The sequence below is a fragment of the Prionailurus bengalensis genome, chromosome B1 (assembly GCF_016509475.1).
Source record: "Prionailurus bengalensis isolate Pbe53 chromosome B1, Fcat_Pben_1.1_paternal_pri, whole genome shotgun sequence".
Lineage (NCBI taxonomy): Eukaryota > Metazoa > Chordata > Mammalia > Carnivora > Felidae > Prionailurus > Prionailurus bengalensis.
The window spans coordinates 5,879,758-6,023,936 of record NC_057344.1 but is presented as its reverse complement, the minus strand read 5'-3'; positions in this window follow the sequence as shown (position 1 = coordinate 6,023,936).

Sequence of the window (144,179 nt, the reverse complement as noted above, 5' to 3'; positions counted from 1 at the left end):
AAGCAGTCAAAACCCTATTAAAAACAACTGGTTCACTATGTCTTCTTGGGAAAAGTCAGAATGCTTTTCTTTTTGCTAAGAGCTGTTGGTATTCTGCCCAGTTTTCCCTCTGAGTTCACCGTGTTCTCCTAGCCTATGAAGTAACAGTGAGTTTCCATCCCACTCATGAATCCTGAAACGCACAATGGGTAACTTCTCGTAGTCTGATCAAGATGAAGCCAACACGACGGACTAGAAAATACTAGAAAATGCCATTTTTAAGTAGCACCTGGTTGTAGCTTTGTTTTTCTCTTTCTTTTCTTTTTAAAACAGGTGAAGTGGCTCTTGTCTGGGAGAGGTATGTGGTATCAGAGCCACACTCAATATATCAGCAGAGCCCAGAGACCGTCCTGGCCCGCAGCGAGATGCTGTCTCTGTGAGCGTGTTTGTTGGTTCTGAGGGAGGAGCCAGGAGGTGGAGGATGATGGACCAGTGAAGGCACAGCTGAGGCGTGTGGTGTACTGGTCAGACTGCAGATTGGGGAGACCGAGGGCAGGTCTGTGACTTATCCACCTTCATTACCCAGTGCTTAGCACCATGCTTGGCCCGTGACACACGACTGATTCAACTTTATTCAATGAGTGAGAGAATTCAGGGACACAGGGCCACAATTCTAGAATGTTTCCTGTGATCTGGATGTTCCTTCTAACCGGCCTGGGATGGACCTGATATTTTGTAGTCTTCTCTGGAGTGTCTTGCCATTGATTTCTTTGGGTATTTATTCATTTATTTATTTTTAATGTTTATTTATTTTTGAGAGAGAGAGAGAGAGAGAGAGAGAGTGGGCGATAGGCAGAGAGAGAGGGAGACACAGAATCCGAAGCGGGCCCCAGGCTCTGAGCTGTCAGCACAGAGCCTGACGCAGGCTCGAACTCATGAACCACGAGATCGTGACTTGAGCGAAGTCAGACGCTTAACCAACTGAGCCATCCAGGTGCTCCTCCTTTGGGTATTTAAAAGTCTGATACCCCTTTGCAAGGCTGCAGGCATTTTCTGATACTTTGGAGCCAAAAGTTTTCTGGTTGTCCATTATTGTATTACCAACTATCCCAAAACCTAGTGACTTAAAATAACTGTTTTATTATATCTAAAGATTTTATGGGCCAGGAACTTGGGCATGGCTCAGCTTGAGGATTCTTGGACTATGGATGCTCTGACTGGGCTCCTTCTAGGTCTGGTGGCAGAGCTGGTCTGGAGGACTCCCAGTGTCTTTCTTCACGTGTCTGGTGCCTTGTCTGGGATGGCTGGAAAGCAGGGCTCGGCTGGCACTGTGGACAGGACACCTACATACATCATGTGGTCTCTGCAGCTTGCTAGTCCCAGAGTGAGCAGGACGAAGTCCTCCATTTTTTTCAGCCTGGGCACCCACGGTGGCACATTTCATTTCTGCTCTACTGTACCAGTGAAGCAGTTCTCGAGCCCATCCAGATTCCACGGCGGGGACATCAACCCCACCTTCCCACGGAAAGAGTGTCTAAGAGTTTGTGACCATCTTCACTTCATTTCAAAGAGCCTCAAATTAAAAATGTGTCGCAGTAACCAAAAGGTAGAAGCCACGCAAACGCTCATCCATGAACGACCGGGTAAACAAAATGTGCTCTTTCCATGCAAAGGGGGCATTACTCAGTCTTAAAAAGAAGGGACATCCTGACACCTGCTATAGCATGGATGAGCCCTGAGGACCTTATACTGAGTGAAGTAAGCCAGTCTCGGAAGGACAGTGCTGTATGATTCCTCTGAATGGTGGTTGCCAGAGGCTGTTGAGGGGGGGGAAGTAGGGAGTGAGTGGTAATGGGGCCAGAGCCTCAGTTTGTGAAGATGAAGTTCTAGAGAGGGATGGTGGGGATGAGTGCCCAACGCAAATGTACCTAATGCCGTCGGTTACACTTAAAAATGGTTAATAATGGTAAATTTTATGTATGCAATGAATTGCATTGTGTGTGTATTAAAATAAAAATTATAGTAAATTATATAAAATGTACTAAAACTATATTGAAACAAGAAATATGTGTCAGGTCTCTGAACTGGAATGATCTTTCGCTCCTCCATTAATGTTTGAGTTGAGGGACCCTATAACATTTTCTTGTAGGGCTGTGAGTATCTCCTTACCCTCCCTCTGAGGTTTGGGTACCTAACTTAATCTTCTTTTAATTAAAGAATGAAGGAGACCCGCCGAACTGAGTAGAGGCACAGATAGTTCCACTCCAGACACCAATTGAGAGAAAACGATTAGGTGATCCGTGAGTGTCATTTAAAAATTAAGTCCACTGAAGACTTTCTTATCCCCAGGAACGTTTGTTCCTAAATTATTAACGTTGTTTTGCCTTATTAAAACAAGGAAAAGTGAGATACCAAGAAGGCCTTTAACTCACCTGTCAGGCATCTATCAGCAGAATCAACACGTGATGCCTCACACACCTTGTCTGCGTATATGCAAATTAAGTCAGTTTTACTCTGCAGTTGTCACTGTCCCACGGCAGCCTTACAGACCTAGTGGGCATAATAGTAGTACGCCATCTTGACTTCAGATTTTCCTGTCTTTTTACCCCTAGTGACATAACATTTATTGCCCCGTATCTTCTATAATGTTTGTGTTGATAGTTTCGTGAAAAATCTAAGTGTAGCATATGTTCAGAAAGTGAACATGAAGTGAACCCACCCATGGACTCTGCAACCACGTTCAGAGAAAGAGCCCTTCCGGAAGCCCCTTCCCCAAGGGGAGCCTTGCTCTTGACTTCTGCTACCTCGGATGCGGTTTCCCTGTGTTTGAACTTGTTACAAATAGAATCACACAGTCGTTATTCTTTTGGTGTTGGCTTCTCTCAGGTTTACGTTTGTGAGATTCCTCCATGTGCAGTGTGGTTATAGATCCTTTTGTTTTCATTGAAATATACGACAACTTATTTCTCCATTCTGCTCTTGGGCGTTTGGGTTATTTCCAGGTTTTTTGGATAATAGGAAAAGTGCAGCTATCCACATTCTTCTGCAAACCTTTTGGTACAGATGTGCTGCCTATCTGTTGGATTTATATGGACAAGCTGAGTCACTATGTCACAGGGCACACAAATGGATACCTTTACTTGTACACACCAAACGGGTTTCTGAAACCACTTACGTCAATTTGTATTACCGTTGTGTGAGAGTTTGCTTCACGCTACACACTCTCCAGACTCAGAATTGTTAGCCTTCTTCGTTTTAACTATTCTGGTAGAGGGTAGAGTTATGCTCTCTGTTTGCCAGTTAGATTGCCACTTTGTGTCACGCCTGTTCAAGTGCTTGGTCCCTTTTTTTTTTTTCTAATGGGTTATCTACCTTTTTCTTACTGATTCATAGACATTTAAAAAATATCTTCTGGATGTGAATACTTCATTGGCTAGATTTACTGCAAGTGTATCCTTCCGTCCAGTGCATTGCCTTTGCGCTCTCTGAATTGTCTTTTGAGGAACAGAAATTCTTAATTTTAATGTAGAGTAGTATAAAATAACTTTAAATCTTTTTTCTTTTTGCATAACACTTTTTGTATGTGTGTGTCTTATTTAATATATTTCCCTATCCTAAGGGCAAGAATAGAGTGTCCTCTGTTTTTTTGAAAAAACTGTGTTGTCTTATCTTTTTTAATGTTTATTTACTTATTATTTTTTTTTTAATTTTTTTTTCAACGTTTATTTGTTTTTGGGACAGAGAGAGACAGAGCATGAATGGGGGAGGGGCAGAGAGAGAGGGAGACACAGAATCAGAAACAGGCTCCAGGCTCTGAGCCATCAGCCCAGAGCCCGACGCGGGGCTTGAACTCACGGACCGCGAGATCGTGACCTGGCTGAAGTCGGACGCTTAACCGACTGTGCCACCCAGGCACCCCTTTATTTACTTATTTTGAGAGAGAGAGAAAGAAGGCGTGCATGTGTATGTGCATGAGAGCAGAAAAGGGGAAGAGAGAGAGAGAGAGAGAGAGAGAGAATCCCAAGCAGGCTATGCTGTCAGCACAGAGCCCTATGCGGGTCTCAGTCTCGTGAACTGTGAGATCATGACCTGAGCTGAAATCAGGAATCTGACGCTTAAGGGACCGAGCCACCCAGGTGCCCCTGTACTGCTTTATCTTTGAATTTTAGATCTGCGATATCGTGATATGTGATGGTTAATTTGTTCTTGAATGGGATTGATTTGTAAATCAGCAAACTTTGATTACGCTGATTGCTCTCTGGTGTGTGGGTGGGCCTCATCCAATCAGTTGAAGGCTGAATGGAACGAAAAGACCAGCCTCCTTGAGCAAGAGGGAATTTTCCAACAGACTACCTTCAGGCTTCATCTGTACCATTGGCTCTCTTGGGTCTTGAGCCATATTGGCCCTGCAGAGTTTGGACTTACCGGCCTCCATCATCACATGAGCCAATTCCTAACAATGTCTTTCTACACAGCCACACCTCTTATTCTGTTTCTCTGGAGAACGTTGGCTAACACATGGAATGATGGAAGTCAGATATATTTTTAGTGCCTTGAAGCTCCTGAGTTTAACTCCAGGGATCCATGGGAACCCAGTTTAACGCTATTGGTCTAGAACTCCTGTCTGACACCTTCTGTAGATGCACCATTTCCTGCCTGGTTCCAGCTGCCCATTTTTCCTCGGAGACAATTTGGAGTCTCTGGAGGATAGGAATGAGCCTCGAAGTGGGAGAGACTGGCCTGTCCACCAGGCGCAGAACAAAGGGGACTGATACTGACGTCTGAGCACGGATGCCTTGGGTGGAGCAGAGGTGGGCGTGTCAAGGTCAGAGGCAGTGGAAAGGACCAGCGTGAGAGGAGAGAGGTGAGCAGTGGCTAAGACCCCATGGAGGAGAGTCTGGAAAGCGTGGGCTGGACTCCGTGGGGGCATCGCGGCCAGGCTGATGGGAGCCTCGAGCCAGTTTAGCTCAGGGCTGGCTAAGGGTTGTTGTCGTGGTGTCTCAGCCACACCCTCTGACTGTGCATCTGACCGTGTAGCCCCGACTTTGCTTAACCTGGTTTTCCATGTTGACCTAGATGCTTGTTTCTGAGATATAATCTTTTTCATCTAGTGGTAACTCAGAGAGACATAGAGGAGGAGACATTCAGAGTCCCTTGCACTCTTTGATATTTAATTATGTGCGCGCCTGCCCTTTAGGACCTGCAGGCCCCGCACGGAAAACTGTTCGATCAAGTATTGCATTTTCATTACCGCTTAGCTTACACCTGAGCCGCCTCAGTGAGTCTGCAGTTTGTTACGTAAGTTGCGTGGGCTCCTTTGGATTTCTTGCCTGGGAGGTCGGGGACTAGTATTCGCGTGGTGTGCACTATTGCATTTGCAGAGATCCATAACGGGCATTGGAATTCTGAGCCGTGTTTCTTTTCAGCTTAATTCAGCCAAGGAGTATAGGTTAGTATCAATAAGGCCCTGGTGAAATTTCCCATCGAGGACAGGTTATGAAGTACACTCTTACGTGAGATAACACGATTCATATAGGTACTTGAGTCCTAGAAAGGCAAGGACCCTGCAGGATTAGAATGTTAGTCAAATACCCTTTCTATAAATCCTCCCTCCCACCCCTCCTAAGTGATCTTATGATGAATCAGATCATGGAGAAGATGTTCAAATTGCATTATCTAACACTAGGTGTTATTTATATACGATGTGCATACAGCCAGACTTAGGAAAGGCACATTTATTTTTGGTTGCTTGTAGAAGACACTCAATACATATTTGTTAGCTGAATGAGCAAAAACCACAAATATTCCTCTTAAAATAAGATCTCTCATTTAAATGCTGCATCATTCCCTGAGTGTTGACCCCTGGAAGAATGATCCCTTTTGTGAATATCTAATTATGCATGCTATGTTCTATCACTCTTGTAATCAATACACGTTTTTTAGGACAATTAACTGCTCATCCCAATGAAAATTTATCCAGTTGTTACTATAGCTACCAAAGTACAAGAAACAAAACAAAACAAACAAATGGAAAAATCCTTCTTGGTTGTGAAGACAAAAAGAAAGGTCCGCATTGGAAAATCCTTGGAGCATTGAAATTCTATGGAAAGGAATCCATAGTTATTATTGCTGAGGTCCTTTTCCTCTGACCTCCGGTCCTCAGAAGGACTACCAGATCGTTTGTTTCTAGGACGTGCTGTTTCTGCATTACCCGATGGGAGAAGCTACCGAAAAGGCGGCCAGAATCTTGTGCCCAGGGAACCATCCACTTCTCAGTCCTACTGCCTCCTGTTTGCACTCCCATAAGGAACGGATTCGAAAATATCACTCGATGGCAGGTAGGAAGTATGCACACAACCGGAAAGTTCCATACAGTCGCGTGTCTCCTAGGAATGTGGTGTCATCCTGTTTTATGTGAGAGGAGTATCTGAGCGGAAACTGAGGCATGGCCAAGGTTCCATACCTGAGGTGGAGGCAGGTGTCAGCGCCAGGACAGACCGGGGACCGACTGGGGTCAGCTCTCCAGAAGACATACCATCTGCACAAAGATGTTAGCTGAGTTGCAGTCTAAGATTCGGGGCGGCACGGTTGCCAGGAGCGCCTTGGCATCCCGAAGCGAAGCCATCCAGGAAGCATGTGGCAGGACGTATTCGTGAAGGTTCTCCAGAGACCTAGAACCGGTAGGATGTCGGCACACGCACGCGCCTGCGCGCACACACAGGCACAGAAAGAGGTTTAGCTAAGGAATTGGCCGACCAGGGTAACACGCAGGGAGGGCTGGCAGGCCGGAGACCCAGGAAAGGCAATGTCCCAGTACGAATCTAAACTCTGCTGGGTGATCCTGTCTTAGGGGAGGGTGGATCTTTTCTTCTGTTTAGTCTTCAACTGATTGGTTGAGGCCCATCCGCACGGAGGGCCTTCTCATTTAGTCAACGCCCACTGATTTAAATGTTAACCTCGTCCCAAAACACCTTCACTGAAACACCCAGCATAATGCCTGACAAACCATCTGGGTATCATGGCCCAGCCAAACGGATACGTAACATTAACCATTATCTGGGTCTGGATAACAATTATTTTTGAAAGGCGGGGCCCTTCTTGCCTGGGTGTGCTTCATCCGGCAAGGTCTCACAAGAACGGTTCCCTGATCGGCGCGCCGTGCACTGCACCGGGAGCATTGCACTAGGTTCCAGGGGGGCACAGGTCTCCCACCCCCCTGTTTGTAGAAGGGGGGAGTTGGGGAGAAAGACGCCGCCCTCCGTTTTTGGGCTGGGCGGTGGGCCTTGGCAATGTAAACTGTTAAAAGGGAAACGCTGAGGGAAGTGAAGAGCTTTTATGATCAGCGTTGAGCATGCAAATATATACCCCGGGAAGTCCGGTTTGATTGCGATCTCGACCTAGATAGACATAGGCTGTTTGCATATCACCGGTGCGTGGGCCTGACTGTTGCAGCCTCTGTCTCTCCAAGTTGTGAGTCTTCTGTGAGCGGGATGGGCGCCCCCAGCCCTGCAGGGGAGAGAGAACAAAGAGGCAGGGCCCTGCTCGCCTCTCGCCTCTCAGGCTGATCCAAATGCACAGCGGGGCGCTCACATCAAAGGGAACCGGGCTTCCGGGGGGCAGTGGGCGTGGGGGAAGATCAGACACCGACACTTAGCGGTTTTCCTTTTATTTTCGCAGGCTTACCGATCCCTGGGCCCCCTGGAGTTGGATTCATTTCACCCTCAGCGGAGGCTCTGCTTCCAGAAGCGTTTCTGTTGGCACAGGACAGGAGCGAGTGGGAACGGGTGTGGAACCATTGATAGGCCTATCCAGATATCTTTCTGTAATCATCTGATTTTCTGGCTAGGAGGGAAAGCGTGTCCTTAGGAGAATGCATTGAAGAAACGGGAAATAATACAGGAAAAAATAAAAGCCACCCGACATTAGGTAACTAATTAATTTTGGTTATTTGTCTTGTGCCAGGTACCAAGCTCCAAATAACTGCTAATGAGACGCAGGCGTTCCATGAGCTTCATGGAGATCCGTGGGGATGAATCTCCATACTGTATGCACCTGCATTATCCCCTCTGTCTCTTTTCATATATGAGTGTATATATTATATAGACGACTTACTGAAAGCGTGTCTGCGCGGGTACATATGTTTTTTAATTCAAAATGGAGGAATTATCTGTATGGCTCTGGATGTTGCCTTTTCACGTAAAAGTGACTTGCGAGCACTTCACGTCATTGGTATGGAGCCACGTCATTTACTGAATCCTTTTCTTCGGTGTTTAGGTTGGTTTTAATTTTTTTGCCATTATAAACAGTGTCGTGGCCCTCCTGGCGTCTGCACCGCCGCTTATTTTTTTTAGGACAAGTTCTCAGCCCCTTGATAGACAGCACCCAGGAGGATGGACAGTGTCAGCAGTGTTGTAGCCTATGTGGCCTGCTGCCACGTTGCTTCTTTGGAAGTGTGCACAGCGTAGAGTCCCTTCGGCGACGCGTGACGTCCTTCACGTCCTGCTCGTTGGTTAGCATTGGCTGTCATTTCCAAAATTGCCTCATGAATAGAGAAACGAAGAAAACTCACTTTAAGTCGCATTTTGTGATGATTTGGAAAGACGACGGGCTCTGTCTGGGTGCCGGGTGGCCCTCCACCTGGGCTTACCTCCAGCCCCCCTGGAACCAGGCAGCCCAGATTGGCAGGGGTGTGCCCATTTAGAGAAGGTCTGTTCCCAGATTCTGTGGCGGGGAGAAAGTGAAACACAGGGCAGGGGGGAAGGAAGCTAAGTGCTAAGCTGGGAAACGGGCAGGGCAGAGGGTGAGAGGAACGGGGTGACCAATCACTAGGCAGAGGGACATCTGTCCTCTAGATGCTGCCGACCGGCTCGGAGGTCAGAGGGCTGCGTTCGGGTACCCGTTTGACCCTGGGGCAGTTACTTAACCTTCCTGTGCCTCAGTGTATCACCCAGAAATGAGAGTGACAAGAATACTCACCTCCAAGAATTTGGAGAGGATCCAGTGACTGATACAGCAGACTTAGAATCCTTCCGACTTAGACTCCTGCCTGGCTCTTGGTGGACACTCAGTAAATGCCCCCTGTTCCTCCATGCAGTCAGGCACGTATTGCGAGGGCCGGGTTCCCCAAGGGATCGTGCTGCCCTGGACGCCAAGTTCTTCTGGCGTCGTATTTCCAGAACTTGAACGGCTGTGCAATCTTTGTGTGCTGTCCTCACATGGATCTGCTTCTCTCGCTTCCCTCCCTCCCGTCCTTCCTTTCATAAATATCTCTTGTGGACTTACGGCTGCCAGGCACTGTTCTAGACATACGGAATAGAGGGGTGTCTGGGCTGCTATAACCAAAATACCGTAGACTGGGGGTTGAGGAGCGCCAAACATTTCCTTCTCCCAGTTCTTGAGTCTCGGCAGTCGAAGATGGTGACTTTGCGAGCTGGTGTTCGGTGGGAGCCTGCTTCCTCATAGATGGCCATCTTCCCACTTCAGCCTCATGTAGTACAAAGGAGGAGCTAGCTCTTTGGGGTCCCTTTTATAAGGGCACTCATCCCAATCATGGGGGTGGTACCCTCATGACGTCATCATCTCCCAAAGGACCCATCTCCTAACACCACCACATTGGGAGTTAGGGTTTCAACATACACGTTTCAGGGAGGACACACACATTCAGTCCGTAGTACGTGGTGAACGAACCAGACAAAAACCCCTGCTCTCACGGACCGTACGATCCAGTGGTCGTGTCTCACGTGTGCTCTCTTCTTCCCTGAGGATGTGATTATTCACGTGCTCTCTTCTCTCGTCTTCACTATGCAGCCTTCTCCTTCTCTAATATCCAGCTCAAATTCTGCTTCCTTCTGCCAAATCATCCTTGACTCCTTCAGCTAGAATTCAGAGTCCCCCATGTATTGGGCATGGGGTCTACAGTAGGCATGAGGAATGCTTTTCTTGAATATTTCAAGCCCTTCTTCGCCTCTCTGCTGGCACTCGTCACTGGTTATTTATGTTAGTGGCCTCTCTCTCCTGTGAAACTTAAAGCTTTTTGCAGATAACGTCCAGGACGTATCCATCTTTGTCTCCCTTGCGTGAGCAAGCACAGGTCCATGTGTGTAACTGATTAATACATGGTTTTTTAAAGAAAATAAGTGGAGGAGGGAGCTGGCATGATTCATGTTGTTTCATGTGGGCGACATCAGGCACCAACCAGCTGACAGAAGAAACAAGATGCTGTCCTTAGTACAAACGGGTGTGAGTCCTTCCTGGTGAGTCCTGGGGACAGGCCAGTGTGGGAGCACCTGCTGGTGCCCAGGGACTCCTCATAGTAATGGCATTTCAGGCACAAAGGGTGAAATGTGAAGTTTGATTGCCCCAAGTGCATTTTCCAAAGAATCCTTGTCCGGCCCATCTTCCTCGGACTCTCAGATATTGTATGAGTTTCTTCTGGCTGCTGTAACAAATTTCAAACTTAGTGGCTTCAAAGAACACACGTTCATTAGTTTACTGTTCGGGAGGTACCCAAAATGGGTTTCACTTGGCTCAAATCAAGAGGTCAGCAGAGCTATGTTCCTTTGGAGGTTCTAGAGGAGAATGGCTTCCTTGGTTCTCCAGCATCTAGAGGCAGCCCCATCCCTGACTCATGGCCCCGTGTCACTCCAGGCTCTATTTCTTTCTTTCTTTCTTTCTTTCTTTCTTTCTTTCTTTCTTTCTTTCTTTCTTTCTTTCTTTCTATGTTTTTATTTATTTTTGAGACAGAGAAAGACAGAGCATGAGCAGGGGAGGGGCAGAGAGAGAGGGAGACACAGAATCCGAAGCAGGCTCCGGGCTCTGAGCTGTCAGCACAGAGCCCCACGTGGTGCTCAAACTCACGGACTGTGAGATCATGACCTGAGCTGAAGTCGGACGCTTAACTGACCGAGCCACCCAGGCGCCCCGTCCAGCCTCTATTTCTGTTGTCACACCTCTGTCTCTGACCCTCCTGTCTGCCTCCTGTGATGGATGTTGGGCCAACCCAGATAATCCAGGTTATCTCCCCATCTCAGAGCCCTAGCTGTAACCATATCTGCAAAGTCCCTTTTGCCGTGTAAAGTACTGTACTCCCAAGTCCTGGGGATTAGGACCTGGACACCTTTGGGAAGATCATAATTCTGTCCATCTTAGAAGTTATTGTCATCACTTCTTTGGTTTCCAGATCCTCCGTAGAGGGCTGGAATTGACAAGTGGAAGCAGTGTCTATGGTTGGTATTATAATCCAGTTACAGCATGAAGCCTATGGGCGTTCTGATTCCGAACAGCAGGTGCTAATGCCTGTAATGTACATCCTCCCTGATTTAGCATTCTGTCATTGACAGCACCCCTGCTTTGGGGACCTGCTTCCTGAGTGTTCTATCCTCTTTTCTGTACTTCTGTTCCCATAGCCTAGAACAATAGGGAAACAGAATGGTGAGCCTGAAAATCAGTTGGGATGGGTTTGGAGGCAGAGGTGGAGGAGAGTTGGAGACAGAAATGAGGGATGGTGAGTAATGCAGATTTACAATATTTTATTTTTTGTCAAGATGATGAAATACCTTATTAGGCTAGTTTGCCCTCCCAAAATACTAAAAAAATATATTTTGCACATGGAGAATCTTGTGTTTTCTTAATACGATCATATTTTGATCCCACTGCATTTTGTTTTGTTTCGTTTTGTTTTGCCTGGACACGTAAACCATGTTATTTGGAAAAGCAGTATGAGATCATCTATAGGGAAGTGTGTTCAAATAATAGTATTTTGAAAATCATACTGCAGTGGACTGAACGTGTCTTCCCAAAATTCATGTGTAGAAATTCTAACCCCCCAGGTGATGATGTTAGGAGGTGGGGCTTTGAGAGGTGGTTAGGTCATGAGGTTGGGGCCTCATGAGTGGGATTGGCGCCCTTGTAGAAAAGACCCCACAGAGCTCCCTCCTCTGGTTCCATGTGAGGACGTTATGTGAAATCTGCTGTCCTGCTTGCTCTTACCAGACGCCCAACCTGCTGGCACTTTGATGTGGGACTTCCCAGTATCCAGAACTTCGAGAGATAAATGTCTGTTATTTAAGCCGCCAGCCTATGATATTTTCGTTATAGCAGATGGAGCTAAGGCACATACATCAACACTGTGTGGTGACACTCTTTTATTTTTCTTTTGCTTTCCTCATATAGTTCTTTCCTGATTATAATTTGCAGCAGTATCTGCCATGTATGTGTGGACAGTCTCCCCCTATGGGGAGGTGACGTTACTGCTTTCATTTTGGACAATTAAATATGTTAAAAGTGAAATATCACACCGGCCCGTATGCTTTATTCCTGTTTAGTAAATGGCTCTTTTTTGTCTGCATCATAAGATTATGGTCCTCTTGCTTCTTACCCCAATAACTAGTTTCTCTTGTGTGATACCAGCCTTTAATAACTTATTTATAAGCCTTTCCTCCGAGAAGCTAGTGATAGCCCAAGAAATATTATGCAAAGGTTATATGAGAAAGTTTGAGAGTTGTTTCATTGACATTCTCATGGAGCTGATTGGAAAGTTTGCAGGCAATCAACTGAGAGGAGAGACATTGTCTACATATTACCCTGAGAATGTAAATAGCATTCTATTTCAGTTTTATTTTACAGAATATACAAAAGAAGGACATATTTGTTCCTCTTTAGATTTGTAGTCCGGGATAGTCTTAGAAGTTGAGGATAAGAAAAGAAAAATGAAAACGTGAGAACTGTAGCTAATGCGTTAAGTGTCCAAAAGAAAATTTTGATTTCATGACTGTTTGGAAGTGAAACTCGTTATACTCAGTAGGTATTTAATATATGAATTAAAAACCGATTTGTAATATGAAATTCAATCCAGGTTGTTTACTTTAAATAGGTAATATGTATTATAAAGCAGAGGTATTATCTTGATGGAGACTTAGAACCATGGGCTTATTTTTAGAAATCATCAGAGATTATTTTTCAACTCTGTATTTTCTTTAACCTTGAGAAATGTGTTATATTAAAGAACATATTTTTTCCTTGGTGGAGTATGTAGCCAAGTCATCTAAAATAATTTCACATACCTTCTCTACAAATGGAAAGTAACTGTAAAAATGTTGGGTTTTAATTTGTTTCTGACCTCTAGAAACCAATGACTTCCAGCTTCTTGGTTGAGCGGACTGGATTTTTTCTTGTTGGAGTCTTCAATTTAAAATGGGTTGGGATCTAGAAGGTTGCCTGTAGGTCAGGTGTTGTATGCTTATGAACTGTCGTTGGATTCTGTAGAGCAGCCTGTTAAGGCAGCAGGTGCGAGGCATTTTCACACGTACCTGTGACAGGGGCACCTCCCTTAATAAGGGCAGCACTAAGCAGCCCAGCTAATAAGACCACCTAATCAGCCAGTGGTCCTAGGACTATTCCCCAAATGGCTGCCCCTCTTCACTGTAAGTGAGTTCCTAATCACTGACGCTTGTGTCTATGCTCACCTCCATCTGGGCTCCACTTCCTGGCTGGTTCATGGTCCTTCCTGGAGACCTCCAGCTTCAACTCTGATGGGCTCCGGGCTTTGTCTCTTGGGGTGTTGACCAAACCTAACATCTACTCCGTGTGCTGGTTAACAGCCCCACAACCCTGGTTTTCATTATTCTATGTCCCATTGTCATGGGTGGGGTAAGACACCTATTTAGTGCATTATGTCTGAATTAGAGGAGAACCTAGAAGCGTGCGGCCAAAAGATACTTGAAGAAAATCAAATCCAAGTCTTGGGCTGATGAGGAAATTCCCAAGGGACCAGGGGCCATACTCAGTGGTTTACACACATCAGTTCCTTGACTATGCACAACAGATTTTTGAGGCAAGCCTTGTTATCCCCATATTACAGCTGGACAAAACAAGGCTTACAGAGATGAAGCATTTTGCTCAGCTCCCAAGTGGTGGAGTTGGGATTGTAACCCAGGTCCTTGCTACCCATGTGCGTGCTCTTAATGGTAACAGCCACCACCGGCCTAGGGCTTTCCGTGTCCCAGCCACAATTCCGCACGGTCTACATTATTAACTTGTTTAGTTCCCCCAGCACACCTGTAAGGTAGACACCATTATTATCACCATCATGTACCCCCATTTCAAGCAGGACAAAACAAGGCAAGTCTGTACTAAAAAGAAATGAGGTATGAAGTCATGAAAAGACGTGGAAGCACCTTAAACGCTCGTTACTAAGAAGCCAGTCTGAAAGGGCTCGATGCTGTATGATTCTGACTCTTTGACATGCTGGAAAAGACAAAACTGTGGAGACAGTAAGATCAGTGGTTGGCAGAAATCAAAAGGAGTGGGGGGGGGGGTTGAATAGGTGGGTTACAAAGGGTTTGTGGGACATTAAAACCATGCTCTGTGACACTATGATGATGGACCCGTATCCATTGGTCCAAACCTGTGGAAGGTGAAGCACCGACAGTGAACTCTCCGGTGAACTAGGGATTCTGCCTGGTTTTAACGTGTCAACGTAGGGTCGTCAGTTGTAACAACTGTGCCACCTGGTGGGGATGTGGATCGTGCCTGCGTGGGGGCAGGGGTATATTGGAAATCTCTGTACCTTTGCCTCAACTTTTCTGTGAAGCCGAAAATGCTTTAAAATCCATAATCTTGGGGCTCCTGGCTGGCTCAGTCTGTAGAGCGTGCGACTCTGGTCTCAGAGTTGTAAGTTTGGGCCCCACGTTGGGTATAGAGATTATTTTTTTAAAATAAATAAAAAACAAAATATTTTTATGTTTATTTATTTATTTATTTATTTGAGAGAGAGAGAGAGAGACAGAGCATGAGTGGGGGAAGAGCAGAGAGAGAGAGAGAGAGAGAGAGACAGACAGACAGACAGAATCGGAAGCAGGCTCCAGGCTCTGGGCTGTCAGCACAGAGCCCGAGGCGGGGCTTGAACCCACGAACTGTGCGATCATGACCTGAGCTGAAGTCGGACACTCAACCGATGGAGCCACCCAGGCGCCCCCAAAATTAAAAAAGAAAAAGTTTATTTAGTTTTGAGGGCAGGAGGGGCAGAGAGAGAGGAAGAGAGAGAATCCCAAGCAGGCTCCACACTGTTAGCACAGAGCCCGATGCAGGGTTCCATCTCACAGCCCTGAGATTGTGACCCGAACTGAAATCAAGAGTCAGATCTTAACTGACTGAGCCACCCAGACACCTCAATAAAAAATAACGTCTTAAGAAAGTTTATGGAAAAGTAAAGAAAACAAGGCACAGAGAGGTTAAGTCATCATCGAAGTTGCCACAGCTAGCAAGTGGCAGAGATACGGTGGCCCAGAACCTGTGCTTGTAACCCCTGCAGCATGGGGTCCCTCAAAACCTACCTGTACTTAGCACTTCCCTATGTTAACTCATAAGTCTTCTGTGCTCTTGTCTTAGGGAGACCAGCTACCTTGGTCTGTTTGGACTGCGATCACAGATTCCCATAGGCTGCCGGGTGGCTTATAAGACGGCAGTTCTGGAGGCTGGACATCTTGGACCAGGGTGCCGCACGTCGGGTTCTGGTGGGGGACCTCCTCGTGGCATGAAGACAGCTGGTGCTCGGGTGGTGGGTGTGTCTCCTCTTACAGCGGCTTGAACCCTACCAGGGAGGCTCACTTCCAAAGGCCCCACCCCCACATATCAGGACGTTGGGAGTTAAGGTTTCAACCTGTGAATTTTGGAGGGACATGAGCGTTTAGTCCATAACACGAACGAACCGTATCCTGTGGCCGGTGTTTGGGTGTGGTGACCACCCATCTGGTTTGCCCCGGACTGAGGGAGCTCCCAGGATGGGGGACATAAGCACTAAGAACACGAGGGTCCTGGGCAAACCAGGACGGGACAGTCACCCTCACCTCACTGTGCTTACTTTCAGTCTAGTGGTAGTTTTGTCATGCTATGTGGTTTCATTTGTCAGGTGACTCTTTCTGTGTCCTGTGAGTGAATTGTACTCATTTCTGTGTGTGTGTGTGTGTGTGTGTGTGTGTGTGTGTTGTGTGTTGTTTTGCCTGCCCAGAATGTTCTTCATCTCCTTGTGTGCCCCCACTTTTTCAGTGCTAACACAGGTACCCTTCCCAGCATGGTCACGATGGTGGCCATCATGGTATCTCGTGGGACCTCAGGCTTTAGTGGGCTCACCAGGAACCCAAGGGTCGCAAGTGATACCAATTCTTGGCCCAATGCATTTCCTGGTGTTTCAGTAGAATGGGATGCTATGGAAATAAGCCTCCAGAAATGAGTGTTCCTCTTCCCAGTCCTTCCAACCCCCTGAGCACAGTGCCTGTGGTGGTGGACTCCACGTCCGTGAGATGCGGGTCAGGTGACACTGTTAACATGACACATGGAGGCCGCCCCTTTACCTAGTTCTCCATGCCACTCTGCTGTGGTGGTAATGCTTTAGCTGAAGGGGAAGATGGAGATTGACGTAGGTACCTTATAGCTTGACCTTTTCCTTCCAACAGGGCTACCTTGGACGTGTCCATGTGCCTATAGAGACCTAGTGCCAGGGCATAAAGAACCTATCCTGATACAGTCAATCTTCCTCCAACTCCTAGAAGCCAAGGAAAGGAGGACACTTGTCTACTTTCTACCATTGGTAGGGTGCGTTGTGAAAAATGTATAAAAAGAAATTTGATAACGACAAGGAAAATCAATAACACCCCAGATTCCCACAGTGTCACTCCCTGGGTGTTTTTAAAGATTGCTTACAGGTGCTGGAAGGGATCTGCCATGATCTAAGTTCCTAAGTGGTATTTATAGCTCCCTGACCTAGGCAGAGATGAGTAGCATTTTGTCATGTCATTGTTGTGAAGACAGAGAGCAATCGGAAACTCACTGGTGTGCTCTGAGCACTGCTTGGATGAGGCTGGCAGACTCTATGTGTCTTTTAGTTGTAGAAAAGAAGTTGAGTTGTGAAGCCAGTGGAGATGCATAGTTGGGGGGGGTGAGACAGCCACACATGCAAACGACAAGCAGCAGGTGTGCTGGAGCGTTTCTGGAAAGGGGGGTATATGGCTGGACTTGCATGTGGAAAGTGCTCTTTGCATGCAGTTACTTGTTTTTTGTGTTTGTTGTTTTGTGTTTGTCTGTTTGTTTTTGCAGTTATTTGAGTCAATTTCATTCGTGGATTGGGACCTTATGGGAGATGCGTGGTGTTGTGGGTGCTCTGCCCTGACTTCCTTGGGTAGACTTGTTGTGACTGCAAGTGTGTGTGCCTGTATGTATGTGTGTGCCTTTACGTGTGTGCCTGTGTGCATTAAAGCCTTGAGGGTGGCTTTGCTTTTAGCAGCAGCTCCCGGACGTACAGACTTTAAGATCTGGCACTACCCATACATGCGGAGAGCTCCAAGGGCCCTCGGTGGGCCACCACCAGTATCTGACAGGTGTGTGAGTATGGAAATCCGGCATCCTTGCCTTGGCTTGGGACATGCTGAGGTACCATGCTCCATGGACCGGGCTGGAGCCCCCTGTGTGGGCTTTGCTGAAGTCCCGCCCTCCTTCTGCTGTCTTCCTCTGGTTCTCCTGCATTCTTGCTTGTGACTGGTTTCCCCTGGGGGCATTTCCCTGACCAGATGTCAGGCTCTGCTTCTGGGAAACCTAACCTAAGACAGGACTAGAACTGATTGAAGAAGTTGTGGGTCCCCCGCAAAAGGATTATTCAACCATTAGAAGTGATGATTTAAAAGTATAATTTTGGATTCACAAAGGTTTGGTGGAAAACACAGTTGGCCACTGATGTATATGGTATTCAGTTTTTGGAAGAAGAAGGTGAGGACAGTGTTATTGATGAGTGTCTGTCTCTCTAAAACTCAAATGTTCAAGCCCTAAACCCCGATGTAATGTGTTAGGAAGGAGGGGCTTTCGGGAGATGATTGGGGCATGAGGTTGGAGCCCCAACGAATGGGATTAGTGCCCTTATAAAAGATAGCTCAGAAAGTTCCCTTGCCCCTTCTGCCATGCGAGGACACAGTGAGAAGGTAGCCATGTATGATTTGGGAAGCGGGTTCCCAGACACTGGAATTGCTGGCACTTTGATCTTGCATGTCCGGCCCTTAGAAATGTAAAGAATAAATGTCTGTTGTTTAAGCCGCCCAGACAGTGGTATTTTGTTATAGTAACTCAGTCTAAAACAGATGGATAGACCTCAAAATGTGGAATGAGAATTATGTTCAGAATAAATACATAACATTAAATAAAGCTTTTAATTTTCTTCCACTAGCTTGCTTTGCACTGCCTAATTTTTCTATATTAAAAATAGCAGGGGCACCTGGGTGGCTCAGTCAGGTAAGTGTCCAACTTCAGCTCAGGTCATGATATCACACTTCTTGAGTTCAAGCCCCGCATCGGGCCGTCTGCTATCAGGGTGGAGCCTGCTTCGGATCCTCTGTCCCCCTTTCCCTGCCCCTCCCCTGCTTGCTTTCTCTCTGTCTCTCAAAAATAATAAATTGGGGCGCCTGGGTGGCGCAGTCGGTTAAGCGTCCGATTTCAGCCAGGTCACGATCTCACGGTCTGGGAGTTCAAGCCCCGCGTCAGGCTCTGGGCTGATGGCTCAGAGCCTGGAGCCTGTTTCCGATTCTGTGTCTCCCTCTCTCTCTGCCCCTCCCCCCGTTCATGCTCTGTCTCTCTCTGTCCCCAAAATAAATAAACGTTGAAAAAAAAATAAAAAAAAAATAAATAAATATTTAAAAAATAACAGCTACCATTGATTGAATGCTTACTAGTGCAAAGATCTGTGATAGACACGTTATATGCATTTCTTAATCGTTACAACAGCCCTAAAAGTAGACCTGATTATGAACTAACTGTATGTTAGATTTGGCAACTAAGGCACAGGGAATTCAAGTAACCAACCTGAGGTCACACAGCTAGTAAGTGTGTGAGCTGACATTCATTCTGGTCTGACCTCAGCTCATCGTCTGAAACACTACTATCTACTGTCTTCCAAATGAGCTTCCACACCATGCTGTCAGCTTTTAAAAATTTAAAGTTAAAAAATGTACTCACGTTCGTTACAACATCATTTATAATAGTTAAAAGGTGGAAACAACTCAAATGCACACCAGCAGATGAAGGGATAAACAAAATGCGGTCTGTGCGTGCAGTGGGATATTTTTCAGCCTTAAAAAGGAAGGACATTCTGACCCAGGCTATGACACGGATGGAACTTGAGGACATTATGTAAAGTGAAATAAGCCATTCACAAAAGGACACGATTATAAGGGATCCCTAGGGTAGACAAATCCACAGAGACAGAGAGCAGAATGGTGGTTTTCAGAGCCCGGGGGAGGCGGGGGGAGAGTTAGAGGTAAAGAATATAGAGTTTCAGTGTTGCAAGATGGAGAAAGTTCTAGAGGTGGATAGTGGAGTTGGTTGCACAACACTGTGAATGCGTGTAATCCATGTGAAAATGGCTAAAGTGGTAAAGTCTGTTTTATAGTTATGTGTATTTTACCACAATAAAGTCACAACTCCTAGGAATAAGGACTCTAGAGCAGGATGGCCCCCACGAGCCTTTCCGATCACTTTCAGTTTCTAGGGAAGATCTTAGCACATCACACCTGCCCCGTGACTCCCCCCGGCTCCAGCTGGGCCTGTCGCGTGCCAAGCACTGTGGTACATTGCCCTGTTGATGGGAGACAGCTGTGGGGACGAGAACGAGGGTGTCTGTTCGTGGTTCTCTGCGTGGTCCCAGGACCGTGGGCACGTCGGTGTGTTCCCAGAATGCTCAGTGTGGCTCCAGACTGACTTTATGTGTTGGGTTGACTGGGTCACGGGATGCCCGGGGAAGCGTTAGACGTTATCCTGGGTGTGTCTGTGACGGTGGCTCGTGATGACCGTAGCATTCGAACAGGTGTCTGGAGTAAAGCAGATTGCCCTCTGCAGCGTGGGTGGGCCTCCTCCCGTCCACTGAGGGCCTGGATGGAAGGCTGAGGCAGAGGAGGGGAGAGCTCACTCTCTCTGCCTGGCTGTTGAGCTGGAATGTCGGTCTTCTGCCCTTGGGCGAGGTCTTACACCATCGCTCTCCCCCGTGCTCCCCCATGTGGACTGGAGCGACGCCACCCTCTTTCCTCGGCTTCCGTTTGCAGACGGCAGATCGTGGGACTTCTTGGCTCCCGTAATCAGGTGAGTCATGTCCTCCTAAGAAATCCCTCTCTCTCTGAATACGCTCCTGGTTCTGTTTCTCCGAGCCACCCTGACTCACACATACTGGCTTACTGCCGTTCCTGCATGTCTCACAGAAGGAAGGTGAGGGGAAGGGATTGGTCGTAGAGAATTCAAATATTAGAAAGGTGGCTTCAGAAGGAACAGCTTTAACCCTGTCTGTCTGTACTGAAGGTTGTTTGCTTACCTTTTTTCAGGACGGTGTTGGTAGCTCTGTATTCGTCTTCTGCTCTCTGGGTCTGGCTGTTCCTATTTAGGAAAAACAAAAACAAAAGCTTGATGTTATTAGTCTGATGTGTCTGTGGCCAGATGGCGTCAGGTCACTCCCAGCTGCACTGGCCATTCCTGACCACATACCCCATGCCGCCAGATAAGACGAAATATTCCCTCGTGTGGTATGAGACTGTTGAATATCTCAAAGAGATATCCTTCTAGAAGAAGTGCTGCTGATAAATGCTCTGCTGAATGACCGTGCGACAGATTTTTCCTTATAGTAAATGTGTAATCTCATTTCCCATCCGTGTGAGGCTTCTGGTGTGCCCCCCCCGCCGGTCCCTGGATGTGAAATCGTCCTTGGAACCTGCATCAACTTATAAAGTTAGGTGCAGGAAACCCCAAACAACGAAAAGTAACAACTTAGAAGTGGGAAGGGCTAAGTGGGACCCAGCTGGGTTTTATGATCTTTGTGGATACTCACTTTGCCTTCTATTGTCCTGGGGTTCTTTTAGGGAGAGTGTTGAGGGCTTTGATCCCACACAGCCAGTGCCACTTTGATGTACAAACTCTGGCAACAGAACCCCACTAAACGCACTTTTGGGGGGGAAAGATTAGATTCATTCCCGTGCACTCTGGACAGCAGGAGGAAAGGAGACATTTTGATGTCAGGGCTCAGACAATGGCCTTTTCTTGTGACGAGTGTAAGTTTTCGCACTGATGCCTGAGCGTCTCTTGGACACAGTGACCGTACTTTCTCAACCGTCACATTAGAATGTGTGGGGTTAGTCTGAATGATTTTGGATTTATGGTCACGAGTCCGGGCACAGCATCTGTTTTATACCTTGAATTCTCATTCGTAAACTTCCCTCTTGTCAGTGTTGCCTGAGAACTTGGAGAGTGTGCTTTTCTCCCAGCCATTAGAGTCCATAATCCTGGAGTTGTCCCAGATGTATTAGACTCATAGCCCATATGGTGGCAGAATTGGAGAGCACTCACGGAGGGAATGTTCCAGGCCGTGCTGAACATTTCCTTGATCCTTCGGAAGGGTTGAGTACCCCGGTGCTAACTGCATTTGGGAACTGCTTGCCCTGGGGCCGAGGGAAAACGCTTGGGAGAGGGTACGAAGAACTTATAAATTGTAATTGTGGCCTGAATATCTCATATGTAAGTGCAACTTTGATTTCCTCAAAGCCCTACTGGTTTGTGCATACAAATAAGATATCGGTTTTAATATCTACCTCCCCGTGACTCATTGGACTCACCTGTCCACACAGAGGAAGGAACAAAAGCAGGCATCCTCTATTTGTCTCATGAGTGGACACAGATTTGTTCACACTCTTCTGTTTTGCCCCTAGAGGAACGTCCCTGGCCGGCACGTCTTTCCAGGCAGGCATTCTGGCCTGGATGGTTGTGCACGTGCCTCTGTGACAGTGTCACATCCTCGTACGAGCTCAGTATTATCTGTCAGCGCCTCCTGGCCGTGCCCCATGGAGACTGGGGGTGTGGGACCAGTGGCCTCTCCAGGCTTTGGGTGGTGGTGCCCATCCAATCTCAAGTCCATTCCCTTGTCTTCCTTTTATCTCCCCCTATTTTCCTATTTTCCTCTCCAGCCTTAGCCAGAACAGAGACCCCCACTACCCCTCCTCAGGTGTGCCGACGCTTAGGAACACGTGGTCTCACACGGTGATCCCATTTGCCTTTCATGAACTTCAAAACCCTGTAGGATAACTATTGTCTCCAGCTTAACAGGTGAGAAAAGTTGGCTTGGAAACACCACGTGACTTAGGAAAGCTTCAACAACTAATGAACCTCGGAGATCAGAGTTGAGCACAAGTTATTTTGACTCCAAATCATGGCCCTGGTGCCCAGTCTGAGCTCTAAGCCAGGCCAGGCTGAAGTCTCAGCTATGCGGGCCTCCTGAATCTGATTCACGTCAGACAGACGCTGCCTCTTTCAGTTTTGGTAGCTCAGGTCCTCATACAGATTCTAGAAAAGGTAGCTGGTGCTTCAAGTAATCAACAGGCAGCACAGAAACATCCATCTTTACTGTATATATATTAATAAAGATAGCATACAAATACACAAAGAATATGAAATTGAATAATCTTATTCTGAATGTAAAGGAGGTATAGTAACCTAGCTGGACGTCGCAAGCTTGATGGCTAAAGTACTTCCCTTAGACCCAGGTGTCAGTAACTTTGTTTTCCTCTCTGCTGTATTCAGTGTCCTGAGAGCAACACAGATACGAGGCTTCTTTGGGTCTGAGGTTTGCGTGCAGACATGTCCTTATAGGAACAGTGAACCATCAGGCTGTTCAACTTCTGCCAAGATTCATGGTCTCTCTCTAGATTCATAAATGATGTTTTTCAGTCGGGAACTGTATCACATGCTGTGGTTGTCGGTGCAAAAGTTAAAAAAAAAATAAATGAAACAGGAAACGTTTCAGGAAAGGAAAAAGACAATTTCTGTCGTCAGACCTGCCAGGCAAACTACCAGGCAAGCTTAGCTGATAAAGGAGCCAGAAAATAAGCATAAAAGAAACATTTTTAAAAAAACATTTACTTATTAAAATTTTTTTAATGTTTATTTCTTTTTGAGACCTAGACAGAGTGTGAGCTGGGGAAGGGGCAGAGAGAGGGGGAGACACAGAGTCCGAAGCAGGCTCCAGGATCTGAGCTGTCAGCATAGAGCCCGATGTGGGGCTCGAACTCATGCACCGTGAGATCGTGACCTGAGCCGAAGTCGGATGCCTAACCGACTGAGCCACCCAGGTGCCCCGTGGATCACCGTTTTGATAGGAGGGACGGTCACGCAGAATGAGGCTTTTGTGACTGTCCTCCTAGTTTTACACGATCAAGGCCACCCCTCCGTCACACGGAGACTTTGTTAGGAACGCTAAACTGACCCTTCCCATTCTTTCCCCTAGAGACTGACGGAGCAAAAATCCACTTACCTATTTCTTTTCCTTCTTTAAAAGTGTTTTATTTATTTCTTTTGAGAGAGAGAGAGAGAGAGAGAGAGAGAGAGAGGGAGAGAGAGAGGGAGAGGGAGAGAGAGAATATGAATGTGAATCCCAAGCAGGCTCCAGGCTGCCAGTGCAGAGCTTGATGCAGGGCTCCATCTCACAAAGTGTGAGATCATGACCTGAGCTGACATTGAGTCAGACGCTGAAGCGACTGAGCCGCCCAGGCGCCCCACCGAACAGGACACACGTCATTGTCACAGGAAACCACCCCAAAGGACGCTGCAAAGCTGTCTGATTGTCAAAATCCCCCTACATTCATTCTTTCTGACAGGATTCTTCGCTGTGGTTGTGCGGAACGTGTTGATGTCGTAACTGAGTTTTCCTCCGGTTTTGGACTTCGTTTATGTTTGTTAAATCAGAGGCACCTTCTGAACAGAATCTTTCTGTTGTGTATGATCAGCAGCTGGGTGACTGAATTAAAAGGAAGGTGCTTGAGGACGTTGATGTGAATCCAGCCATTATAGTGGAGGTAAAATGAACAGGGGGAGACAGTTACTTCCTATTCTGTAAGTTTCAGTGTTGTTCATTTATTTTTGCCACAAGGAGATGCCACATTTCTAAAACAAATGAAACATTTTTTTTACAATGTGCACAAATAGTTGCAAAGATGGTTAAACTGGCAAGTCAAGATCAGTTATGCATCTCAGGTATCAGTCTCCTTTGAGCTATAGCTTAATTGAATCAAAGTCCAATTCAATGTTTTGATTTGTTTTCTGGGAGTCCTAATTTCTCTGTAATAGAATGGTTGTGAGATCTACTGGGAGTTCCTTTTTTTTTTCTTTTTTTTTTTTTTTTAGTATAAAACTTCAGGGAGTGGAAAAGAGCGCTTCCTGCATCTGAATGCATTTGTTACACATGTTGAGAAATGAATTCAAAGACTTATTGAAATGGCGATATTCCTTCTGCTGTGTTTGAATGATTTTTAAGCAACAATCCACCTGAAAATTTTAAATTTGCTATTGCTGTTTAATGTTTATGTGTTTCTGTGGTGTGGTCTATTATGCACAGTAAAAACACACACACACAAAACACAAAAAACCTCTGTGTGAGGAGATACAAAGTTATGCTGCCATCAAAATAACCCTAACTTGAAGGGAAAACACCCCCTAAAACTAACAATGAGAGTGGGGCACCTGGGTGAATCAGTCCATTAAGTGTCCGACTTCAGCTCAGGTCATGATCTCGCGGTTCATGGGTTCGAGCCCCACGTGCAAATCTGTGCTGACAGCTCAGAGCCTGGAGCCTGCTTCGGATTCTGTGTCTCCCTCTCTCTCTGCCCCTCCCCTACTTACACTCTGTTTCTCTCTCTCTCTCAAAAATAAATCACTATGAAAAAAATTAAAAACAAAACGAACAATGAGAGACTAGCCATATCTTTGTATAGATATTCCAAACATTTTGGTCAAGATGTGTTTTGGGGGCACAACTAAATAGATGGGAGGAATGGAAGTCTTTTGAGAGGCAGTGAACATTCTGGAAAATGTTTGATTCATTGAGTACACTCATTAGACTCTTTTGGTTAGAGGTGAGAGACATTCAAGTAGCTTACGTAGAAAAGGTAATATGTTTGCTCATGAAACTAAGTATGGTGTAGGGGGGATACGTGATGAGTTTTATACGTGACTTGTTCCAGGGGCTCAAACAATACCATTGGGGCTCTATCTCCTTCTCTTCTCACGTTGGCTGTTTCTTTTATATGTTGGCTTCACTTTTAGGCATGTTGCCTCTTTGTGATGGGAAAGGTGACTACTGGCCCAAACTTGCTCCAGGAGGAAGAGAAAGCTACTCTTTCTCCTAGAGTCCATAAAGCAGATTCCAAAAGAGATTCTCATTGACCCTGCTGAAATCATGTGTTCATCTTTGCCAGGGAGATGGAGCTCCTGACAAGACTGCATATTCCTACATTGGTGGCGTGGGGTGTGTGTGTGTGTGTGTGTGTGTGTGTGAGAGAGAGAGAGAGAGAGAGAGAGAGAGAGAGAGAGAGACTGTGATGGTGAATACCCACCAAGACAACATGGAGTGGAAAGGATGTTGTTCTCAAAAAGAAAAGTCATGGGGTGCCTGGGTGGCGCAGTCGGTTAGGCGTCCGACTTCAGCCAGGTCACGATCTCGCGGTCCGTGAGTTCGAGCCCCGCGTCGGGCTCTGGGCTGATGGCTCAGAGCCTGGAGCCTGTTTCCGATTCTGTGTCTCCCTCTCTCTCTGCTCCTCCCCCGTTCATGCTCTGTCTCTCTCTGTCCCAAAAATAAATAAATGTTGAAAAAAAAAAAAAGTCATTGGATAGATACGGTAAGGTCCATCCATTGGATGGACAAGAAAATCGTTGGATGGACCTGGTATGGTACCCACCATGGAAGGCCCTTCCCCAGGATCTGGTAAATTCCTAGGGACACTGCCTAAAGGAAATTCTACTCAGGCATCCGGTAATGAAGTGGATATTGTATCCTCCTAATCTTCAGTTCTAGCCAAGCAGTTGTAAACAATTACTTAGTCATGAATCACTTAGAAAACCTATCAAACACCATTGCTCAGGTCAGTTTATATCCAAGCTTCGTTGCAAATGTAGAATCTACATTCGGATCGTCTTGATGGCTGTTGCCTCAAAAACCTTTTTTCAATTCGGTAGAATCTCCCTTATCTAAACCACCTTACTTTCTCTCCTGAGAATCTAGGTCTGTCATGAAATACTTGGACTTCTGATGATGCTGGTAAGTGAGGTAAGTTTTAAAGTCCTCACTTTTGGAAAAAAGTATGTAGTGGGTAGCAGTTCAGACCAGATTGGTCTCGTTCTGGAGGCTGGCCTCTTCACTGCTGTATCACAGCCTCTCTGTGCTGCTGCCTGTCTACACAAGGGAAATAGAAGCTGTTAAAGCAATTAAGGTGCTGAATGTGGAGGTGGGGAGAGTGGCTTTGTTTTGCAGGGAGAGATGATTTAAGGTCTTAAATGACTTAGGGGCATCATTACTGGCTTCATTTACTTGTTCTCATTCATATCCTCTTTATGCATCCAATTTTCACTCTGAGAATGGAACCACTTAATTTCCATATGTAAAATAGATAAAAATAATCCTTATTAAGGAGATTGTATCCTGGATGAAAACCAGTATCTTTCACCATTAATTGGTCCATTTAAGTTTTGGAAGGGTAAAATGATAATTTTTTGCACAGTGCTTCATAGTTGGCTTGTGATACAATGGGTCAGACACGGGCATCTCTCTTTTACTGATGAGAAATCTTAAATTTGGGGAGGATGTGTGATTTCCTCGCAGACTTCTGACTCCAAACCACATGCTCTAGCAATTAAAATTATTTAAAAAGCAACTGCATGGTGGTGGTAGGAAGGTGGGCAGAGCTGTCCTGTAATCAAATAGAGGCGATCATTTCTGGTGGAGGTAAAACTGTCCTGGGGAAGGAACTGCACTGGGTTATTCGACAACTATTAATGATTTCTAGAGAACAGTGGTTTTCAAATGTGTCTGCAGCTGTAGAATGGGTGTCATGGCCACGTTCACCTGTAGCACTCGTATGCTGATTATTTCCTTCTCGGCTTTATCTGTTTGTTTCGTTAAGGTGTGTACCACGGCCCAGAATGTGGTCTGTCCTGGTGAATGTTCCATGGGAGCTTCTGAAAAACATATATTCTGCTCTTAGGTGAAGTAGCCTAGAGCTGTCCATGATCTCCAGTTGATTGGTGGTGTTGTTAACTATGGCCTTTCTGATTTTCTTGCCGGTTGGATCTTGTAGATTTCTGTATCTCCGTTGCTGATAGAGGGATGGTAAAGTCCACCTATGATGGCGGTTTCATCCTTTATTCTGTTAATCTGGAGAATGTCTTTGCTCGTTTTCTAATCTTAGCGCAATCTTGCCTTCCTGCTGGCTTTGATTCACTATTTATTATTTTGCACCTGAGAATTACTGGCCTGTAATTTTTCTTTCTTGTGAAGTCCTTAATAGGTTACAGAATCCAGGTTATGTTGGTCTCATCAAAAGAGTTGGCTTCTTGGAGCACCTGGATGGCTCAGTTGGTTAGTCTCCAACTTTGGCTTAGGTCATGATCTCTCGGTTTGTGAGTTCGAGCCCCACGTCGGGCTCCATGCTGACCGCTCAGAGCATGGAGCCTGCTTCAGATTCTGCGTCTTCCTCTCTGCTCCTCCCCTGCTCACACTCTGTCTCTCTTTCTCTCTCAAAAATAAACATCAGAAAAAAAAATTTAAAAAAAGAGCTTCTCAACTCTTTCCTTTAAAAAAATCCTCTGTAAAATAAGATTGGTGTCACTTCTTCCTTAAATACTTAAAAGAGTAAACTGGTAAGGCCTCCTGGGTCTGCCATTTTTTCTTGGGGGGAGGTTTTAAATTTAAATTATTGAAATACATAATATAATTGACTTTTTTCTTCTCTATCAGTTTTGGCAATTTGTATCGTTCAAGGAATTAGTCCACTTTTTAATTTAATTTTTTAAATTGATGTATAGTTGGCACACAATGTTCTCATTAGCTAGAAGTATGCAGTGTAGTGATCTGACAATTCTGTTATGCTATGCTTGGTACAAGTGTAGCCACCATCTGTCACATACAACGCTGTTACAGTGCCATTGACCACGCCGTGCCTTTCACCTCTGTGACTTATTCATTCTGCAACTGGAAGCCTGTATCTTGCACTCTCCTTCACCCATTTTCCCATTCTCCACCCTTCTCCCCTCTTCCAACCATCAGTTTGTTCTCTGTATTTCTTGGTCTATTTCTGCTTTCTTTTTTTTTTTTTTTTTTGACTCCACATATAAGTGAAATCAAGTGGTATTTGTCTTTCTCTGACTGATTTCACATAACATAATACCCCCCAGGTCCATCCATGTTGTTGTAAATGGCAAGATCTTATTATTTTTTATGACTGCCTAATATTCCTGTGTGTGTGTGTGTGTGTGTGTGTGTATAACATCTTGATCCATTCATCTATCATTGGGTACTTGGGTTGCTTCTGTATCTTGGCAATTGTAAATAATGCTGCAATAAACATTAGGGTGCATATATCTTTTCAAATTAGTGTTTGCATCTTCTTTGGACAAATACCCAGCAGTGGAATTGCTGGGATTGAGGGTGTTTGTATTTTTAGTTTCTGAGGAACTTCCATACTGTTTGCTAGAGTGGCTGCACCAATTTGCATTCCCATCAATAGTACACTAGGGTTCCTTTTTTCCCCCACGTCCTCACCAGCACAGGTTATTTCTTGTGTTTTTGATTCTAGCCATTCTGACAGCTTTGAGGTGATATCTCATTGGGGTTTTGATTTGCATTTCCCTGTTGATGAGTGATGTAGAGCATTTTTTAATGTGTCTGTTGGCCACATGAAATGGCCACATGTATATCTTCTTTGGAAAGTGTCTGTTCATGTCCTCTACCTGTTTAAAATTGGATTATTTGTTTTCTGTGTGTGTGTGTGTGTGTGTGTGTGTGTATTGAAGGAATTAGTCCATTACAAAATTTTTTTCTAATTTAATGACATGAAATTGTTTATAATATCCTCTTTTCAAAAATTTTTTAATGTCTCTAAGATCCTAAGTGATGTCTATCTTTTCATTCCTGGTATATGTAATTACTTATTTCTTTCTTAATTTTGATGAAATTACCAGGGTCTTTCAATTTTTTGGTCTTTTCAAAAATTCAGTTCTTGGTTTTGTGATTTTTCTCAACTATGAAATTATTTTATTATGATTTTTTCTTATTTTCTTTCTTCTAATATATTTCTGTTTAACTTTTGGTCCTTTTAATTTCTTTTGAGAAATACTTAGATCACTGATTTTTTAGCTTTCCTCTTTCATCAAATATACATTTTAAGGCAATAGATTTCACAGTGACTTCAGCTGCATTCTGCATTCTAGTTCTGAAATATTTTATTTTTGATATCATTAGGTTTGAAATATTTTCTAATTTGTCTTGTAAATTTTTTCTTTAATCCATGGGCCATATAGAAAAAATCGATTATCTGAAACATTTGTGAATTTGTTCAGTTATCTTTTTGCTCATGATGTCCAGGCTAATTTCACTATAGTCAAAGAACAGGTTCTCTATCATTCAGTCCCTTGCTGTTTACTGAATCTTATTTTATGACTCATTATATAATCAGCTTTGGCAAATGTTCTCTGTGCATTCTAAATGTATGTGTAATCTACAGTTACTAAGTACAATGTTAAATATGTGTAGATTAGGCCAGATTTGTTAATTGTGTTGTTAAATAGTCCATGTCTGTCACCTTTTGTTTCACTTTTCTATCATTTGCTGAAAGGGGATCATTAAAATCTCTAGTCTATTCATGGATTTTTATTTTTTTTCAGCTTTTGAGCTATGTTGTTTAATTATAGTTAAATTAAAAATGATTTTATCTCTTTGGGAGATTAGCTCTTTTATAATCTTGAAATATCTTTATTTTTATTAATGTTTCTTGTCTTAAAATCTAATTTGTTTGATACTAGTATAGTTATCTCTGCTCTTTTTTGGTTAATATTCAGATGATATATTGTTTTCAATTATTTTACCTCCAAAAACTCCATGTTCTTAAATTTTCTATATTTTAATATGTAAGCATAATTTAGTTTTTAAAATATCTTCTACTAAAAAATGAAGTATAGTTCATTAATCTTTTTTCCTTTAATTGGATAATTTGGTACTTTTATGTTTATTGTTATTCCTACTTAGGCTCATTTACATTACTTGTAATTGTTTATTTTTTGGGGGGGTTTAAATCTACAATATCTGTATTACATTTGTTCCATCTCTTTTTAATTTGTTATTTTTCCTATTAAAATTGTTTTGAATTTGGAAACCTGATTTTTGTCACATCTTCACCGATATGCCACAGATGTTTTATGTATACCTCCAATTTCTTTAGCAAAAAGATTTTTTAAAATTAATTTATTTATTTTGAGAGAGACAGAGACAGCTCGAGTGAGGGAGGGGCAGAGAGAGAGGAGAGACAGAGAATCCCAAGCAGCACAGAGAGAGAGAATCCACATCGTCAGCACAGAGCCTGACTTGAAGCTTGAACCCACAAAGCCACGAGATCATGACCTGAGTTGAAACCAAGAGTCAGATGCTTAACTGACTGAGTCATCCAAGAGCACCACATGTCTCCAATTTCTAAGACTTTCTGTGGTTATGAATGGCAAGATGAATTAGCAATAATAACAATACACATTTTATTCATCCATTACCTTTCTCAATTAGCTATTTTACATGCATTTATTATCTTGTGATTGTTTTAGAAATTAAAATATGCATTCTTTACCTTTAAATTTTTTTTAATGTTTACATACTTTTTTTGAGAGAGAGAGAGAGAGAGAGAGAGAGAGTGAGCGATCGTACACATAAGTGGGAGTGAGGCAGAGAGAGAGCACAGAATCCAAAGCAGGCTCCAGGCTCTGAGCTGTCAGCACAAAGCCAGGCACAGGGCTTGAACTCACAAACCGTGAGATCATGACCTGTGCTGAAGTCGGATGCCTAACCAACTGAGCCACCCAGGCTCCCCTTGACCTTTTAAGGTACACTAAAAATTATGCTCTGAATGAAAATATTTTTCATTAAAAATTATTTTTAATTCCAGTTAGTTAACATAAGTGTTATATTAATTTTAGGTGTACAATACAGTGATTCAACATGTCCATACATCACCTGGTGTTCATTGTGACAAGTGGACTCCTTAATCCCCATCACCTATTTCATCCATCGCCCCCACCTCTCTCTGGTAACCATCAGTTTGTTCTCTGGAGTTAAGAGTCTGTTCCTTGGTTTGTCTCTCTCTTTTTTCCCCCTTTGCTCCTTTGTTTTGTTTCTTAAATTCCACACGTGAGTGAAGTCATATGGTATTTATCTTTCTCTGACTGACTTATTTCACTTAGCCTTATACTCTCCGGCTCTATCCATGTCATTGCAAATGGCAAGATTTCATTCTTTTTTATGGCTGAATAATATTCCATTGCACATATACACCACATCTTCTTTATCCATTCATCAGTTGATTGACATGGGATGCTTCCATAGCTTGGCTATTATAAATAATGATCCTATAAACACAGGGGTGCCTGTATCCCTTTGAATTAGTGTTTTTGTATCCTTTGTATAAATGTCCAGTAGTGGAATTGCTGGATCATAGGGTAATTCTACTTTTAATTTTTGAGGAACCTCCATACTGCTTTCCACAGTTGCTGCACCAGTTGGCATCCCACCAACAGTGTACAAAGATTTCTTTTTCTCCCCATCCTCACCAACACCTGTTGTTTGTTGTGTTTTTGATTTTAGCCATTCTGACTGGTGTGAGGTAATATCTCAGTATAGTTTTGATTTGAATTTCCTGATGATGTGTGATGTCGAGCATCTTTTCACATGTCTGTTAGCCATCTGGATGTTTTATTTGGAGAAATGTCTGTTCATGTATTCTGCATTTTAAGTGGAATATTTGTTTTTTGGGTGTTGATTTTTTAAAAGTTTATTTATTTTGAGAGAGAGAGAGAGAGAGGTAGGGAGGGAGGGAGGGGTGGGGAGGGGCAGAGGAAGAGGGAGAGAGAGAGAATCCCAAGCAGGCTCCACACTGTCAGCACAAAGCCCTATGCAGGGCTTGAACTCATGAACTGTGAGATCATGAAACCAAGCTGAAACCAAGAGTCAGACACTTAACTGACTGAGTCACCCAGCCATGCCTAGGTGTTGAGTATAAGTTCTTTATATATTTTGGATACTAACCCTTTATTGGATATGTCATTTGCAAATATCTTCTCCCATTCTGTAGGTTGCCTTTTAGTTTTGCTGATTGTTTCCTTCATTGTGCAGAAGCCTTTCATTTTGATGTAGTCTCAACATTGTAATTTTGCTTTTGTTTCTGTTACTTCAGGAGACACAGCTAGAAAAAAGCTGGTACAGCCAATGTCAGAGAAGTTACTGCTGGTATTCTCTTCTAGGATTTTTATGGTTTCAGGTCTCACATTTAGGTCTTTATGTCTTTCATCTTTTATTCTTTCTGTACTCGATGAGGGTATTTTATTCGGATCTACTTTTTCACTACTGTTCTCATCTACTGGGTCTTTTCTGCTCTTCAACTTTTCTGCTTGATTCTTTATTTTAGCTACTACATTTCATTAGTAGAATTTTTATTTCATTTTTTAAAGACCACATTTCTGTTCTCTGGCAACATTCTTCTTGTCATGTATTTCATCAAAGACATTAATCACAATTATTTAAAAATCCATATCTAATATCTGTGTGCTTCCCTTATTTACTTTTTCTTGACTTTCAATAATTTTTATGGAATGCAAGATATTGCATGTACAAAGATGAAGAAGTCTCTGGATGATGTGATTTTGCTCCAGGAAGGTGTTAGTTTCCTTCTGGCAGGCATTTGGAGGAGGCGGAGCTCCCTTGACCCAGTCAGGGGCTGAGTTAAGTGGAAAAGGTTTTGATCCTTGTGAGATCTGCTCTCTTGCTCTGTGACCCTACTCCTAGAGCACAACCTGGGGTGTTTGCCAGGGCTGGTCTTCCTTGGCTGGCCTTAAACTGCAGGAGTTCAACATAAAAGGCTTCTGACCTGCCATTTTGCTTTTTAGTCTTTTTGGTTTCTGCTTTTTGCCTAGCTTTTTAAGTCTAGAGGAATACTGTAAGTAATTTGCTATAAGTCTCCTTTCCCCCCCAAGACCTTCCTCACTAAAATCCTGGTTCTTTTGGTAACTTTGAGCTCCAGTCTTTGTTTTCCCATCTCTGAGACTCCTGTAAGACCTCAGCTGCCACCCTCTGCCTGGTTTCTCAGCCTCTCCTGTGGTGCTTCTGCACTGACATGTATTTCAGAGGAAGAGGGAAGAAGAGTGTTTGTATGGCCTCAATATGTTCTCTTGTTTCCTTGTCTTTGGCTCCTCCAGACATCACTCTGTGCCTTTAAGAATGATTTAAAAAAATTTCACTGATTTTCAGGTGTTTCTACAACAGGGGTGGGTCTGGTATGAGCTACACTATAATAGAATGGAAATCTCTTCTGTTGTGATTTTATGATTTCACGGATGCTGCTTCTAAGACCTTGGTGGTGTTTTTTTTGTGTGTGTGTGTCTTTTGTGTTAAAGGTTTTCTTCGATGTGGTAATCTTTTTCTAGAGTGTGGTATTGAAGAACTGACTGTAGTATCTGAGTGTGGCAGGGTTTTATAACCTGACAGCACTCCAAGGTAGTTATGATAGATGGTTCGTCTGGTCTTCCTAATTGTTTCGTATTTGTAGGTATCTTCTGGGCTCTTAGTTTCTGGAGGGAGATATACCGTAGCATCCCACAGGGCACATGAGCCTGGAGGTCAGTGATGTGAGGGGAAGGAGGGTTTTCAGAGTTCAGTTTGCAGCTTTCCCCTCAACCCTCTGTTTCTGGCACGGGAAACCCGCTTGATCTGCTAACACACAGCTACTGTTGCATATGTTGTACAAAATAAAGTTCTAGTCTTCCCGGCTTGAGGGAGGGTAGGGTGCCCCAGCTCCTTAGGCTGACTTTCAGCCTATCTGCTTGATCTTAGCCATGCTGCCACCTCCACATCAGAGACAGTGTGAACCATTCTGAATAGCCCCCACAGATAAGCTCAGGTGTCCTGGTCTGCAAGATCAGGCAGCTTTTCAGCTTTCATACTGTTATTGCTGCAATCTCTTCTGTTGTTTCACTGCTGTGAATTGGTGTGCATTTGATATCTTCTTGCTGTCCTTTAGTGGGATTTAGGAGAAACGTGCTCAGGGTTCCATGCTGTACTGGTCGTTTGCAGTACTCTTTTTTTTTTTTAATTTTTTTTTTCAACGTTTATTTATTTTTGGGACAGAGAGAGACAGAGCATGAACGGGGGAAGGGCAGAGAGAGAGGGAGACACAGAATCGGAAACAGGCTCCAGGCTCTGAGCCATCAGCCCAGAGCCCGACGCGGGGCTCACACTCACGGACCGCGAGATCGTGACCTGGCTGAAGTCGGACGCTTAACCGACTGCGCCACCCAGGCGCCCCATGCAGTACTCTTAATAACTAAAAATATTTCTTTAAGAGTTAACATCTCTCAGAAGTAATTCCCTAAAAAAATCATATTTATCTCATATTTTTCAGTAGAAACAAAGAGAGCAACAACAACAAAAAAACTCCTCGTGAATGTGTCCTGTTGTGAGTTTATTACACAGGTGACTGACTGTCATTTCAAACAGCATCATATGGTGGTGGAATTTTGATCTGACCTGGCAGAGGATTTTATTGCTGTTTAAAGCAAAGGAGTGAATATCCACTGAGAATGTGCTGGGGAGGAGAGGACAAGTGAATATCTTGTCTTTGAAGTTTTTCAGTTTCTCTGGGAATTCAAACTGAAGTAGCTTGTGATGTCAATAATGCATTGACTATCAAGAAGGAGAAGATTGGATTCTTATCGGGACTGTAGCATCATGGAAGGAGGTATGATCCCTCTATTAGGAATGGACAGTGGAGAATCAGCCCAGGGCCACACAAGAACTTGGAAAATGGTTGAAGGTATTTTCTCAGAAAGGAAGAGAGGATCATCCTGAAGTGGGTAATAGCCATGTGCTAAATATTGGAGATGAGGGTCCTCAGATGAATGGGACCCTGGCCAAGCTCTTCAGAAACTCCCCATCTTCCTAGCACAGCACCTTTGACTCAGCCACCAGGCTCAGCTACCACATTATATTTGAGAAATTGAGTTTTCACTGTCAATACAATATAGGTTAATTTCTAAGTAATTTTTTCTCTCTTCCTTAGAACCTGGAACAGTTTTCCTTTCTCTATTTCCAAACCTCATGGATTTCTGTCCCTTCTCTCCATGTTTGCTTCTTTCCATAAGCATCTACTGAGAATTTTTTTATGTGTGTCCATCAATATATTAGGTGGTGTTTCCTCTAGATTCCTACTTCTGCTTATGGACTTACTTTGTCTTGTAGATGTGCTTTTTAATTATGGACATTCACAGGCCGAATGTCCTTAGGTTAGCAGGACGGTTTTACTGTAAATGAAAGAATCCTGATTCAAATGATCGCACGCCCAGAGAATTCGTGGCCACACATGATTAGGCAATTAGGGGTACAGCTGTCCGTAGGCGTGCCAGGATCTTGTAGAGCAAATAAACATGATCAGCATGGGCCTTGCTTTCAGGTTTTCTTTCCTGTGGGTTACCTTTATTTTCAGGCATGCCTTCCCCACATGGTTTTTCAGTAATAGGAGTCTACATTGTCCCAAAATTGAGCTCAGGAGAAAGGTGGTGCCCCTTCCACATGACTCCGGAGATGTCCCAGAGAAGTTTCCCCTTGGTAGGGTGGGGCCTCCTGTCCGTTTCTGGACCAGTCCTCATGGCCCAGGAAACCAGTGCTCTCTTTGGCTAGGCCTGGGTCATGTACTCATTCCAGGTGTGAAGGAGAGGGTTAGCCGCACCTGAACCATATAAACCAAGAGTGGGAAAAAGTAACTTCCTGTAGAAGTTCTGGAGGGGGGAAAAGTGCCAACCTCCTCCGGGCAAGTTGAACATTTTCCTTTCTGGGGCTTGAGGCTGATATCAGCTCCTCATCCTTTTCCACCTTCAAACAGTCAGTTCACCTTGGCTTGGCTTTCTGGGGCATTGGGTGTGACCGGTTGGTTGTTGGTACAGGGCAAGTTCTCTACCTGATTCTGTCCATCTCCAGGATTCTATGCAAGTACGTCGGGCTCTGAGAGTTCACAGCATATTCTATCCCAGCCTCTCTTCCCGTTCTCACAACATCTCGCATCTGCGCGCGCCCTCAAATTCTCTTCTAGCTCTGTCTACTTATTTCTGAAACTTCCTTCTCTTTGCTCGTGCCACGTTTGGCAAAACACCTGCAGTCACAGCTGATCGTGTTAAGAGCGTATGGTGTGATGCGCATCTATAAAGGGAAGTGAAGTCAGGGACTTAGAAATGATACTGGATATAACAGAGCCTCTCTCAGATTTACAGGTCTCCTTCAGAGTCTTCACAGACGTCCTCCTTCATCTGAATCATTTGCCAATTTGGTCATTTTAGCTCAACTGTTGACATTTAAACTGAGGTCTCTCATGGTAAGCTTTCCTTTAGTTTGGTCGCATTGTGGGTATTTCCAAGGCATTGTGGAACTGTTTCAGCTACGTCGTGGGCTCAACAGTGCACGGACCGAACTGGAAAGCTCATAATGGTTTGCGATCAATCATTCATCTCTGCAAAAATGCATTTTCTCTCCTTCTGCTAATCCTGCCCCCCCTTACACAACGGTGACTGCAATTTTTGTTTTTTAAACAACACGACTTATTAAGGTGCTTGTAGAGCCCCGTGTCATGCGCTGGGTCGGGTGTCGTAGCACTGGAGGTGGGAGCGGGTGGAGGAAGGTCAGGTTGTCCAGCCCCTGAGGAACGGATTGGCCCGTGGGGAGTTGAAAGTGGAGAGACTCACGCTCCAAAAAGGCCTCAGGAGCTAGGGTGAAACCTGCTTCTCGGGCCCTGGTGACACTGCACCCCTTGCTCTGCCCCATGTAATTATTTTAACAGCCAAAGTGCTGCCCGGCCTACCACTTCAAGTTCAGAGGCCACGGCTGTGGTTTTGAAGGCCTCATGTGTTGGCACTGCTTTGACTGTGGGCGGAAACTAGGACTCGCTTTCTGATTCAGTGCTCCCCTGAGAAATTCTGTCTCTGCAGCATCATGTGAGCCCAGGGTCTGACCACTCTGTAAATCCAAAAGCCCTCCAGATTCCTTACCAATGGGATGGCGGCATGTTCTCTGGGTACGTGAGCCTTGTTTCTCTGCCACGCTTGCCCTGACTCCTCCAGTTCCATCACGTGCAAACTGGACTCCCCTTTCCTCTCGCTGCCTGCCTTTGAGTCCCTCCCTTGCTCAGCACCACCTGCACTCACATCGACTTCAGGAGGGTGGGGGCAAGAGAGAGCCTTAGTCCCAATGCCTGAGCGTGTAGGATACTTCCTGTTTTCGTTCTCCTCTGAGCTGCGCTGTAGTAAAATTCAGATTGCTGGGGAAGGAAGCGAAGGTCTCAAGCAATTGAACATATGGGGGGGTAGGTGGGGGGGGGAATTAGATGGGCAGAAATCAGCTGCCAAAGCAGATGGGTCCAGAGAGAGGACTAGACTCCAGCTGTGGCTCTTCTTGCCTCACTGGGCGCTTCTGTTGACTGCGGTGTAGACGGCGATGCGGGCAGACGAGGCATTCTGGCAGTCTCAGTAGTGACACATCACTGGCCGTGGAGGGGTGGTGTCATCATCTGTTAGCATTAGTCCTGTGCTTATTGATAGGTGGGTTGTAATAAAATTAATTAGTTGCTGAGGCATGGGGCTGTCAGATCATGTTAAATGATTTTATATCCAATACTGATATCTAAATCTACTCATTGGATTCAAGATGCAGTACCACAATGACTATGATTAAATCAAGGCTTTATGTCATGGCATGGGTTATCATAGAGCTCTTAGGGTTCTGGAAACTTCTGCTTTTTTTTGGTATATATTTATATCCTTTTGTCAGGGTTTTCAAAGTTGGCTAATTAAAAAAAAAAACGGAATTTTAAATGGTGGAAGTACATCTTTGTGTGGGCCTAGGAGAGGGGTAGACTCTTAGCAAATGACTAACAAACAAAACTAAAATGGTAAAAGAGAGCACTGCTCATCTTTAGAAGGTGAAAGATTCCCAGCATCATTTCCCAAAGGAATGACTTTCTGTTTGAAATCTGCAGAGGAAATCAAGAGACAGAGCAGGTGGTAGACACCAGCTACACCTTCAGAGGCTCTCAGGGCCCGGACCATGTTGGGGCCCAGCCTCTGGCAGCATGGGAGGAGATGTGGCCTCCCTCGTTTCCATGTCCACTGCCTTGCCCGGGCCTTACCGGCATTCCTGGAACCATCAGAAAAGCTTCTGAACTGGTCAGTCCACTACTTTCTACTCCTTGTTCTGAGTCCCACCTGCTCAAAGGGTTGTCTTCGTAAATGACAGGTGTGAGCTGGTGGCTGGGAGCCCCATCCACCAGCCCTGTCCCTTGACCTAGGTGGCTGGGATTGTACATCCTTCCTTCTGGACCATGTTCTTAGATGTTTCTTCCAAACTGTAAGCTCTTTTGGGGAGGAGACAGACTTGATTATACCAGCCTTTGCTTTGGAACCTATTGGTCTATCTTGCTAAGGATTGTGAGCACTTAAGACCTCCTGCAGCCTGCACTTATGCCTTCTCATAGCCTCATACTCCACTTGTTCACCCCACACCCCCAGGCAGGAATCTTGTTAGACAATGTACCATACTTAGGGCATGCTGTTCTTCTTCACACCTTCCTGTCTTTTTTTAGTTATTATTTTGAGAGAGAAAGAGAGAGCATGCATTCAAGCAGGGGAGGAATAGAGAGAGAGGGAGGCAGGGGATCTGAAGCAGGCTGTGCACTGAGAGCAGCGAGCCCGACGTAGGGCTCAAACTCACGAACTTTGAGATCATGACCTGAGCAGAAATCAGATGCTTAACTGACTGAGCCACCCAGGCTCCCCTTTATGCCTTCCTTTCTTTGCTCAGCAGGCCTCTGTTTGCATCACTTCTCCAATACTTCTCCACCTACTAGCCTTCTTTAGCCTTTGAAACCCAAGATCTCCTTGGTGAAACCTTTCCTGAACCCTGATCGCCTGGGAAGTCCTCTTGCCTCTGGGTGCTTCCCCAGTTCTCCTGCACAATTCTGCCCATCTCTGTTGTGCTTCCTACCGTATGTAGTCACTGGGTGTGTTCATGTATTTAGTTCTCCAGGACTCTGAAGAGGGAGAGGCATATGTTTTCCTGGGGATGTGGTGTGGTAGCAAATTCAACTAAGTAGATTTGGGTGTGGATTTTGCTTGCATAATTGTTTAGTGTTAAATTCTCCTACAAAATTTCTTGGTATCTCCAGTAATCCCAGAGGTGACTCTTGTCAGTCTGGGTTTGATCAGCTGCCCGTCCTGTGTCTAGGGGCATAGTAGACCCATTGGCTGGGCCCGGGTCGTGGATTAACCACTCTACATCTGGGGAGGGGATCAGACCCCCTCAAATCTCAGGGAGGAAGAGGGGGGCAGGGAGGCTTCACAGAAGGGAGTGGTATAGTGGACCCAGAGAAGAGTCACATATGTCAACTCTACCTAGAGGCAAGTGAGTGAAAGGGTGGCTATGGAAAGGATTGCATATATCGTAGGCATAAGTTAGAGAAAATGCGACATTTATCATTCACCACAATAAATTTCAATTGCTCAGAAAAAAAAAGGAAAAAATGAAGCAACCAGAGTAATATTTAAGCACTTGAACCAGAAATACATTTCCCATGAGCTATCAGGATCACCAAGACTATTAGCACTGGGGGCACTTTAGAAGCAGGAGGAATGAGGTTCCTGAGAAAAAGGAAGGACCATCATTCTGATTAAATGCCATGTTGCTGCCTTTGTAAATGTGTCATTGCAACCTTGAGCATCTCCAATCAGTGAGTGCAATGACCTGCCTTGTGTATCAATGGCAACCACTTTGTTTGAAATAGTAACACGCTTTGCCCTGCATGGTTATAATAATGGAGTTTAAACTGGTGGATACAGATGCTATAATTTTCACTAGGTTGTTATACTTTTGTGGAAATTTGAAGAATCAATTCAAGACACATTTCAGGGTGTGTGCAGGACGGTGGCTGATCCTGCAGATTCCCTGATTTATCTAGACTCTCAGACCAGTTTCTTCCTATGCCAATCCATTCTTCAAACTGCTCCAAAAGCTGTCTTTCTAAAATGCCAATCAGATCACAACCCTTCCCTGCGTAAAATCTCCTGATGGTCCTCAACTGCCATCAGACCTTAGGTAAAGTCCAGAATCCTAAATGAGACACTCAAAGCCTTCTTTCTCTGGTCGCCTTTGCTCTGCCCTCCATGCCAGCTTCTACTGGAGACACAGGACCACTTTCTGTATCCCTGAATGCTTGGCTGCTGTGTGCCTCTGGGCTTAGCTTACTCTGTTCCTCTAGCCTGTGGACCCTTCCCCATCCTTCATCTTTGAGGTTAACTCTGGTCGATTTGATGACCCGCACTCTATTAACCACTGCCCTCTGGAATGCTTTATTGTTCCTGCCCAACCACCCTTACACTGAAATTTTCATTCTCCACCTGTTCAGTTCCCTGACAAATATGAGCCCTTGACAATGTCTTTTTACAGTACCTAGTACCTACCGAACACTCAGTATGTTTGTGGGGTCAGTGAGATTAAAGAAGACTAACAGTGTAAAATACTTCATACATTTCTGCATTCCAAATGGTTGTTTGGAAATCTGGGGGGGGGGGAGGCATGGAGTCTTCCTCCATAAAACATGTATATTGGACAGTTCTGGAGCCGGGACTGAGTCCATCAAAGCCAGTTTAACTTAGGATTACACAAAGTTATGAGAGTCTGTTGGTGCATATCCCTGCACCACTGCAGTGCTCTGTGATGTAGAAAGAACCCACATGTGCCACTGAGATGGGGAAATCTCACCCTACTGCGCCCTCCTCATGGGGCCCCAGGGAGTAGGGTTTTCAGGTACAGGTCAGTTGGCTCATGCATTTTACCTATAATTGCATAGGATGGGCTTCCAGCAAGTGTGGTGTGGTAGAGAAGGTTGGTCTGCCATCCAGGGCCCGGGGGTTGGAGCAGGGGAAGGCATCAAAGGATGAGCAAGGAGCCAGGTCTCCAGTGAGAGGGCTGGGGTAGGGCACGAGGGGTGAGGGGAAGGACAAGGAGTCTATGTAGGGTGGTGTCCAGCTTCCCCTCCAGCTCCCAGTCAGTGTCCCTTACAGAGGGTGATACTGCAGGTGAGTGGTGGGAATGGCAGTGGTTTTACTCAGGGCCCTCCCTGCCCTCCCTTCTCTGCTCACTGTTGGTGGGGCTTGGGGGTGGCATCCTCACTGATATTAAATGAGATAGCAAATACAAGTAGCTCAGCACTCCCGAGAAGGTTCAGATGGCTTATCACTGGGTCTCTTGAGAGCTGGGGGTCATGGGGGCTGAGCTCTGCCCCCCTCTTCCCCCCCTTCCCCCTCCCCCCTCCTCTTTCTTCCCTACTCTCCCTCTCTCCAAGTCTCTGTCTCTGTCTCTCTCTCTCTCCCTCCCTTCCCTAGTCGGCCACTCCAAGCATCTGCTATGTGAGGGAAGAAGCCTTCAGGTGACCCCAGCCCCCGCACCATCTGATAGCACCTTCTGGATGGGAGGAGTTTTGGGGAATCTGCCGACATGTTTCAAAATGACTAGGACACATAATGAGGGATGACAATGGTAAGAAGATGGCAGAGAACAGTTGGCGTCAGAATTCCCAGAGCTGAGCCCCAAGCACAGCCACCTCTTGAATTTTCTCTCTTACACTGGGCAAGGTCACTGTAAACTGCTGGGAGCACTTTGAATGCACCAGGCTGCTCACCCCTCTTTGCTTTGCTTCTGTGGTTCTCTCTGTGTGGGGTTTATCTGTCCACTGGCCACTATCTGCTCTCCTGTCACACTGAACTGAACATCGTATCTCTCTGAAGCCTCATCTGCCCTCAGTGCTCTCGCCTTCTTCCCACTGCTTCTTTTTTTCTTTCCAAGTTTTAAAACATTTAAAAAAATATGTTATTAATTTTTTGAGAGAGAGAGAGCGAGCGAGCAAGCAGAGGAGGCAGAGAGAAAGGGAGACAGAGAATCTGAGGCAGGCTTCAGGCTCTGAGCTGTCAGCACAGAGCCTAATGTGGGGCTCGAACTCATGAACCATGAGATCATGATCTGAGTCAAAGTTGGATGCTTAACCAACTGAGCCAACCAAGAGCACCTTTTCTTACCAAGTTTTAATTTAAATTCCAGCTAGTTAACATACAGGGTCATATTAGTTTCATATATAGAATTTAGAGATTCACTACTTATATACAACACCCACTGGGCATCACAACAAGTGCCCTCCTTAATCCCCTATTTTTAAAAATTTATTTATTTAAATTCAAGTTAGGTAATATACAGTTTAGTATTGGTTTCAGGAGCAGAACACAGTGATTCATCACTTACATATAACATCCCGGGAAGAAGGGATATAACACCCAGTGATCATCCCAACAAGTTCCCTCCTTAATGCCCATTGCCCATTTAGCCCATCACCCCACCTACCTTCTCTCCAGCAACCCTCAGTTTGTGCTCTGTATTTAAGAGTCTCTTATGGTTTGCCTCCCTCTCTGATTTTCTTATTTTTCCTTCCTTTCCCCTATGTTCACCTGTTGTGTTTCTAAAATTCCACACATGAGTGAAATCATATGGTATTTGTCTTTCTCTGACTGACTTATCTCGCTTAGCATAATACACTCTAGTTCCATCCACTGAATATATTCCATTGTATATATTCCATTGGGCTCTTTCCATATTTTGGCTATTGTTGATAGTGCTTATAAACATTGGGGTGCATGTACCCTTTCGAATCTGTATTTTTGTATCCTTTGGCTAAATACTTAATAGTGCAATTGTTGGGTCATAGGTTAATTCTATTTTTAGTTTCTTAAGCAACCTCCATACTGTTCTCCAGAGTGGCTGCACCAGTTTACATTCCCACCAACAGTGCAAGAAGGTTCCCCTTTGTCCACATTCTCACCAACACTTGTTCTTGAGTTGTTAATTTTAGTCATTCTGACAGGTATGAAGTGGTATCCCATTATTGTTTTGATTTGTATTTCCATGATGATGAGTGATGTTGAGCATCTTTACATGCATCTTAGCCATCTGGATGTCTTCTTTGGAAAAGTGTCTGTTCATGTGTTTTGCCCATTTCTTCACTGGATTTTTGGGCGTTGGTTTGATAAGTTCTTCATGGATTTTTGGATACCAATCTCTTATCTGAAATGTCATTTGCAAATATCTTCTCGCATTATGTTGGTTGCCTTTTAGTTTTTTGTTGATTGTTTCCTTTGCTGTGCAGATCCTTTTTATCTTGATGAGATCCCAATAGTTTATTTTTTTGTTTCTCTTGGCTTCTGAGACATGTGTAGTAAGAAGTTCCTGCAGCCGAGGTCAGAGAGGTTGTTGCCTGTTTTTTCCTCTAGGATTCTGTTGGTTTCCTGTCTCATATTTAGGCCTTTCATCCATTTTGAATTTGCTTTTGTGTATGGTGAAGAAAGTGGTCCAGTTTCATTCTTTTGTGTGTTGCTGTCCAGTGTTGCCAGCACCATTTGCTGAAGGAGACTATCTTTTATCTATTGGATACTCTTTCCTGCTTTGTTGAAGATTAGTTGGCCATACATTTGTGGGTCCATTTCTGGGTTTTCTATTCTGTTCCATTGATCCATGTGTCTGTTTTTGTGCCAGTACCATACTGTCTTGATGACTACAGCTTTGTAATACGGCCTAAAGTTCAGAATTGTGATGCCTCCACTTTGGTTTTCTTTTTCAACATTACTTTGAATAAAGAATGAATGTATTAGTCAGGAAATTAAGAAATGAAAAAACACATGGAAGCAAATGAGAATGAAAACATGACAGTCCAAAATCTTGGGGCTGCAGCAAAGGCAGTCTGAAGAGGAAAGTACATTGCAATTCAGGCCTATCTCAAGAAGCAAATACACAACCTAATCTTCTCCATAAAGGAGGTAGAAAGGAGCAGCAAATAAAGCATAAAGCCAGCAGAAGAAGGAAAATAATAAAGATTAGAGCAGAAATAAATGATATAGAAACAAAAAAATCAGTAAAACTGATTAATGAAACTAAAGGCTGGTTTTTAGAAAGAACGAATAGATGAATGAATGAATGAATGAATAAAAATTAACCCCCTACCCAGCTTATCAAAAGGAAAAGAGATATGCCCCAAATAGATAAAATCATGAATGAAAGAGGAGTGACCACAACCAACCCCAGAGAAATATAAACAATTGTAAGAGAATACTATGAGCAAGTATATGTCAACAAACTGGGCAAAATGGAAGAAAGGGACAAATTCCTAGAAACTCACACATTACCAAAACTAAAACTGGAAGAAATAGAAAATTTGAACAGGCACATGACCAGCAAAGAATTTGAATCATTAATCAAAAATCTCCCAGCAAACAAGAGCCCTGGGTGAGATGGCTTCCCAGGGAAATTCTACCAGACATTTAAAGAAGAGTTAATACTGATTCTTGTCAAACTGTTCCAAAAAACAGAAATGGGAGGAAAGCTTCCAACCTCATTCTATGAGGCCAGCATTAGCTTGAGACCAAAACCAGACAAAGACCCCACTAAAAAGGAGAATTATAGGCCAATATCTGTGATGAACCTGGATGCAAAAATTCTCAGTAAGATACTAGCAAATCAAATTCAACAGTACATTAAAGGAATTATTAACCACGATCAAGTGGGATTTAGTCCTGGGCTGCAGGGCTGGTTCAATATTCACAAATAAACCAATGTGATACACCATATTAATAAAAGAAAGAATAAGAACCATGCAATTCTCTCGATAGATGTGGGAAAAGCATTTGACAAAATGCATTCTTTCTTGATAAAAACCCTCAAGAAGGAATAGAAGGGATAGAAGGAACATTCCTTGACATCATCAAAGCCATATATGAAGGCTCACAGCTAATATCATACTTAATGGGGAAAACCTGAGAACTTTCTCCCTAAGGTCAGGAACATGGCAAATATTCCCACTCTCACCACTGTTATTCAACATAGTGTTGGAAGTTCAGGCCTCAGCAATCAGACAACCTAGAAGTAAAAGGCATCCAAATTGGCAGAGTAGAAGTCAAATTTTCACTCTTTGCAGATGACATGATACTCTACATGGAAGATCCAAAAGCTTCCACCAAAAAACTGCTAGAGCTGATCCATGAATTCTGTAAAGTTGAAGGTTATAAAATCAATGCACAGAAATCGGTTGCATTTCTATACACCAATAATGAAGCAACAGAAAGAGAAATCAAGGAATCGATTCCATTTACAATTGCGTTGAAACCATAAAATACCTAGGAATAAACCTAACCAAAGAAGTAAAAGATCAATCAGTACGCTGAAAACTATAGAAACCTTATGAAAGAAATGGAAGAAGACACAAAATATGGAAAAAGCTTCCATGCTCCTGGATAGGAAGAACAAATATTGTTAAAATGTTGATACTACCCAAAGCAATCTACATATTCAATGCAATCTTTATCACTATAACACCAGCACTCTTCCCAGAACTGGAACACACAATCCTAAAATTTGTATGGAACCACAAAAGACTCCTAATGGCCAAAGTAATGTTGAAAAACCTCCCGCTGCTTGCCTTGCGCCCTTCTGCTCCTCTCCACCATCCCCTGTGACACCTCAGCGGTTCAGGTCACGTATTTGCCCAACCCCCTCTCTCTCGAGCTTGTGAGCTCTTTGAAGACAGGGCCTGTTTTCGTTCCTTTGTTTGTGCGTTGATTTATTCTGTATCCGAAGCACCCGGCACCATGCCTCACACTGGCCAGAAAACTACTGGTTCTTGAGTCAATGACTAGATAAATATACGATATGAAATCAAATTATCAGTCATTTCTGCTGGAGTTGGGAGGTTGAATTGGGTGCAGAGAGGTATCTGTGGCCAGTCACGGCAGGGGGGCGGAGAAAAGCCACCACAGGGAACCCTAGGGTTACCGTACGTGGGGGTGGCGGTGGGTGGGAGCGGTTGCAGAGCTTGGTTATAGAGTCACCGCCTTTGCTAGAAGAGGCCGCTGCTGTGGGGGAGAAGGCCAAGTCCAGAATTCAGCTTCAGAGCCAAATGGGCCCCAGACGACGGCATGAGAGTTGAGACCCGGTGGTGTCCAGACCCACGTCCCGCAGAGATTCCCTCCACAGGAAAGGAGGGGGTTTGTGGGAGGCCTCAGCAACTGGGCGTTAAGGAATGGGGGCTAGCAAATTCTTTCTGAGAGTAAATCTGTAGGCGCGGCTCTATGTTGGTGTAGCTTCTTGTTAGGGATGGAATGTTTGTGTCCCCTCCAAATTCGTACGTTGAAGTCCTAATCCTCAGAGTGATGGTGTTAAGAGTAGGATACTGGGAAGTACTTAGGACACGAGGATGGTTAGCCTCGTGGGTACCTCGTAAGTACCCCACGAGGGTACTTAGCTTCACGAATGAGGTTAGTGCCCTGATAAATCGCCCCCAGGGAGCTCTCTGGCCCCTTCCACCATGCGAGGACACAGCGACATAAAGGCCAGGAAGAGGGGCCTCACCGGAGCCCGACTATGCTGGCACCCTGACCTTACACTTCCAGGCTCAAAAAGTCCCCCCCACCGCCCCAGTGTGTGGTACTTGGTTACAGCACCCTGAGCATCACCCAGTTTCTTGCTGTCTGGTTGGGGCCCTGTTGGTATCTGTATCGCCTGGGTTTCTTACATGTTCCAAAGTGGGGGGAAAGGGGCTTTGAATGAAATACCCGTCAGATTTTCCCTACTAGAGAGATGACTCGAGACAACCTGTCAGAAGGTTCTGGGTGCCCTGTCTGTGAAAGGGAATTACTGGATTACGTCGGTGGTTCTCCTCCTCTTGGGGGTTGGTGCGCTTTCAAATATCAGGTCATTACGCAGGATGTTTGAAGCCATGAAAAGGTAAACACGAGTCTGAAACTAAAAGAAAGCTTCAGAGTCCCTGAGGCACTTTGAACAGTCACCACGTGGTCGCACTTTGGGGCCAGCCGTGTGCTGTCCCGGCAGTTGTACCTCCCTCCAGGCCGGGCTGTCCAGGTACTCCGAGAGGTTTGCCTCTTTCATTGGGCTGAGCTTGTAGCTTCTTGCTCTGCTGACCTTCAGCAAGTGTTTCCTCCTCTCAACCAAGCAGCAGGACCTGTTCTTCTCGAGCTTCTGAAAAAGCCAATATTCGGCAGGAGTTTTTCCACTGATGGAATGCACAAAGTGTTTCTCATGGTCAAGTTTTGTTGGCATGGACTCTAAGGAATATGCACGACATTTACATTTGAAAGCGTTAAATGCAAAATGCACTGAGCCTTCCAAAAGTTGGTACTGACTTTCAATCCTCCCAGCCAACCCAAGAGACAAGAAATTTGTAGACTCATGTTTGGAATAGGTTGGATATTCCAGAAAACTTCAGACCATCGGGACAATAGGGGGCATGCGTTGGTTTGCATAGCTGAAGATATATGAATTCAAAACACAAACGGTCGTTTTGCAAGTTAGTTGATGGCGGGGGAGCGGGGGGATCAGTTGCCCTTGCAGGTGACTGTGGTCCTAACGGGACAGCTGTCTCTTGAATGACATTGGCAATGGTAGAAGGGCTCTCCTGTGCTTTGCCTATCCTGCTTTCTACTCCATTCGGATTTGCAGCTCACCTGTGGTCTGGAAGAAGATAAAAGATCTCCGTGATTGTAGTATTTCTTTTTAGCGAATAACGCATAATTCCACGTGTGCTTCAGCAGGAAGGCCCTACGTTCATTTAGGCAGGGTTAGGAGAAGAAACTAGCGTAGCGGAGAGGATCGCCTGGCAGGTTACATGACTGTGGGCAAGTTACCCCCCCGTGTGTGTAGCCCATGTCTCAGGGGTCCTATGAGTGCTTGACTCAGGGGCCTGTCATGAGCCTTAAGTGAATTACAATATGTGAACTTTACAGAGCATAACTGGGCCCATTTTAAGCACTAACGAATGTTAGAAATGATGGCTCAGACTTTGGAGGAGTTACCTGGCATTATAGCATTCAGCTTCCAAAACCTCGGCTTTCTCCCTATAGACCGGAGCTAGTAACAACTACCCATGTGGTTACGCGAACCTGGAAACGTCAACCAAATATCTGGCGTGAATGGAAGGATTCACAGTGGGTGTTGCCGGCATTCCCACTCTCGACTGAGCAATGGCAATGAAGGCAACTTTCCCCCTACTACAAACTACTGTTCAACTTAGCAAATGTTCGGAAAATGACAGCTCTTCCTAATGGTGGAAGTAACGGAACATCTGAGGAAGCACGGGAAGAGGTTGGAAATCACTTGCCCGTCCCAAACCTGAGGTACGCGCTCTGAATGCCGTGACACACGTCCTTTGTCGTCATGTGCATGTGGGCACATATGTAGCACCGTCGGTATGCCCCCCTGTCCATGCCTGGTAAGGTGTGAAGCATGGGTAGAAGAAGTGACCCTGTGTCTGCCCCCCAGGGTTCTCCTGTTCTGGGAAGGACAGCGTGGTGGTATGGAACCGTGAGATAGAGAGGGAAAGCTGTCCGTCAGTACATCGAATAGGATTCATTTTAACAAAGGGAAACGAGAGGGGGAGAGAGATGTAGACGGGAAGTTAGAAGACATGGGGCAGGGACTGTTGAGTGATCCCCGCGTCTCTTCTCCTCTTCTTTCCTTAGTCGTGGGGCTCCTCCTCGGGGTGGCCCGGCGTCCAGCTTTGCCCTGGTCTGAGGGGGATCTTGGGACATGGACTTCCAGGGCTACGACAGGAAAGCACCCTGAGACACCAGGGTCAGGCGGTCCAGCCCAAGTTCTGACAGCGGGCTGACGTGCAGAAGCGATGTGTGCGAATTCCTGGTCAAGTCCTTTCAACGGGGCAAAGTTTGGCCCCTGTTCTCCTTCTTTGTTCCTAATCCAGGAAGGGGGCTGTGGGGCTCAGATGCCCGCCTATGCCCACAGCGCTGCTGGATGGTTTCAGTGGCAACAGAGAAGCCCTCGGCACTCCGGCTGGTTCAAGTACAAGCAGAAGCCAAGTCGGCAAGCCAGTGGCGGTGAAGGAGGAATGACCACGCAGCTCATGGCTGCAGTGCGCTTTGAGCTCGTGTTCACACAACCTAGAGACCCAAGAGGCTGGGGGATGGGCCACAGTGAGCAGGTAGTACCCACTTTGCAGTCCCTCTCCCTGGCTGAGGGGGAGATGTTAGACCCACTCTCCTCTTCCTTGGGATTCTTAAATCCTTATTTCATAACGAGGTACATAGGTGGCCATTACTGAAGCCCATTACATAATAGGTTTTCTCATTCATGAACTTGCACCTGTCCTGGGTGCTGTTGCTCATTCTTGGCCACCAGCCCAGTGGAGGCCTGGGCTCCGGGATGCTGAGTGAGTGGATTTTACTCCAGCTCTCCATGAGGATGAGGCCCACAGCCCAGGATGGCCGAGCTACGCGCTCGCCCGCACCGTTCACTGACCTCTTTAGCAGCAGTCTCGCTGGGCTTCTTTCTTCCGGAGGCAGAGCCTGTCCCCTGTTTGATATGAACCCTGATGGCAGCCGCTGGTCCTGGTCCCGGAGAAGGGCCAAAGAGAGCTCGTGCGGAGGGCAGGAGGCTGGGAGACCAGCACATTGGGGTAGAGATCCTCTTTGCTGGCACGACAGGTTTTAAAAGAATACTAAGAAGTTCCTACCTGGGACTATTAGTGACTTCAAAATATTTAGGAATCTTCTCTGCTCAAAATAGAACATAAATGGCTCTAAAAAGTTCCCTGCAATGATGGTTCTATTTGCCTCACGGTTGCTCAAGGGGGTAAGTGCCCTTATTAGTTTCTGAAGAGAAAAATACACCTCCAGGGCATTACCTTACTATGAAATCTACTTTCTTCCTGGTAATTGAAGAAGTCACAGCATGTACCAAAAAGATGAAAGCCTGTGTTGGAAGGAACTAGTTTTTTTTTTTTTTTTGAAAAGATGTTTTTCAGAAGTATTGTGTGTTCCTGTGTGGTGCTGTTGAAGTAACATTCTGTACTGACTCCTTCGCGGAGATCTTTTAAGGAAGAAAGACACAAAAATCAAGCAGCCTCTCTGTGTGGGTTTTTAAGGGGCCCTAGTTTGGGTTCATTTGCTGGTCAGCATGCTGTGGGTACTCATGTGCATAGTAATTAGTATTTTTACATATAAGAGCATTGCTGACTGTGTTGAAAAGGAGTTAGTGAGGACATACTAGTTCCTTTGAAAATATAAAAGATGTAAGTCCTTTGGGTCAGTTTTCCCGGCAATAAAAAGCCTACCCCGCCCTTTATTAAATGATTGAGGGTCGGTATCCCTGAGATGGCAGGGGTCTCCTGTGGTCTGTAATCCAAGCACAAATAATACACCAAGCTGTGGAACTCCCTGGATGAAACCATCACTGCTGAGTTTGTGCTGTTAGAAAGAGAATACCACTGGTGCAAAAGTGATATTAATAATGTAGAAAAACTTATTTCTTTCGGTATTTTCAATACTCACTTGTGACGGTTAATTTTACGTATCACTGATGGGGCTAAGGGATGCCTGGATAAGCTAGGTCATTATTCTTGGGTGTGCCCATGAAGGCGTTTCCAGAAGTGATTGGCATGAATCAGTAGACTGAGTAAAGAAGGGGCCCCTCACCATTGTGGGTGGACATCAGCCCATCCACTGAGGGCCCAAATAGAATGGGAAAGCAGAGGAAGAGTGAATTCACTCTCTCTGCCTTAGGGGAGATATCGATTTTCTCCTAGCCTTGGACTTGAGCATTCCTGGTTCCTGGGCTTTCAGACTCAGCCTGGCACTTAAGCCGCCAGCCCCCCCCCCCCGCCCCCCCCAGATTCTCAGGCCTTCGGACTCAAGATTATGTTACACCACTGCTTTTCTGTGCCTCCGGCTGGCAGATGGCAGATCTTGGGATTTGTCGGCGTTCACAATCACGGGAGCCAATTCCTACAATGAATCTTCTCTCCTCTGTATCTATGTATATGCTATTGGTTTCGTTTCTCTGGAGAACCCTGACTAACACACTGCTCATCCAGGACTCTCAGTAGATGTTTCAACTCAAGTTAGCAAATGTTTCCTCAATGTATATCATACACGAAGAAATTTTCCTTGCTTCTGTGAAGCAGGCAAAAATGAATATGGCAAGTCCCTGTCCATGGTGAGCTTATAGTCTACTTAGCTTATAGTCTACTAATCTATAGTCTACTATAGATTTCAATTAAAACATGGCAGCTTCCAAGAGAGGCGGCCATGGCAAAGGCTTTACCGGATACAGAAACGGATGGATTTCTCTCAGTGGAACAACCATTCTATTCCGGAAAGTGTTGTGCTATACGTAGGTGCTGCTAACAGATCTCTTTCATGCTTAATGGGATGAAAATAGTTTCTCACCATTTGGTTACCATTCACTGAGGGTTCCAGCTAACTTTGGAGGAAGACTGAATTCAGGTAAGATTAATCTGGTGAAGTTGCCTATTAAACCAGGAATTTATCAAAATGTTTTATGGGGGGCAGTGGTTCATTATTTCCTCTGTTCACCGTACTACAGGCAACAGCAGCTATCTGACTAGGTCATTTTGAAAGCACTCTCTGCGATAGGACTAAGACTTTATAGATTGCCTCCAGTGACTTTGGCTGCTGCATGCTTTCAATTTAGAAATAAAGCAGCCCGTGGCCTCATATCTGATTCATAGAATTCCAGGCAGAGTCTGAAGTTCTGCATAATAGGACACCTTACTGCCACGAGCCGTTTCTTTAAACAGGCCACTTTTAAAGTTGCTTATTGATTGGGCAGTTAGTTATGGCCGCATAAAAGCCGACAGTGGTAAGCGTTTTCTCTTTTTGTCATTTGAGCCCTCGGAGGAAGAAGAGACTGTGGTATATTGAGAGAAATTTATAAGTTATCTAGTCGGCGACAGGTGGAAAAGGAGGACAGCAGTATTGATTGTGTCCCATAACTTTCCCACACTCTTAGAGAGTGTGTCACAGGCCATTAAACTCAGTAAGCTTTAGGTGACTGATAGAAAAATGGATGAGGGTCAGTAGGTGTGAGTTTCATCTTTTAAATCGCCTTTGCCTCTACTGGGCAGGAAAGGGAATATCATTAATCTCCTTCATAAAGAAAACAGCTGTGTCATCACTGATGTGGCGCTGTCCCTGACTCTGCTGTGACACACGAATGGGAGATTATGGACAGTGCACCTGCTCACTCTTAGAAAATACTCCGACTCTCAGTCATGAAGGGCCTGCGCGCCATGGCTTTTCCTTTATGCCTGTGCGTGCGCGCAGCCGCTCACTCACATGGGCGCGTACCTTTGCAGGTTACACGTACGTCATGCACGGAGAACATTGTAACGTTGCTCGTTTGGGGAAATCGGGATGCTCCCTCTAATAGTGATTTCTTGGGATATAACTTTAAGATGAAGACAACAACAACAACAACAACAACAACAACAACAACAACACCAAAATCTCACTACCCGAGTGTTTGCTCTGGTCTCACAGGGAGAAAATTTGTTTCAACCCATTATTTGTCTAAACAGTGTTTTGTTTTGTTTTGTTTTTCTCTGGCCAGGTCTTTTGTGTAGCGTGTTTGGAAAGATGAGGAGTGTGGCCCTTTTATTAAATAAACTACCTTCAATGAAATTTTATGTCGTCTCCCCCACACTCCCCCTGCCTCCACACACCCCTCTTCTGTAAGAGAAATGATGGTTGACAGAGAAAATTACTTGAAAGTTGCCCTAATAAATTTCTGGTCTTCCCCCTTTCAACCATTTATCTGCCTTTCTTCTGATCTCAGAAAGGAAATCCTGTCTTTCCAAGCGTCTGTAGGCCGCAAAGCCTTGGACTTGGTGATTCCTCTTTTGCTTCCGGGCCTCCCCTCCATGTCCAATAGGACAGCGCATTGTACCAGCCCCACCCCAGATTATATAGGGAACCTGTCCCTCTTCTTTCCATTGGCACCCATTGTCTTTGCTCAACCCACTCATCCTTTCTTTCCCAGATGGTGGCCTTCTAGTTTCTTGCTTCCGCCCTCGTCCTGCCTTCCCCTCAGGTCATGTCATGTTCTGCTCACAAGGTTTTAATGCCTTCCTGTCTCACTTAGAGTGAGAGACAGATTCCTTACAATGGCCTGCAAGGCCTTGCAGGATGTGGTCAGCTCTGAGTCTCTGGCCTTGCCTCCTACGTTTCCCCTTTTCTCATTTTCCTCCAGCCACCCTGGGGTCCTTGCTGGTCCTTTAAGAACCCAGACTTTTTTTTCTGCCTCAGGGCCTTTGCACAGGCTGCCTTTGTTGCTTAGCCAATTCTTTTCCTTGATGTCCACATGGGCCCTTCTCTCATCGCCTTCACACTGTTGCTCAAATGTTACCCTTTTAGGGAGACCTCCCATGACTCTTCTATTTAAAGTTGTACCTTACCCTCCATCCTTCTTTTCTCCTTTATATTTCTCCACATCACCTTTCACCATCTGACACTTTATTTATTTATCTTTTTTAATACTTATTTATTTTTGAGAAAGAGAGAGACCGAGTGCGAGCAGGGGAGGAACCGAGAAAGGGAGACACAGAACCAGAAGGAGGCTTCAGGCTCCGAGCTGTCCGCACAGAGCCTGATGAGGGGCTCGAACTCACAAACTATGAGATCATGACCTGAGCTGAAGTCGGACACTTAACCGACTGAGCCACCAGGCACCCCACCACCGTCTGACACTTTAAATGCTTTCTTATTTGTTGTCTGTATTCCTGATCCAGACTGTGAATTTTAAAATGGCAGGCAACTTGTCTGTTTTGTCTATTTCTGTATCCTCAATGCCTGGAATAGTGCCTGGCACTAAGTAGGCACTCAGTCAATATTTGTTAAATAGATGCCTAATAAAGTAACTGGGGTTTGGGAGCAGTTCCAGTGCAGCTCTAGAAAGAGAAGATTTTAGGGGTCACTGCAAGGTAACCCTAAGTGAAGATGCCGGAGGACAGGGAATCCAGCAGAACATGACAATTGCAGCAGAAAATTCAATGTTATGCTTTGTGTCTTTCTTCTTGGCAATAAATCTCAACCTCTTTGTCTACCTGAAAGGGCAGAGGGATAAAAGTTCTCTGGTTAATATTTTGAAACTGTGCCCACACCTGTGAGTGCATATATGTTTACCATGTTTTATATATACTACTCTAAGACCTATCTAGATTTAAGATGAATTGCTCTCCAATCTCAGAGAATTAACCACCAGGTGATATTCTTGTTTTCAGATGGCAGCATTGGGATGAGTTAATTAAGACACCTGAATACTTTTTTTTCTTACCAGTATTCATTTTTGAAGAAAACAGGATTTATGTTAATGGTATATGCATAGCATGCCTACTTTAGGGATAGGCATGGGGTCACCAAGTGCTTCATTAACTCTCTGAGCTGATTAAAGAATTTTAAAGCAAGCTGCCTGATTGTCACCAAGCGTCTCTTTTATAGAAACCTGGGAGAATCTTATATACTTCAAAAGGAAAACAAAGACCCCATAGCATTCTCAACCTCAAATGAACGAAAAAGACATTGGCATAAAGACAATGTGCAGATCTTGGGTAGAAAGCAAATGACAGCATTGCAGATGAGTTCACCAATATAGGGCCAATTCTTACTGTCTTTGAAGACTCTCATGTGATTAAGAAAATATTTGGGAGGATTTGGGAAGAGTTTTTACAGGAAAGAAAAACAATGTGCCAGATGGTCAACGAGAAATTCTTTCCTTACAATAAAGTTTTATAATTATGCTTGTAGTTTACTTATGTGTCTTCTGTCTTCAGTATTTTGATGTAGTAGGGCACAGATAATTACCTGTTTATAGTTGATCAAAATTATGGATTATACTTTTGGGGCTTACAAGTGCATTAAAATATTGTCATGTAATTTTGAAATATTTGATAGTATTCCTCAATAATTGAGTTTTTGGAAATGCACATACTGTAGTAGAAACAGGAATGAGTCCTTTTTATGGATCACTAATTGTGATCAATATGTCATGATAGATCTGTCATTGACATGGCATTCAGTATTAAGGGAACAGATCAGGATCTGGAGAGGAATGTGGTTCAAATTGAAAAGCAATTCTCTGTACCCTTCATGGATTTTCAAGATAAAGTTGTAAAAATTTATTTAGAAATTTCAGGTAGTGCAAGAGACGTTTATGTTTATCTAAACACATGTTTAGATAAGTTAAATGTTTATGCATTTAAACTTTTTGGAAATCTTGAATGTCTTTAACATAAATTGGCAAACTTTGTATTGGTGGAAAGAACTACTTCTTTTTTTTGTTCTAGAAAACAGGGTAGTGTAGGCAAAGCAGTAGTAATGTTCCAGTTACAAATTTTTCCAGATATCCACTGCTGTCTAATAAATATCTCCAAATTTAGTGACCTCAAACAACAACATTTTATATGCTTACGGATTCTGTGAGTTTGGATTCAGACAGGACATTGTTGAGCTGGCTTGTTTCTGCTTCACTAATGTGTCTGATGTGACCTGTCCATGTGGCTGGGACGTCCTGACAGCATGGCGGCCTTAGGGGAGCTGGGTTCTTCTGGGGCAGCTCAGGGCTTGGAGCCTACGTGTACCGGTGAACAAGATGAAAACTTTAGTACCTTCTTGACCCAGCCTCAGAGGTGAAGTCAGTGAGCGCCAATTTTGTCTTATTCTTTTAATCAAAATTTGTTATCTAGAGGTCGGGTCTCCAGAGGAGAGTGGGGTGGATTTTGCGTGTGAAAGAAATTCAAGTTTGTTGCCAGAAGATGGTCTATGGTGATTTTTTTCAGTTGTTGGAAATTCTTTAACAGTCCTGCCATCAAGAGGTGGGGTTTATGTCTCTATCTCTTGAGTCTTGTTGGATCTGTGGCTCCTTTGAACAAAAGCATATAACAGAGATGAAAGGAATATAATAGAATAAGTTCTCTTATAGTCCTAGTTTTCAGAGAGTTTATAATCAGTAGATGTCAATATTGGTCAATGTATTTTTCACATTTATTAAGATAATCATTTTTATTTCAGATTTAGTCTGTGGCTGTGGTAATTATATTGATTGATTTTCAAATATCAAACCAGCCTTTCATTCTTGGGATAAATATCATTTGGTCATGATGTATTTTTCTTTTTTAATATATTGCTGAATCCTATTGGGTAGTATTTTGGTAAAGGTTTATATAACCATGCTTATAGTCCATTGTTCTGTTTTGCTTTATTTGTTTTTTTTTTTGTAATGTCTTTGATTTTGGTGTCAGAATAATTCTGGTTTCATATAATGAGTTAGGAAGTGTCTTCTATTCTTATATTTTTTGAACAATATGTAAAATTATTATTTATTTATTGTGTTTAGAGGAATTTGACAGTGAAATCAACTGGGCCCAGAGTTTTATTTGTTCTAGGATTTCAATTTCTTTAATAGATTTTGGATTTTTTAGGATATTTCTATTTGAGTGACTGTTGGTAGTTTGTCTTCCAAGGAATTTTTCCATTTCGTGTATGTTGTTGAATTTATTGGTATAACACCATTTGTAATACTATCTTGTTATCATTTTAATGTTTATAGGATCTGTAGTAATGTCTCCCTTTTCATTACTGGTATAGGTAATATGTGTTTTCCTTCCCTCCCTCTTCCCCTCCCACCTCCTTGTCAATCTGGCTACAAGTCAATTTATTTTATTGAATTTTTCAAGGAACCAGCTCTTGGTTTCATTGACTTTTCTTCATTGCTTTTCTATTTCATTTATTTCCACTCTTAACTATTTGCTCCCGTGTAATTCTTTTGGATTTAATTTGGTCTTTTGTTTCTAGTCTCTAAGGGAAGTTTGGATAATTGATTGAGACTTTTCTTCTTCTGTTAAATCAGCATTTAATCCTGTAAATTTCCCTCTAAGTATTCATTTAGGTGTGTTCCACAAATACTGAAGTGTTGTATTTAGTAATTTTTCTGTGATCCCTTCCTTGACTCATGGGTTATTCAGTAGTGTATATTGTTCAATTTGGAAATATTTGGAATATTTGGGGATGTTCTTGATATTTTTCTATTATTTACTCATATATTCTGCTATTTCCCCTGCGCAATCCATTCTACTCTGCATTGGTAATTGTGAATGTTTGATGGAATCCCTGGAGGGAACCCTGAGGAGTTCTCTGAGCTTTCTAACAGTGTCAATTACTTGGTGCTGAGTCTTTTCCTTGATTCCCCTACATTCAGTGATCCCTGGGGCAGTACTGTTGATGGAGGAAGAATGCTATATTAGGGTCCAGCAGACCTGGGTTCTGACCAGCTCTTGTTTTATAAAATACTAAAGGCAACTACCTAATGGAGTCTTAGTTTTCCTATCTGTGAGGTAGACATAATAATCTTGCCTCTATTATGTCCCAGGGTTTTTGTAAACATCAAATGAGATAAATATTGTTGTTAAATTATTAACCATGCAAAATGTAAGATATTACTATTGATGGATAATATTTGATGGAGAAATTTCCTACATATAAGATTCTTTATCATGCTATATTTTAGTAAGATTGCATTTTACTATTTAACAGATCATTATAAAACATCTTTAACTTATAGGGAATTGAATGTACATGTTAAAATATAGGTTCAGGGGTACCTGGGTGGCTCAGTTGGTTGAGTTTCTGACTTTGTTGAATTCGGCTCAGGTCATGATCCCAGGAGGATCAAGCTCTACATTGGGCTCTGCACTGAGCATGGAGTCTGCTTATGATTTTCTCTCTCTCTCTCTCTCTCTCTCTCTCTCTCTCTCTCTCTCTCTCTCTCTTTCTTTCTCTCTCTTTCCTTCTCTTTCCCACCCCTCTCCCCACCTTGCACTTGCTCTCTCATATATATATAATAAATATATATATATTATATATAAGTTTGAAGATAGTACTCACTTTATTAACTTCTAATAACTATATAACTAAGAGAACTGTGGTTATATGAAACAACTACCCACTTGAATGAAGAAATGGGTATAATTCTGTGGATATTTTCATTGGTGAACAAACTAAATGTCTTTTTGAAAATCCATGCTGAATAGTGGTGGATCAAACAGGCCCTAAATGAAATTTTTAAAATTATTTTATTTTTTTCATCATGGTAAGTGTGCTCTTTAATTCCCTTCACTTATTTCACCCATCGCCTCACCCATGTCCCTTCTGGTAACCATCTGTTTGTTATCTAGAGTTAAGTCTCCATTGCTTTGTCTCTCTTTGTCTCTCTCTTTCTCTGTCTTTTTCCTTTGCTCATTTGTTTTATTTCTTAAATTCCACATATGAGTGCAATCATAGGGTATTTGCTTTCTCTGACTTATTTTGCTTAGCTTAGCATTAATACTCTCTAGCTCCATCCATGTCATTGCAAATGACAAGATTCCTTTCTTTATGTCTGAATAATATTCTGTTGTGTATATAAACCACTTCTTTATCCATTCATCTATCAATGGACATTGGGGCTGTTTCCGTAATTTGACTATGGTAAATAATGCTGCAGTAAACATAAGGGTGCATGTATCTCTTTGAATTCTGTTTTTTTTTTTTTTTTTGTATTTGTAGTGCAAATCCTGGATCATAGGGTAGATCTAGTTTTTATTTTTTTGAGGAAACTCCACACTGTTCTCCAGAGTGGCTACACCAGTTTGTGTTCTCACCAGCAGTGCACGAGGGTTACTTTTTCTTCACATCCTTCCCAACACCTGTTGTTTCTTGTATTGTTGATTTTAGCCATGCTGACAGGTATGAGGTGATATCTCATTGTAGTTTTGATTTGCATTTCCCTGATAACTGATGTTGAGCATCTTTTCATATGTCTGTTGGCCATCTGAGTATGTTCTTTGGAGAAATGTCTGTTCATGTATTCTGCCCATTTTTAATTGGATTATTTGTTTTTTGGATGTCTTTTGGGAGTTGTATCAGTTCTTTATATATTTTTGATGCTAACCATTTATCAGATATGTCATTTGCAACTATCTTCTCCCATTCCATAGGTTGCTTTTTAGTTTTATTGATTGTTTCCTTCACTCTGAAGAGTTTTTTTTTTTATTTTGATGTAGTCCCAATAGTTAATTTTTGCTTTTCTTTCCCATGACTCCAGAGACATATCTAGAAAAATGTTTCTCTGGTCAATGTCAGAGAAATTACTGTCTGTGCTCTCTTCAAGGATTTTTATGGTTTTCTGTCTCACATTTAGTTCTTTAATCCTCTTTGAATTTTTTTTTTGTGTGTGTATAGTGTAAGAAAGTGGTCCAGTTTCTTTTGCATGTTGCTGTCCAGTTTTCCCAGCACCATTTGTTGAGGAGACTGTCTTTTTCACATTGTATATTCATTCTTCTTGTGTTGAAGATTAATTGAACACATAATTATTGGCTCATTTCTGGGTTTTCCATTCTTTTGAATTGATATATGTGTCTATTTTTATGCCAGTACTATACTGTTTGAATTACTGCTGCTTTGTAATATAACTTGATATCTGGAATCATGGTACCTCCAGTTTTGTTTACATTTTTCAAGACTGCTTTGGCTATTTAAGGTCTTTTGTGGTTCCATTCAACTTAGGATTGTTTGTTCTAGTTCTGTGAGAAATGCTGTTGGTATTTTGATAGGGATTGTGTTAAATCTGTAGATTGCTTTGGGTAGTATATATGACATTTTAATGATAGAAATCAGGTGAGTTTTAACATTTGCTATTTTGGCCTTAAACAAAGGAGAGAGCTACAAGAGGAAAAGCTGTGGAGAGCCCTGTATTTTTGACTTGCCTGATTGTCAGCAATTCAGTTGCTTTTGATACACATTAGGGACAAGGATCCCTGAAAAGTAAGATTTTGAATTCTGATAAATGAGATTCTGAAAGAAACTCTCTAGAGGAATCCCTGGACATATGTTCTGTTCTATTGTCATAGAAGGTCCACTACAACAAACTAGAAAAAAATATACATATGTTTTTAAAATCCTATCCACAAGTTGCTCTTCTCTTGCGGTCAGCGTATCATCACTTTTTACTTGTTTTTATTCATTGATCAACAGCTGGCACTGTTATCAGCACTGGATAAGAGACAACGGAGAACCCAAGTCCCCATTCACAAATGAAGGATTTGTCCCAGTTGGGGAGGCATTTAATATGCAATAATATACATTCAATACTCTGGTCATAGAGCAGAGGTCAGTACACTGGGGTGTGGCTCAAACCTGGCCCGGAGCCTGTTTTTTCAAACAAAGTCTATGGGATTGCAGCCACACTCACTCATTTGCACACTGTCTGTGGCTACTTTCACAATACAGTGGCAGGGTTGGATGCTTACGGCAGATTGGAATGGCTCTTTAAGCTTAAAATGCTTGCTCTCTGGTCCCTTACAGAAAAGGCGTGCAGACCCGTGGTCCAGAGTATGACAGAGGGAGAAGCCAGAAAGGTCTCCAGGTGGAGGAGACCTTGAGCTGAGACCCAAATGAGAAAGAATGACCTGTGAACACAGGGTAGTTCCCTGCAGGCGGAGGGCAGAGGAAGTGTCCAGCCTGAGGTATTGGTGGGCTTGGGGGCAAGAAGGGAGTGGCTGGATATGGAAAATGAGGACAAGCAGCGTGACATAAGGCCACGACTACCTGGGGACAGGTGTTCCCACATGGTTTATTGCCAGAGATCCCCTTGGCAATCTGGCAGAGCCTATGGATCTCTTCCCAGAATAACGTTTTTAAGTGCAGAAAATAGAAGACGTAGGGTTCCAAAAGAGACTGATTATAATGAAACAGTGATCACAAGATTATAATAACACATTTGCATTACGGTACTGTGTGCGCCTCTTTAACACCTTAACTAACCAGATTTAGAGGTCGGTCTCATAATTACTATAATGTAGAAATGAGAATACCCATTATTTGAAGATATCAGCAACAGTTTTAATATTGGATCGAAATATCTGTGATTTTTGTTTGTGAATAACTCAGGGGCCTGTATTTAAGATATAGAGTGTTCTTCAGGGAAATGGAATTGATAGGAGATGTCTATCTATATATGTATAAATCAGTCAGTCTGTCTGTCTGTCTATCTATCTATCTCTCTGATCATCTATTGGCTCATGTGCTTAAGGAGGCTGAAAAGTCCCCTGATCTGTTATCTGTAAGCTGGAGACCCAGGGATTGCTAATGATATAAGTCCCAGTCTGAGGGTGAAAGACCTAGCTGGACAGGCAGGGGGAAGGGAAAAGAGAGGGTGGCAGAGGGGGGGAGGGGCCTCCCTTCCATCAACTGTTTTATTTGCCACCAACAGATTGGTCAAGGCTCCAATACACAGGGAGGGAGACCTTCTTGGCTCTGTCTACTGATCCAAATGCTCATGGCATCCAGGGCTATCCTCACAAACACACCCAGAAATAATGTTTAACCAAACATCTTGACATCCAGTCAAATTGACACAGGAAATTAACAGAAGGAAGCCCTGGATTCCAGACTGAGGCTGTGAACACTAGCAGAGGTGAGCTTGACCCTGCCTGAATTCAGGGACCTTTGGTCCCAAGATAAGGTCCCAAAATAAGAGCCTTGTTTTTGTCCAGTTGGAGCGGAGCCAGTGGAGGGTGTAAGCAGGGCACGGACAGGATCTTTTTTGGTACTTTACACATGCTGTCCTGCTGCTCCGTGGGGAATGGATCATGGAGGGGAGGTCCAGTGAGAGGCGCCCACCAGGAAAGGACATTTTAAGTGAGAATTTCCATGTCATTTAAGGTAGAATTTGAAGTGAGAATTTCCATGTCATCTAAGGTAGAATTTGAAGTGAGAATTAAGTCTCATTGCATTTATCTGGAGATGCAGAGAGTTGCGTTAGACAGGCTTTAAGGTTCATGCAAAATGTGATATTCTCTGAATCTGTATTTTGTATTTCTTTTAATTGTAGGGAGCCATCAATAATTGTCTGCACTCATAAATAGGTAGAACGTAATAGAATGAACTGTTTGGAGTGTCCTACTTATCATTGTTCAAGAGACTGAGTCACAGCCAAGAATGCCGAATGTTATCATTTTTAACTGCCAAAAAGAACTCAGTTATACAAAAGAATCACTCCTCTTCATCACAGTATGCAGGCAGAATAAATCCAACATCTCTAGCCCTGTAACCTTCTCCTCGACTTCTATTTCTGGGTTCTGCATTGCCATTACCTCTAGAAGTCAATATTCTTTAACTGCTTCTAATGTTTTCTAGCTACAATTAAATGGTCTTGTGTTAATTCATATTTGCAGTGAAATGTGGATCTTCTGCATATTCATCTAAATCTATGCACCTTAATTGTTACATTGAGCTGTCGAATCAAGGTCATTAGTACTTTATGTAGTCTGATCCTATTTTTACTTTGCATGGTTGGGAACACAATGGCAAGATACTCACTTTGGATCCTAACAGAGTCTAGTTAGTGGTTGCGTTAAAGGTGATGTACAATGGAAGAGGACCACCACGCTGCATTTGCTTTTTCTTCCGTGCCTTATGGTGCTCAGGTCAAGGGGTGCGTGGACTGTGGTTACTGTCAATTACAGTTCTTTCGTTATACACACAGGTATGCTTCCCCAAATGGAAATGTTCTGTGTGTGCACATAACAACGAATTTCATGTGCCAAGCCCTCTAGAGGTGAGTCATAGAAAGACTCTGGGAAGAGACGAGTGTATGGCTCAGGTGTGGGACCTCAGAGATCACCCACACTGGTTGTGGTCTGCGCACAGAAATTACTTGGAAGTGAAAAGTCAGCCGGTTTCCTATGAAGACCCAGCTTGCGGAGAATCGATCCTTTTTATCTGGCTGCTTGGTCTGACCTCCTCCTATCTCTGGAGGGAGGCTCTGTTCTCTAGTGTCCTCTTTTTCTGTTATCTCAGGAGAAGGCAGGAGATAGGGCTGCTCTGAAAGGTTGAGGTGACAGATTTTTGCTTTTAGTTTCTGAGGCTATTGAGTGGGATGTGCCATGAGAGGCAGCCCTGGCCTAATGCTGAGAGAGCGGATTAGATATCAGACAAAAGCAGACTCTGAAAAGCTGCACGACTGTAACGTGTAACTACCCTTTTGAGAGCAAATATCTACTGTGAAAAAAGAGGTGATCACTCCACTCTTTCTGTTTAGAGAGTTCCTCCACTGCTGTCATTAAAGAGAAATGGAAACGTCTAGAATATTTGTAAAGTTGAAAAATATATGAGCCTTCGAATCATTATTTTATCAGGTATTGAGAAAATGAAAACACATTTATTTGACTATAGTTTGGAAGACAGTTATGTTTCCTGGAGCTTTCATATCGCACATTTTATCTTCCAGTAAGTGTGAACGCGCAAGTTCGTTTGTGCATGCGCACGGATTTGTGGTGTGCCCCTCTTCATGGGTGTGTATGCACTGCAGTTTTGTGAAACCTCACGTCTACATCCCAGCATGTTTGCTTTTTTGCAGTTGTAACATTGACATTGAGGCTCTAGGAAGCCGGTGCAGTCATTAGACGTTGTATTACATTTCAAAAACGATTTTTATAAATTTTAGTTGGAAAGAAACGTTGCCTAAAACGGTGCACTTCTTAGAAAGACTGTTGTGATTTCAGCTGTTATGCGGATGCCATCGCTAGAACACAAAAGAGAACATATGGCCCTCATTTCTTACCAGTTAGGATATCATTCCATCCACCAGGCGTCAGGGAGAACATCTGGCCGGCAATCGTATTTTATCACCCCGCCCCCTCCATTCTTCACTCGCCGGCGGTGCCTTGTGTGGCTGCCCGCTCAAGTCACTCTCTCATTTCTGTGGCCACACTGGCTTCTTCCACTTCCTCTGTCTCCAGAGGTATTTCCATGCACTGTTCCCTGCAGTTGGGGACTGCATCCTATTTTCCTATTTACCTCTTACTCATCCTTGTATCCCAGCTCCAGCCTCTTTGTCAGATAAGCCTTCCTAACCTTGCTTAGTCACCCCCCTCCTCCTGGTATGACTCCTCATGACCCCAGCAGCTGACCTTCAGGAGCTCCCAGCCGACCTCCTATTTTATACTCGTTGGCATTTAGGTGGCGTGCGTGCCTTATGGAATGTGGCAGTAACCTTAGTGGGCTTGACTTCTCATTGGGTGTAGTTGTGCATGTCTGATTTTCTCATCTGGGGCTCGGGGTGCTTTGCCAAATGGTTGAGTGCAAGGGCATCTTCGTGACGACTGTACCGTAAGGATTTCCATCTTTGTTCGGGCTGCTACAACAGACGGTAAGGATTTCTGTCAGTCTGTTCAATGCTGCAGACTGGGTGGCTTAAAAACAACAAAGTTTTTTCTTATACTTCTGGAGGCTGGAGGTCCAAGATCAGGGTGCCCATGTGGTTGGGTTCTGGTGAGAGCCATCGGCCGACTTCTCGCCATGTCCTTGCACGGCGGACAGCAGGGAGGAGAGGCATGCTTCTTGTGATTCTTGGAAGGGCACTTAATCTCATTTATGAGGCTCCACTCTCATGATCTCATCACCTCCCCGTGGCCTCACCTCCTAACACCAACACATTGGGGGTTGTGTTTCAACATGTAGTTGAAGGGACCCAAACATGCAGTCCACGATAGTCTTGTAGTACAAACTTCAGATAAATAACCTCTCCCATCTCTTGAGACCTAGGTAACTGCTCACAATTGTTGTCTCTGTGTTACCTGTTCCTAAGAGACCGAGGTTTCCCGGGTAACAGAGAGGTTTAATCCACACGTCAACATGCTGATGGGTATTCAAATTCCCTCTATATTCCCCCTTTTTACAGTCAACCAGATCAGTGACACCGGTGAGTATCTGTCCTTCACCCAATCAACTCATCACTGTCATTGTGTGTTTGAGACTTACACACAGTCTGGCTTTCAGCCTGGCTCTGTGTCCTGTGTTGTACTGACTTTTGTGGTCAGAATAGATCTCCGGAGATACGACAGAAGATGTTTATCCATGTAAATAAGAGGTCTGTAAAGGATGGTCTTTTCAGCATCCCCAGTGCTGCAGCTCATTGTAGTACCTAAATGAATGTGTATTCAATTAATGAATGAATACACAAAATAAAAAAAATAGCAGTTTTTAACTGGAAAAGTCACCATAGGGTGACATCACGATAGAGCCGGTAAGCTGCGTCAGATACTTGAGATGATACTTTCCTGTATTGCTCTCTTTGATTCTCTTGAGAATCATGTGGGTTGGCTCAGCAGGTATCCCCCACTCTGTATTACAGAGGAGGGTCCTGAGCTCATGGGACCCAAACTCAGGTCTTGTCATCCCAGGTCGGTGCCCTCTTCACCTCCAGAGCAGCCTCAGGGCACGGTCGAGACTCTGTGTGCACTTAACACACTCTGAATGTGCAGAAGTTACCTTACACAGTGTCTGCACCTGCTCAAGCTGCTGTAACAAATACCATACGCTGGGCAGCTTAAATGAGACAGATGTGTTGTCTCACAGTCCTGGAGGCTGGAAGTCCAAGATCAAGGTGTCGGTAGGGTTGGTTCCTTCTAAAGCTGCAGGGCAGACACTGTTGGATCCGACTTCCCTTGCTTCTAGTGGTCGGCTGGCATCTTCGGCATTCCTTGGCTTGTAGAAGCATCACCCTGTCTCTGCCTTCATGTTCACAAGGCATTCTCGCTGTGTGTCCTCGCGCAACTGTCTTCCAGAGACACCCAACATACTGGTTGGGGGCCCACCCAACTCCAGTGTGACCTCACCTTAACTATTACATCTGCAATGGCTTTATTTTCCAATAAGGTCACCGTGTGAGGTATTGAGGGGTAGGCCAGTTTTGGAGAGGGACACAGGTGAACCCACAACAGACAGACAGCTTCTGAAGAATAACAACTACCGTGTGCAGATACCAGAAATCAGCACACTTGTCCTTGGGAGAGCCATGCCTGTCCGTCTTTAGATGAACTCCCCTGGACTTGTGAAGCAAGGAGTATGAAGTGTGCAGGATAGCCAGCATGACCTTGGCTCAGTCAGGAAGAATGAGGCTCTGTGTTACATGCTGTTTTGCTGAACTGACACTGATTTTTTGATTCGACACTCCTAGAAATGTACAGATTAAAAAACAAAATAGGGGCGCCTGGGTGGCTCAGTCAGTGAAGCATCTGACTTCTGCTCAGGTCATGATCTCACAGCTTGTGAGTTCAAGCCCCATGTTGGGCTCTGTGCTGACAGCTCAGAGCCTGGAGCCTGTTCGGATTCTGTGTCTCCCTCTTGCTCTCTGCCCCTCCCCCTCTCGCACTCTGTCTCTCTCTCAAAAATAAATAATAAAACATTAAAAAATAAAAAAAACCAAAATAAAACATAAAAACAGCAAAATAGAGCCATGGACACATAGAGACCATTCATAGTGGCCGTTTCCTTTCCTTTCGTAACCTCTGCAGAACTTCTGAGCTACCTTCCTCTTCAGATGTTCTGAGGGTGTGGGTCTGTGGTTCTGGAAGCCTTGTGGATTCTGATTGTCCCGTCTCTGTGATGCATTTGTAACCTTGGGCCCTAAGTCCTGTCTGCAGATTGTGTGTGAGATGTCCATTACTGTTTTCTTCTTAAACCAAGCTCAGTGCAAAGAATACTCTCCTCAGGGTATTTTAATTGTAAATTTTGCTTTCAGGAAAGCTCAAAGAAAATACATTAAACAATATCACCTTGATCTCCTTGGAGCCGATGAAGTGGGCAGCCTGTATCAATCCCAGAAAATAGCACCCAAATGTAGCACGTGTATTTCGGAGCCCCCCCACACCTTTTTTTTTTCCGGGGGAGGAGAGGATTACAGATTGGGGAATGTTCTGTGTTCACAATTAAGTGAATTACTTGCTGGCTCATCTCTAACTTTAATTACTTTCTCTTCCTCAACTTTGCAATTAGCTGATGTTGCTACAAATTTTTGTCACATACTTAATCTTTATATAGTGTTTTGGCCAGAGTGCAGTTAAAGTCTGTGAGCGATGCTGATATCTTTATCCAGAGGTGAGGCTCATGGGGCAGCGATATCGGGCCAGGTCCACCCTTGCAAGGACCGGCCCGTATTGAACAGAAGAGCTGGTGAGGTTTGTTGTCAGTGCTCCTAGCTTCCCATCCCCTGCAGGTGCACGATGCCTTATGGCTACAAACCACCCTCACCGTTATCCCCCCATCTGGTTGATACAGGATTTATTCAGCATCAGGAGCTTAGTAACCACTGTCTTTTAATCCTCTGGAGGCATGCAGATGGGATCCTACCCACTTAACAGGTCATATAGCTGAGTCTCACAAAAGTGATGTTACTCAGCTAGTTAGAGGAAAATCCACGATTTTAACTCTGGATCGTCTTATCCCAAACTTTGTTCTCTGCTGCTTCTTATTGACTGAACATGGAGATGGCTACAGTGTTATAGGATCAGCCGACATTGGAAGGAAGGGGGGATATATCCATTGGGGGGGCATAATTGTAACCCAGAGCCCTGAGTTGGAAATGAGCAAGCTCTGATGGGAGAAGGGACACAATCTTTGGTGGCCTGACTGGTGAGAGAGGAAGCAGTGCACTGGGATTCCCAACTTTTCAATTTAGGGAATTGGGAAGGGATGGTGGCGCTTCATTAAGTACATGCCCATATACTTAATTTCTTAAGGTGAAATTTGGAAGGCATTCCCATTGGAAGGACTTAGGTATGTGTTTTCAGATGTCAGAATGGTTTCCAAGTGTCTCATAGACATTTAGATATGCATATTTGGTGAGGAGTCAGAGCAAAATGTATAGAATGAAGAGTTACTCACACACAGGCTGTAATTAAAATCAGAACTGAGCTAAGTACAAGTCTCTACCCAAACTACCCATCAGTTCATTTCCAAATGTGTGGGTGAGGATACCAGGGCTCAGGATGATTGAGAAACTTTCTCAGATTTGCTTAGAAAGTGCTGAAGCTGGAGAGGAGTCCAGCTCTGTTTGATTTCTAAACCCAAGGGCTTTCCATGAGCTCCTATCCCTCAAGCACGGGAATGCAGCTTGACCAACTGGAAGGCCCTCTCGGTGTAGGGAGATGCTTACCAGGTTTTGTCCAGTTTGAGCCCTGTTGGGACCGTAAGGTCCCTGGAGGGTGGACCCTCCAGCAGGGTGTTTAACCCCAGTTCTTAGGATGAACTTGCACTCCACAGAGACCCCTGTCTCCTGTGTTCTCAACCTCAAGGTATTCACCAAATTGTAAAGGCCACATGGTGGATTCTGGCGACCCTCTCCAGTTGCTCTCCACTGAGATATTGGTGGTGATTTTTAAAAACACTTTCTATTTTGAGTGTTTTCAAAACTACAGAGAAATATGAAGATAAGTACAGTGAGCCCCCAGCCGCCCGCCACCTGGACTCTGTAGTGGTTCCCTTCGTGTCAGATTTGTTTCATCTCTGTGATTTGTAGTGAACAGTAAATTCTAGATATCATGGTACTTCATGCCCAAATACTTGAGCGTGATCTCCAAGAAAGCAGGAATATTACCCTTAGTAACCTTAAAACGACTGTCACGCTTACCCAATCAGTAATCCCTTCATCTGTCCATCCAACCAAGTACTAAACAGAATAGCCTTCATGCTACATTTTGTCCGCATCTTTTCTGTGCCATTCTGTTTTGATCTGCTCTGCTCTGAGATATCAGGTTTTTGCTTTGGTGCCCTTGTCACCAGAGGTGAGTCTTCATACACAATAGTAACAGCCACAGTAGTTGATGTGTATCGAAGGCTTACGATGTACGCAACCTTGAACAGTTTCTGTTCAAACTAGTGTATCATCCTCACAGCCAACCCGTAAGGTGGCTTTTGTTATTATCCCCATTATATAAGCAGGAAATTGAGGACCGCATAGTCTTTAAGTGATGAGTCTTTGTGAAGTAGTTTCTCTGGAAATGTGTCTATGATTACACCGCTTTGTTCTTTCACTGCAATGTGGTGTATTGGCACATTGACCAGGGAAATCAGCTTTTTTTAGAGCAGTGACAGAACCCCAATGACATGGAATGGGGGGTGGGGTCATGGCAGGATGCTCTTTGAGGGGCAGGGACACTTCTTGTGTTACCGCTCAGTGCTTTCTCAGGCAGGTGGTGGTTCAGGCATAGCCACAGGGCATGGATTTCTTGTCATGGAAAGCCATGGGTAGTGGAGGGTGGTTAGCCCTTTCTGAACTGATGACTAGAACTAATTTTTCTGGTCAGATCGGCTTCAAGAGTGAGTGATTTCTTCTGTTGGATGTTAACCCGACACTTGAGGTTGAATGCTCTGCAGTCACTTTCTTGGATTCCTTAATATTTTGTTCTTTTCCTTTGTGCTTCTACGGGAACTTTGATGGAGCGAAGGATGCTCTGAGGGTTGGGGCCTGGGTGCCTGCCTCCCACATGGAGTCGTGAAGAGCAATTCCAGGGCAGCTGGGCACCTGTGAGTGGGAGGACCTCTGTGTCCCAAGGGTGGGAGGGTGACATTTAATAGCAAGTAGAAACCACCATGACAGGCAGAGAGAGTCTGCTGACCAAAGCAAAACAGCTTTTTTTCCCCACTTACGAACCAGAGGGACCGCCTTTCTATTTTGCATTTCTATTTCTTCTGTCACCTGAGGGGACTGACATTTTGAAGCCTCAGACATATGAAGACAGACCAGAGAGAGCTTTAGATCTGATGCAGGAGGGACAGAAAGAGGTGTTGAGGTCACATGTTGAGAGCAGAGGTGGGTTGGATTAAGCACCAGTTTCTCATAAGGGGACAGCTGGAGCTGGTGCGTGTGGAGCCAATTCAGAATATGTGCCTGTGTCTCCAGAGCATGAATTTGAGAGCCAATCTGACTGCAGAATCAGACTCAGGGGCAATAGGAATCTGGCCCAGAAGCGTGTGTTCATGAATCCAGGGGTCCAGAACTTGAAATGGAGGCAGGGAACCATCAAGAACCCACCACCAGGAAGGACGTGATTTGGGAAGTGAACAGAACGAGAATGGTTGTAATAGACATTTATGTGGCACTGGTATATTCTAGGGACTCTTAGAAGCACTTAACCTAGATTGACCCAACCTTAGGAGTTGACTGTTTTAGAGAAGTCAACCTTAGGAGTTGACCCAGGGCATGGAAGGGTAAAGTGGATTGCCCAAGGAAAGGGGGAATGGAACCCTGGGAGCTTTACCACTAAGCCGCACAGCTTCTTAAACAACTCCACCACCCAAGGGGCCAGGCTTATGAGAAGCCACCAGGAGCCAGCTTCTCTCTGCAAGAGCCAGGTCTTCAGACAAGAAGCGTGTCTGGAGCATTTTGCCTGACAGGCAGCCATTGCTTCTACTGTTTTCCTAGAACTTTATTGATTTTCTCTTTGGAATGTCTCTAATGCATTAATTGGGTTTGGCAGAGAATGAGGTCGTTGATGTCTGTTATTCTTCTGTAATTGCCTATCGTGGATCTATTCTCTGCTGACAAGGGCAACATTTTCCCTTCTGAAATTGTAGGAAACTTAAGTGTAGGGGGATGAGGATTTGGGAAGAGTCATCTTACACGCCTGGGGGAGCCTTCTTGGTTGTTTATGCATGCTTTATTTCAGCCCCTTAGGTAATGAACAAGTTTGAGGAATCAGGGAGGGAGGAGACTTTTTTTCTTAAGACTCTCCTTATAAACCTTTGTCAGTAGGAACATTTTCTTATGAGGCATATGAACGTGGTGAAAAGCCAACAGTGTTCCCATAGGAAGTTTAAGTTGGGGACAGAATTAAGTTTTCTTTGCCAACGTAGTCATTTGTCTATGCCTGAATTTCCAAACATTAGCAAGTAGTTAGATCCTTGTTTAAAGAGATTCTGGGTTTTTTTTAGTCTCCTTAAACATGATTATCCAATAGAGAAAACATGTATTCCTTCAAGAAATATGGCAGATGGAGAATATATATGCATATAGATAAGCCTACCTTTGCATTTTTTAAAATTTTTTAATGTTTATTTATTTTTGAGAGAGAGAGAGCCAGAGAGAGAGAGAGAGAGAGAGAGAGAGAGAGAGAGAGAAAGTGCAAGTGGGGGAGGGACAGAGAGATAGGGAGACAGAGAATCCGAAGCAGGCTCCAGGCTCCAGGCTCTGAGCTGTCAGCACAGAGGCCGATGCGGGGCTCAAACCCACAAACTGAGATCATGACCTGATTTGAAGTTGGACCCCCAACCGAATGAGCCACCCAGGCACCCCATCTGCCTTTGCATTTCTAAGGCCAGTTTAGGTTATGTAAGCCCAGTACCAAACTAAATTATTAAATAGGGTCTCGGGGCATCTACATTTCCCTTTCTATCCTGTGCCTTTCATTTTAAATTACTTAGAACCTTGTTGCTCAAAGTTCCATGCTTCATTTTCTTAACATTGAACAACTAAGGCCAATCTGATAAATAATTTATTTCTTTTGTATTCATTCTTCACTGAAAACATTATTGGACTTATTGAATTGGAAAAATGTGAGAAAGGTATGTAATATTCTTATCACTTAGATATACTAAAGGACTGTCATAAATATCAACAAATACCAACATAAATGAGGAGTAGCATATGGAGGTAGTGTCTGCTCTTCCAGAATTTGAAGCCAAGCTTAACCAGAAGAAGCCGTAATACCCTGTTTCACAAATAATAATGGACTATCAGGCACTCCCATTTATCAAGAAGTACCATATTTCACATATTATGCAAAGCAGTCTAGAGGCATTACCACATCTTATATTTGCAGGGATCCTCCTACAAGGAAGCAGTCTTATCATACTTTTATAGATGTGGAACTGAGGCTTAAGGAAGTTTCAGTTACCCATAGAAAAGTTTCCAGTTTGAAGTCTTCTTAGTAATAGAGAATTTGGGGGTTTTAAGAAGTGCTCAGTCATTTTTGTCTGTGTACTCATCGTTTCTTTGTAATATGTGAAGGGAAAGAACTCTTCAGGCACGGGCAGAGTTACCCTCTCTCTCTGTGATCTTCTTTTAATTTTCACAGCTCTCTTTGGAGATAGTATTAATGTGCCCACTTTACAATGGGGTAACTGAGGCTCAGAGTAGCAAAGTAATTTATCCAAGATAAAACAGCCAGTTGAATCAAGCAGGAGGTGGACCAGAAGAAAGAAGAGGGAGACATCAGTCATCTGCCATCTTGCAGAAGTTGAGGGTGGCAGGCTCTTGATGGAGGTGGAAGAGAGCTGAGCATCTCTCTCCTTCTCTTACACTTCCACCCCACCCCCACCTGCCAGTGAGATGAAGTAGTCAACCATCCATCAAATTAGAAGTTCCCTTCTCTTGGTGACTATGAAGGTTTGTTTATCCTCTCCTCCTGCCCCCAGTTCTTCACACTCAAACCTGCTCTGGGGCAAAACTAACTCAGGAACCAGTCCATTCTTATACATGCTTCCCAAGGAGTAGGAGGAACATGTAAGTAACTGACAGTGACCTGCCACCCATGAAAGGTTTGGTCCATCTCAAGAAAGGGCCCAACCTCTCAAGGAGTGAGAATGAACACACTCAGAGTTAAGAAGGTGGCATGGATTATCTTTAATGTCAATACTGGGTCATCTACTCATCCCTGTTTTTCTGACTCAGATGGGCATGTACATGTTCCATCTTTCTTATGTTCCGTTCCCTCCTTCCCTCATTTCTAGCTCCTCTTGTCCCTTCCAGCATACTGGCATCATCTTGCCCCTTGTGGCCATGAACAGAGAGTCTTGTTTTCCTTGAATCATTAAATATTCTCCAGACCTCCAGACCTTCAACCCTTCTTAAGTTAGTATTAATTGCCTGTGTCTTAGCCCAGGCTTCTCTAATAGAAGACCACAGACCTCATGGCAAAAGTAATAGACATTTATTTCCCAAAGTTCTAGAAGCTAGAAACCCAAGCCCAAGGTGTCAGCTCATTCGGTTCCCAGTGAAGACTCTCTTCCTGGCTAGTAGATAGAACCTTCTTTCTGTGTCCTCACATGGCAGAGGAAGAAAGAGAGCTCTGGCATCTCCTCTTTCTTATAAGGGCACTCATCCCGTCATGGCTACCCCACCCTCATGGCCTCGTCTAATCCTGATTCCCTCACAAAGGCCCCATCTCCCAATATTATCATATTGGGGGTTAGGGCTTCCACCTATAAATTTTGGAGCAGACACAAACATTCAGTACATAACACCCTGTTATTGTGCGCCTGAGATGCGTCGTCACACCAAAGGGTCTCCTTCCTAACAGTGGTGAAGACAAATGGTGCCGAGTGGGTGAAGGAGATGGAGAACACTTCCCTGAGAAACTCAAATATTGTGTGTGTGGGGGGTGATACCAAAAAAGAAAATCACATGTTTGGGTTACTCTGCCTACCAAGAGTTGCAACCAAGGAACTCAGATGTGAGATGAAAATTAAGACCGAGTGTCAGGAAGTGAATTTTTCAGACGAGGCACGCCTTGGGCTCTAATATCCTCAATTAGGGTCTCATCCCTGGGCCTCTTGTCCCAGTGGACAGTCTGCACTGAATTTCTGCTTTATTTGGTTTGATCGTACGGCTATAAATATCCCTGTTTGAAACAGTTTGAGTGACCCCTTGCCAAGGAAATGGCTTTCTGAGCTAGTGAATCATATCCTTACATGACATCTATTTCTGTTCCCTCTCTATATTTCCATGTAAAATATTCCAGATGACATTAAGTGTACCCTGCAATTGTCAAGGGAAAAACCAAGCAAAGTGCTTAGAAATATCTGCATATTCAGGAAAAATCATTTGCCAAGTATTAGCACACAAGAGTGAGTAAATCACCTAGGAAGAAGGAAAAGGTTATATTCCAATTTTACAAAGCCATAGCTGCCATTGCTGAAAAAGAGAAAAATCAATACCATAAAACACCATTTGATTTTTAAGGTGTAACAAAGCAGAACGTTTCCAACTATGGATTTTTTGGCATTGCCCCTAATATTCATTTTTACAGAAATTGGTTTGATTGCCTTTTTTTTGACATGAAATTTCTTGAATGGTTTAACCATAGTTGGGTAAGACTCAGTGTGTGGTTGTGGAAAATCATGGGACGAGTCATCAGTGAGGTTTAAGTTTGTGGCCTGTCTCTCCATACCCGTTAGGATTTGTGTATGAATGATCAGAGTATAGCGTCTGACCAGATAAAGATGCATTTCTCTCTCACCTAAAAATCCAGAGGGAGACAATCCAGGAGAGTATGTTGGCCTCAGAGATCTTGACTTTAGCTCATATCCCTCTCATGCCCAGAACTTGTGCTCATGATTCTGCATGGCATGTAGGGCACGTGCTATATCCAAAACATTTGAGGAAGCAGGTGGAAGAAAATGAGAACGAAGAAACAAGATGCACATACTAGGTGATATTTTTTCAAAGCTATCTGCATTGATGTGTAGCACCCGTTTACAAAGTGCACAGTACCAAATGTATGGCTTAGGGGCTCCTGGATGGCTTGGTCGGTTGAGTGGCTGACTCTTGATATCAGCTCAGGTCATGGTCCCAGGGTCATGGGATGGAGCCCCACATTGGGGTCTGTGCTGAGCGTGGAGTCTGCTTAGGATTCTCTCTCTCTCTTTCTCTCTCTCTGCCTCATCCCCTCCTCTCTCAGTCTCTATCTTTCACCCTCAAAAAAATGTATGTCTTAGTAAGTCACCAAAGAGAACACGTTTGTGGAATTGCCACAGCAAGTCATTAGAAGTGATGACACCTCACAGCCCTCTTTACCCTCCTTTGCCACTTCTCAGTCGGCTTCCTTTCTTCCTTCTCAAAGATAGCTACTGTCCTGACTTCTTTGACCATTTTAAAATTTTGCATAGTTTGAATCATACAACATATATTCTTCGAATCTACCTTATTTTGCTTAGAATATGTATTTGTGAGGTTCGTCCATGTTGTTATATGTAGTTAATTAATCTGATTTCACTGCTTGTGCAATTTATTTCTTCTACTGTTGACTATTTGGGTTGCTTCTAAATCGAGGCTGTTAGGAGTTGTGTTGCTGTGAACATTCTTTTAGTTATTTCTTAGTTCATACATGTAAGTATTCTTTTGGGTATGTGCATGTTCAAGGTAGGGCGATTGTATGATTGAATCCCCAATAGTGCGTGAGTGTTTCCAGTGTTCTGCATTCTTGTCAACTGTTGGCATCGTCTGTTCCATGTGAGCCATCCTTATGGGTTTGTAGTGGTATTTTACTGTGTTTTTTTGTTTTAATTTTACAGATTGCTCATGAAATTGAATACCCTTTTATGTATTTATGGTCTTTTGAATATTCTCACTTGTGAAGTACTTATTCATTAATTCTCTCACCCATTTTTCTTTTGGGTTGTCTATCTTTTTCCTGGTTCACAGGTTGTAAAAGCAACAATATTTTGTAGGAATTCTCACCATAACCTGGATATTGTTCTACTGTCTGAACGTTTTGCTGATATTTTTGTCTACTCTATGGCTTGCCTTTTCTCTTTTGTAATTGTGTATTTTTCATGGACAGAAGTTCTTAATTTTAATGGGGTCTGATTTGTAAATTTTTTATTTTGTGCTTTTGCTTTATTTGGTGTCTTGTTGAATCTTTCCCTATCTCAAGATCAGGAAGATACTAATCTGTTAGTTTTTTTGGAGCTTATTGTTTTGCGTTTTGCATTTCCCATTTAAAATTTTTTAATGTTTATTTATTTTTGAGAGAGCAAGAGAGAGAGAGTGCAAGTTGTGGAGGGACAGAGATAGAGGGAGACACAGAATCTACAGCCGGCTCCAGGATCTGAGCTGTCAGCACAGAGCCCGACGTGGGGTTTGAGCCCATGAACCGTGAGATCACAACCTGAGCAAAAGTCGGATGCTTAACTGCTTAACCAACTGAACCACCCAGGCACCCCTGCATTTCACATTTAGATCTGAAATTGAAAGCAATTTTTGTGAGTGGTATGAAGTAGAGATGAGTTCTGTTTTTCCATACGGGTGTATATTTAATGAAAAACTATTTAGTGAAATAATTTCCTTCTCTGATGTGCAGTGCCAGGTTTTTTTTTTTTCCTAACTCATGCTTTATATATGATTGGATCTGTTTCTGAAATCCCTTCTGTCCCATTTGTTTATTTGCCTAAACTTGTGGAAATACCACACCATTTTAATCAAATCTTTCTATCAAATCTTTACATATGGTAGACCCACCTTGATATTCTTTCAGCAGTATCTTATTTAATCTTGGCATTGTTCTTATTTATGTAAAATTTAGAATTAGCTTGTCAGTTTGTACAGAAAAATCTATTGGTTTTAATTGAAATTGTATTAAATGTATAAATAATTTGGAGGACAATTCTCATCGTTCCCATATTAGGTTTTATTTTTCAAGAATATCTGTTTTGCTTTTCAAATTTCTCTCAATAATGTTCTAAGTTTTCTGTGTAGCAGTCGTATAAATAGTTTTATATATCTCTCCCTAGACATAGATATTTTTGAGTCACTTTAAATAGTATCTTTTAAAGTTGTGTTTATGTATTTTTGTTGCTAACGAATAAAAATATGATTTTTGTGTACTCACCTTGTTAAACTCACTAATTTTGAGAATTTATATATAGATATATTGGGATTTACTTCACGATCATGTTGTCTGACATGACAGCTTTAAATGACAGCTTTATTGCTTTTTTTTTTTTAATCTTATTACATTTTTATTTCTTTTTCTGTCTTTGTCAGAACCTACAGCCAATGTGGAATAGGATGGTACTAGGAGACTTTTATTTTAATTTAATTTTGTATTTAATTTTGTATTTAATTTTATATTTAATTTAATTTTTATTTTATGTTTTTATTTTTTGTCTCGTTTAGGAACTCTGAAGGGAAGCTTTCAGTATTTCACCATTGAGTATAAAGTTTGTCCAGGTTTTTGTAGGTATCTTTTATCAAAGACATTTGATCTGGTGCACGGACTGTGGGCACAAGGCAGTTCAAATGCTGGACTTACCTCTCCAGGAGCACATTTTATTCCAAGTCGCAACCCTGCAAATATTCAGCGATTTCTTCATTCTCCAATATCTCAGGCAGAGTTTTAAATGTATCTGGCTTTTCCCAAACTTGGGCTCTAGTTCTCATGTCACCATATCCAAACTGTGGGTGATAGCTCATGTTTACGGGATTTTTGAGGGTCAGTGGGAGAATGTACTTTGAGTGATGAGAATGGTGTTTGTTCTTCTTGAACAACACTGACACACACCGTACAGTGTTGAAAGTATCGTTGCTTTTACAACCCGTGAGCCGTCAGTTACTGAAATTCCAGGGGCCTGAAAGTTATGAACTGTCATTTCATCTTCTGAGAAAATTTTACTTTAACATCCTAGCATTTGATGAAGTATTCACGTGTGTTTCAAGAAGTTGGGGGGAAGTTGCGTCTCTTTGACAAAATCTGTTATTTAGAACAGAAACAACAGTCAAGATCTCTACTGTGTGTTAAATGTTTCTCTGTAGAGGGGTGCCCGGGTGGCTCAGTCAGTTAAGGGTCTGACTTCAGCTCAGGTCATGATCTGGCAGTTCATGAATCCGAGCCTCTCATTGGGCTCTGCACTAACGGTGTGGAGCCTGCTTGGGATTTTCTCCCTCCCCCTCTCTCTCTGTCCCTCCTTTGCTCTCTCTCTCTCAAAATAAATAAACTTAAAAAAAAGAATTAAAAACGTTTATATAGTCTTAAGATGAAACATTTATTGTGTTCTTTCACCATTAATTCTTCTGAGAAGAGTAATAATTAAATTAGGGGCACCTGGGTGGCTCAGTCCATTGGGTGTCTGACTTCAGCTGAGGTCATGATCTCACAGCTCTTGAGTTAGAGACCTGCATCAGGCTCTGTGCTGACAGCTCAGAGCCTAGAGCCTTCTTCGGATTCCGTCTCTCTCTCTTTCTCTCTTTCTCTCTCTACCCTCCTCCGCTCATGCTCTGTCTCTGTGTCTCAAAAATAAATAAACATTGGGGCGCCTGGGTGGCTCAATCGGTTAAGCATCCTACTTCGGCTCAGGTCATGATCTCACAGTCCGTGAGTTCGAGCCCCGTGTGGAGCTCTGTGCTGACAGCTCAAAGCCTGGAGCCTGTTTCAGATTCTATGTCTCCCTCTCTCTCTGACCCTCCCCCGTTCATGCTCTGTCTCTCCCTGTCTCAAAAATAAATAAACGTTAAAATAAATTTAAAAAATAAACATTAAAAAAATTAAAGAAAAAGAATAATAGTTAAATTAAAAATGTTTTAATGTTTATTCATTTTTGAGAGACAGAGACAGAGTGTGAGTGGGGGAGAGGAAGAGAGAGAGGGAGACAGAATCTGAAGCAGGCTCCAGACTCTGAGCTGTCAGCACAGAGCCCCATGCGGGGCTCGAACTCATGGACGGTGAGATCATGACCTGAGCTGAAGTTGGAGCTTAACTGACTGAGCCACGCAGGTGCCCCAAGTAATAGTTAATTTATAAGTTGCTTCTTTTGTGGATTTATCAAGACTCCATAAATATTGATAAATATCCATATTTATCTCCATATTGATAAATATGACTCCATATTGATAAACATCAAGCTGTTGAACCAATTAGCCCTGAATAGCTTCTGATAATTTCACAAGAGATCACTGTACAACCCTCTCAAAGATCTGTGTACCCTCAATATCCACTTCAGTACAATATAGGGTCTTACCCTTTTACAGCTGGGAACCGTTGTGGCTCTGTATATTTAATCTATATGATAATAGTATTAAGTTATTGGTCCCCAAATTAGACTTTATGGCCTAAAAGGGGATGTTAAACATGTGTTTTCACATGTTGGCTTTTCACACACACACACACACACACACACAGTTTCAAGCAGTTGTGAAACAAATCTGTAATAAATCTGATGCTCAACAGTGCCTGTATTGATAGAGTTGCATCAACAAGTACTTGAGTGCCTTCCATTTGTCCCTGATTCTTAATTTTAGGATCTTTGGTAAATTCCTTCATACATAAGACTCTAATTTACTTGAGTGACACAAGTATTCAAAAATAAGTATAAAACATAATGTGTCCTCTAGTGGTAAATGCAGTACTTGGTTCATGCTAGATTTTCAATAATTACTTTATTCAATGATTCACTGCTTTAATGAGAGAGAGAGGGAGAGAGAAACACACACACACACACACACACACACACGCACACGCACACACACACACAGACACACACAGGCCTGAGTATCTGGAGGGCAGTGTGAAAAGTCTTCCTCATTCATCAGAAGTCCTGTCTTAAGATCACTTCCCCAGAAGCTGTTTGGGCTGTTCTGTCTCCTGGCTCTCTCTTCTCCCTTCTGACATCTACAACTCCCCCCCTCCCTGCCCCCACCCCCCCCGCCCCTGAGGTTAGTTGTATAACTTCATTGTTCACTGGTGCAAGAGATAGAGAAGACAGATTCCACAAAATGTTTGCAACTGTCTCCTACATTCCTAACTCCAAATCTGGCCTCGCACATTTCCCACCTCTGCAAGCAGGAACAAGTGAAAATAAAGTGGTTGGAAGAACAGAATTAGTGCCTTTTAAGTGTTAACAGTGGTTCTCCCATGTGTCAGAATTGTGTCCCTGGACAAATTGCTTAGGTTCTAGGCCTTATGTATGAAACAAAAGGATTAAATCCACCACTTGCAATTGGACTATTTTTACATTCTGGTGTTCTGAGAGAAGTTTTCAGGTGTATCCCAAGTAATTTTTATTAAGGACAATTAAAACACTGATTTCTAGGCTGTTGCTAAGATGATACCAGACTCACTTGACTTCTGATGATTTCTTGCAAGACAGAAGGTCGTATGGTTGCAGAGAATGCACTAGAAATTGCAAACAGCTTATCGCTGATTTAATAGTAAAACCATGGATTGCTAGTAACTTGTTCTGCGAGTGTTCTTCAAGGTGAGCAAACACTTGTAATAAATTTAAACTTGATCAATGAGCGATATCTTGCAATACGAGTGGTACGTGATGCCCAATGACACAGGATCACACTTGAGCCAATGGTTCTTGAAATTCGCTTTGATATACGAGTGCTTTGGATTATAAGCATGTTTTCAGAACAAATTATGCTCGCAAACCAAGGTTTTACTGTATGCACTCTAGCTGGTTACCTGTTGCTCATCGTACGACTGATCTTGTGTATGTCACAGCAAGAACAAGGAGTTGAGAACTTGAAACTGGGTGATATTGATGTACCACCCAGCTCGAAAATCTGTGATTGATTTTCAGGAGTATTATTCTAGGAACACCACCATCATATACAGTCTTAAAGACAGGAGGAACTTGTCTTACTCATCTGTGAAGTATGATAGAGTCAGGGAAAAAAGTTGCGGGTGCGAACACCTGTGTGTGTGATGTGGAACAGCTGTGTAAATTTTGAGACCTCTTTAGGAAGTCACATGAACACATGGGGATCGTTGTGCTCATTTGTTCAAAGATGGCTAATACCAGTCTTATCCACCTCGAATTATCTTGAGGATGTAAAAATGTTTGTAAATTATAAAGACTTCAGCTAAGTTGATTATTAAAAATGGTACCTGGTACATATTGTTGAAAAATGGAAAAAGTAAGTTAATATGTAATTATTCGGGTAATACATTTCACTTTTTATTTTGGAGTCATTATAAATGCCGATAAATTGTATTTTTAATTCTCAATTATAAAATCACTTTACAAATTTCATAGTATCTTGTTCCGGCTTCTTTAAAATCAAGCTAACCTCATGGCAGAAGTGGGTCTCATTTTAATATCTTACCTATAAACTTCGAATAAGTTATTACTCTAATAGGGATAAAGGGAGATTTCACTTGAGCATTTTGCCTTGGAATGGATCACCTAAGTTCTTTCAGCTTAGTTATGGACAAGACCCTGGAGCATGTAAGTGAGCATATGAAATCTTTCCAAGTGGCATTAGAATAGTGGCCTGGAAAAATGGAGTAATTCATATCTGATTCCTGAAATACAAGCATTTCACTTGTATTATAATAAATATATTATTTATTTTAGTAATCTCTACACCCATTGTGAGTCTCCAACTAACAACCCTGAGATCAAGAGTCCTGTGCTCCTTAAACTAAGCCAACCAGGCCCCCCCCCCCCCACCATAGTATAATATGTCTAAATGTTGTTCAGGTGCCATCAGAGAGGGTCTTAAGTTAATTGAACACAGAGGTTCCCAAGAAACTGTGCTTTGCTGAATTATGTAAATATTTTTTATTTAGCCATTTATTGACCCTGTTTCCCATCTGGAAAATATATTGAGTGAGCTGGCCTGCCAAAGATGTTCATGAACTTTCTGTTTATGGACAAGTAAAGAAGTTATTTTGTGCTGAATTGTGAAGCTGTTTCTGTAGGAAGCACCAGAGTAGTTTTGAATATTTTTCTGATAATGCATTCTCTTCTGTTATGTACTCAAAAGTCATTAAAATTAGTTAATATTGAGCTACTATTCATTACTGAAGTTTAAGCTCTTAGATTAGCATTTTACTAACAAGGATAGTTTAATTCTGTTTTTTGTTATAGTACTGTATCTTACTCTAAATTATCTCTCATCAATCCTCAATCTTGTCATGACTTCATGAAAAACTAAAATTTGATTAAATGTTCTAGAGAGATGAAGCTGAATTTTGTGAAATGACAATGCACTGTTTTTGGAGTGTTTGTTAATTACTTTTGAGTCAGAAATTTGTTAGAAATGCATCTGTGCTATTTTATTAGAGTTTTTTCCTCTCAGGATGAGCTAGCTTATTTTAATTTTAAATATGTATTTAGTGATAGCCCTGGGGTATGAATAATTAGAATGAATTTACCAGGGTTCTCTCAGTGTTGCAAGAAGAAGTTAGGTAACACACTAAATATGTACAGAAAGATTGTTTCCAGCACTTTGCGATGTAATTAACAAAAAAATCACTCCCACAGTATTCTGGCCACGTGATGTAATTTATCCTACACAGTCATAAATGGCTTATAACCTATAAATCTTCATGATCATATTCATATTTAAAAACAGGGCTATTATGTTATAATTCAATAGCGTAATTGTAAGCATTGCAGATGACTCTGTATCCTGCAGTTAAAATAGGAAAATAGACAACTTTCAGAATGTTCAACTGGAGATGACCAAAATGGTTAAAAATAAAACACACTTCTTTTGTAAAAATGTTTTATTTACTTTTAAGACAGAGACAGAGCATGAGTGGGGATGGGGCAGAGAGAAAGGGAGACACAGAATCTGAAACAGGCTCCAGGCTCTGAGCTGTCAGCACAGAGCCCGACGCGGGGCTCAAACTCAGGGACTGTGAGATCATGACCTGAGCTGAAGTTGGATGCTTAACCGACTGAGCCACCCAGACGCCCCGAAACATACTTCTAAGAAGGATTAAAAAATGATCTTTCCCTGGCTCTGAAGCCCAGCCCGCTATGACCACGCTTTGCTTGATGAGCACATGGGCACATGGCTCAACGTCTCTTGGCCTTAGTTTCCCCATGTTGAGTCCATCTCTGAGAGCCATCCTGCTCTCTTTCTTCATCTGAGGCCGATGTGATGTTTACCTCCAGCCTTTCTTGTTCCCTGATTCATATACTTGGAGGCTAAAAAAGTATATCATTAATTAGGAAATTGTTTCAAGCGTAGAAATATGGAGAAAACAAAAAAGGCACTTGCTATCTTGTGCATTCTAATTTATATACGTTAATATCTTGCCGTAATAGCTGAAATTTTTTTTAATAATACAAATGCGCCACCTGCAGGGAAAGTCTCCCCCTGCTCCACTCCCGGTGACTTGGTCGTCTTTGCCTCAACTATCCTGCCCTGGGCTCATTCTGGTCCAGTGCTCTGCTCCCAGTTGACTGATGTGCTCAGCCTGTTCTTGCTTTTTTCACAACCATGGTTCCCTCAGGCTCGAATGTTCCCCCCACCCCCCCACCCTCACCTCCATCCTCTCCACCATCCCAAGGTCCCTCTCGTCTGCCTAGCTGGGGCTTCTCAGCTGACCTCCCTAGACCCCTTGTTACCTGAACACACCCCTTCCCACAGCCTCCAGTTCTGGCCTGTTGCACGCAGAGCCCTTATTATCAGTTCACCGCCCGAACCATCTTCTTATTTATTTTATTAGTTACCTCCCTTCGACTACAATGGACGCCCCACGTGGCCCAGGATGTTTAATCTCTGTGGCAGTGACAATGTCTGGAGCACTGCTTGGCGGAAGGGAGGCATTCAACAGATTGTCGAATGAAAGAATGATGTCCGGTGTACCTTTGGGAGAGTTTCCGGGTAGATTGTCCATTTTGCGGGGCCTAAAGCTCATTATACTTGGGAGGACCTTCTTCAAGAAAAAGAACACAGAAATTAAACAACAAGTGAAGTTGAATATTTATTTAGAATAAGAAAGGAACAGAAACAAATTGCAAATGTAAAAAGGTGACAGATACCACAAATATAACACAATCCGTAAGAATGACGTAATGTTTTTAACTGGCCAGCAGACTTCTAGAGTACTTTTCCCCATGATTTATTGCTCATATTCTGATTGGCCCTTTATATGGCGATGATTTTACAAAATTTTTATAGGATGAATAGAGATTGATTTTTGTAGCTAACTGATCACAATTTGTATTTTATTACTGGTAGTTTAGGTAAGCTGCTTCCAGCTTCACAATTTGGAACTGAGCATGTCATGAAAAGTTTTAGGAATTTTACCAAATTTGGGAAAATCGATGTGAAGCTTCTTTTATGCATGAGCTTTAACACGTCAGGAGATTTCACATTTTCTTAAGCAATGACTCATCTTAAATAATTTTATGAATTGAAGGCACTCATTTCCTGGTATGTTTGAATTTTGGTATGAGAAATAATTTTGAAAAATTATATACATTTGGTTTCCTAAAATATGAGGTATTAAAGTTACACAAACAATGATTAAGGCATAATCAAAGGCATTCCACGGGTGCCTGCGTGGATCAGTCGGTGGAGCGTCTGACTTCGGCTCAGGGCGTGATCTCACGGTTCGTGAGTTCGAGCCCCGCGTCAGGCTCTGTGCTCACCGCTCAGAGCCTGGAGCCTGTTTGGATTCTGTCTCCCTCTCTCTCTGCCCCTCCTCCGCTCATGCTGTCTCTCGCGCGCACTCTCTCTCTCTCTCTCTCTCTCCCCCTCTCTCAAAAATAAATAAACATTTTAAAAAAAGCAACAGCATTGCAGATGTGTGTCACTCTAGGCAAATGTTGAGCGTCTTTGCGTCTGGAACCACCACACTTCACGTGGATACGATGTGTTTGATGCCAAAAATTTGTCGAATTTGTCAGATATTGCAGTATCTGAAACGTGAGAATTCCTATACAGACGTACTCGTGTATAGCACCATTGTAGGTTTGTGCCTTCTAAATACGAAGTTTGCGTAAATGCGTTTCTTGTGAATCGCATCAAAAACAAAAGCGTATGTGCAGTTATAATTGTATATGCTGCGTTATCAAGTCTATTCCTGACAAAAGAGAACTTCCATTAGGACCAGATACTTGTGAAAATCAAATTTTCGGTTTCTAATTTTACATATCTGGCAATTAAACAATTTTTCCACTGACTGGGTTTGGGTTCTGCATATTTCAAACCTCAGTTTCTGTTACATATTCGAATGCCTGGCACATTGGAACTATTTCTCATATAAATATTTCCCATATCAGAATATCCCATTTGACCTCTGGCCTTGAACTTTTGTGTCTCCTTACCAGGAGAATTGACACAGTGGGCGGTAGAAAACTTCTAGAAGCCATTCCCTACACCAGGCCACCTTGCAGTTACCCAATCACTGCAAATGTAATCACATACGTACATCCCATAAAACACAAACTGGATGTAGGAACAAATCAGCTTCCCTTTAGCTGGATGTCAGCGGTATCCATGGAGAATATAGCACTTCCAGAGGTGATGGAAGGTGACAGAGGAGAAGATAAAAGAGTGACTGTCAGGGGAGCCTGGGTGGCTCAGTCGGTTAAGCAGCCGACTTCGGCTCAGGTCATGATATCGCGGTCCGTGAGTTTGAGCCCTGCATCGGGCTCTGTGCTGACAGCTCAAAGCCTGGAACCTGTTTCAGATTCTGTGTTTCCCTCTCTCTGACCCTCCCCCGTTCATGCTCTGTCTCTTTCTGTCTCAAAAATAAACGTTAAAAAAAAAATTAAAAAAAAAAGAGTGACTGTCATTATGTTGGTTGTATTTTTAAAACTTTACAAATACTCATGACTCCATGAACCCTGGAAGGGACTTTTTTTTTTTTTTTTTTTTACAAAGAACTCTGTATTTTTATTTTTTTATTTGAGAGAGAGAGACAGAGAGAGACACAGAAGTAGAGGGAGAAAGAGGGAGAATCTTTTTATTTATTAAAAAAAATTTTTTTTTAATGTTTGTTTATTTTTGAGACAGAGAGAGACACAGCATGAGCAGGGAAGGGGCAGAGAGAGGGAGACACACACAGAATGTGAAGCAGGCTCCAGGCTCCGAGTTGTCAGCACAGAGCCCGTCGCGGGGCTCGAACTCACGAACTGTGAGATCATGACCTGAGCCGAAGTCGGATACTTAACCAACTGAGCCACCCAGGCGCCCCAGAAAGAGGGAGAATCTTAGGCATGCTCCTGACATGGGCTTGATTCCATGACCCTGGAATCATGACCTGGGCCAAAACCAAGAGTCCAACACTCAACCCCCTGAGCCACCCAGGCACGCCTCGAAGGTGCCTTTTTATAAGCTTTCATCAAATGGAGAATTCTATTTCAGCACAGGCTAATCAGTCGAAACAACCGTCTCCCCAATCACAAGCTCCCAGACCATGTGGTTTCAGTCCGGTTGAGGAAATTGATTCAGTAGCTCAATGTGTTTCAAGCATTCAGTGAAACAGACTGAGGACTAGAGTTTACAGCTGTAGTTGAGTAACACATGTTCCTTAGGCCCGTCTTCTTGTTCTTGATGGCTGTCGCTGCATTTTGGGAATATGCTACTTTATCCTTAATGAAGGCCATTCTTCCCATTGAGATAGCGTCATGTTAATGGACCATATACATATTAAGCATCTATAATGTGCCAGATGCTGTGATAGAAGCTGGAAAGAGGAAGATGTGCAAGACACAGGCTTTGCCCCTAAGGACCTTAATATTGAGTACTTAAGTTCTTACATTCCAGAGATGAATCAGATACAGTCTGTAAGAGATTTTTTTAAAAAGTGCGATGTGTGACTCAAAGAAGAAAGATGCTGTGTGGAGTAGAGAGGCACCCAGATGTCACTAGGGGGGGGGCATTCGAGATCATTTTTGAAAAGTAAGAAGGACTTAAGAGTCATTGAAGAGAAGGAATGGAGGTGGAGAGGTAGGGAGAACGTTCAGGAAGTAATCTTATTTGGCTGTGGCTGTGTGTGTGTGTGTGTGTGTGTGTGTGTGTGTGTTGTGTGTGTGTGTGTGTTGTGTGTGTGTGTGTGAAACTACCAGCACATTGAGGAGTGCCAACTTTTAAAGCACTCCTTTAAAGGGGATGATATTTTTAAATACCAGAGTGAAGAGACTTACTTTATTTGACAGGCAGCAGGCAATACTTGAAATTCCTGAGTAGAAGGAGTAAGATTGCAGCAGTAGGAAGATGGCTTTGGTGTCGGTGCATAAATGGGCTGGAAGAAGAGAGTGGAGACCAATCAGACACTGTCTTCATGCCTGCGAGCCATGACAGGAGCATGAATGTGGGTCGTGGCAGTGGACAGAGAAATGATGTCATTGGTGCACTAAGATGGGGGGTGGGAGGGAGAGGAAACCGCGTGATGGGCATTGAGGAGGGCACCTGTTGGGATGAGCACTGGGTGTTGTATAGAAACCAATTTGACAATAAATTTCATATTAAAAAATGTTTCCTAAAACACCCTTAAGTAAACTATGCATTTTCCTTTTATATTGGGTTAATAAATGGATTTTTCAAAGATTAAAAAAAATGGTGCACTAAGAGGAAAGAGAAGATGTGTGCTTACGGTCCAGAGGGTTGGTTTTCTTTCTTTGCAGGGAAAATGAGGTTTTGGATACTTTGAATCTAAGGTGAGGAGAAAATGCTTATCTGGGAGGTGTAAGTGTGGTTCTGGAACTCAAAAAATAGCCCAGGGCTTGTGAGAAAGGCTCTAGAGTCCTCATTCTTGGATCCTGCACCCAGCGTCATGCTAACAGGTGATCTCCTTCTCTTCCTCTCCCTCCTCCTTCTTTCTCATCTTCTTGGTAGAAAGACCAGTGCTCTGGAATACTCCAGTGTTCTCTACATAAGAGCACTGTGGAGTGTTATCTTTAAAGTACGCGAAAGTAGAAGCTTTCCAGAAGGGGCAGAACTCAGTTTAGGGTGGGAATTGCATACTCTGAATTGAGAATCACTGCTCCACCATCCAAAGGGGGCTGGATGTTGAGCACTTTTGTCTTGGGGGGGGGCCTGGGACAGTCCATTACCATCTCCTGATACCAGAGCAGGTTAATGTGAACAGGAGACTGAGGTAAAGGAGGGCTCTGAGACCTTGGTCATGTCCATTCGCCAGCTGGGGCAATGGACAGCTTCTAAAGCTCTCTTGACTCTGAACGTCTGACTCCTGACCAGCTAGTGTCAGTAAATGAATGGATGAACGGATGCATAACTGAGTGAATAAGCTTGCCACACTGTGCACTTACTCTGAACCAAGCATGGCTTACAAGCAGGGAACTCTTTTCAACTGCTTGACCCTCTGTAGCATCACATGTGTCTCTTGGCACCCATGACCAGTTGAGAGAGATGCGTCCAGTTGGGGAGAGTTGGTGAGTCCTGTGTAGACCCCTCTGGAGGATAACAGAGAGGAAGATGGGAGCAAACATCTCATTCACTCTTCAGCTGGGCCACCATGACTGGGCAATCTGGGAGGTTTCTTGCTTTCTTGCTTTCTTGCTTTCTTGCTTTCCACAAGGGTACACCAATTAAATCCTTTACTGTAATAAAAATAAAGTACACCTTCCAAAAAAAAAGTACACTCTCCAAATTAATCACTGTGATTTTGTAAGAATAACCAGAGAAATTGCCATGACCTTTTATAGACAAACACCATGCCCATAAATCTCCAGGAGGCACGTGAGATTATGAAAGCAGTGGCCCGGGCTCATCCCGTATGTTTTAAATTTCCGAGAGCCCTATGTAAATTGTTTGTATTACTTATAGCTTTCAGAGATGACAGACTAATCTGAGCAATTAGATTCTTGGGAAAGATCAAGACACTTATTAAATCTTATCTTAGTTACTCCTAATTATAATCATCCATTTATCCCTGTGGAATAAATTACTAATGCAAAGCTCAATTCAATCACAACATAACTAGTCTTTATTTTAGATGATTAAAAAAACCAACACTATCGCCACATATGCATAAAAGGGACCTATGATTAATTAATGAAGTTAGACCCAGCAGATCGCTAATTGCATGAAAATGCAAAGTATATCCTCCAATTTGCTTCACAAAGTGACACATACATCTCACGATACCGGGAACAGTGCATTCAGTGGTGCTATGAACTGAATGTCTGTGGCCTCCTGCTTTGCGAATTTGTATGTTGAAGCCCTAAAACCCACAGAGATGGTCTTTGGAGTGGTGCCTTTGGGAGGTGATCAGGTCCCGAGGGCAGGGCTTTCATGATGGGATTAGTGCTTTTCCAAAAAGAGACTGGGAGGGATGATCTCTCTCCACTGTGAGAAGACACATCAAGGGCATGGCTGGCTACGACCCACAAGAGGCTCTCACCAAAACCCAGCCACGTTGGCACCTGGTCTTGGTCGTCCAGCTGGCAGAAGTGTGAGAAAATAATGCATGCTGTTTAAGCCTTCTGGTCTGTGCTGTTCAGTTCCAGCAGCCCAGAAGAACTAAGGCAAATAGCAACAGGTATTTATTGAGTTCCATGGAGAATGCTGTGGATACAGCAGTGAACAAAACAAGGTCCCTGTTCCTATGCAGTTGGATTCCTGCAGGCACAAGAGAGACAGGCAGTTATGTAAAGTATAAAACACGTCAGGGGGAGACCAGTGCTCTGAAGGAAGATAAAGTAAAAAAGTGCCAGCGTGCAGGGAGGAGGTGGCGAGGTGGGTGTTGTTTTGTATGGTGCAATCCGGGAAGGCTTGTCAATAAAGTGCTATTTAAGGGGACACCAGGGAGGAGGGAGAGGAGCCCATGAGGTACAGGGAGAGCATGTCTGGGCAGCCCCAGTGGGGAAACCCATTTGGTGCATTCAAGGAGCGAGCAAGAGAGAGAGAGAGAGAGAGAGAAGGTTGGGGTGGGAGCAGGGGGGTGGGGGACAGCGCAGGGAGCAGGGAGGAGGAGGGGAAGAGGAGGGAGCGGAGGGGATGGAAGGTCTGGCTGGCCAGGGGAGGACTCTGGATTTTATTCTGGAAGGAAAGAATGGCCACTGAGCAGTCTGAGCAGAGAGCACTCTAGCTGTCCCTGGGTTTGGATTTCAGGAGGGAGGGTGAAGGAGCATCCTATGGGGGAGCCCATGGGCAGTGGTGGGGTCCCTTTGGACCTCTTGGGGTGGAGCAGCAGAGTTTGCAGAGAGCTGCAGGTGCCGAATGAGTCTTCAGTTCACCCTGAACTTCCAGGCCCAGATCAGAATGCACCTGCTGAATGAGGTCTCTGATAACCTGTTCTCTGCATCAGGCCTCTGCCTCCCTCACACCAGTCCGCAGGGTCTGCTTGGCTCCCCCTCACCTGACGTCACCAGCGATTTCAACCCCACATGCAACGTGGCTCCAGTCACAGGACCTTCGCACATTCCAGTGACCTGCCACGTGGGGTCCCTGGGACACGAAGGACATAGGATGGAAGAGAAGCAGGGTTCCAGCCACACTTGGTGGGTCTGGGCTGTGTCCCCATCTTTCAGACCTGTTCTCTTCTTCCCAGCAGCTGCTAACTTTCCTCGCTGCGGTCTGGGTAGAGGTCTCTGGAGGAGGGGCGCAGCCCTGGAATCCTCTGGGTAGGTTGTATTTACTCATGATTTCATATCATGTGGCTTGAACATGTATTAGACGGTGATTCAGCTGTGCGCATGCACTCTGCATTCTTGCTCAATGATGCTTTTGTTTTATGCACCTGGGCTGTTGGGTAGCTTTGCATCCTTGGGTGACTGCATTGGGCGTTTTGCAGTAACAGTAGAATTAAGAAACTTTGTGAATTCTCTGTCGACATTAAATCATTTGGGAAATTATTTGGATGAGCCAAGCTCTGTAATGCTCTCGCCCCAGCTAGCAATTTCTGACGTGGTCGTCATGTGCCCCTTCTCTGGATGCACACAGATGCATGCACATTGGTACTGTTCCCCGTCGAAGTGCCCTCCCAGGATGCCGCCGGCTGTGGTTTAGGAACCTCATGGTGCAAATACTGAATTCTTCTGCAAACAGAAGCTAAGTGTCGGTTGGTCACGGTAGATACCGTCTCTCCAACAATTTAGCTCATCAACGTTCGGACTCCCAAAGTCAGGTCCTCTGACGGTTGGACAGATGGAAATCACCAGCTGTGCTGCTGTGACCTCTGGGGTGGGGGGAGGTTGAGGTGAGGCGGGATGGGCTGGCCCTGCCCAGACCCCCTTTTTTGCTTAATCAATCACACAACTGTGCAAACTTTGTCAGAAATGGAGAATATGAGCTTTTGGTCTTGTGGTGCCGGAATATTTCACTTTTCAGAATGTTTTTTTAAGCGGTGGACGTTTTCCTGGTTTCTAACACCGTTCTCTGGGGTCTCAGGATGATTTTCACGAGTTTTGGCTATTTCTGTTGGTTTATCCACCACAGGAACAGCCACCTTCCAAATGCTGCATTTTATTTCACATAACCAACTTCTAAACAAAATAACTTTGAGACCCATTCTACTATTAACTGCTGTGGTCAATCACGGTGGCTGTATTTATGTTGTGGAAATGCCAGTAAGGGTCGCCTCCCCAGTCATGGGGAGATCTCTTTGAGAGGGGCACCATCCATGTGTTAGCGTTGTTAGTGAACACAGTATAAAGCAGATTCGGGAAGGAGGCATAAGGAGGCTTGTTGGCGTGATATACGTATTTGGGTTTATTATTTCAGTAGGAGTGATGCCAACCTTATGTGAGTTGAGCAGATATGCACGCTTATGGTGAGATTTGCCTGTGAGATTTTTTTGAAGGAACAAGAAGAAAGCTAACCCTGGTTGTGAGGCTCTTATGCTTAGCTATTTCAGGAAAGAAAACTGACCGGAGTCTTTTCTGGTGAACAGCAAACAGGCTAGACAAAGGCACCTTCTGTTCCTTGCCGGCTCCCGTCACACCCGATCTTCCTCCTCCCTGTTTGAAGCTAACACCTTTGGCAGGAGAAAGCTTCTTTAGGGTCCAGAGGAAGCCAGAGGAGGCAGGGCTTGGGAGAAGAAGGGAGAGATGTCCAGGAGGACCATGGCCTTTCTGACCGCCGATGCACCCACGGTCCCATGTGTTTGCTGCAGGAACGACAGAAGGGGGAGCAGAAGGCCTGGAAAGTGGACCCCAACCCCCCAGCTACCTGCTCAGATCCTGGCCCTTCCTGCATGCTTTATTACGTGCAGAGGATTCAGACTGTGGTGGGACTCCCAGAACCTGGGAAGGAAAAGGGGGAAGTCTTCTGTAAGCCTACCTGTTTGGGCAGGTTGGCGTAACCCTAAACTAACTAAATCCAGTCGGATGATAGTGAGTCTGCCCCAGGCAAAATTATGTATGCGGTCTTTCGGAAGCTCAAAAATCAGTTAACTTTTTATTTTGAAATAATTTCAAACTTACAGAACAGTTGCTGGAAGAGTGTGGGAACGCCTGTATACCCTCGGTCCAGAGAGAGTTGGGAGACGTGATGCCCTCTTGCCCCCAAATCCTATAGATTCGATTTCCTAAAAACAAGGCTGTTGTCCTGTGTGACCAGAATATACCTGTCAGCGTCAGGAAACGGGTGTTGCCAGAACCTTCTCATCTGATCCAAAGATCCCATTCAAATTCTATCCACTGCTCGAAAATGTACTTTATATCTACCCACCCGCCCTTAAAAAACAAAACAACAAACCCTAAACCAGAGCCCTGAAATCTTCCTTTTACTGCTCTCCTGTCTGTTCTCATCCCATCCAGAGTCCAGCTTTCACGTTTGTCTGGAGCGTTTCAGTCTTTCCTTGACTGTCTTGACCTGACATTTCTGATGACTGCCAGGCCAGCACTTTGAGGACGCCCCTCAGTTTAGGTTTGGCTGATGTTTCCTGATGTTTCCTCGTATTAGAACCAAGTTATGCATTTCTGACAGGAATCTTCTGGAAGCTGTTTTTCTCAGGGCAGCCTTATCTGGAGACCTGTCGTGTCAATTTATTTGCTGCAGTGTTCCCTCTTACCACCTGGTTCAGATGGGGGCTGGCGTACTTCTCCTCTTTCATTAATTAATAGGCAGTTTCACATATTAATTAATAGTAATTAAAATGCATATTCAATACTATGTAAATATCCTGTTCCTCAGCAAGCTTTCCCCTGTGAATTTCTTTTTACCCACTGGTGATTCTTGCCTGAATCTGTTATTTCTCTGATTCCTGTGATGAATGTCGAATGATGATATTCTAATTCTGTCATTCCTTGTACATGTATTATTTGGCATTTTACTGTAAGCAAGGATTTACCCTTGCCTTCCATAAACATATACATATTTGTATGTGTGTGTACGTGCCAATATATATGTAGAATATATATATATGTATATATATATATACATACACACACACATATATACATATCAGAATGGCCCTGCAGATGCTTATTTTATTAAATGGGTTATAATCCATTACTATCATTTGGCTATTGGGAAGCCTTTAGGTTGGTGTGTGTGTGTGTGTGTGTGTGTGTGTGTGTGTGTAGATATCCCCATTATTTTTTTGAGCACTTTTTCTTTCTGTGGACCAAGTTATTTAGAGCCCATGTTATACTTTACTTCATCCACTCCTAGAATGAGCTATGTTTCCATTTAGCCCTTGAACCTTTTAGTAGAGAATGCCATTTCAAGACCAAGATCAGGGTGCTAAGTGTTACCTGTGAGTGTGGTGTCATTCCTTCCTAGATCCTCCAAGTGGACTGAACTACAAAACATATGTATATGTACACATACACACACACACACATGCATTTACATGCACACACACCTATTATGCCTATTTATGTACATTAAAAACCTTGAATTTACATCAATTCCTCTAATTCTAATTCAAAGCCACAAGTTTTATTTTTGCATACGTATTTAAAAATTTTTTTTTAGTGCTTTTTTTTTATTTAAAAAAAAATTTTTTTTCAACGTTTATTTTTGGGACAGAGAGAGACAGAGCATGAACGGGGGAGGGGCAGAGAGAGAGGGAGACACAGAATCGGAAACAGGCTCCAGGCTCTGAGCCATCAGCCCAGAGCCTGACACGGGGCTCGAACTCCCGGACCGCGAGATCGTGACCTGGCTGAAGTCAGATGCTTAACCGACTGCGCCACCCAGGCGCCCCAGTGTTTATTTTAGAGAGAGAGACAGAGCATGAGTGGGGAAAGAACAGAGAGAGAGGGAGACACAAATTCCGAAGCAAACTCCAGGCTCCAAGCTGTGAACACAGAGCCTGATGTGGGGCTCGAACTCACGGACTGCAAGATCATGACCTGAGTCGAAGTCGGATGCTTAATCGACTGAATCACCCAGGTGCCCCTCGCATATGTATCTTTTTAAGTTTACTTATTTTGAGACGGAGAGAGAGCACAGAAGCAGGTTCTGCACTGTCAGCATGGAGTCCAATGCAGGGATTGAACTCATGCACCACGAGATCATGACTTGAGCCGAAATCAAGAGGTGGGTGCTTAACCGACTGAGCCGCCCAGGCGCTCCCCCATGTGTGTTTTTAACAGCTTCGAGGGGATATAACTGACCTGCAGCTAACCGCACATAGACTCTGCTAAGTCTTTTTAAACCATCTTAGCCATTTTTAGGTGTCCAGTTCAGCATCATTACCTATATTCATGGTGTTGTGGAATGAGCTTCCCGTATCTGAACCCCCATCACCAGCTCTGAGAACCTGGCTGCATTGTCGTTGGCATATCTACTCCTTTCTCAGCCATCCTGTATGACACCAGTTTCTTGGCCCTGGCCCTGGCTCACAGGTGAGCAGGCCAGTCACTGTCCGCTGTCCCCTCCCACCACGTTCTAGTTCCTGCCCCCCGCAGCAGCCACACTTACTGTCTCCTAGGTAATGTCCTCAGCCCTGCCATGCACTGCCGATGGCCAGGTTCAAGTAAACGCACTCATTTCTTAACTCAACCAGACTTGAGTGACCCCAGTACCTTGAGCCAGATCACCTAGTCCAGCACTAACACGTGCCAAGGAGAGAGGCAGTGCAGGCCAACAGTTAAGAGGACCACCTCTGCAGCCGTGCAGTGTGACCTCAGGGAGGCACTCAGGGCTCTGTGCCCCATTTTCTTATGTGGAACAGAGGACATAGGACTCGTACTTACCTCTTAGGACTTTGGTTGGAATCTGGGCCAGTCTTATACGTAAAGCACATAGTAAGAGTGCCTGGTACATCATAAGTACTATTTTTATTGAAATATTGCATGGCTCTGTTTCTCGTGCACTAATTTTGGCTTTCAGCACAGGAGAGGAGGCAGGGACCATACTTGATGCTTTTTATCTTCCCACAAGCAAAAGCAGTGGTGATTCCTCAGTACGGCCTCAAAGTTACCATTCGATAGGATCCCAGTGCAGTGTTACTCACCAGCCCCTGGGAGCTTGTTCAAAATGTGAGTTCCGGGCCCCACCGCAGCCCCGCTGGGCCAGCATCTCGGGGCTTAGGGCCCAAGAATCCGTGTTTTAATGGCTCCTCAGGTGCTAATGCGTGCCATGGCCCATTGAGTATGCCCTCCCCTTTACTTCTTAGCTTTATTAAGGTGTGGATACAAAAGTGTAAGACCTTTAAAGTGTACCGTGCAATGACTTGTTATACGTGTGCATTGGGGAAGAATCTCCCCCTGGGGTTCGTGGACACATCCATCACCTCACATAATTACTTTTTTTGTGTGTTTGTGTGAACATTTAAGTCCCACTCTCTTAGCAAATTTTAATCTTGTGATACACTGTCATCAACTGTAGTCACCGTGTTGTAGAGGATCTTGATCCATTTTTGTAACAGAGTTTCTAGCCTTTTACCAATTTCTCCCGATTTTCCCCCACCCCCAGTCCCTGGCAACCACCATTCTGCTCTCCGTTCCTAGGAGTTTGACTCCTTTTTTTAGATTCCACATACAAGTGACAGCAGCGTATGACCGCCCTTGACCGAGCTTTGTGCTCGCTCTGGTTTCCTCCCTCCACTGGAGCTTATCCGGTCTTTTCCTTCCATCACCATCCTATAAATCTGCTATTCTTCCCATTTAGCATATTTGTATGATGAGAACGACAGATAGCAGACAGAGCATCTAGAGCCACTTTTTCCCAGTGTGTTTGCCGAGCAAGGGGCATCTCTGGCCTGTCACCACGAGTGGCAATGGAGCCCTCCTGCCCACTGCATCTTAGTATTGGAGTCACCGGGAAGGCACAATGCAGCCAAGCGCTGGTGGAACGTACCTCCCTCACCCAGCAAGGAGACAGAGCAAGATGAGCTTTGGCAGTGGGTACTGGGCCCCCATGGCCAGGAGCAGCTGATGGGGGGGCAGTTAACCTACACACACCCCTCTTGTGCTGAAGGCACGCATCGTGTCTGCAGCAGGAACAGATATTCCCATGCGGGCTGGTTATCCCAGCGCAAGCTGTGAGGAGGCTTTATCTCCTGGAAGGACATGTTCCAGGACCGTTCTTAGTGGCCGAGTAGGGGTTAGAAGACAGCACCTCGGAGAGTGTCTTTCCTAACTTTCTGCTCAACAGAACTATTCACTCATCTAATAAATTAGGAAATTTTCCTCAAATGTATTAGATACATTTCCAAATTTTCCAAACTTATTAGATCAGGAAATAGAAGACTTATAGATTATCAATATCTTTTTTTAATTAAAAAATGTTTTTAAAGTTTATTTAGTGTTGGGGGGGGTAGGGAGGGAGGGAGGGGCAGAGAAAGAGGGAGACACAGAATCCAAATGGGCTCCAGGCTCTGAGCTCTGAGCATAGAGCCTGATGTGGTTCTCGAACCCACGAACCACGAGATCATGACCTGAGCCAAAGTTGGACCCTGAACCAACTAAGCCACCCAGGCACCCCTAGATGATCAATTTTCAAGAGAGGGAACATGGTATGCAGTGTTTCCCAGATTTCTTTTACTGCAAAATCTTAGTTTGGGAGGAAGAATCTTAGAGTTCTTGGAACATATTTGCAGAAATACTACCTTATCAGAATAATTCTCCTGGTGGAAAATTCAGAGGATATGACAAGAGTGAGTTATGTTTGAAAAGGTCCTTAAATTTCACTTTCAAGATACTTGGTTCTCAGGAGAGGCCATTATAGTATGATCAAATGCGGAATCCATTTAACAATGCCTGTAAAATTGAAAATAAAGATGTTCACCCAAGTACTATTGCCCTTTCCTTCTATTTTACCCAAGATAAATTTTAGTAGAATATAATAGCTTTGATCAATGTAGATTGCATTTTATGTCCCCCCTCAAAATCTTTTAAACAATGTCACAAACCTCAATGCACATGTAATGTTAAAAAAAAAAAAAAAAAAAAAAAAAAACAACTAGGCAGGAATCTGAGTCCTCTTAAGGAAAGTTGCTCAATGTTTCCAAGGCTAAAAAGAAAGAAGCACAAAGGAGTTAGATCGGTGATTGACAGTTGTTTCTGCCACTTCAGACTTAACTATTGAGTGACATGGTCTTTGGTTAAGTATCAAATAGTCTTTCAGTCAGATTCTGTTTTGATTTTTCCCTTTGCAAGACAAGAAAAAAATCCACCAAATTCTAGTTATTTTAAACACCTTAGCTTAATTATCATCTAGAGATTTTGAATTGTTCCTTTTTGGAGTAGGGTGCACTCATGTCTTGTTTATGAAAATATTTTGCATAAACAATTTTCTTTGCTGTGGTGCTGAGTCACATACAGTGATCACAATTGCAATTCAAAATGTTTCCTTTGATTGTTTTCCCCAATATGTTCATGCTGAGATTTTCTTCCTTCCTAAAACAATTCATCTGAGAATGGAGAATATGGTCCTTTATTATTTTTCTTCTTTTAAAAAGTACACTAAGTGGATACAGGTATTTCATGTGAATTTCCTAAGTAAAGCTAGAGGTCATTATTATATATTCACCAATTGTGAGGAACTCATTTAAAAGAAAATATTATGGCCATCATGGCTTTCCACAATCTCGTGTGGTGCTTACAGGGATTTGACAGAGCAAACTTGGAGGTCATTTATTGTTCTTTGCTTTTGTCCTATTGATGATACATTTTCAATTGTTAAATTCTATTATGAGATGTTCTGAAGGATGCAGTCAAAATACACTGAGAAACTAAAGAAAATTATTTTAAGGAGATCCCCTCGAGACATATGAAGCCATAGCAAGCCTGTGTAGTGTGAACTCTATTAGATGAGGGGTTCCTGGAATAGCCCTACACTAACACCACTGTTATTCTGTCTCAGTCGGTTCCATGCCTTCTCTTCCTTATTGATTTTAGTCTCCCTGCACTTTGGTCACCTTATCTATCTGCTTCTGCAACCCACAGCTTCGTCTTCATGTCTAACCATCCCCCGCTCAGCCTTGCTTGGAACCCTTGCTTCCTATAGATTTTTTCTTCAGCTTCCTTCACTCATTCAACAAATGTTTGTTGAGCATTTACTATATGTTAGATACTCTTCATCAGTGACTGAAACAAAGGTCCCTACTGTTTTCAAGTTTACATTCTTTTTTGTTTTCTTTTTTTCGATAGAGTGCAAGTGGGGGCCAGGGGCAGAGGGAGAGAGAGAGAAACTTTTTTTTATTAAAAATTTTTAAGTTTATTTTGAGAGAGAGAGAAAGTGAGAGCAAGCAGGAGCAGGGCAGAGAGAGAAGGATATAGAGAATCTCAGGCAGCCTCCATACTTCAGCACAGAGCCTGATGTGGGGCTTAAACTCATGAACTGTGAGATCATGACCTGAGCTGAAACCAAGAGTTGGATGCTTAACTGACTCAGCCACCAGGCACTGCAGGTGAGAGAGATTCCTAAGCAGGCTCCATGCTTAGCAGAGAGCCTGACACAGTGCTTGATCCCACAACCCTGGGATCATGACGTGAGCCTTAATCAAGAGTTGGAACTCATCAACTGAGCCACCCAAGAACCCCTTGAATTTACATTCTATAAGGAAGACAGATAATGAACATGATGGAAACTGAACCACATGGTACATTAGTGGGGGGTAAGTGCTGTGCCCTCTTATGTACAGATGGGTAAAGGGGACAGGAGGAGTTTAGGGGTGAGCAGGAGGGTAGTAGCAGTACTGAATAGAGAGCTCAGAGCATACTTCTTTGAGAATGTGCATTTGGTTAAAAATTTGAAGGTAGTAAGGAATTTTTCTAACACATGTCTAGAGGAAGAACATTCGAGGCCAATGGCGCAGCCAACGTAGCTGCACCTGAGAGAACAAGGGAAAAAGTAGTCAGAGATAAGTTCAGACGTATAACGAGGGCCAGATCATTTAGGGCCTCGGACCATTGTAAGGACTGTGGCTTTTACTGTGAGTAAATTTCAGGGTTTGGGACAGAAGGGCCATGATGTGATTTACAGTTTAGTTGGCAGGTGTGCGGAGACTAGACTGTAGGTATTCAGTGTGAGGAGCAGGAAACCTCTGGAGGAATGACAGTTATCTAAGTGGGAGATGCTGGTGGCACAGACAGGGTGGTGGGAATGGAGGTGGTGAGGAGTGGTCAACTTCTGGGTATTTTATCAAAGAGGGAGAGAGACTTACTGAGAGTCTAGTGTGGAATGTAGGGTAGTTGGAAGATCCCGGATGGTTCCAAGAAATAAGAATGTAGTTGTCATCAACTTCATTGGGGATGATGAGTAGGACATACTTTAGGAAAGGATAAGGAGTTCAGTTCTGAGTGACAGAACTGTTAGACAAGCAGAGAACTTGAGTTAGCAATTGGATATATTAGTCTGGAACGTAGGGGAAATGTCTAGGCTGGACATGCAGAATTGGATATGGTGAACAGATAGATGGTACTGGTCATAGTCCACGCCAGTTGCTATAACAAAAATCCCATAAACCAGGTAGGTAACAAACAGCAGATATTTATTTCTCTGTTCTGGAGGCTATAGGTCCAAGATCAAGATGCCAGCAGATTTGGTGTCTGATGAGGACAGTCTTTCTGGGTCTTACATGGCCATCTTCTCTTTGAGTCCTTTCATGCACGGGAGCTCTCTAGGGCAGTGTAGTCACTAATTACACTCATGAAAGCTCCACTCTCATGACCTACTCACCTCCCAAAGGCCCTGCCTTCCAACGGCATCACCTTGGGGGATTAGGATTCAACATGGGCATTTGGGGGGTACAAATATTCAGACCACAGGAGTACTTTAAAGACATGAGACTGGTGATCTTATGGATGGGGATGAGTGTGGAGAGGGAAGAAAGCCAAAGCTGAGAGCAGAGTCAGGCCAGCACTAGGAGGTGGGGGAGAAGGGAGGAGGCAGAAATGTAGAGTGGAAGGGAGTGGCCTGGAGTTAAGAGGGAAGTCAAGGGTGTGTGGGATCTGGGAAGCCTAGTGAAGAGTGTGTCAGGGAGGAGAAGGTGATCACAAATAAGTTGAGGAGAGAGAATTGACCACTGGGTTTGCAATGTGGGTATCCCTGTGATCTTGGCAAAGAACCATTTTGGCTTAAAGGGGTGAGTTTAATTAATAGTGAGAGGAGGGCAATTGGAGACACATTTTAACATTTTTGATCTTTGCTGCATCTTATAGTCAGTGATGTCTCACAATTGCATAGGCCAGCCAGTAGTCATGACATGGTTGTTATTGCCTGCCTGCTCATGACCTTGGTCACAGGGGTTCTGCATGTTGGTGTCACACACGTATTGTTGACACGGTAGGTGTGGAGTTAATCACCACTTAAAATGCTTTCTTTGCTGTCATTTGAAGATATTCCCTTGACACATTCTAGTAAAATTTAGGAAGTGGGAGCATCAAAACTTAAAGAACAGGTGTCAGTAGCTTGGGAGAAAATGCTGGAAACAAGAGTGCAACTCTTCTAAAAAGAGAGTGTCTTTTTATTTTGCAACCCTGAGACTTTATACACCAGGCAACATTAAAAAAATTTATCGGAGGTAGATGTCATACTAAGTGTTATTAGTTTAATAAAAATCAGTAGGTAAATAAGTAAATAAATAAAATTCAAAAACAATTTGTGATGGGATTGAGATCTGTGTTATATGGAAGTTCTCAATGATAAGAACAAATTAGGTCCGTTTAATTGGCACTTTTTTTTTTTAGTGGTCATAAAATAGAAATGTGCCTTATAATATACAGCGTCTTAGAAAATGTGAAATACGGCATACCAGCTAAGTTTTTGTTTACAAAATGTTACAGTTTTATAATATGTGGATTCCTTTCATCAGCATATACAGACGGAAAATCATTGCTCAGTCGTGTTCGCAAATTTCTGTTTACCTGGTAGCCAATAAATTATGTTCTCTAAAGAGAGTCATTATCCCAGTAATGTTATTGGAGACTGGCTGATTTAGCTGAAAGATTTGCAAAAATCATATGTGTAAATGATTCCACTTATGGTAGCAGCAATTTATTCTAAACAAATTGGATCCATGGCCATCTGTTTTAGCTGTTAGGATAGGAAAAGCTTTCTCTTCTCTATCTCCACAAACTTATGCTCAAATCACAAATGGAGAGCTATGCAAGTAGACAATGCCTCCTTTTTGAAGTGAAGGAAAGGGCTGCAGAGAGGCAGTTCAGACTCCACGTTCCTGCCAGCCTCTTGTCTCAGGGATAGAGTGATTCTAACCCAAAGCCAGAGAGTTTTGGGAGTTTTCATCTTGGATAAGGAATGTGAACTAGCCAAGGATCAGAGGAATATAGGACTGCTGCTTTGGACTTGGTCCCGTTCTTCCATCCCTGTCCTTTCCCTGCCTTCTTTCCCTGCAGCTCTTCCCCTCTGTACCTTCAAGTCTTTAAAGGCACATCAGCAAAGCCACCTGGGGCAACAGCACAGCCATCTCTATCTTGAAATCTCATCATGAATTCTCTTTCGGACAGCTGTCAGATTTAAATCCAGATGTCATCTGGACATGACTAAGCCCCGTGGGAGGGTCCTGCTCTTATGTCTTGCCCAGTGTCAGGAAAGAACCGCAGCTTTGTACAGGAAGGCAAAAAGTAACAAGACTCCAAAGCAAGCCAGCAGGTTGACTTGTGGCAGCTCCATCGGTGCTCAAAGTAGGTCACAGCACTCAGCGGGCCAGAGCTCGACACACAGGACACAAGCACAGGAAGACCTGGAGCATCAGAGGGACCGGGAGCACCAATTCTCCTTCTCAGAGTCCCATGGGATGATGTCATAGACCCAGATGTCAACTGTGCACACAGCGGATGGTGCCACAGTTGACATGCCTACGAACAGGGACCCTGCACATTTTGTAAAGCACTGTATAGGTCAGCGCTCTCCCCCAGGCCCCAGTGCCCCATTGGGGAGTCATGCGTGTTACGGGTGCCTCAGCCTATTTGATACCTGGGTGAGTAGCTACACAATAACCCAGGATATGACGACAGTTAGGCCTTGTAGATGGGCATACTCAGCGAAGATCTGCAGGATGCTTGGGGCCACCCCTCGGCCCTAGAAGTTCTCGTTTGAACTCAAGTTTTCACATGAGTCTGCTACCCTGTCAGCAACTCCAATTAGGTGCCTTGATAGGAGCCAGGACAACATTTATTTATGTCATACAACACTTGATTGTTTTGATATTCTTAACCAAATTCTGTCACTTGGATGATGCCAATTGGTAATACTGATCTTTGCTATGCCCTCCAAATCCTGGGCATAACTAGCTGAGTTAGTCCCAGAGTGGCCTAATAAGTCTTATTTCAGATGACTATTTAGCTTTCTATCTTATGATATGTACGCACTGTCCCACATGAGTAGTGGTATTAATCCAACCATAACAGAAAGTGTTGGTGACCATGCACATACCTCCTTGTGCGGGTGTGGTCTAAGGCCAGTCCATTACCTGGTATGACCCATCATATATTAGGAATTTAGACTGCCCTGTTGATTCTCTAGGGCTTCTGTCTCATTGGCTGGAGTAGCTCAAGTCAAGGACAGGTTCCATTCATTGTGTTTAGGATGTGGATTCTGAGGACAGGAACAATGCTTGTACTACTTTGTGGAATTAGGGGGCTTTGTATTCCTCTTTACCCAGGGACCCAGTAAGGAGAACATGGTGTCAGTGCCAGTAATTATAAGGGGCGATAGATGGGCAAGAAAACAACTCCCATTCCCAATGGAAAGACCTTCCATGGCCCACTCTCCTTAACTTATAACTACGTGGGCACAGGTCACCCATGTGGGGTTTATGTTATTTGGATACTGCTGTATAACTTTTGTTAAGCCATGTGGATAGTGTCAGTAGTATTTGTAGCCTCGATAGTCATACGTGACTTAACCCAAGACTGCTTTGTCACCAGAGAAAGTATATGGATTTGTATTAGTCAGAATAAAATGAGTTTTAGGTGTTCATAGATGTGTAAAGTAGGGAGTGATCAAGTTCGGGAATGGCTTACGGTGTATCAGACACAGCAAAATGATTCAGAACTGGCCGTGCCCACATGAGTTTTTTTTGGTTCCATAGCAAATGAACAGGAATGACAGATCCAGTAGTGAGTCAGATTACCAGCCACTGTTGTATTACCAGACAGATCATGTGATTGTTTGCCAGGTGGTATGCTGGATGCAGGGTAGGGAGGTAAGCATTAATGATGCCCTCCTCCCTGTACTGCCTGCAGTCTTAGGTAACCTGTCCAGCTGCTTGTTGCTCCCTCTTCACAGCCAACTGGTCTGTTTATCCAGCCATGTAGCCACCACTTCCTGCTTTGCCCAATTCTCAGATGACACCTGTCAGTGTTGCTGGTGCTATAGTAAAAGGACAAGAAGGAAACAAGTGGTCAGGACGTGAGGATAGAATCACAGAGAGGGAGAATCCAGCCTCCTTATTCCTCCTCTCCTCTGCCATTCCAAAGGGAACCTTCCCTTGCAGGGAACAACTACATCTAATTCCCATACTGTCTGGCTAAGAAGTGTCATCCATACTGCTGATAATTAGTATTTATCAGGTGAGTGTTTGAAATTTGTTCAGGCTCTTGATGATGACTGGAGAATGTTCATCAAATGCCATGATATCAGCTTACTGCTGGTTTTTATTCTTTTTATTTTTTGCCATGACCTGTGTGCTACTGTTTGATTACAACTGCCTGGATTAGTTTCATATGCTACAACTGTGTGGTCACAATATGCCACTCTCACACAAATAGCAATTCTGTAATGGGATTAAGTGTCCATGGCCATTAGACCCTGCCATCAGGTGGTGGCAGAAAACCAGTATGTCTATTAAACAAGAATGGGTAGGGCCCTTTTGAATATATGTCCTTGCTCACTTGTAAGAAGTCAGATCAACTGCTGACAGGTAGGACAGTCCTGGCAGGCCAAACTTAGCCTCCTTGGCATAGAGATAGAGGCCCTTCTTTTGAGCTCATTGAGTTATGATAGCAGGATTGAGAGGCCAAGTCCAGTGATGAATCCAGGCAGTACAACTGGGCTCTCCAGTTCTGATCAGCTTCATTGTTTCCATTGATGTCTTCAGGTTATTGATCCTTCCCAGGGCAGGATAGTGGATGTCTCTTTGGGTTACATAAATGTCTCATGGTATGATGGCAATGGCTTTGAGGTCCCACAGAGAGGTGTCTTTAATATTCCAGTCTGTCATCACCCAGGTATCTAACTAGATAGGTAGGCTGCTAGCCACAGCTCAACAATCTGTGAAAACAGAAAATATCTGGTCTTTAGGAGCATTGTCCAAGGCAAGGGTAATGGCTTTTAATTTGGTCCATTGTGCTGAGTGGCTCTAACCAGTCATTCGTCCAGAGCTGTCATTGGGACTGGATACCTGATGCCACCCATTGGACACCACTGTCTTTTAGTTTGGACAAGCCAACACTAGCATACTTGGGGTCTGCCTGGAAGTGAGTCCCCTAGATAGCCAAACACAGCTCCAGTCAGTTATTGGGGGAGGTACAAAACCCTCTAAAGGTGTGTCGCAAACTTTTATGTAAGGAGGACCTGCCTATAGGACCAGGCTTGCTTTTCATTTGAATGTACGATTTCCATTCAACATGAGGAGACTATTTGCCTTTTTAGCTCGGTCATTAGCATCTGAGTGGGCTCAAACCAAGGTAGAAATATCTGAGTGCAGTGTCACCTAGTAGAAATGTGGAAGTGCCTGCTGGCAGACCAGCAGCTGTTTCCCCAAAGGAGTTAGATGGCAGCTACATTGGAGAGGCTGAGGGCTCAAGACCTCAAGGTGCACCTGTAGGTGGTGGCTCCTCCCCTTGCCAGAGACGCCATCATAGTTACCAGTAGCAAATGCCCGTAATTCAGAGAGGTCCTTGGTTTTCAGGTCCCAAGGGTATGATTGCTGAGACTGTGTGTCTGCCTCTGGTGCAGTCTACTACCTAGGTTGCCACTAAATTTGGCAGGTTTTGTGGTCAGCTTGTTCTCAGGACTCAACAAAATGTCATGTGAGGCACATATTGTCTCTGATACTCAAATTATCCAATGAAGTGCTGGGCTTCCTTTTTGTTAGCAGAGTATATTTTCCTTGGTGGTCTCAGGGATCAACTTTTGTGCCTTAACCTTCATTGCTCTCAGGAACTTGACTTGGGTTTTTTTTTATCTTATCAGGATAAATGAGCCATTCGTGGGCTTGGTGGGAGTTAGTACCTGTTCCAAAGCTACTGCCATTTTTTTGAGGGGCGGGGAGGCACTTGTGAACTTGATGCCTTCAGTATAGTGGAACTAAAACTCTCTTGTTCCGGGTCTCTGCCAATCCACTGATGGCAGATAGCAGGAGGATTTTGGTACATTACAGCAGCACAGTGCATATGAATCAGGGTCCCAGCTAAGAAAAGATTTTGATCTTCCATTGTCAAAAGGATCAAGAGAAAGGCATTAGCAGTATTCAAGAAGGCATACTAGGTGCCATCAACGTGTGCAGTTGATTCAGTTATAGTCACAATGACTGGAGCAGCTGGGGCTATAGCAGCAACCACTTAATTCAGTTGGCAATAATCCACTGTAATCCTCTGTTCTCATTAGTTTTCTCAGTGGCTACACAGGCTATTGGATTAAGACATTGAATGTCTCAATACCTGCTGACATTAATCAGGCTGTGATTTCTTGCTCTCCTCCTGAAGTTCTATATTGCTTTTCTTGTATAGAAAGGAGGGCAGCCTTGTTGGTGGTCTCTTATGCACTCTTCCTCCTATCATTTCTCTGTGAGTGGTGTTTCTCAACTAAGAAACTCACCCTTGCGCTTTATGAACACCACCATGTAAGCATGTAAAATATCCACACCGATTATACATGTGGGAGTACATGACGGGTGTGAATGGCCTGTCGGATGGTTAAAGTTCCTTTCCTTCTCCATTTTTTTGCCATTTCCAAATCTGGTCAATTAATGGAATGGACCTTGTCTATCAAGAGACTCTGGTAAGCTAGCTGTTTAAGCCCTTGTATCCAAAGAAACCTCATCCCTACCCCACTGTACCTCACTAGTGCTTAAATTCTCTGTTTCCCCAGGGATAGAGAGGCCTCAGCCTTGCCATATGCTCCCACCTTCTTAAAGGTTGTCAGATCAGGACATAGACAGCAGAGGAGTTGAAAGAGTAATCTGTCTTAAGGCAGCATCCTGGCTTCTTGGTCCCTACAGTAGAAAGAGATTGATATTCATGGAGGAACTTTTAGCTTCAACCAGGGAGACAAGCTGCCTGTTTAGGATCCCCCATTGCTAGATGCATGGACTGGATTTCTTCTGCCTATTGATCTCTTCATTGAGAACCCCCTGTGGTAACAGCATTGTCCTATAACTGGAGCAGGTCTGTTTTTATTCCCAACCTTGTATTTTTTTTTCTTCTTGGATTGCAGAGAGATTGCCTGGTGTAAGAAGATCTCTCTATGTCCTGGGCATCTTTTTGCCTTAAATTATCACAGCTTCTTGCTTGGGCCACTGGTTCTGATGACCAAGTTAGTGGAGTTCTCCACACTTGGGGGGAGAGGGAAGCATATCTTGAAAACTTACCAGTCTTCTCTGTGTTCTCTGTGTTATTCTGTCCACTGTACAGTGCCTAAGGTATTCCATGAGATTTTATTGGTTTCAAGGAAATCCCCTCAGGTTAGCCATAGTGTAATTATTGTAATTGAAATGTATAGTAGCAAGTATTATTGAGGGACATGATTCTGTCCCAACGGAATAGCTTCACTATTGGCGTGGAGCATGGGATCAAGTGTGAGACAGCCTTGTTGCTGCCTTCTGCCCTCTGAGAACATAAATTTTCTTGACCCTTTCATCATACAGAGGCACCAGCCTTTCCTCTAACAGCTCCCCAGCCTCTTGACCAAAGGGGTCCTGTATCTCCCTTCTCTTGCTCTAACTACAGATCTGCTTTGTGTCACTCTGTGCGAGGGCTCCCTGACCTCCATGGATGGTTCTCACTGAGGTTAGCAAGGTGCATTTGTACTTTCCTCCCTGACAGGACTTGAATGCCCTCCTGCTTCCTGATCCCACAAGAGAGCAGGCAAGAGTCATGGCACCACTTTTGTGGCTTCTTTCAATCCCTCTTCTTTCCCACGTCCTATCCTTTGGTATTAAGGATTGTCATTCATGGGTAAGACAGCAGTGGGCTCCATATTTCCCATTTTCCCCATCATTTGGGCAAAAACATTTGCTAATAGCTTCCTCAAATTTTTGAAACTGTCCTGTGGGCCTTTTGTATTTTCTTTTCCAAAAAAATACCTGCCTTTCCTGGTACCTTGCTCACTATCCCAGTTTGTCAGGTGAGAAGTTCAATGTCACAGAACAGGGGTTGGCAAACCATGGTTCACAGGCCACGTTTTGCCCACTACAGAATTTGTGTGTATGGCCCACAAGCTCCGGATGGTTTTTCATATTTTTAAATGTTGAAGAAAATCAAAAGGAGAGTAATATATTTTTAAGAAGAGTAATATTTTATGACACATGAAAATTATGCAAAACCCAAATTTCAGGGTCCATAGACATTTATTGAAACACAGCCATGTGTTGACCATTTGTTGACATGTTGTCTATGGCTGTTTTAGTGTGAAATGACAGAGTTGAGTAGTTATGATAAGACCAAATGGTCCACAGAACATACACTATTTACTATCTGGTGCTTTGCAGAAAAGTCCTAAAGGGTGGTTAGACGAACAGGCTCTAACGAAGACAAGCTGGCAGGTCAGTTTGCCACAGCTCCATCCAGGCCATTTGTAGACAAGGTGTCTGGTTGGATCAGAATAAGACAGGGTTTTCTCACAGTACAGCAAATAGTAGGGACATCAGCTTAGGAGGGCTGCTTCCCCAGCCCCAAGTCTCATGGAGTGATACATTTGGCCCACGTGGTGGCCACATTCACAGTGGGTTATGCCACAGCTGAGGAGCCCCAGGACTTGGTACCTGAACATAAATTGGTACCTGAACATAAGGTCTTGGTACCTTTTAGAGTAAGTGGTGAACAAGCCGGTCCCCGGGGGAATGAGTAGCTGTAGGATGGTTGCACTCCGGTGGCCTTGACCGACTTACTTGCTCATATGACTGGCTGCAGAAAAATCTCCAAGTCTGAGATGGATCTGGGCTGTGGTTTGGCACACTCCCCGGGTCTGCACAGCAGCGCACGAGGTCCACAGTGGACCCCTCTTCTCAACACCGTCATCAAAGGAGGGCACAGCACTGTATTGCATTCCCCAGACCACAGCAAATGCACCTCCAGTAAAAGCAAAATTTAATAGGAATTCCCTTTAGACATTGCTCTTCTCTACCACGTCCTGGCTTTCTTACAAAGCTCCTGTCAGCATTGTCTGTCTAGCCTTCAGGGGGTCTGCCTCTTCTACATCCCTAGACCCCCACCACCTCCCCCCAGGTCTCCCCTTCCCATGGGGAATACTGGTCTGTTCTCCAGGCGTTCCACTGAGTGTTCTCATTCCCACTGTTAAGCTCAGCAATCAAGAAGCTTGCCTTAGTGTCTATCCCTTTCAAAAGACAGAAGGAGTAGGGGGCCTGGGTGGCTCAGTTTGTTAAACATCCAACTCTTGATTTCAGCTCACATTTTATGGTTTGTGGGATTGAGCCCTGCATGGGGCTCTGCGCTGACAGCAGGAAGCCTGCTTGGGATTCTCTTTCCCTCTCTCTCTCTCTCTCTCAAAATAGATAAACAAACATTTTTTTTTAAAAGACAGGAGTATCCTCGATAACAGATAATTTTCACCTGTTATAAATGTGTGTCATAAAACATTGAGGTAACAAGTTGACTTTTGTGCCTTAGATCAGTGAGGATGGATGGGACCACTGCACGGGATGGATTAAGTTTGTCTATGGCTCCAGATTCACGATAAATCTGGACCTGTCCAGGAGCCTCAAGTGCCTAATAGACTGTACTAATCAAGCTAGCTCCCACAAACTTGAATTCAAATCTAGGTCTCTGGGTCCTTATGCATAAAGAACAACGTCTGTGTCTCTGCAGTACCTCGGGTCTCTCTTCTCCATCCTCAGAATTTTTATTTTCTCGGGTTCTGGCAGAAATCCTTATGTTCTCCTTTTCTTGAATTTTTTCTCTTGACTTTTCTAAGGAAAAGGCAAGAGCAAGACTCACTTTGTTTGCAGTATTCTCTTTTTATCCTTTTCTCCAAAGGAGATCAAAAGATGGAGACGTTGCATTCAACTTCTCCAACATAAAGAGGGTGATGTCGATTCTTTTTCTTGTCCGCCATTTGCTCCTAAACTAAGTGATCTGCCCACCGACCAGTCCTCGGATCTTCCTGCACTCCCAGCTCCAAATGCACAGCCCAGGGTGCAAATCCTGGCCCCGGCAGAATGTAATCCCTCTGCTGAGTAGGAACCATTGCTTTTTGTCGCTTGGGATTCCATGCAGCACATGACATCGTAAAATAAGCATAAAGACATTTGCCCTGCTGTTTTTCAATATTTGCAAATGGTGTTGGTACAAAATGTATCCGTTTCCTACATTTTCTTATTCTTTCTCCCCTCTTTCCGTTTCTCCTCACTGTGATGGAATTATCACTGGCAGAGAAACTCCAGGGTGATGTTAGAAAAGACCAGTTAGTCGTGTGGGGTGTCCTCCACAGTGCCCGCTCTGCCAAATCCAAATAGCTCCCCTGCATGGATAAACATCTTTAATTTGGGGGGGTTAGCAGAGCACATGCATTTTTCATGTATTTACATAATGAATCTTTCTCTCTCTCTGTCTTTCCTCTGTCTTATGAAAGCGATAATCAAAAGTATATTTCCATGTGAAAACCATTTTTGTAGACAGTGTCAAACTTCTCAGAGTGTTAGAAGTGATTTGAAAGAAAGACTTCAAGGCTCTTTCCAGTCCCGGGAGGCTCAGTACTTCTGTCTTATCTTCTCGGCTTCAGCCTGCGCTCTACCTGCCTTGCCTGCCGCTGCTGCACCTGTTGGGCTGCTTCTGACTTCACCTCCATCTGTGCACCTGGGCTGCCTGCTCAGGGCTCCGTGCTGTGTCCCCTCCTTTCTGGGGCTCTCCAGCTCTCACCGTGATCAGGTTGGCTCAGGTGCCCTGATACCTCTCGTCCTCTGCACACTTTTGCTACAGCGCCTCCCACCCTTCGCTTGGAATGATCTGTGCAGGCATCAGCAGTTGCGCCCTTCCGTGTTTGTGCCCAGAGAACTCAGCATCTCTTCCAGCACCAACCAGCACCAAGGATGCTTGTTGGATTGCATGAAGTCCTGTGTCTTGTGTCCCCTAGGGCAGCTCTGGTTAGAATCAGCACGAGATGAATATCCACTGAATGAAACAATGATGATTCTTCTGCCCAGGCTTTTAGATAAAGACATTTATTCCTCAGTTTTTTAAAGCTTATTTATTTATTTTGAGAGAGAGAGAGAGAGAGCGCGCGCAAATGTAGGGGAGGGGCAGAAAGGGAGGGAGAGAGAGAATCCCAAGCAGGCTACACACTGTCAGTGTGGAGCCCAAAGCGGGGCTCGATCTCACCACCATGGGATCATGACCTCAGCCGAAATCAAGAGTCGAATATATAACCTACTGAGCCACCCAGGTGCCCCTGCTGTTTTTTTTTTTTTAAATGAATGGTTTTATGAGTTTGTAACTTCAAACAATTTCTTTTCAATAATCTATAAAGTTAGGTCCAAGAAGGATCAGATTTAGATATAGTCAGTAATATGTTAAACTTAGAATACGTATAAATACAACTTCAAATGTATAAATAGGTCTGTTGATAAGTAGTATACTCTTTTTTTTAAATTTTTTTTTCAACGTTTATTTATTTTTTTTTTGGGAGACAGACAGAGCATGAATGGGGGAGGGGCAGAGAGAGAGGGAGACACAGAATCGGAAACAGGCTCCAGGCTTTGAGCCTTCAGCCCAGAGCCCGACACGGGGCTCGAACCCACGGACCGCGAGATCGTGACCTGGCTGAAGTCGGACACTTAACCGACTGCACCACCCAGGCGCCCCGATAAGTAGTATACTCTTTAGCCAGGAAATAATGACAGTGTGATATGAGGATATAGTTCTTTATTTACACACATGTTAAATGCATATTTTAGGAGAAATTAGGCATTTTAGGTTTATAAGATCATGGCGGATATTGCAGACTTTTTTGTTTCTTTTTTATTAAAACTTTTTTTTTTTTTACAATACTTTGTGTGTGTGTGTACACATGTATGTAGGATTAAAGAGAAGAATTTTAAATTAAAAACTAAGCTTGAGAGGCACTATGGGAAATACTTTGGGAGAAGCACAGAGGCGTTGTGAAGACAAGACTTGTATTTGAGACTAGTCACCGACTGGTTTCGAAGAGACCCCAGGTTACTCTGGACTCAGTTTCTTCTGAAAGATAGGGTGGGAGTTGAAATAATAATACTTATTTTATAAGGTGTTTTCATGCATAGAAGTAGATGACACGTGTATACTATTTTATAAATTATACTCGTAGAATTATGAATATAGTCAATCCTGCTATTACGCCCGTTTTGAAAAATGCGAACGTTTCCCAGTGCCGTTGCTGTATTTGGAAGTAGTCTGAGCAAAGTGCAACGTCGGATTTGAGAACGATCTCACCCGTATGGCACGCTTTGCGACTACACGGTTCTTCACCAGCTGAACGTGGTGTGCAGGAATACACAAAACGGGCATCTCAGCCATCAGCCAGCCACTTGAGTTCAACACCTGTGTCAGGAGCCGCACCGCCCACACCTGACGTTCCGCTGTCCGATTTCAGACCATGCTCCTTCACTACCACGCACATGCCGGAACTTCTGGAACTCACCTCCACAAGCAAAGCTGAGCTACTTTTTAGTACAGACTCATGCGTGGATTGTCTAGTACTTCTATATTTTTAACCATTTGACGCTGTGCTGCCACTTTGATTAAAATCTATCTCTTAAAAAATATATACGTCACTGATGAAGCGTTTGAGTGTTGTCCTCTTGACCCGACTTTCTCTGGCAACCCTGTGGTTTTATTGTGCAATTTTGCAGAGGGTGGTGATTTTTTACGTAAATCTGCACATCGTATGTATTGTAGTGGAACTGACTGTGTTTCAAAAACTATACATTGACGTGTAAAGAGAAGTCCCATCCGTCGGTTTGAAGTCATGGTTAACTCTGTCAAGGAGCTTGCGTAAATTAGCACAGGGAAATGCATCCGTGATGATGTAATTAATAAACACTGAAATGTTTTAAATTGACGCGTCACAAGCCAAGTGGGAAAATAGGAGAAAATACAAATTTGTTGCAATGTGAAATGTATTGCAAGAAAAGTTGGGATTCGTGAGCGCGCCAAGGGCCTGAAGTTAACCGGAAGGGATCCGGGCAAGGTGCAATGACTCAGAAGCCACATCTCTGGGTTCCCTTTGCTGCTCACGTATGCTCCCTTCATTGTAGTCAGATCATGGCACATGGAGCAGCCTCACTCCCGGCTTCCTCTCAGTTTGTTCATATTTCGATTTTTCTTTTACTGTGACCTTTTCGCTTTGTGTATATTTTTTTCAGTGTATGTGTTTTGGGGCTGTTTTGGGGCCTTTGGAATCTGCCGGGGTGAGATGCCGATCCTGCAAGGACTTAGTAGCCGTGTGCTATCAGCAAGTGTCCCGACGTCTCCAAGGCTGTGTCGTCCTCCGTGAAGAGGCAATCACTGCAGTGTCAGCGGATGGGGTGTTGTAGGAAGCCAGGCGAGGGCTCAGGGGCACCATCATGAATAATTAAGTACCCTCTGCCTTCTTGGACCCGCGTGCGACAGCCCAGCATCCTTATGTCCCCCAGCGCCTGCCCCCATGATTTCCATGTTCATGCTTCACGCTGATGTTCGACTTTGTTTCTTGCTTTTCTGTGTCGCCTTCAGTCATCGTGACTGAGTCTGCGGCAGCTTGGACCTGTTGCGTTTATGCAGCCACATTTACTAAGTTTCAGGGTGTATTAGGTGCAGTGGACGTGAAGAAGGATAAAGGCGTTGCTTCCCCGTCTGCTCTCTTTGGGGAGGCAGACAGGAAACCCTGCGATTACGGTGCAGTGTGCAAATGATCTCTCTAACAGAGAGATACAGGTAAATGACAATGGCGAGGACGGGTCAGTAAATCTTGCTAGAAACAATAGTCTGGGGCTGAATTTAGAGGCATAAGGAAGATTCACCAGGACCTGAAAGCAGGGGAATCACGTTTCTTTCTCAGGTCCAAGGAGTTTGCTTAGTAAGGCAGATCATTCCACCTCCCAGATGCTCTGCTGCATGCCGTTTCTTCCTTGCAAGGAGCCCCAAATCTCCTCTTGCAGCTTGTGTCTGGGGGGTCACGCGTGATCGTCCCGTGGGGGCAGAGGCAAACGTCACGGTGGGCCTGTCTGCAGCGCTCCCCAGCCTCCACAGACATCATGTCGCTCTCTTCACTGTGTCCCCAGTCGTCTTGATCGGCTCCACTTTGTCAAAGTCACAGTGAAATCACAACGCTGCGGACGGCAGACGATATGCCTGTGTGCCCTGCTGGCCGGGAGCACCCGGCCACCATAGACAGTCCCCGCGCTGGCCCCGGTGTCTCTGCTTATCTCCTCTAACCTGACATGACTCGGACTTCGTTTTCTTTTTTCCTGATGGGAGAGCTGATAGCAACTGTACAGTCTCATGCCATCATTCAGACTGTGGTGCATTAGCTATCGTAATAAATGTCAAGATGTCCTGATCCGTCCCAAGATCCCAGACGACTAAATCAGATGAGACAGCAATTTCTTGGTTGTTAGATTTGCATCTACCTCTCTTTCTTTTTTCCCCACATGCCAGGGGGCTTTGTGAACACTGGTTGAACCACCCAGTGTATGGGTTCTTCCTCAAGACTTGTGTGTTTTTGTTTTTGTGTTTTTTTGGTATAAAAGCTACGGAAGTGAAAAAGAAGGTGATGGCTCATTTCAGGTAAAGCCATCTTTGCCCAGTAGTAGCTATGCTATCGCAGGCATTATTGAACGCCTAACGTACTCCTACCGTGTGTTAGTTAATATACGTTTGTTGAATGGACAAATAGCCTCGATTTCATTCTTTTGACCCGTGTGTCTGTGCACGCATACGTATACATTTGTGTATCTACAGATTCTGCACTTGAAAACCCTTTCAGGGAGCATGCTTCACATAATTCTCTTTTCTCCTTCTTAACGTTCGCTAGCATGTTAAACCGCACAAGTGGGACTTGATTATCTTATAAGAGTATGGAAGTTAAAAAAAGATTGGGTAAATAGGATCACTATACATCCAGCTGTTCGATTGATTTCATGTTCATCTCACAATGTAATTGAGTCTGAAGCTCCGGAAGAAGCAAATTGAAACGAACGGCAACGGAGCACATCACTTTTGCTCATAATACCATGATGGAAATGAGCTCCACATCAAGGTAGAAAGGCGGCCACGTGAGTTATTTACACAGCACTTATCTTAACGACCTCGATTCACTTTACACACAGTGCACTGCCTCTTACACTGACCAGAGAGAAATACCTGCTTCTTTGGACAGGGGGCCGTGTCACAGGTGAAAGGGTCTGACCACCTTGCATTAGCTTGGAAAACAGCTGGCAGCAGTTTGGAAAATGTACGTCTCTGTTATCCTTTGTCGGTGGTCTGTCCAGAGGGGAAGAGAGGGTGGCTTTCCCAGCAAGGTCCTTAAGGTGTCAAAGGAGAGCGTTTCTCTCCTGTTGGAGATCCAGGCTTTCTTCCTGCAGGAAACCTGGAAGCCTTACCACGGGTTTTATGCAAATTGCTCTGAACTTGCAGGCTGCCTTCTGAAGAGGGGTCACTTTGCTGCCCTTCCAGAACAGAAGATGCTGCCTGCTTCCTTTATATGTTTTTGTTGACGAATCTTCAAAGATCTCTTCTGTTGCCTTTACCACACCCATCTTGCCACTTCAAGTCATTAATCCTTCCCGTTTCAATGAGGAAGGATCCTTCAGTAAAGGGATCTCGTGGCAGATCTGTATAATAAATGTAAAATTACATGTTAGCTTATGTTGTATTTTGTATTCCATACAAAAAAAGTACAGCATAAGCGAACATATAAAATATTGTTATATGGAATACTATTATGTATGTTACGTGTAATTGTGTTATACATTATTCATAATATATGTAATATATATTATCCTTAGCTTTTATTCAGCCAAGTCTCTTATTCAAATATTTAAGGGGTTCCTGGGTGGTTCAGTCAGTTAAGCATCTGACTTCAGCTCAGGTCATGATCTCAGGGTTCATGAGTTCGAGCCCCGCATTGGGCCCTGTGCTGACAGCTCAGAGCCAGGAGCCTGCTTCAGATTCTGTGTCTCCCTCCCTCTCTGCTCCTCCCCCATTCATGCTGTGTGTGTGTCTGTGTGTGTGTGTGTGTGTGTCAAAAATAAATAAACATGAAAATAAATAAGTACATAATTAAAGAAGCAGTAGTTAGACCTCACGTTCTTAGCTCATTTTATTTTATTTTTTTAATGTGTATTTATTTATTTTGAGAGAGAGAGAGAGTGAGTGAGTGTGAGTGAGGCAGGTCAAGTAAGGGGGTGGGGGGAGAGAGAGAGAGAGAGAGAGAGAGAGAGAGAGAGAGAGAGAGAGAATGAATCCCAAGCAGGCTCTGCACTGTCAGCACAGAGTCTGATGAGGGACTCCAACTCACAAACTGTGAGATCCTGGCCTGAGCTGAAACCAAGAGTCTGATGCTTAACTGACTGAGCCACGCAGGTGCCCCACTTGTAGCTCATTCTAAGGCAGCTCAGCCCAACAGGTACCACTGAGCACTGATGATGTCAAGGGTCTGGTCTGCTTGCTGACGATACACAGATGAGTAAGACATACTCCTGCCCTCAAGAAACTGTCAGCCTCATTATTAATCTATCGCTTGGACACCTCCAGATCTCTTTATGGTCTGGCTTTTGGTACATTATCCGAAACTCATGCCCTAAGTTGAGTGCCCATGATCTAGGTTCCCATGGGACCCTGCACAAAGCTCTCTCACCATGCTTACATTAACCACAATGATTCGTTTACCATCTGTGCCTACCATTGGAGGAGAAAACCCCTACGTGACACTTCTGTAGATCTACAGCTCTGCGTTAGTCAGGGTTCTCCAGAGAAACAGAGGCCATGGGATACATTTAGATATATAGGAGGAGATTTATTATAGGAATTTGGTTCACACAGTTATGGAGGCTGGTAAGCCCATGGTATGTCTTTTGCAAGATGGAGACCCAGGAAAGCCAGTGATATATGTAAAGTCTGAGTCTGAAATCATGAAGATCAGGGGCTCTGATGTCCCAGGGCAGGAGGACATGGATGTCTCAGCTCAAGCAGAGGGGGATAAGGAACTCTTGCTCAGTCTTTTTGTTGTATTTAGGCCCCAGACAGATTGTATCATGCCCACCGCCATGAGGGAGCCCTGTGCCCACTCAACTCAGACGTGAATCCCTTCCAGAAATATTCTTCCAAACATACCCAGAAATAAAATCTTACTAGTACCCTGGCATCCCTCAGCCTAGTCCAGCTGACACATAAAATTAACCCTCACAAGCCCCGGTATAGTGCCTGGAAGTATTTGGTGCTCAGTAAGTGTGTGCTGACTTGAGCAAAATTTGTAGTTTTCTCTGGTTGAAAAAGACCAACTTAGCTTAGTTATTAGAAACGTTTTGCCACCAAGCCCTTAAGCCCTCCATCCAGTCTGTCTCATCGCCTTTAAGAAAGAAATGGGTTACTTTTGTGGCAAATGGTGGCTTAGCCACAGCTGTCCCCAAATAGGGCTATGGATGCCACGTCGGACAAGTGTCGTATGTCTACATTTGACGTACACACTTGACGTATACACTTGACATCATGTCTTCTTATGAGAAGACCTTTTCCAACTCATGCAGAAATAAAAACAGTGGAAGTTATAGAATATTCTTTTTCACATCCTTCACCACTTACCCTCGGCTTCCAATCTCGATGGAGAAGCACCTTGAGTCCAGGAAGGACAAATGTGCCAATATGTGCATGTGACACCACGTGACGGGGAGCCCGCAATGCATTTATCCATCGGTCGGAAATGCAGTACTTGAGGCATGTCTGAGGGCTCAATAGCTGACTCAGTTTCAAGTGAATAAGAAGAAATACATTCTTAACCATCAGATCAGGGTGACCTCTAAATTAGAGGTATTATAGGTTATTACCTTCTTACTGTTTTCGAGGCTCAGGGTATAATTAGCTCATGCATTTAGCACCAGAGCGAGTGAGGGCTGAGCTGTGCCTTTGAGCTTCAGACAGCCACTGTGGTCCCTTACTTTGGACTGCCTGGAACCTTTGTTCTGAGGAGGACATACGGATGTGAAAAGGGGATAAAAACAAGGATACCACTTTCTCATTTTCTCCACTGATTGTTCAGATGGAGCAGGGCATTCTAGAGTTGGCTTCACTGTTCACCATCTCTACTTACGTAAGACTGGAGCTCTTAACGTCACAGAGTAGTAAGAGGTGAACCTCATGGAAGATCCGCTTTAACCCACGTATCGGGAAGGACGCACGGTGCTCCCTTTTTGCCTTTCTGTAATGAGAGCCTAAGGCAGGACCTCTGCCCTCAGGAAATCTCGGGAGCCACAGTTCGGTCTCATTTTCCCTCTTATGTTCTTCATCCCTCGGATGGGATTCTTGTACCTGCAGAAAAACGCGGACCCGGAGCTGCTTTTCCCAGGTGAACACCAAACTTCTACTGCTCAGAAATGGATATAAGAGGCAGCATATTGAACTACGGTTTATACCAGATCTCGGATCATCCTCATTTTTAGGTGGACACCTGAAGTGTCTTGAGGCACAGTGGACGGTGTTATGGCAACTCACGCACAGGGAATTTATTTATTGCGTCCTTTCCGAGCTGTCGTGCTTCTGGTGGGGACTGTGGGCAGATAGTGCTACTTACCATGAGTGCTTCTGTGTGGTCAAGGCAGACATCTTGCAGAGAAACACGGTGTCACCAACCCTGAGCCTTTGGGTGGCTCTTTGATGGAAATCAGGGCACTGCCTCGCCTTCTACACTCAGGCTGAAGAATGAGCTTCCTGGTGTCTGCTGGGTCCCCAGTTACCGTGCCTGCTTTCCTACTTCCCAAACTTTCTCTCCTTTGCCCTCTCCTGTTCTTTTTCTCCTTTAAATAATACCTTTAGAGGCTTGTTTTGGGTGGGGGGAGATATTAGAGACAATTTCACAAATTCGAGCCACCAGAAGGGTAAGCCTACCTAGGGAGAGAGGAGATTTGGAGAGAGTATGTGTGTGCGCGTAATGAGAGAGGAGAGAGAGAGAAAGTGTGCAAGAGCGTATGTGTGTTTAGAGAGCCACCCCAGCATGGTTCTGCTTTTGAAACTAATTTACATGTGTTGAGTTGATTCCACATTCCGAGGATGCATTTTTCCTCTGCTATTGGAAGTCACACCTACTGGTTATCATGGTGAGGGCTGATGAGAAGGCTTAGTCAGGGAGGAATTGTCTGACCACTTCCCACACCTACCTGTGATGACCCTCTGCCCTCCCACCTCCCCCCTGCCTCCAGCACTCCTAGTGCTCTGCTTCTCTCTTCCCACCTTCTTACCTTCCCTCCTCCGGGAACTGCCCCACTGTCTTCAAATGCTCTTATGAGCAAAGATGCAATCAACCTTGTAGGGACATTTGACCTTGAAAATACTGTTGACATTTCATCTTTGTGTGGCCACCTCATATCCAAGTTTCCTCTGGGTCTTAGCTTGTATTTAAAAATTTTTAACAGTTATTTATTACTGAGAGACACAGAGCGTGAGCAGGGAAGGGGCAGAGAGAGGAGGAGACACAAACTCTGAAGCAGGCTTCAGGCTCTGAGCTGTCAGCACAGAGCCCCACATGGGGCTCGAACCCACAAACCACGAGATCATGACCTGAGCTGAAGTTGGACACTCAACCGACTGAGCCACCCAGGCTTGTATTTTATCACCTACTTTTGGCTACTCCCCTTTGGTTTTAGCAATTTCAATGAAGCCAGACAGAACACACAAATTAAATGACTTTGCTGCCCGGAATTATCATTAATTAACTCAGTTATTTTAAAGTATCTATTATGTGCCAGCAAGGTGATGGCAAGTAGATATGGGGCAGAATCCCCCCTGAGAAGGTCTCTAGGGTTGGCAGAGGAGGACGGGTTACTAACTAATCCGGGGTAAGGAGTCAGCTTGTTCACGTCACTTCCTGGCAGAATGAGGGGACTGTCATTTCTCCCTCAAGTGGGGGCAGGAAGGTCTCAGAGAGCTTACAGATGGGCTGGGAAGTGAAGAGGGTGTTCTAAACAATAAAGGAAAAGACATTAATAAAACATCCACCTGGGGGAGACCGCTGAATTCAAAAGACTATGGTTTGAGGATTATCTTCAGATTGAGAATTTATGGGCTCGTTATAAAGAGCATTGAGGGCTGACAGAAATAGCAAAGAGAACCTTCTCCTGGTCTATTTGTTTTCTGTGTATCCAGGGCTTACATACACAGTAGACATCATGTACATGCTTGTGAATGAATATATGAATGAATGAACACAAGCAAACAGATGATGGATGGATGGTTGGATGGATGGAAAAGCTAGATTTCAAAAAATTTGTTCAATTCTGGCTTTTTAGGATTCAGTTGGTAGTTTTGAAAGTAGAATGCTTTACTCCTTAGCGCTGACTGAGATTAACAATTCATTTTATAAAGGCTTTTCTACCAAGTGAGACTTTTAATTACTGACAAGCCGACCTGGCTCTGAGTTGGAAATGTAGCTGGAGAAAGGCTTTCAGCTTTCTTATTAACTCCTCAGGGCATCTGGTTGTTAACCTTCCTGAATATTTCAACAGTTCAGTGCTGTGGATTATTGCTAGGGACTTGGCTGGAGAGGTGTCGCCTCATTTTCATCAGGCTCGGGGAGTTTTGGTCGCATTCTGGCGAGTTTGCCTCCTGGATTTCTGCCTCCTGACCAGGGAGGATGTGTGAGACCCACTGGGCACTGCCTGGAGTTCTCACCTCCTGTCCCATGGCTGGGCTGATGGCTCAACTGCTTTCCCAGCTCCCCACCCGTCACTTGAGAATTTGCCACCCTGATTGTGTTCTGGAATCTGGCAGAGGTTCAGGGAGGAATTGCTTGGATGTGAACAAAATGTGCAGGAGAGTAAAGAGAGGCTGATTAAATCATGATGAATGCATAGAGCTCTTCTGCTGCTTTATGCTTTCACATGCTTGCATTCTCTCCGACAGCCAATTATCTGTCTGTGGGTATGATTTGAATACCAGTGTTTCTTTGAATGACCGGACATTGCCTAGCCTTATGGATGTTTGAGTTCAATGTAAATTCATATAGTTCCCTATTCTTGAGCTTGTTTTATCACTTTGAGAAAGCTAGAGGGAAGAGGAAGGAAGGGGGTATGTTTGTGCCTGTGTGTGTGTGTGCGCGTGCGTACGCACGCGCATGCTACAAAATGGTGTTGATTTAATCTCCAGAAGATAGGACACAGGAAAGTAGTTTTCCCTGGTGTTTTCAACTTTTAACAAGACTGAAGTGTTTTAATGATCCACTCATCTGCTTTCAATAATTATGCTGTATCCCTCACTTTGCTATGCTGCTATTGGTTTTCTAATAAATTTCAGAGCTTGTTGGCCTGTATAAAGCATGGGAAGTTCAAAATTTGGTCAATATAACATTTTGTTTGGTCAGTAGCAAATAGGGTCAGTGAGGTTACTTATTTTGTTTCAAGTTTATTTATTTATTTTTTGAAAAAGCATGCTCAGGAAGGGCAGAGTGAGAGAGACAGAAAGGGGGAGAGGGAGAGGGAGGGAGGGAGGGAGGGAGGGAGAGAGAGAGAGAGAGAGAACCCCAAGCAGGCTCCTTGCTGCCAGTACAGAGCCCAATGCAGGGCTTGAACCCATGAAACCATGAGATCATGACCTGAGCCCAAATCAAGAGTAGGACGTTAAACTGAGCCACCCACATGCCGCTAGTGAGGTTATTTTTATAGATTTGTCTGTGGTCTACAAACTTGCTCTGAAAATATGAGTCATAAGAATTTTTTAAAACTTTGTGAAGCCAATACTACTTTCAGTGGCCAGATGAGGAAATACCCAAATTGCTGACTGTCTGAATCAGATTTAAGAGCTCATGAATATTTGTAATGCCCTTTTGTAAACAGCAAAGGTGTTCTTTTTCCTCAGTAAAAACCAAGGACTATTCTTTGGTGGTAACTGTTGGGTGCAAATAAAATATGCCTTTACACATGTAAAAAGGCTTTCAGGCAGGGAACAAACCTAAGTGTTTGGCTGCTTATTTTTTCCTAAAACAGGGACTCCTACTATTTCTTTTACCTTGGTTTTAAAAGTTCTTAAAACTTCAGGGAAGATTCTTGATGAAAAAGCCAAGTTATTTGTTTTATTAGCATTCTCATCAGTTCTGCAGAGACAAATCAGGAAAATTGGAGAACGAAAAATAGTCAGTTTGGATGCCAATTACAGTAGTTTGGAAGTGATTACTTTCTATAGACGAGTCATAGATACGTTAAAAAAAGTTGTAGGTTGAAATTTGAATTTTGTCCAAAATTCCTGACTGCGAATGGCCAGCTGCAGAAAACATTTTTCTGGGGTTCCGGAACACAATTTTCTGGGGTTCCTTCTCTCCACTGCCACTGCTCTGTATTGGGGGCCTCACTTCTTAACTTCTGCCATAGCTCCCTCTCTTCCCATGATCCTCCCGTGCCCCTGGGTTCTCCATCTTGTCCAGTGATACTTTTTCTGACTACTTAGGGCAAAGAAGCATGATAAGTGTCCTCCACTCATCCACAGTTCCCATGGAAAGAATTCACTGACAACAAACTGTCAGTGTTCGGGTGAGTTGGGGTGGGGGGGTCACGTACAGATTTACTTGGGCAGCAGGAGCATGAATGGTCCGATTTTAACTGCACTTTACACCGTGCTTAAAGTCTACACTAGTGAGCTCATGGGCATTGCCAACACCATGGGTTTCAGCAAGCAATTCAAGGAGTGTAGGTTTTTGTTAGAAGCCAAGCTAGCAATGATCTAATATTGAAATGCAAGATATGGCAGGGATTAAAAACCACACCAGCTCAGAAGGTTGTTGACAATGAACTAATAGTATGACCGAATATTTTCCACAAACACCAGCCTCTGTAGGTCCCTGTATAGTGGATGTCTTGCCTAGTTGCCTAGCCATTGAGGGGCAGGAGGACCCCTTCCTAATCAGGATCTCCAGCACTCTCCTGAAGTATGCTACTCTCACTTTATACATCCTCGTGATGGTTAATTTTGTAAGTGAACTTGCTTGGATCACAGGGTGCCCAGCTGTGTGGCTAAATGCTATTATCTTGGAGTGTGTTTGTGAGGATGTTTCTGGATGACACAAACATTGGAATTGGTGACTCAAGCAAACATTTTTCCTCTCCAGGTGGGGGCGGGCATCACCCACCCATTGAGTGTCTGAATAGAACAAAAAGGTGGGTGAGGGAAGCATTTGGCCTTCCCTGCCTGATTGCTTGAGCTGGGCCATCCATTTCCTCCTGCCCTGGGCACTCTCTTCTTAGGCTTTCAGACCGGGACTGAATCTACATTACCAGCTCCCTTGGCTCCCAGGCCTTTGGACTCATCACTGGCTTTCTGGGGACTCCGGCTTGTGGACAGCAGACTGTGGGATGTCTCAGTCTCCATAATCAAGGGATGCAGCTTCTTATAATTAATCTTATCCTATGTATATATCCCATTGACTTTGTTTCTCGGGAGAGCCCTGGCTAATACAATACCAAAATTTGATGGCATTGAAAAATAACTTCATAAATCAGAACTTAAAAACCCATAACTAAGGTGACCATATAATATGTCATCTGAATTGGACAATTTGGAGAAAGGGGTCATTGTTAATAATTAACACCAGGACAGGTGTCACCTAGGTATTCCTTGCCATGGACATAAAATCACAGTATCCTGAGACCAAGGTGGAATGAACCACCATTTGCACATGACAACAGATGGAGGAACCTAATTTTGAAGTCAGTTTGGTAACCCCTGGGTTACCACGGGCTGGACGCTGGGAGTTAATGGTGTCATCTAATCTATAAAACTTGACAGACCTGTGGTTCATCTCTGTGCTCCCCTGCTCAGAAACTATTCGTGGTGAACGCTGGACTCCAGAAGTTATTATGTGCTCTCCCTGTGTGTTCTGTTACCTTCCCTAACTTGAGATCATGGTGCCTATTTCTTACTTTTTCTGCAGGAGCCTTTGCAGAGGCCAGGTGAACCTTGCTCTCTGGTTCATGTGGTTCCCCTCCCCCCCCCCCACCTTTTCTCTCCACCTACTTACCTATTACCATTTTTTCCAAGTTAAATCTGCTTTGAGAAAACTTAATCTCAGCTATTCTAGTTTATTTTATCAGTCTTTTTCTGTGAGCCTTGAGAATTAAAAAATATATACACTACACATTTTGCCAATCCTTTGGAAACGTGGCATGCCTTCCCAGACTGTGGAGGAAGCCAATGAAAGACAGTATCTATATTTAATCTTTCCCTTAGTCCTCTTCTCTCCTGTTCTAGCTCTCAGACATAGAGATATTTGGGGCAAATGGTTGAATCAATGACTGTTAATGTTTTAGAAAAGTTGGAAAACTTTGAAAATCAGATTATATGATTGCTAGGTATTTTCCTTTGTGACTTCTATAAATGAGCTTCCTTGTTTGGCCACACAGAGCTCATGTAGCTTGAGGAATTCTGAGTTTGCACTGAAGGGTCACTCATCTTTGATGGATACAGAGAGATTCGTGTTCTAAATCCAAACGGAACTTAAAAATATTTTTTTTAATGTTTATTTGTTTTTGAGAAAGAGAGAGTGGTGGAAGAGGAGCAGAGAGAGAGGGAGACACAGAATCCGAAGCAGGCTCCAGGCTCTGAGCTGTCAGCACAGAGCCCGACGGGGGGCTTGAACCCCCAAACCACGAGATCATGACCTGAGCCGAATTCGGACGCTCAACATACTGAGCCACCCAGGCGCCCCTAAATGGAACTTTAAATAATTTTAAATCTTTCCTCAGTCTCTTGCAAAAGGTGAAAAGTGTTTGATTCATAAATAAGAGAGAAAACTTTAAAATCTTCTCTTGTTCCTTGCCACACCCACTCAACATAGACTGCCAGATGCCTTCAGCCTCTCTCTCCCTCTCTCAAAACTCCTGAAGCCCTGCTCAGACTCAGTCCAAAGCAAGCTTTGTATTTCTTGGTTTTTCCACCTGTTTTCCTCAAGAGATGCTTTGCCTGTCTTGAATAATTCAAGCCAGCCCGATTTTAAAAGGCTCAGAGATGGAACTGCAGGACAGAAGGCTCTCCACTGAGTGCATGTAGCATGTTGGCTCTCATGCACGACCAAGGGGGCAAAGTCTGGGGAAGCTGGAGCAAAGAGGCTGTGAAAACTCATTGTAATTTTCCCTGTCACAGTTAGTCTTGCCTTAACTTCCCTCCCCATGAACTGATTGGTACTTGTAAATATTCAGTGAATGACCAGAGAGATATGATGTTTTATAAATGAACTTCTCTTTGAAGTGATTGAACTCCAAATGAAATCAGAAGTTGTTTTTGGACACTGTACCATTTCAAATTTCACAAAACACAAACATTACCAGAGGACTTTTTCAGCCTTCTTCTTCTCTTAGCTTCAAAAGGAACATCTTTGGGTGGAATCTATAGTCATAAAGAATTAAAATCTAAATGAAAAAAAAAGGGGCAAACATTATAAACTATTAAAAGGAAATCTTTGAAAGGAAGACCCATTTAAAAATTCTCTCTTCCCTCCTCTATTGGGGTCAGAATAGATTACCATTTTCATTCAGAATCTGCAAGTATTTATTGAGTGCTTACTAAATCCCAGGCACTGTGTGATTTACTGGGTGTGAAGGGGACACAACACAGACTGTCCTTGTCCTCTTTGAGTTTATAGGTTTAACGTGTGTGTGTGTGTGTGTGTGTGTGTGTGTGTGTGTGTGTATTTTGAGTGGCAGGGAAGGATGTAACAATAATGACAAAAACACTGCATGTGTACCTTGTGATAAGTACTGAGAATGAAGATTGTGTACTAATATAGAAAGCAAAATAGAGGTAAGGGAAGGCGTCTCTGAAGACAACAAGATTCAGGTGCCCAGGAACAGGAAAGGGACAACCAGGCAAGATGGTGGCCACGTTGCCATGTGGCTAGAGTTTTCTACCTCATGCAGGTGAGTGGGGTGAGGCAAGGAGGTTCACAGAGAGGTGCGAGGGGTCGACAGGGCTCAGATCACATAAGGTCCTGGGGGCCATTTACGAATTTCTTACATGTTGTTGGTGGAATATAAATTGGTGCAGCTACTGTGGAAAACAGTATAGAGATTCCTTAAAAAAATAAAAAATAGAATGAACACATAATCCAGCAATCTCACTTCTAGGCACATATTCAAAAGGAATGAAGTCAGGATCTCAAGAGGTATCTACGTTACCATCATTCACAATAGCCAAGATTTGGAAACGACTCAAGTGTCCGTCAGCTATAGAATTATACACACACACACACACACACACACACACACACTCACACACACAGTATCATTCAGCCATAAAATAAAATTCTATCATCTGTGACAACATAGATGAACCTAGAGGGTACTACGCTAAGTGAAAGGAGTCAGCTGCAGAAGAGATCATACTGTGATATCACTTATATGCAAAATCTCAAAGAGTCAAGCTCTTGGAATCAGAGAGTACAATGGTGGTTGCCAGGAGATGGTCTAAGTGTACACATTGTTGGTAATATGATTAATTTCTGGAGATGTTATGTATAGCCTCGTGCCTTAGTTAACACTGCATCTCACACTTGAACTTTGCTAAGAGACTCGGTCTCCCGTATTCTCCACATGCAAGCAAAGGTAAGATGTAAGAACACGGGTGTGATGGTTCCGGTGGTCAATTATCACATCGTACACCTTAGGAAAAAAACCTCACATTGTAAAGCCAAATATATACAATACTTAGTTGTCAATCAGACCTCAATAAAACTGCGGGAAGAAAAGGAAAATTACTAAAATAAAGGTAAAAAATAATATGGAAGAATAGAATTTTGACTACAGTTAAAAAAAAAAGTATTTTGAAGTTGGTCTCAAGGGCACGGAAAGCCTTGGGATGTAATCACTTGGCCTGATAGCGTGGGTGGTAGGTTCTTAGTGCACAGACTAGGTGTTGGGGCACCTGGGTTCTGCCCTTGGCTCCGTGGGCAACTGTCTCTGTCAGGGGCTCCACAGTGTTTGTTAGCACCTGGATAGGCTTCTCCCCTTGTCTTTACTCATCCATAAAGAGGGGACAATAATAACTGCCTGGAACTATAACAGTATAGGATATAGTTATAAAATAACCAGAGACTTTCACATATGAAACCAGGCTGTGCCTTATCCTGGTCTCTTTGGTAGCCGGGAGACGTACGTACCACCACTAGAGAGTTATGCACAATGAAAATACCCGCCAGGCCTGCTGTGATCCCAGATTCTGATGTAATGTGGCAGTTGGCGAGAACAAACCATAGCCTCTCACGGAACAGGCACTGTTTTCTCACATGTTCTAAAGGGAAACAGTTGGTTTGGTTCACAGCATTTTAATTATGGGTGGTGTTTCCCGAAGAGAGAAGGCAAAATCTAGTCCGTCTGTCCTTCCTTCCTTCCTTCCTTCCTTCCTTCCTTCCTTCCTTCCTTCCTTCCTTTCTCTTTCTTTCTTTCTTTCTTTCTTTCTTTCTTTCTTTCTTTCTTTCTTTCTTTCTTTCTTTCTTTCTTTCCCTTTCTTTCTTTCTTTCTTTCTCTCTCTCTCTCTTTCTTTCTTTCTCTTTCTTTCTTTCCCTTTCTTTCTTTCTTTCTTTCTTTCTTTCTTTCTTTCTTTCTTTCTTTCTCTCTTTCTTTCCCTTTCTTTCTTTCTTTCTTTCTCTCTCTCTCTCTTTCTTTCTTTTTCTTTCTTTCTTTCTTTCTTTCTTTCTTTCTTTCTTTCTTTCTTTCTTTCCCTTTCTTTCTTTCTTTCCCTCCCTCCCTCCCTCCCTCCCTCCCTCCCTCCCTCCCTCTCTCTCTCTCTCTCTTTCTTTCTTTCTTTCTTTCTTTCTTTCTTTCTTTCTTTCTTTCTTTCTTTCTTTCTTTCTTTCTTTCTTTCTCTAATGTCACTTCCCTTAACATAGTCCGTGTCCAGTGAACACGTTCAGAGCAGAGAGAAATGCCTCAATTTGGGTAGACTTTGGCTGAAAATTGCTGTTTCCCAATCCCCTCTCCGGACCCGTGAGGTGCTTTGGGGTGTCGTTGTGGAGATAATACGGCCCAAGTCCTTTGAAAGGAAGAGGAAGCCAGCTGTGCTTTTCCTGTTGTTAAGCCTTCAGGCAACCTTTTAAGAGTCACCATTTACCAAGACCCACCTCCAGATACCTGCAGAAACTGCATTGCAGGCTGGTTTGAAACCTTCAACACTGCACGCAGATCAATGCCGCCGAACTAATGGCTGGCTGGTGAGTAGCTGACTAGTAGCATCCGAGGGTGACACGCTCATTAATGGTAAGTTCATTCAAGAGGGACCGGATGAGCCATTGCCACGGCAGCGTACCTGTTCCTGCAGGTGGGCATGGGGTCCACTCTGCGCCCCCCCCCGCACCCCCCAGCGAGGAAACCTTTGTGATTCTCCATAACAGTTACTGATGACATTGATACTGACTAGCGCTGGCCAAAGTCAATGCCTTTATTATGAGCATGCTCCCCAGGGGGCAGCTCATGGGCTTTCTCATTGAAAAGTTGATTCCCTGAGTATTTCCAAGTTGAGACCATCTCCTTGGCATATGTAATGAAAGAAAATGACTCTGTAACTACTGCCTTTGTGAACAGTCCATTGAGAGATTCCGGACTGAACTTTTAGGGAGAATTACTCTGCCAACTCTAATTTTTAAGCCTGGGTAGGTAAGAGTCTGGATTTTTTTTTGTCTCTCCCGGTATAGCTGGCAGGGAGGGGGCACTTTAAAAGTGGGTGTTGGGAAGTCCCCTTCTAGGCTGTAACTGGAAATTTGACTCAAGGGACACAACATCACTTCTCTGAGGCTCTCTTTTCACGGTTAGCAGGAAAACCTAACTCTTTTCCTGGTGAGATGGTCTGGAAGCCACCTCTAGCCTGGCCATCTCTCGTCCAGTTGTATGCTCTTTCTTGCCCTTTCACCTCACTACTCATGCATACTTTGACTGCTACCTCTTGATTGCTGGTTTTATTTGGGGAAGCGAGGTTGTGAAGCCATACAAGTAAACCCTGGCATTCAAGTACTTCACCCCAACACAAGTGTCTTTCTAGGGCATGCTGGAGTCTGGTATGGGCTGGATAACTCTCCTGGGAGGTTCCCCTGCAGACTCCGACTCAGGCATCCAGGCTCCTTCCATCCCGTGGTGTCACGGTTCCTAACACAGGTCCCCAGGGGGCTTTGGGGCCAGGTCTGGAAATGGTGTTTCTCTTCTATCCACATTTTACCGGCTTGAACCCTGTGAGAGGCCCCCAACTTAATGGCCGGGGAGGCCTATACATGATGCTTCCTGAATGGCTAGGTCAGCGTCTGGTTAATCTCAACCAAATCATGTTAACCTTGAGAAACCGGTTAAATGTGGGTGAGTAAAAGACAAATGATATTCAGGCCTCCTGGTAAGTGGAAGGTCAAAAATCACTTGTTCATATGTGAGTATAAAATCAGTCTTTCTGGAACAGTGACAAGGACACTTTCTCTATCGAAGGCACGAGGCTAGTGTCCTTCCCAGGCTTTGTCACAATCCTCAGGGTCACCTACACAGATGGTCGTTCTTTCATTCACAGATGAAGAAGTTCAGGCTTAGAGTCTCCCAGGGTCTCTCAGGGACTAAGTGACAGACAGATTGTACCTCTAAAGCCAGACTCCGTAGACCGCTCCCGTCCCCCACCTCCCTGAAAAATAATAGTGCTTGGTTATTAGTTATGGTCAGTCGTTTAATTTAACCCTTACTACAGATTTAGGATGGAGGGGATTTTACAGCCTTACAGCAGAAGAAGATGAAATCTGGAGAGAGTGTTGTGCACTAAAACCACAGTTTAAAAACTAAGAAGGGTAAATAGTAAGGTAGGCAGGAAGGTTTGACTTAAAGGAAGGCTTGCGGTACGACCTTCAGACCTTGACTCTCCCCCAGGACTCTCTGGGTTTCCAGCTAGGGATCTCCCCCTTCCGAGCACAGCGTTCTCCTGTCTGTCCTCACACACGAGCCCTGGCAGGATATTCACGGTGATGCTGCCCTAGGATGATCGGTCCCCTTGGCGTCTAACTTCACTATTTTGGTGATTACCGCTGCTTTACGAGAGCACTTTGTGGCGTTCCCACCCCGTTCCGGTGTGTCTACACAAACAATTTTCAATTACTAAATTTCATTGAAGTGTGCCACAAATCATTTCTTAGTTTACAATATTCTCTATCTTTAGCTCTATCACAGAATTGAGCGAAGATTTCCTTAAAACCCAGAACATAAAACACTGCGCTGTGTATTTGACAGCAATTTATTTTGAAGGCCTCTTCTGTATTCATGTGGAGAAAAAAGCAACTGTGATAAAACCATAAAGCAAAATATTCTGAAAGGTTACATGACATCGGGCTTTTTAAGACGCTTTTATCTGTTGCCTAAGAAACGGGGTAATATAACTTCAAACATGCAATTCAAAGACATAGCCTCTAAATTGCATTCTTAATACTTAGTACATTTTCCTTTTGGTGACAATAAACTAATTTGATATAATAAATCTGTAGCTTATGTAACACGGTTTTGTGTGTGTGTGTGTGTGTTTGTGTGTGTGTGTGTGTGTGTGTGTGTGTGTGTTTAACCCATGCTCCCAACCCATATGCAGTATTATTATAAGTAAGGGTGCAGCATGGACCCACACTGTCTGCCATGGACTTACGTATTGAGTGACCTTGCTCAGGTCACTTAACTGTCTATGCCGTGGTTTCTATAAGTGAGGTCATTTCAGCACCCATCTCATAGAATGGTCATGGAATTAAATGGGAAGTATTTGTAAAATATAGAAGGAACAGTTCTTGGCGCAATGAGGCAGCGGAGTAAGTATTTGGTTTTTTGTTTTTGTTTTTTAAAGCTGCATTTTGTGTGTATCATTAATCTGCAGCTCACCCTTGCTAGAGCTGACATAGTCTGCATTTCACATGGAGATTGGTTTCCTTTCGAGAGAGCTCAGTCCAGTGAGACTGGGAATAGGATGGCCAGGTAGTGGCCAGCACCCACCCAGTCCCTGGGCACAGGATGCACTGTGTGTTCTTTCTTTTGCTGAGAATCCACCCTGAAGAAACAGACTTCATTCTGGCAAATCAAATGCAGCGACACTTCACTCGTCTTGAATCTTCTTAATGTCACAAGCTTATATTCAGGAGGCAGGGATGGAAATGCACTAAGTGTCCATACAATGGGATACGAGCTACGAGAGAGGACTGTGAAAGGGACCCAGGAGAAGAAGGCTGTGCGGTACAGTGGGCAGGAAGAGTGTCTATCAGGAGAGCAGCATGAAGGCGACAGAAGATGGTGTCTGTGCACACAGAGCACCCAAGACACGATTCCTCTGGATGCATTATAATATTTTACTTCCTCTGGTTCTTTCGGTTTTCTTTTTTTTTTCACCCTAATTGTCAAGACCCCACTTCAGGCCCTCCTTATCTGAAGGTCATTCCATCACTGTGACTTCCTTCATGGTGTCTGCTGTACTGTTCCACGCTTTTCTACTTGATTTTCATTTATTTGCTCCACTGGGAAGGAGTCCTGCCCCCTTTGAGGAGTCTGCTCTCCTGGACAGAGCTACAACTTGAAGCATCCTGAGGCCACACATGCAGTTTGTGCAATAAAGTTTGGATTGAAGAAACGTAGCGTACAAGGAACATTCCTCGGAAGGACAGCAGCAAGAGGACATCCCAGTGGGGAGGTTCTGAAACCAGAGTACATTGGGAGTAAGTGAGTGTGACTGTGAAGGAAACAGATTTTGGGGAGCAATTTTGTGGGTCCTTCTGTGGCTCCCAGTGGCCCCCATCCTCTGGGGGCAGGACCGAGGTGCTCTTATTAGCCCATCAACCTTGGTAATCAGGGAGGAGACAGATCAGTCATTCTCCCATCCAACTGGAGTCCCTTCTTTCCCTCCTATCTCCTGTCACCTGTTCAGCTGGTGTCCTTCTCTGGACAGAGGTATGGGCTCCTTGGGATATGTGGAGACCTTCAGAAGGGACGAGGGGCTGCACCAGGCATCTTGAGTGTCTTCATGCAAGGTGCTGGGACAGGTTTTGAGGAAGCAAAAGGTGGAGGTTCCATCCTCAGTCCTTGTTAAAGAGAGAGCATGTTCAGAACAAAAATGCAAGGGATGTTTTCTGGAGAGAATCTGGCAGGAGCTGAACAACAGGTGTAGGAAGCGTGCTGTCGCTTCTCTTATTTTTCCACTGTCTGCTCACGGGTGTCACAGGAAAGCAGAAGGAATCTAAAGCCATAGTGCAGCTCTGACCTTCCGTAATCCCTTTGTCCCCAGGGGGCCATACCCTTTTGAGGTCCACATGACCTGAATGGCAGGTGTGTATCTTCACGAATATCCTCTGCTCCCCAGCTTTACCTTGCTAATAAATAGAAACCAAAGACCCAACACTGAGCATGTAGGGCAATCGGTCAATTTTCCCTGGATTGCACTGAGTTATAATTGTCATGAAAGAATCTGAAGGTACCTATTCACGCTCTTTTGGGGCCTTCTTCTTAAATATGTGCAGACTTCAAGGAAATAAAGCCGTCCTTTTCCACAGGTGTGGTAGGAGCCCATCAAGTGGTTTATCGTGCTTTTAGATTTTAAAACAATTAAAAAAAACTTCATAATTGCTTACTAAATATTTGTGGATGAACTATTGCTGTCTGATATGTGGGAAACAGAAGACAGATGACTGGTGTAGGTCAGAGAAAGCGCCTTGTTTTGGCCATTATACCACCTTGGCCACTGGATAATTATACATCAATCCTGTGGTTTCCAGGAATGGAATGTTCTCAGAATGAGAAATCCATACATCGTCAAATTATACCATTCAATACTTTTAATAGACTAGGAATTCCAGGAAAGTACGGTTAACTTTCATTTTTAATATCTGGGAACAAGAGAAAAACGAAGACCTTTCTGTCCCGTGTCTTATAGTTAGCCCTCTGAATGAGGATATATATCTGTGTAGATATAGGTATAACTTAAAAATTACATTTAATTAAGTTAATTAAATCACATTGAATTAATTGGTTAATTAAATCATTTTCTTTTAACGTAAGCATTGAGGCTCTGGGTGTTGGCATCCGATTAGAGTCAGGGCAAATGTATGGCTTGGTCTGCATTAAGATCCTCGGGCCTGACCTGGGTTGAGCCAGACATTTGTCACGAGTGACTACAAATTACATACTACAAGGCACATGTGAGAAACACAGGGAAAGTGTCAGAAAGGGTAAGGACAACAGAAGTCTGGAAACAGGATCCACACTAGGGTGAGGGCAAGTGGCTCAGCGCACTGTGGGAGCAAGGCAAGGGCATCTGGGACCCAGCTTGTTGGGTGCTGGCCTCAGGGGTCGTTGTCCAGCTTAAAGTCCGAGCCTTTCTCCAGTCACATGATGGGTAGGCCTCGGGCCTCTCGCCACCAGACCACACATGTGAAACGTCCAGCTCAGCACCTCACCCCCACTTTCCCCTCTCAGCACGTTTACGACTCACGTTGGAGGACTGCGTGGACTGTGTGTTTGGGGCCTGGATCACACCGCCACAGAATACTTCACCCCTCGCTTGCCCTTTGCCTCTTTGACCCTTCCTCTGCTCTAAACGAAGAGACCCCTAAATTCACTATTCGGGCAAGTGACTTCAGGTCTGAACCGTGAAAACCACAGCTCGATCATTGGTAGGAAATAAAGCGTGCTCCTTATCTGGCTTTATCTGAGCTCAAAAATTCTGAAGAAGTCTGCCCGCCCCCTAAATCCTTAACCAGGAGTAGCCCCCAGATCCTTCCTGTCTCATCAAAGATGACCCGAGTGTTTGCAGACAACTGAGACCCTACTGTCGCATTGGCCAAAGCGTGTGACTGCCTGAGTCACTCCAGTCAAAAGGGGACTCTCTTTATTAACTATATGCAAATCAGTCGCAATTTCTTTGGAGAAATAAGGAAACATAGCACACTCATTTGGATGAGCCCCATCAGGGCCTTAGGAGCACGAAGATTGAAGATTGAGCTGAAAATCTTGGATGCCTGCATTTGCTCCGCACCCCTAGGCACCTTTGAGTCCCTCGAAGAGCCTTGTTCCTGTACCCCCTTCCCGTGTGCAAGAAGTACTAATTAAAAGCAATAATTTGATCGTAGGCCAAAGAGTTGAAGAGGGAATAATGAACATATTGAGCTATTTTCTTGAGAGAAAATACTTAGCACCTTTATTAAGATAGTGGAAGAGACATTTCAGTTCTTTAATGAAATTCATTAATTTTTTTTTTCAGATTTTTAGTTAAGAAACATCGAGTTACCGATAACCCACCTTTGCACATGGATGAACCAGACGTTCTCGTGTGTGGTAACATTCGTGTGTATTGTGGACTTTCCTGCCTGTCCTGTCTGTTCTTAATCCTTGGTGGTTTCTGACCAGGAAGTCAATTAGATTTCAGAGAAATGGTTACTCCCCCCAGTTTAAGGGGTGAAGCATAAGACTGCAGCCAAATGTGTGGGCACATTCTGACCCCTGAGCCATGTGTTAGCTGGAGTGGGATGTAACTCCAACCTGTATGATTAGAATAAATCTCAGGGCGTGTATTAGTCAGTGTTCTGCAGAGAAACATAACCAATGGGATGTGGAGATATTATACTTGTTATGAGGAGTTGGCTGACAGGGTCATAGAGGCTGGGACGTCTGCAGTCCGCTGTCTGCAAGCTGGAGGCTCAGGGAAGCAGGTGGAATTGAAGTCCGAATCCGAAGGCCCCTGAGTCAGGGGAGCTGGTGGGCAAGTCCCAGCGCAGAGAACAGAGAAGATGGAATGAGAAGTCACAGCTCCACCAGGGAGGCTGGAGAAGGGGTCAGTTCTTCATCCTTCTGCCTTTTGTTCTGTTCAGGTCCTCTGTGGATTGGACGATTTCCACCTGCACCAGGTGGAGGCGGGGGGTGGGGGCGGGAGGGAGGGCAGCGATCTACTTTACTGAGTCCATCAATTCAAATGCTAATGACTTCTGGAATCATCCTTGCAGACACACTCATAAATACTGTTTAATCTAGGTACCTCATGGTCATTTGAGTTGACCATAAATTTAACCATCACTGGGAATTTCCTGAGAAAGTTGGGGAGATGATGCTTTCCCATGTATGGACGGGAATAAATGAGGAAGCAAGTAACCCTGGGACTTCTGGCAGGCATCTTGAGACCATCAGGGCACCCAGGTGACGCGGTGGAAGGCAAAGAGGGAGAAGGAGGGGGGGTCCCTGACGACCTGGCTGAACTGCTGGATCAAGCCTCACCTGAGGCCCCGGGACTGACTTGCTTTGAACACTTCATCATGTGAATCAGTCAAGCTCCTTTCTTGTTCGGTGTCCTTTGGGTAGGATGTTCTGTAATCCATAGGGGAACGATTCCTTCCTGCCACAGAACACCTCTGGGAGAACATAGTTCATTCACCCTGACGTGCTGTATCGCCCAGCGCTCCTCAAAGTTGCAGAACTTCCCGGGTTGTTAAATGGATGTTTCATTCCCATTCGACTTCGCTGTGGTGGAGTGTTATGGTGCTTTTCACGAGACAGGAGAATACCCTCAGTCTTGTACTCGCCACGAAATGTTGTGTTTGGCAGCAAAGGGTATGGGTGGGTGGGAGAGAATCTGGAGGTCCAGCTACACCATCTGCTTGTCTTAAGACACTTACTGCTTGTCTTATATTCCCGGTGGGAAATCCACGAAACTTGGACCACCCCTCGGCCTTTTCTAGGCAGACAAGCTTCTTTCTGAGTGTCTCACACCCTGGTTTTGCAGGAACGTAACATCCCTGCCAACCCGGTTGAGTTTTGTCAACAAAGAAGAACGTCCACACAACCACAAATTTTGTCAAGGTGTTGGTGAGATTTACCTGACAGTAATCTGGTCCCAGCAGGGGCTCTGCGTTCAAATTGTGGGTGTCTGTCCCTGTTCCTTGGCAGGCTGACTGCAGTGCGGCTTGATGGCCTCAGAGGATCCTGACTAACCAAGATGTCCCAGGGCTGGGAGTCCTCCCTACATCTCACCATGTCTCCTCTTGTCCTGTGTTACTGGGCGTCACGTGTTTCCCTCGCTGTCTTCTCAACCCTCTGCTTTGAGGGCCTCTGGACCAAGACTCTTCCCCCTTGAAGGTGACGAGGGGTGGAAGCAGAGAAATGTTCACCTGCAGCCCAGAAGGCTGACCTATAGCCTGCAGAGTTCCCAGAAAGATCAAATGGGTGCTGGTTGCTACATTCTTAAAGGGTCTCTCCACTGCCTGTACATCTCACCGATAGTTAATGCCAAACTGAACGATGTGCACCAGAGAAACTTTGCGAACGTCATTTTACAAGTAGAAATTCGAAGAAGACATTTATGATCTAATCCTCCCTGCACGTCCCCTCCCCCTTGTGTGCTAAGTATATCACCGATAGCTTCATACAGCAAAGCCACAGCTCTGTCTGCCCATGGGTCCTGCTCCTGCGCTCCTTACATAAACTTACTAAGTTGCCCTGTCAAACCTCTCAAGAATCCTTCTCTTGACTGTTGCACTCAAGGATCCTGCAACAAAGGTTTCCTTTGCGGAATGCAAAACAACGTGAGCAAACGGATGCCCGGTAAGTTGGGTGAAAGAGCCAGTGTTTCCGCAGATGAGAAAGCAGCGCGAGCAAAGTGAGACACCACACGGGTGGTGAAAAGCACAGTGTCTGGGTCATGCCCGGGCCAGTCGTCTCCTGGCTCAGCTCCTTGCGTGTGAAGTTATTTAACTTCTCCAAGCCCGTGTGCAGTCATTTGTAGAAAGGGGGTGATTGGAATTCTTCCCTCTGAGGGTGGCTCTGAAGATCACAGTGAGGTCCTGTGTGCCCTGGGTCTGGTGTGGAGCAAGGTCACGAAGATACAACTCATGTTACAATTGACAAAAGGTTGGAACTCAGACTCTCCGGTTCCCGGTCGAGTATTCTTTCCACTACGGCTTGTTGTGTGAAAACTTCAGGCTTTTTTCACACTCCTTGAAACTACCCAGGTAAGACAGATAGACAAAGCACAGAAACAAAGTCATGTCCTAAATGAACCGCGATCTACCTTCAATAGTTAATTACTCTGTAATAGGACAAGACTCTGTCTTGTACGCTCCAGCTGGTTAAAATCTATGTGTTTCCAAGACTTGACCCCAGAATTGGGTTTTCTAGGGATCCTCTTGGAACACATGCCCAGTGCCCACCACCTGGCTCTCCCAATGCAGACCCACCGTCCATTTTCTGTGGGCAACACACTCCTGTCCTGTCCCCCATGGACACTGCCTCCTGGATGCCATTGAAAGGGTGGTCTCACCTCATCCCCAGAACTGACCAAAAGAGGCCAAAGTGAAGGGACTTGGGGACATGCCATGGGGTTCACAGGTCAATCCTTTGCTGTTGGATGTAGTGAATTTTAAATGAATTCCAACCTTACCAAAAATGCTTTTCTCCTACTCAGTCCATTTCACGTGACCTGGTTTTTCTTATATCGGCAACGCAGACCAAGCTCCAAGTAGAGCGTGAAGGTCTCAGAAGTGAGCACATCCAGAAGCAGATCAGTGAGGGCTCTTCTGCTGTGTCTCCCATTGTGGTGCACAAAGAGAGGAAGAAGTCTTCATTGCCTGAGACTCAGAAAAGTGGGGGCTGGGGAAACCGCCTAGTGCCAAGGCCTAACATTTTGTTTTCTGTGCCCCAGAAGTCACTGGTATCCCTAACTTACCGCCCAAATGTTCTGTCTTAGCTCAGGCTGCTATAACAAAACACCATAGACTGGGGGGCTTAAATAACAGACATTTATTTCCTCCCTGTTTCGGAGGCTGGACGTCTGAGGTCTGGGTGCTAACATGGTCAGGTTACGGTGAGGGTCCCTTTTGCGTTGCAGATGACCGTCTACTCACTATGTCCTCACATGGTCTTTGCTCGCTTGATGTGTGAGCATGGGAAGAATAGGGGAGAGAGAGAGAGAGAGAGAGAGAGAGAGAGAGAGAGAGAGAGAGATCTTTCCCTTTTCTTAGAAGGGCACTTACTCCATCATGAGGGCACCACCTCATGACCTTATCCACACCTGGTCACCTCCCAGATGCCTCATCTCCAAGTACCTTCACACTGGGAGTCAGGGCTCCAACATAAGACTCTGTAGAGGCGGGATGCAAACCTTCAGGCCACAACAAATTTTACAGGATGCCTATACCCAGACTTGCCTGTGTCCCAGCAATATGCTTTGGACAGACAAAACCCCTGAATGTTCAGGGTGCTTGGAAGTTGTCGCTCCTTGTGTCACCTGATGGGGTCTTGCAAAGTGCGCCTACAGACTTGAGCTGGACTGACTTTTGAGCCCTTCTGTAAATAGGAGGGGTTGAGGGAACTGGCAGTAAGCTTTCTAAATGACCTCATTTCTAACTTCCAAAGTGATACAGATGTCACCTTTTATTTACCTTTTAATCAAAACGCAGGGTATACATACCTGTTTCGTATTAGTTTCACTTGCCAAGAGTACTTTTATCATTCATTTGAGAAATTATCATTCATCTTTGTGTGAGTGCTTCATGGCTTCATAATTTAGCGCTTGAAAGCCCTCTGTTGAATTCATCCCTTGGCTTACAGCCTCTGCTACGATGTGGGAAGAGCCAGGCTACTTAGCAAAAGAGAGAAACTCAGGCCTTAGGAGCCCTAGACTTGCACCATGTTAATGGCTCCTGGTTCTCGGGAGTAAGTTGTCGAAACCAGCGTTTTCTATAATCTGCTCTTATCAAGCAAATAAGCAGAGAGAGGATTCTAATTAAAAGCAGCATGCACATGTCGCGTGGCTAATTCGGATTTGTTGTGGTGATTTAATTACAAGCCGCAAGAAATTTGTACTCTGATGTTGGAGCCCATAGGATGCTGGCCCCGGTAAGCATGGCCTGATGTTAGAGATTTGGCATTTGAAAAGAGAGAGGATCATTCGGAGGAACTGCAGCCTGATTGTCTCATGGCAAATGAGAGCGTGCTCAGAAATGGGTCCTTTTGAAAGAGCGTGTCCGCTCTCGGAGAGCACATTTGACATCGCCGTGTGTGCGTCACCGTATGAGATAACCTGCAGGAGGTACAGGTCAATGGTGCGTTCCTTCAGAGTAGGGCCTGTGTCTTAGCCCTTTAGGGTCTATGCCCCTAGCAGATTCCCAGACTCATGGCAGGTAATCAACAAACGCTTGCTTTTTTCTATTTTTGAATAATTTAAAAAATTGTGGTAAAATATCAGAACGTAAAACTCATACTTGTAGCCATTTTTTGAAAGTGTTCATTATTTTTGACAGAGCACGAGTAGGGGAGGGGCAGAGAGAGAGGGAGACACAGAGTCCGAAGCGAGCTCCAGGCCCTGAGCTGTCAGCACAGAGCCCGATGGGGGGCTTGAACCCACAAACCACGAGATCGTGACTGAGCTGAAGTCGGATGCTCAGCCGACTGAGCCACCCAGGTGCCCCTACTTCTAATCATTTTTAAGTGGCTTTGGGGATAGTCACATTGCTTGCAGCTATCACCACCACCCAGAACTTGTCATCTCTAAGTGAAACTCTGTAATGGCCGTTAAAAGACAACTCCCTGTTACCCCCCCTTGCTGCAGCCCCTGGAAACCTCCAGTCTGTTTTCTGTCTCTCCGAATCTGATAACTCTAGGTACCTCATAGAAGTGTGAATTATACAACATTAGCCCGGCGTGACTGGCTTCTGTTACCCATTGTGGTGTCCTTGAGGCTCATCCGTGGTATAGCAGGTGTCAGAACGTGCTTCCTTTTTAAGGCTGAATATTATTTCTCTGTGCGTTGTGCAGATTCATTTTATGGGTTGAGTGATGACCAGAGAGCTGGGTGTGTCTATGAGGGTGTTTCTAGGACAGATCAGCATTTGAGTTGGTGGGCTGAGTAACGAAGACCCCCCCCCTCACCGATGTGGGTGGGCAACGTCCACGCACTTGGGGGCCCAGATGGAACCAGAAGAGAAGAAGGGAGCGTTTACTCTCTGCTCGATCTGAGGCATCCCGCCCGCCTGCCCGCAGACATCAGCGCTCTTGGTTCTTGAATTACACCACTGGCTTTCCTGGATTGTTGGTTTGCAGATGGGAGACCATGGGACTTGTTGGCCCCCACAGTCTGGTGGGCCAATTCCCACCCTACCTCTCCTCTTCAGTATCTCTGTATGCTATATTGTTTATGCTCCTCCGGAGAACTCTGACTCGTTTGCACGTACATAACCACATGCCATTTATCCATTCATTCATCTGTGGGCAACTCGGACTGCTACCAACTTTTGGCTACTGTGTTTAATGCTGCTGTGAATATGGATGAACGGATGTCCCAGGGCTTGCTTTCAATTCTTCGTGGCATATATAGTAACTGTTTTTTTAATTGTTTTTTTTTAATGCTTATTTATTTATTTTTGAGAGAGAGGCAGAGAGCATGAGCAGGGGAGGGACAGAGAGAGACACAAAGTCCGAAGTAGGCTCCGGGCTCTGAGTGGTCAGCACAGAGCCTGATGTGGGGCTCGAACTCACGAACCAGGGGATTGTGACCTGAGCCGAAGTGGGATGCTTACCTGACTGAGCCATCCAGATGCCCCGGTAACTGTGTTTTAGACTGGTGTTTGAAGTGAGAGGGGAGGTGAGGACCGAAGTACTTCCTCTGGATTGAGGCCCCGGATAACCTGTGCAGACTGACCTGCCAGTGCCCCCCCGTGGCCTCCCGTATACCTGTGCCATGAGAATCCCACCTTCTGAGTCTGGGCCTGCTCTAGCCCTGTCTGGAATGCTTCTCCTCTATATCTCTGTCCAAGTCTGCACCCTGCAAGGCCACTCTATGCCAGTCCCCACAAGACCTCTTAACTAGGGCAGATCAGATGGATCTCTGTCCTAAGCAGTGGTGAGACCGACCTGGGGGCGTCCCGACAGTCAGCCATGCATGATTCAACAAAATCGCAGTCTTCTTGAGGGCGAGGCCATGTGCTCTGCCGGCTCCCCCTGTCCCAGCCTAGTGCCGGAGGGGCCTCTGATCGGACCCCTGTGGCTGAGTCAGTTGGGTTCAGAGAACAAATCCAGGGCCAGTGAGCTTGAATGTATTACCTGAGAATGTTGACAGTCTGGAGACGGAGCCCAGAGGATTCGTTGACACTAGAAGACAGAGTTTAGAGTCTAGAGGCAAGAACTTTAGGGAAGCAAATGAGTTTGGGCTTTGGAGATTTACACAGCTAATAATGGCAGGGAGAGTGGGTGGAGGGGGAAGGGGAAGGGGCAGAGAGCTCGCACTCACCAGGTGCTCCCTGGACGTCACCGAGCACTAATTTTCACACGGGAGACGGGCAGCTCGTAAATGAAAAACCTAAAAAGCCCCGAGTCCCAGAAGGCTGTTGATGTGCTGTCTTCAGGAGAGACAGAATCCAAAGCCACATTTCCTTGGCCCCCAAACCTATATTCTTCATTCTGTCATCACTGCTTCTCTCTTTCTTCTTAGAAAACCTCTTCATCCTTCCCCTCCATACACGGTCCCCACTTTCCCCTCTTCTTCCCGGTCCTTTGCCTTTCCTCTTGTTCTCGTGCTGACTTTAACCCACTCAGAGGTCAGGGATTTCCAGATGCCGATTCTGAGCTCAGTGGGCTGCATGATGCTGGCAGTCTATACTCCATTTTTGTGTATAAAATCATAGTGTCTGTTATGGACTGAACTCATATGCTGAGTTGGGTCACAAGCCCCCACTGTATTGCATCGGGAGCCCCCCATTGTATTGGGAGACGGCGCCTTAAGGTAGATCACTGAGGTCGAACAAGGTCCTTAGGATGGGTCCTAATGCAATGGGGGGGGGTGTCCTTGTAAGAGAGGGAGAGATGCAGGGCTGTAGGCACACACAGGAAAGGCCATGTGAAGACACAGTGAGAAGGCGGCTGTCTGCGAGCCAAGGACAGAGGCGTCAGGGGAAACCGAGTCTCCTGGACCGTGATCGTGGACTTCCAGCCTCCAGGACCGTGAGGAACGAGCTTCTGCTGTTGAAGCCACTCAGTGTGGGGTTGTATGTTACAATGGCCGAGCCAGCTGGTGCAGGGTCAGCCCAGGGTACAGCTGGAATGTATGTCCCCAGGTAGAGGGATTTCGTCTTGTTCACTGGCATTTCCAGCAGCCAGAGGGGAAGCAGGAAGTGAAAATGTATGTCGGGTCATTTGATAAGAATGTCTGGGTGATCCTTTGTGTAAATAAGCTCTGGCGAGGAGCCTTAATGTACAAAAACAGACAATAGGGGCGCCTGGGTGGCTCAGTCGGTTGAGCATCCGACTCTTGATTTCATTTCGGGTCATGATCTCACGGTCTGTGGGATTGAGCCCCACGTTGGGCTCTGTGCTGACAGCACAGAGCCTGCTTGGGATTCCGTCTTCCTCTCTCTGCCCCCTCCCCTGCTTGCTCTCTTTCTCAACAATAAATAAATAAACATTAAGTATAACAAAAACAAAAACAAAAAAGACAACAACCGGTTTTTCTAGGTTGGGGATTGGGAACCCCATCCACCCAGGCCCCTCCTGTCCCTTGAGGCTCTTCCTCAGGACTTAGGGCTCCATGTGTCACCGGGAGGTTCTCCTTCTCATCCTGAGAAAGAACTCAGGGACAGAGCAGTGGAGTGACTCACACAGCCTAGCTCTCCTACAGCAAGAGGGTACACTGGAGGTGACAAGCGGGCTGGGGAAACCAGCTTCCCTGGGGACCAGGTTTGTGGTTTTAGGCTCGCATGGGTTGTGGGACATGGCTAGAGTGGTCCCTGATGGAGGTTGTCTCCAGTCTTCTAAGTTTCTCCTCCTACAGGACAGGATGGGGAGTTTTTATCCCTTTCTGGTCTTTATTGGAACTTTCATGGCAAATCCCCACCAAGGGGGGGTGAAAACAGCGATGTAAATGAGCTTGCTGGGGCTAAATCAGGTCATTTTCTACTGCATGATGGTCACTGTTGCAGTCGGGTGGTCCCTGCAGGGTGGGATGCAGGCGTTACTTTCCTAGCTTCCTCCCTGCCTGTCTTTGCAACATAGGGACAGCTCACCTCTGAGGCTCCCTCCACCCCTGCTCCCGCCCAGCCCTTCCCTTCCAGGGCTCCAGGCATGAGGGTCTTGGAAACAGCTGAAGCAAAAGCCAAAACGGTGTGGAAGGAAGCACAGCCCAAGTGCTGTGCTAATCGGCTGTTGGTTCTCGAGTCCCTTGGGGACGTGACTTAGGTCCCTGTTGTCTTTTTATTTATTTACCTATTTTGAGAGAGAGAGAGAATGAATGAATCCCAAGCAGGCTTCATGCCATCAGAGTAGAGTCCGACGTGGGGCTTGAACCCATAAACCGCGAGATCATGACCCGAGCTGGGATCAAATCAGAATCTTAACTGACTGCGTCGCTCAAGAGCCCCAGGTCTCTGTTGTGTTCCCTAGAGTTAAGCTGTCTTGACAACCAATAATTGATGGTAGTTTTATTTCATTTTAATTATTATTGTGGCCTATCTCCTCTCCCCATACCACCTACACAAATTACCCTGGTTAATTAAGAACGGGCTGCAATTTCATCAGTATTTAATGATTTATTTTTTTATGCTGTCGTCCCAGAGTCCTGCAGTGCCTCCCACTTCCTGCTATATTTTCACCTCCTGCTGGGTGTGCAGTTTCTAACAAAGGGGTGTTGCATGTGGAGTACAGCCTGTTTTAAAATAGAGACGTTACATATTGTTGGAGGAAGAATTTCCAAAGGGACGGGTGGGCAGCAATGCCTTGCCCGGAGCCACGAGCCAGCCTCCCTTGGAAAATGTCCTGGACGGGGGGAGTGTCTTCATCATGCACATTGGATTTACCAAATGTGAACCTAGGTTTTTGTCGTTGGAGGTTTTAGGGGTGTTGTTGGGTCAGCCTCTCTCATCAGGGAACCAAAAGAGAAAACAAATGTTCTGGCCGCCTGGGAGAAAGGGCATATCCTCCACCACAGGGAGAGAAAACCCAGCTCCATGCTGCCTGCCGGTGTCAGAGCGAAGAAGCAGGTTATTTCAAGAACGTATGTGTGTGGGGTGTGTTCAACAAAACAGCGATCATTTGGAGTTAGAAATTGAGAGAATAAGAGAACAGGGCAGCAGCTAAGAGGCGGATAAGAAGGTGGTTGTAAAGCATCCTGGACCCTTTACAATTTAAAAAAAACTGGAAAAGATCGAGATTAAAGGCACATTTAATGCCCATACAAGGGCAACGCATTTGGCGTTTTCTCCCGCAACATCGTTGGTTCCAGGACCGCATCCATGGGTCCTGGCGTCGGTAGATTCTAGGTTAAGAATCCTGACTGATCTCCTGATTCTGCTCTGTCTCGTCTCTCCGGCTCACTCATTGCCAGAGCGAGCGTTCCAAAGGGCATGTCTGATTGAGCTGCTCCTTGGCTTAAACCTTTTCGAAGAGGAGATTCTTTTTTTTTTTTTTTTAAGTTTATCTATTTATTTTGAGAGAAAGGGAGGGGGGAGACGGCGAGAGACTCCCAAGCAGGCTCTGCAGTGTGAGCGTGGCATCAGATACGGGACTTGCACCCACGAACTGTGGGATCATGACCAGAGCCAAAACCAAGAGTTGGCTGCTTGACCAACTGGGCCACCCAGCACCTCAGGGAGGTTCTGAAGTGTGGCATTCACCGCCCTCTGTCTACCCTGCCTCTTTTGTAAACCTCCCTTGTACATGTGGCACCGAGCTGCCCTTAGGCGGGGGCAGTGCCTCTCAGGCTCCTATATATTCATAGATGTGCACGTGGTTTTGTGTGCTCACTTGTTTCAGATAGAATTTAAGAAGCACGCTGCTTGGAACATGCTCGCCCTGACATCTCTGTCCGGTTGAGTCTTCTCATCCTTAAACACTCCCACTGAAGTGTCCATTCCTCTGGGAACTTTCCCCGAGTCTTTCCAACCTGGATTTCGAGTCCTGCTTATGTGCGCTTGAAGCATCCTGCGGGTACCCCAGTGTAGCATGTATCTCCCCACCTTGTGTCAGTTTCCCCATCTTGGGAAGCTCCCCAGGCAGCAATGAAACCTCCTTGTCCCCAGTATATAGTTTCCACTCAAACTGTGTGAGCCGTCGGGGACAAATTGTCTGTCATCGCCTGACTATCAGGTTAAATAACTACAGAAGATGGAAATGTCTGCAGAAGTAGAAGGGGAGCCCGGAAGCCAATGTGACGAGCAATTTCAAGTC